Genomic DNA, 144,179 nt, shown 5'->3' with positions numbered 1-144,179 from the left:
GCAATATTATTTGTAATAGCGAGAACCTGGAATCAACTGAGATGTCCTTCAATGGAAGAATAGATGAAGAAAGTGTGGAATATCTACACATTAGAGTACTACGCTGCGGTAAAAAACAATGACTTCTCGAATTTTGCATGCAAATGGATGGAAATAGAAAACACTATCCTGAGTGAGGTAACCCAGACCCAAAAAGATGAACATGGGATGTACTCACTCATAAATGGATTCTAGCCATAAATAAAAGTCATGGAGTCTATAATTGGTGATCCTAAAGAAGCTAAATAAGAAGGTGAACCCAAAGAAAAACATATAGTTATCCTCCTGGCTATGGGAAGTAGACAAAATTGCGGGGGAAAAAATTGGGATCTTGAGGGTGGGGTGTGATAGGGGTAAGGGGAGATGGGGAGAGAAAAATGAGAAGGGGAGGATGGGGGGAACTTGGGGAAATAGGATAATTGGGATAAAGAAAGGTTGGATAGGGGAGCAGGGAAGCACAAATCTTAGTTAAGGGAGCCACCTTAGGGTTGGCAAGAGACTTGAACCTAGAGTGGCTCCCAGGAGCCCAAGGCGATGTCCCCAGTTAGTTCCTTCGGCAGCTGAGGATAGGGAACCTGAAATGACCCTATCCTAGAGCAATACTAACGAATATCTTGCATATCACCATAGAACCTTTATCTGGCAATGGATGGAGGTAGAGACAGAGACCCACACTGGAGCACTGGACTGAGCTCCCAAGGTCCCAATGAGGAGCAGAAGGAGGGAGAACATGAGCAAGGAAGTCAGGACCACGAAGGATACACCCACCCACTGAGACAGTGGGGCTGATCTATTGGGAGCTCACCAAGGCCAGCTGGACTGTGACTGAAAAAGCATGGGATAAAACCGGACTCTCTGAACATGGCAAACAATGAGGGCTGATGAGAAGCCAAGGACAATGGCACGGGGTTTTGATCCTACTTCATGATCTGGCTTTGTAGGAGCCTAGCAAGTGTGGATGCTCACCTTCCTAGACATGGACAGAGGGGGGAGGACCTTGGACTTTCCACGGGGCAGGGAACCCTGACTGCTCTTTGGACTGGAGAGGGAGGGGGAAGGAGTGGGGGGAGGGGAAGAAAGGTGGGAGGAAGGAGAGGGCAATGGGAGACTGAGAGGAGGCGTAAGCTTTTTTTTTTCTTTTTCTCAATAAAAAATTTAAAAAAAAAATCCCTCAGGGAAAACATCTGAAGATGAGGAGGTTGCCATAGCAACGTGATGACGAATGAGGAAATGCCACAAGAACCAAACTGTGTCTCTCAGCCTTGACAAATGTGCACAGGCAGAGGCACTTGATCACTTCATTGCGCCAGAATATACTGACATTGGTCAGGATTAAATGTGATAAAACTGGGTTTATGACTGTCTGTGTTTGGAGTAAGCTATCAATTGGCTCTATTCCTCCTTGAAAATGAGTTGAAGACAGGGGTATGGCTGTGCATGCATGACTGTCCATCAATGGTGGTTCACTCTGTTTCAAATAGAGTTTAATATTCAAATTCAACTATATATTGAATGAATTGATCAATATCAGATACTACAGGCAAAGGTATTACCAGTGAAAAGGTTGTTAACCCTTGAGTATGTATTAACGATTAACTAATAACACTTAAACAGGAAATTCCCTAGCCACAAAAGATGCAAATCAGAAAAGATTCTTTTCTCATGAAGCTTACATTCTAATGGGAAAGACAAATAATAAGTAAGAAAATGAATTAAGTGTTATATTACAAAGTGATTATTCTAAAGAGGAAAAGTAAGAGGAAGCTTAGGTAAGAAATTTCAACAGGGTGTTTAAATTTTAGGGAAGATGGTTATGAAAACAGTCAATCTAAGGATGCCATCTGATTCAAGATTTAAATGAATCGAAGAACCTGATCATGTATATTTCTTGGACAGATGAGTCACAACCAAACAGAGCACAAATGGGTATACTGAAGGCCAGACACAGTATTCAAGAAACAGTGGGGAGGTATATGTCACCAATAGAAAAGAACAAAAGCACAAGTCAGAGCCTCTTCCGTGTTCTCAGGCCCTCTATACACAGGTCATAAATATAGCAATTCTTTGGAGGAGATAGATAGATAGATAGATAGATAGATAGATAGATAGATAGATAGATAGATACATACATACATACATACATACACAGATAGACAGACAGACAGACAGACAGACAGACAGACAGACAGACAGACATCACCTGACAAGTATCTCCAGTCTGGGAAGCTAGAGTATTTAAAAGATATCAAAAAGGATATTAAATCACTAAGAATTATAAAAGATGTCCAATGGAAGACTAAACTGAAGCTAAATCTGATACTGAGAGAGATGATGTGGGGGGGAGGGTTAGAAGTCTGTGTGTTAGTGCAAAGAAAATGAGGGGCTAAGAGAGAAATTATACACTCACACTGAATTGAAAACTGAGCATTTTTATCACATAGTTCCTGATAAACAATGCAAACATTTTCACAGGAAAAAATAAGGGTTATTTTATAAAATCGAACCAACAACCTAACTCCAAGTATCTAACAACATAATTCCAGGTATACAAATAGCAACAGAAACCACAGAAAACATGAAAAGCTAAAATAACAAAAGAGGGAAAAAGATGAATTTCCAGACAAAGAATTCAAAACAGTGATTTAAAGTATGTTCGAAGAAATTTAAAATGTCCCAAATAAGCATCAAAATTATTTCCAAAAAATAAAGTTGAATTAAGTAAGGAACTCAATACAGTATATGAATATAAAATTCAATAATGAGGTAGCTAGACCAAAAATCTCCAAAATGAAGGAAATTAAAGTTCAATAAGACAAATAAAAAGACTATTTAAAGCCTTCCAAACAGAGAGGATCACAAAGAGGACAGATTATCAGGGTCTGAAGACAAGGTGGATGGATGAGAAATCAGAGACAATGACAACAGCAAAATAATAAAAGTGAATAAATGGAGCATGCGCTGACAGATCTTTGAGGGGTTGAAAATACCAAATCTGCCAGTCACAGGCATAGGAGAGTGACTGCATGACAAGAGCATAGAGAAAATTTCAACAAAATCATATCAGAAAATTTCCCAAACCTAGAAAAGAACTGCCCATACAGGAACAAAAGGCACTTAGAACATCAAACATTCAAAACCAGCAAAGAATCTGAACACACAAGGATATAGTTAAAACATTCAGAATACAGAACAAAGAAAACATACTGAAAGCAACAAAAGAGAAATGCCAAATACTGCATAAAGGCAGGTACAGCAGAACAACAGATTTCTCAACAGAAACTTGAAAAGCCAGAATCTTAGAATGATGCTTCTTTAACGATGTCTAAGAGACAGTAACTGTCAGCCCAGACTCCTATACCCAGCAAAAATATCCGTCATAATTTAGACAGAAAGAAAAGCATGAATAAAACTTAAAGGGATTCATGATCACTAGGCCAGATCTAAAGAAAACACTTCAAGGAATCACTTGGATTGAACAGAAGGATAAACATAGTCATAAGGTTACAGGAAAGAATAAACTAAGCTACAGCAAGTCGTTAAATAAATGATGAATGGGAAAACCTCATTAATACAGAACCAACAAAATATCAAAGATTAATGTACACATTTGAATAATAATTATTAGTGTTTTTTAACATACTGTATTATTGCTGTGCATGTGTGATGTGTGTATGAGAGATGATGGAGGTATGCATTTCCTTAGCACTCATGTAGAGGACAGAAGATGATTCATTTCTGAAGGAATAATTCTTCCCTTAAGATGTGATCTCAAATCACACAAAGAATAAAAAGTGCCATCTAACAAAGTAACATCTGGTAAGGCAAGTACACAACATGAACTGACATCTGCCACAAAGATATCCCAGACAGCCAGAAACCAAAGCTACCACTGTTGAGTTCATCAAAAGTCTAACAGTTTGTTTTCTCAAACTTTGGCTTTAAAAAAAAAGGCTCAGATAACCAACTGTGTTGAACAAATGTTCTTCCCGTTTGGGTCCCCCAGGTGCCAGAGAAGTCATTACCAACTCCCCTAGAAGTGTTTGGGTTACATACATGATTGCATCCTCTTGATAGATTGCAAACTTGTCCTAAATTACCCAAAAAGCTCCTTTCTACCTTTACTCTGAAAGCAAATTAGATCCAAACCCTCCCTGAATCCACTGATGGACTTCCATGTTCTCTATTCCAGGAGATGAAGCCTTTAATAGAATGCAAAATGCTCCCCAGGTGGCCCCCAAAGTTCCAGCTGTCTAATCTCAGATATGGAACCAGGCCAAAGTTCTGCAGTTGTTTCTGGCAGTGGGATCTGGAGACAGTTTGGCAGCATGCAGTCACGGATTAGAGTTCTGACCTAGTTCCTGGTCATTTGGGTTCAACCCAGATAAGTCACCATGCTCTCCGGAACGAGAGTAATTCATGTTTCATAGACTTATATATGATAAGAAAAAATGTTTAGCACGTAGTACATGACGCTCAGGAGGTACCCAGATGTTGTTTGATTAATTCCACTGTTTATCCTAAAGATCACACATGTGAATGGCTGAAGAGACAGGCGTATGTGTGAGAGAGGAGGCCTGATGGCAGTGGGACACAGAACCCTGGCAGCACCTCCCCAGACACTGAGGGCTGTGGCTCCAGTGTGGAAGCCTTTTTCCTCCGTGTAAAAACTCAGTTTTGATGTGGAAACATGTCCATTTTCAACTATTGGCTGAAGGTTTCAAAAACACAGTATGTATACAAATTGTCCACCTAACAGAGCAGTTTCAGCTGGAGACCACAAGCTTGCAAAGCTAGCTTTATATCTTTTTCCTTTGTTTATTTTTTTTCTCTCAATCAGAAACAAAAGCAAGGGGTAAATGATACCATCAGGTACAAGGAATCTATTTTACTAGTATGAGCCAAAGACAGGGGGGTTTCACTGTAACTGGAGGTTTCTTGCCCTGCCTGGTCCCTCAGCCACTTTTAAAAAATAACCACTCAGAGCCTTAATATTAATTACATACTGTTTGGCCTGTTAGCTAAGGCTTATTTTTAACTAGATCTTATAACTTAAATTAACCTATTTCTATTAGTTTATATTTTACCACAAGGCGTGTGGCTTGCTATCTCATACCTTGCTTCTCCGGTAGCTGCTTGTGTCTCGCAGACTCTGGTTTTTTTTTTTTTCTCCTTGTATCTGTTTGGATTTCCTGCCCACCTATATTCTGCCCTGCCATAGGCCAAAGCAGCTTTTTTATTAACCAGTGGTAATAAAATATAATGTGCGAAACAATCCCACACCAGTTAGGATTTAAAGGGGTATTTATTTTGGGGGGTAAAACTCACAAAACACCAACCATCAGAAAAGGAGCCTAGTCGCTGGAGCAGGAGTGGGGACCAAGCACAGGAACCAAGAGAACAAGCTGAGGCTTGCCACTCTTGGTGGGAGGAGGTGGAAACTTGTTTTTTTTTTTTCTCCTTTTCTCAATAAAAAATAAAATAAAAGAGCAATGGATAGTGATTTATGAGTAGTTGTAATGGTCAGGGGGTAAGTAAATATTTGGAGATGCTGTTTTATAATGTGAAATATATTTTGGATGTGAATAATTAAAAAAAATAGCACAACACAAAGCCATTTGCTATAACCAATATGGACGAAGAAGTTCTAAATGAAGCAACTTGCAAGAAAAACTTGCATTCATAGCAGAAACAAAACCATGCAGCTAACTTTGGGAGTCATACTTTGCATGGAAAACGCTAAAGAATAATCCCAAACAGAGCTAAGAAATAAATTATGCAAATGAAAGGTATGATATCAATATGGAAATGTTAATAGCATGTCTATAAACAAACAATAAACAATCTAAACCTAACAAAAAAAAGATAAATAGACCACGCCCCAGTGGGCTGGTATTTTAGCAGCTATTGGCTGAAGGAACAGAAGGTCCTCCTGCAGTAAAAACATACTCACAGCATATAGAGGGGCGTCCCACATCATTTCATATACCACAAATAAAATAAATGGCTTTATCAACACAGTCTCACATTACAGACCTTGGATCTCACACAGTAGGACTCATCTAAGGAACCGCTTTTTCCAATTATGACCTGACTCTATAGATTAACTCTGGAGGCTTTTGTAAAATGTCAACACCTCGTCCTCCATTAAGGGGTTTTCATGTTGATTTGTACTGTACCTCTTAAAAGAATTCCCTGGCTTCCTTACTCCTCATCTCTGTCCTGAACTTCAGTCAAGGTTGAGAATGCAGCTAAACAAGATGATCTAAAAACAAAACAACTCAGGGTCTCCAGCTGTACCACACATTAGTTGGCCACTCCCACCACATCTGTTCCATCCTTACCCCCAGCACATCTTAACAGGCAGGACAAATTGTATGTTGAAGGTTTTGTGGCTGGGTTGGTATCCCAATCCCTCCACTAGAAGTTTTGATTACAGGAGATGGCCAGTTCGGGCTCCATATTCCCTATTGCTAGGAGTCCCAACTAGAGTCACCCTCATAGATTCCTGGCAGTTTCTATTGAACTTCTAGCTCATTCCAGAGATTCCCCCCCACCCCAGATTCCAGTTGTCTCTCCCAGTACTCTCTCCCCACATCTTCCTCACCATACCGCTCCTGTTCCCATCACCATTCCCCTTCCAGGCCATTCCCTGGCAATGCCCATTCTATTTCTCCTTAACAGGGAGATTCATGCACCCCTCCTTGAGTCTCTCTTATTACTTAGCTTCTCTGAGTCTGTTGGTTGTAAGATGGTTCTCTTTTACTTTATATTCCCAAGACACGGTGATGTAGGTGAGCTTTGGTCATAAGGTGGGTTATGTATGTTTTTTATAATTTAGGGGGGTTGGGTTTCAGGTTTTTAGTGGCTATGGTTAGGAAAAAACTGATCAAAAAAGATTAGAATCTCCTTCTGGTGGGAAAAGAGGGGATATAGTATTAAAATGAGGGGATAAAAGCGTAGACTGTTGAGTCTACTTTTTAAAACCACTAGTCTCAAATATTTCCATTGGTATAGATTTTTGTATATTAAAAATTTAAGGTTATTTTTGTTAGACTGTATATATGTTTCCACTCTTGTTTAAGGTATTGTACCTATTCAGCTCATTTAAGAATGTAACGTAAAGGTCCAGTATTTAAAAGCTCTTAGTATAAACCATTTAGGATAATTGAGAAATGCAGGTTAGTAGTTAATCATCTATATTAATAAAACTTATAAAACTTATAGTCAAGTTAGGTGTTTTCAGGGTTAAATTGCAATATATTTTAGGTAGATAAGTAATCGTTAAACACTTCAGAGATCTACAAAATATGGCACTTAAAATGATTTAATAACGTAAGATTTTTCATGACAATGAGACACATCTGCTCCTGGTAGTACCAATTTACTTAAAAAATAAAAGGATAACAGACATCAAAGAACCCTCATATGGAGTTTGCTTTCAATGTGGCAAAACTAGACAAGGCAAGAAATGGCCCTTGCCTTGACTGCTGGCAGAATGCTGTCCAAATTCGACAAGCAGGACACAAAAGCAGGCAACTGCTAAAATTTGCTAGGACAAGATATGACAGTCCTTCAAAATTCCTGCTTCACAAAATGTCTTTCAGATATTCTAGCCTGATCGTCCAAAGAAGAATGCCCCCAGGGTTGCAGAGGAAACTTGGGGTGACTATCCAGGCAGTCGGATATCTCTGTGGTTTTTTTAGTTTTGGAAGTTATTTTTCCTATACTTCCTGATGGAGTTGAAGACAAGAAAGAATTACAATTTTCTTTGTTACTAAAAAAAAAAATGTTAAAAAAGAAACTTACATACCAATAAAAAGGTTTTAAGGGTGAAAAACATAAAAACTTAAGCTCTCTGTCTAAGAAAATCTTTTGAAGTCTAAAAGATTGGTATGGGTTAATAATACAAGTTAGGGTAGAAAGTGAATTAGGTCCAAACTTTAGATTCACCAAGATAAGATAGATAATGGAGTATTTTCTCTGAATTTGTCAAAGACAAGTACACTGAACATTGTGAATGTAATTATTACCTGATAATTGTTCTTATTGTATATAGTTTTGTTATATTAGAGTTAAAACCTTTCCTTTTTATTTAGAAAAAGGAGAAAATGTTTTGGGGTATTTGTACACTGTGTGAAAATATATTGCTATGATTGGTGTAATAAAAAGTTGATCATCCAACATTTAGGCAGAAAGTATAGGCAGGATTTCCAGGGAGAGGAAAGGAAAAGGAAGAGGAAACTAGGCACAGAAGGCAAAGGATACCCAGAAGAAGCAGAATGGATAATACACGGCAGAATGAAGATTAGAAGAAATATGTTAATTTAAGTTATAATAGCTGGTTACAAACAAGCCTAGGCTAAGGCTGAGCTTCCATAATTAATAATAAGTTTCCATTTCATTATTTATGAGCTGGCTGGCAGGACAGATAAAGACTTGTTACGGCAGAGAGTTGGGCAATTGTCGGTTGCCGGAAGTCCTAGCCAATGCAGAGAATGCATGGAAGCACTAACATCAGCCACATTTGCTATTTCAAAAGGCAGTGGCTATTTCTGAGAAAGCTACCTACGTATAGGATCTACATTTCACAGGGGAAACATTCCAGATAGAGGTAGTCGTGGAAAATATAAGAAGCAATGGACAGATCAAGAAAGCTGTTCCACAGAATATTTGATGAGAAGTATGCTACCTGGCCCAGCCTCTCACTGTTGTTCATGACAACAGTCTCAGAAAAACTTGTTAGCAGAAATAATAAATTAGAAGCGGGGTGCTGTGGGAGCACATTCTGCTCCTTAGCCAATAGCCTTTAAGATACCAGCCCACTGGGGTGTGGTCTCTTATACTTTAAAAAGGAGCGGAACCCTACACACACACTCTCTCTCTCTTTTGCTTCTGGCTCCCATTCTGGTGGCTAGACTCTCTGTTTCCTTTTTGCGACAAGAGGACTGTTGTTTGGAACAGTGATCTGTAAGTTTTTCCCCTTAAATAAATAACCCCTTTTATTATCCATAATTCTGAAGTGGTGTGGAATTGTTTTGCAGCTTCATGGGGGCAACACTATTTTAAAAAATAAATGAGTATCTAGTTGTCAATCTATCTGCAATCAGTTAAGGGGACAAAAGGCACTGTGAGGGGAATCTTTGAAAATTCTTAAACATTTTTCTTTTATCTTTGCAGAACTGTATGTTGATTACAGGGCATATGGTTGGTTAGATATATTTGGCCTAGTCAATAGTCAGCTTGCTTATAATTCATGTGCATGCCATATTCTTGTTAAGCATCAAATCATTCCTAAAATGTTTGCTTCCAGCCGATCTCTCAATCAGCATGATTAGCTGCACACCTGCTATATACATGGAGCTGAGACCCAGGGTTATATTGTGAGAATGAGGAAATAAAGAAACAAATGAATTTGTCCTGTGGCCCCTCAGGCCCATCAACTATAAAGAACTGCAAGTGACAAGTAATCACGGTCAAAGAAATGTGAAGGTTTAAACGAAACCCTCTGCACACTGCACTCTGTAAGAAATGCACACTGGGGTTGCTGCCAGGCCATGCCGTCTGCACCAACATGGTTCGTGGGGACTCTGCTGACTCTTGCCCTCAAGAACAGGAAGATGTATAGTTGAACAGAACTCGGGATGATTGTCTCCTCTTCAAACCACTTCTTCACGGAAGAGATAGAATAAACTCTTTCCCAAATGACTTGTGTTTTTCCTCAGTGACACCAAAGTACTGTTGCTCATGTTCAAAGATATCTGAGACCTGCTTTGGTGAAACCTTTCCGTTTCACAAAGAAAAAGGTTAGAAGCGGTGGGAGCGTCTGCCACTTGGTTTTACTGTAAGCTTCACAAACTTTGCTGAATGCAAAGAACCAGAGAAAGTTGCAAGCAGAAAATGATAGTCAAATATATGGGATGGGTGCCATCCCAGAGGCTGTTTGCCACTGGCTCTTTCAGAAGAATAGATAGTTTCCTTGATTCCCTTGAACTTGGTCATTCACCTCACTCAGCAGGAGAATTACTGGCTCTGTATACATGGTTCTTGAAAGACTTCAATTTTGCCTTTCACATGGTTCCTCTGGTTTTGAGCTAATTTCCCACATCAGCAGTGAGTTTCTGTACCCTTTGTGGGAGGGAGAGTCTGTCAAATCACAGCAGTGGTTCTGCAAACTAGTATACATCAGAACCACCCTGAAGGACTTGTTAAAATACAGATTTCTAGGCTCCTTCACCAATAGGTCATAGGTAGAAGCTGGGAATCTAGGTCTCCAACAGGTGGCCCCCTAAGCAAGACTGATGATCCAGGCCCTGCACCTTGGGAAAGCAATTGCAAGCCTCTGCGCTTCAGGGCTCAGTGCTTCATCATAGTGAACATGCAAATGGCATCAGGAAACCTGCAAGGATGGTGCTTAAGACACATATATCCGTTCCCTTCAGAGTTCCATTTATCCCCTAAATATGAACTTTAATAATTAAAGACAAAAGCTTAATTTTAAAAAGAAACCCCAAAAATGTCCTCAAGAACATTGTACAAAGTATAAAACTTTCAGAGAGTTTAGTTGTACTTACAGGAGAAATACATACATACACATGTGCACACATACACACACACACACACACATGTGCACACATTTACACACACGCCTGTCCCCACTCACTTTGCAAAGTAGAAGTCTCCAGACTGTGCTGTGAGAATTGCTATGGTAGGAGATACTTCACATCCCCTCCAGGTCTATATTCAGTGCCTCTAAGGGTAAATTCACAGAAAATGGAGGAGCAAATGTGGAATGTAGAAGGAGCAGCAGGCTGCATTCCTGCCACCCAGCTCCCGGCTACCTGGCTAGCTTATGCCCCAAAATAACAACACACAAATTGTATTCATTTAAACACTGCTTGGCCCATTAGTTCTAGCTTCTTACCGGCTAATTCTCACATCTTGATTAACCCATTTTTAATAATCTTTGTAGCACCACGAAGTGGTGTCTTACCGGGAAAGATTCAGCGTGTCTGACCTGGCGGCTGACTCCATGGCATCTGACCCAGAGAGGAGAGGCATGGCGATTGCCTAACTTCCCTTCTTCCCAGCAATCTGTTCTGTTTACTCCACCCACCTATGTTCTGACCTATCAGGCCAAGCAGTTTCTTTATTAATTAACCAATGAAAGTAACAGATAGACATATGACCTTCCCACATCAGTAGAGTATCATGAAGGGGCTCTCTGGGCTTCACTGTACCTTTTCTGTGTTCTGATTAGATCCGATTAGCTCTGCAGGTGAGAGATCTGAGGACACTTTGCTAACTTCCAGCTGCCAGAGTTTGCCCTCCACTTCTTCAGACAGCACTCACAGGTGAACATTCCTAACTCCAGCATTCACTAGCCCAGGACCTATCTTTTGCTAAATCTGGGGTGAGTAGCATGAATAAACAAATCAACATCTGTCTCCCGGAAAACATTTTGTCATATTTTTATTTCCTCCTAAATCAGAAGAGAGATTGATAGTGCCAGCAGTAATTTAAATAGTTGTAGTCAAAGTCAGTGTCTCTGCTCACTGGCACCCCACCATGGGCCTGCTCACTGGTGTCCCACCGTGGGCCTGCTCACTGGTGTGCCACCGTGGGCCTGCTCACTGGTGTGCCCACCAGTCACTCTTTTTATGCATGCTTTCAACTAAGATATCTGAGTAATTTTGTCAAAATGAGATTCTAATGGCTTGTTAAAATACTTTAATAGTCTTCCATGTCTCTTCAAACAGATACTTGGTATGTCTGCTATGGCTTTGTCTCATGCAGGCCTTGTCCACCAGGAAGCCACACACAATTCTATCAGACATAATGATATGGGCTATGTCACCCAATAAACCCTTGGTTCCACCCCTTTCCTGTCACTGGGCTTAGGAATATCTGTATACTCTAAATGAAGTATATTCACCTCTCAGCTAAATAACCTTCCACACCTCCTCCATCAGGAGGGAGCTGAAGACTTTCTCCTGAGTGAACACACTAACTAAGTGTGTTAGTAAGTCTAAGCCCTGATCTTGGTTGTTAGTGCACATGTTTTTCCTTCATAGCACCAAAGAGCCAATGATTTAAAACACTTTTCAGTTTTCTATGGTGCTGTTACATACAACATGTATTACATGACAAAGGGGATGAAGTGTATGTGATCAAGGGATACTACCTTTTTGTCCTGAAAAAATTATATTTTTAATTATTTTGTTTCACTCCAGTCAATAGCGCCCAGTGTACAGTGATCATTATCACATGCAGAAAAAGAGCAAATATTTCCATATTTTGTTTTGTCTGTTCAAGAACCGACATGGTGCTTAATAGTCAGCATAGTACACATTTGTCATTTCCAGTAGGTCTGCCTGGAAACTTTGGCCTATCCTCCAGTACAAACCCACTATAAATTATTTACTCTACAAATGTATAGTTCTATGCTGCAACAGGTTTTAAATCCTACAGGTTTTAACTTTCCTTCTGATGGGAAGACCTCTAGACCTCTAGAGTTTGCATAGAAAATCACTCTTGAGTTTCTGGGCACAGCCCCAACCTCAGTGAAAGTGCTGGCGCAGCATTTATTGCAGCTCTGTCTTGTCCCCTTGATGAACCACTGTAGAACCAGCAAGACTTACCCTGACATTTTATAAATCACTTTTCTTATTGCATAGAGTGTGTAGGTAAACTTGATCTGTCCAGGGATAGAAAACCAGCAGCAAATCATTTGAAATAGATTAAATAGATTGTTGGTTTCAACTAATAACCATCACTTTCTTTGACCTTGTCTAGATTCATAGTACATTAAATTAAGTAGATATCTACCCAGGGATTCACAAGCACAAGAATCTTGACAATGCACAAGCCTTATATTAAATCGTAATAATGATTTATATGTGAACATAACTCTGGCTCATTTATTTAAGTACATTTGACACAAGATATGTAAATAAATTTGCATATATTTGCAGCTACTTTTGAAAGGATACATATTTTGAGGCACAGCACTTATATAATTGAGCTAGATCATCAGATGTTCATAGAAGATAATTACTTTGTATTATATAAAACATGCACAGTGGTTCTACTGCAGGAGTGCTAGTCAAAGTTACCACTCAGGAGCAAAAGTGGCTTGACCCACAAGCAGATCGAAACAATCTGAATTCCCTAAATGCTTGTCACCATTGGTCACAAAGGATAACGTGCCAATGACCAGAACTAATTAACTAAGCTATTATGCTTTCTAAACATATACCAAAAGGACTTTGTTTCTTGTGAAGGAGACACATGCTCATCAGGGTTCATTGCTGCTCTGTGTCACAATAGTCAGGACATACAAACAACCTAGATACCCATCAGCTGATGGACGGAAAATGAAAATATTCTTCCTATATACAATTAAATTTTGTCCAGTTGTAAAGAAAAATGAAATGTTCAGGTAAACAGATGGAACTGGAAGTGATAATTATTCTGAGTGAGATAACCCAGTCTCAGGAAAACAGATGTCACATGTTCTCACTCATATGTGAATCTTAGCATTGAATATTTTAATTCATAAGTTCAATTTGGAGTGCCTATAGAATCCAGGAAGCTAGAATTGGACCACTGATGAGGAGAAGGAGAAAGACTGTAAGGGGGAGGGAATCATAGAACACAGGGGATAGAAGGGGGAATAATAGGGAGGGAGGCTTACTGGAGCAATAGGTGGGAATGTGGGGTAGAGGAAATGGTGAGGAGAGAGATAATAAAAGTTAAGGATATTTGTGAAGTCTGTTTTGAATCCTACTATTTAATAAGCTTCCTAGGTAGGGAGAGAGAGAGAGAGAGAGAGAGAGAGAGAGAGAGAGAGAGACAACCAGACAAAATAGATGGATAATCCTGCTCAGGAAAGTGATTATGTTCTTCCCAGGAGCCTTGGATTGCAATGAAAATCCCAGTGTTAGGTGTAGAATATCTTCCCTAGAGCAGTTGGTCAGAGGTAAGAAAATCAAGTCAGTTCTGACCAGAAAGCTTCTCCACTACTTGTTACTTTACATAAAATTAGAAGGTGCTATGTGGATCCCTGGGAAGAGTCAACAGCATTCTTACCTATCTTAGAAGCCTGGGAACTGCAATCTGACCAGTAAGGCTAGACATGACCATGAGTAAAATAGTGGCATGAGTATTATGGGCACTATCCACCACTTTCTGTAGTAAGGAAAGGGCGGCAGGCTACATTCCCGGCGGATACCACATGGCTAGCTTAGCCCCGGAAATAATAACACACAAATTGTATTCTTTTAAAAACTGCTCTAGCCTCTTACTGGATAACTCTCACATCTTGCTTAACCCATTTCTATTAATATGTGCAACACTACAAGGTCGTGGCTTACCAGGAAGGATTCTAGCCTGCTTCCATCTCGGAGAGGAGAGCTACGGCAACTGACCTCACTGCCTTCTTCAGCATCCTGTTCTGTTTACTCCGCCTACTTAATTTTCTGTCCTATTAAAGGGCTAAGGCAGTTTCTTTATTTAACCAATGAAAGCAACACAAAACAGAAGACTCTCCCAACTTTCTAATTGAGTTTAAGCCCATACCACAAAAGAAAACAGGTGTCTGGTATTGCAAATCTCTGCAAGAACTCATGGCTGGGAAGTTCATAGGGCTTGGGAAATGAACCTACAACTATTACTCTGCTAAATAGACATAAAATCAAACTGCCTTTCAGATTCATATCTCTGTACCTATAGATTAAGGCAGCTTTCAGACATCATCAGAAAATTTTCTTTGTGCAGTCTACAGTGGTGCAGGCAAATACTCACAACCAGTCTAATTGCATAGAATAAGAGCCAGTGAAGTTCTCGACCACAAGTAGAACTTCTACCTTAACAGCTTCACTACTACTTCCAAGGCCCTGGCAACATCACAGGAAGGGTTGGGAATACCGTAAGGGCTGGGCATAATCAGAACACTACACTCTTGGAGTCACAGTTGTAGTTACCTGCACAGACCTTCACAAGATTGATTCTAACATGAACAGAAGGGATTCACAAGTCCTCATCTCTCCCCAAGGAATTGCGAATGGTTGATAGCTTCCAGGGGAAAGAGCATCAGTGGCCTTTAAGAGTGTGGTTCCTGGCAGATTAGTGGCACTCCAGTGTGCAGAGCAACACCATGAGGATATCAGCATGTGTGGATTCAATGTGCTATTTTAAAAGTAGAGAGAATATAATATTTGGGGGGATAGAGAGGAGGCAGTGGATCTTGGAGGAGTAGGAGAGAAATGGGAGCAAATGTTCTCAAAATGCATTGCACAGAATTCTTAAATAATTGAAAAAGAACTTAACCTTCAAGTTTTAATAGACATTTTTAAATGTCGATGATTTAAACCAAGGAAGCACTTCAAGCTGAGTAGCCTTGGAGACAAATGTTTCCTAATTCTAATGCCTGCTACTGTTCCCAGAGATTTCAAGACTATGGTCCTAATAGCAGTTTATATTAACATTCCATGTTCCCACCTATTAGCTTTGTGAGTAAGTAAATACCAGTTGTTGTGAAATTGGGGTGAGGGGACCCAGACAGGCAAAGGGAAATGAGAGGGAAGAAGAAGCTACATAGAGCTGTAAATTCACTGCTGTGGTCCATGACTGACTGGCAGATATTTTCAGATCCCCACAGCAGATGAAGTTATGAGAGAAACGCACAGTGTATTGACTTCCTGCTGTACTCAGGATGATGAAAAGGAACAGTAGAGAGATGTAACTTATTGATGACAGGCAGAGACACCCCTTTGCTGTTTCAGAAGCCAGAGCATTTTGAGGGGTTATGTCAGGACAAAAGGGGCTTCATGTATGAACCATAGAGACCTTTTGATGCTCTAAAATGTCACAACTGGTTAGAAGGCTCCCTGACCAATCACAGATGCTTACCTGGAACACCTCCTACATCATGATAAAGGCTTCAGACCCACATGAGTGCATCTGCTACCTGCTCAAACAGGCCTAGTACCAAGAAGAAGAAGATGTAGACATTGCTCTTATATGCTACTCCAGCCATAATCAGTAAGTTAATTTTATCAATGAAAATTTTTAACAATCATATTTGTCTATATGTAATATGGACTTTAGTGCAGACTTGAGGGCTTGGCTTTTATTTCTATGAAAAATTTCACTAGCTGTACATTTTGGCATTAAATAGTGCTTTGTTCATTAGTGACTACAGAAGCAGAGCTTGAGAATGGAATCCTATTGTGCATTCTGGGTTTCATTGGGGTGGAGTGCTGTCTCAGCACAAGGGGAGCAGGACTCGGCAGGAGAAGAGAGTTAAGCAAGAGTGGGGTCTTAGCTGGAGACAGTCTTCAGGCAAACCCCTGGGGAAACTGTGGGGCAAAAACGACACTGCCAGGCTAGTGGCTCATTGAGAGAAGAGGGCAGCCCTTGCACAGGCTTGCCAAAGTCACTATCGAATGTCAGTTCTTAGTAAGCAACATCTGGGATGGCTGACTCTGTTCACAGCAGCTATGACATCTCTACAGGGGATTGACAGTATCCACTACTGGCATTTTCATTGGCAACTGACAACCTGTGAGTAATTCATTAACTAATTGATTTCTTCTACTCCATGCTCCTTTCCTTTTTATCTGGGGGGTCAACGATGTTTTATTTAAAAAAAAAAAAGAACATATTTCAGATTTTAGAAGGCACATTACCATGCCACAACCACTTAACTCTACTAACATAGAGTTAGAGTATTTATAGATGCAATATAAAAAAAATTGAACCCAACTATGCACTATTTAAAAAGATATGAAGTGTCCATGGGCCACTGACATTCTCTGGTCCATTACTCTTCTATCTTCCTCCCATTTTGTTTCCCAGAACCCTTGCCTTTGCTCTCTCTCTCATATAGTACCCCTTTAAGTCCCCATTGCCACTCTTTCCACTCACCCCTTGTAGAATACAACAGTGACAGCATGCCTTCTAAATATAAGAAGTTCTGTACTTATTCCAAAGCCTGCAAAAATACATGTTTTGTTTTATCTTCAGTTAGCAAACTCTTTGATTCTACTGATAATGGTTCCTACTTTATCTGACATAGTTAGAACAAGGAGAACTGGCTTCTCTCTTGCTCTCCTTCAAGGAGGATCTGAGGATTTCACATAATCAATATTCCAAAAAACATTCAGAACCAGGAGGTAGGGTTTTCTGTGGAGCAGAGATCAATTTGTGTTCTGTGTGCAAGGGTCTTTTATCTCCTCTTTTTAAGGTCGCTTTGTTCTCTTAGAAGCTATTTCATGTGAGTGCTCCAAAAAGAACAATCTCAAATCCTTTTCACTAACAAGAAAATAGGAGGGGTTTCAGAGGCAATAAGGTACAGATGGGCATAGTGCAAACAGCCCCAGCTAGTCTTTATACTCCACAGCTCATTGGCCAAAGTAAGAGATCTTACAAATAGGGGACCCCAAGCTCTGACTACTGAGAAAGGAGCCACTATAAGGAAGTCATCCCTGATGGGAGATTGATCTTGGGTGCTAACTTGATTGGATTAAGAAGACCTGGGAAATTAAAACAGAATACCTCTAGGTGTTTCTATAAAAGTGCTTCTGGAGGTGATTAGATAATTAGGGAAGATCTGCCTAGAATGTTGACAGTCACATTCCACAGGCTGGTGGCCCACCTGGAATAAAAGGAAGAAGAAAAGCTAAGACTTTTGAATGTGTCTGGAGGATGTTCCTCAAGGCTTTGCTATTCTTGGAACCCAGAGACTGAGACTGTGGCTCAGTCCTGTATGGTTTGCTTTCCTTAAATAATTAAAATGTTTCAAAATCAAAATATATCATGTTTTAGCAATATAATCACTTATATCTTTTACTGTGCATCAGGCTTTAAGAAAAAAAGGCAACTAAGTCTTAAGAGAATAAAGATTTATCTAAAATTCTGCCTCTGTCTTTTCAGGTAAATGTTACACACCAGCTAAATTTTGAAACATGCTTCAATATTCAGTACTATTCAATAACTGGCCATTGAGTGTTCAATAACCACACTTTGAAGTCAAAACCAATGAGGATATAAGATACAATAGGACAGTCAATATTTTATTTCTTGCTCCCAGGTCAGCTAGATCCTATGGGATAACAAAATATTTCTCAAAACGTTAGTGAATCACCTATCCTTTTGATCATACAAGTCATGGAGTTTCAAAACGTTAAACTCTTAGTATATATTATGGAAACAGGAGGGACAACATGGGAAAATATCCTCCTAGCTTCCAACAGAAGCCACAATTATCAGTGAGACAACAACCCATCTCAGCAGATGGTATAACTGATAAATGAAGGCTAGAGGAGTCAAGGGGATGCTCATAAAACAAATCCTAAAGAACTTCAACTGACTTCAACACATCACAATGAGTTTTTTAATTTGTTCTTTTGCTACCACATTACCTTAAACTTCTGGCAGAAAAGTACAACAAAAGAGTGAAACAATCAGTATTAATACAAAAATAAGCTAACTTCCCTGTCATAAACAGAAGGCAGCTTCTCTTATCAGACTTCACAACATGGTCGCCTAAACAAAACCTGAACAATTACATCAGTTGATATTCCAGTGAAGATGGGAGAAGATCTCACAGGGTCCCATTCCTATATAAAGAGCTAAGGCAATTAATGACTGCCAAGAGAGTAAGAACTAGTCTTCCCCAGGGATAAGCCCCATAAGTACTTATCTAAAATGAATTAGTTTTAGAGTCTTTAAAACACATACATACAAGTGAGACTAAACTGAGTCTTCTGGCTGTGTGTGTGTGTGTGTGTGTGTGTGTGTGTGTGTGTGTATGTGTGTGTAATAATTTTTTAACAAGAGCCAGGAAAAGAAAATGGAGGAAGCATGAGAGTGGAAGGATGGAGAAGAGGGAAGAATGTAGATGGACTTTTCTTTCCCATTTGTCAGTTTCCAAATAATCAACATGGAGACTTAATACTAATTGTAAATGCTTGGCTGATAGCTCAGGCATATTACTAACAAGCTCTTACAGCTTAAGTTAACCTGTTTCTACTAACCTACATTCTGCCACATGGTGTTCCCTCTCTTTCATCTTGTACTTTCTGCTGCCTCTGCATCTACTGGTGACTCCCCTCACTCCTCCCTCTTCCCAGTGTCCTTAGCCTCATTTCTCCACCTAACCTTATGCTGTTCAACTATTGGCCAATGAGCTTCTTTATTAAATCAATCACAGCTTAATTTACATAGTGTACAGATGGATTATTTCGCAGCATTTTCTTCTTTTGTCTAAATAAAGAGGAAGACTTTAATTTTAACATACTAAAATTATATACAACGAAAACAGTTATCATGTAAGAATCACAGTAGCAATAACCAGTCTCTTTGTATTTGGCAAATTTAGAGAAAATATTCTATTATTTATCTTTGTGAGTCTAAAGACTTATGCATAACTTACTTTTTATCATAACTTTTAAGTCTAATTATTTAGTTTTTAACTCTATCAAAGTCCTCAAAAAGTGACACGGAAATCTGACTGCCTTAACAGTCACTAAAAGGTTTTTTTTACAATGTTGAAGCATTCATCTTTGGCCTATAGGCTGAGTGTATCTGATAAATTATTTTGAGAATCAGGGAATTTTGAAAAACTATCCTATCTTCTCTTGACAAATTTAGTAGTCATTTTTTTAATTCTCCTGCTGGTCTAGTTTGGACAGTATGCTGTCAGCAATTGAGGCAAGGACAGTTTTTTGCCTGAATGACTAGTTTTTGCGACAAAGAAAAATTCCATACTGAGTTTCTTGGATGCCCATCTTCTTATCTGAAGTAGATTGGTACTGCCAGGAGCAGACATGTCTCACTGTCATGAAAAGCCTTAGGTTATTAAACATATTAAATGTCAAATCCTGTAGGTCTTTGGAGTGTTTGAAGACCATCTATCTAGCTAAATATATCTGTGTATGACCTTGAAAACATAACTAACATGACTATAAGTTTGACTACTATAGGTGACTATTAATCTGTATGTTTTAATTATACATTACATTTTTAAATGGAGTACGTAAGTGCAATGCCCCAAACAAGAGTAGAAATATACATAAAGTATAACAAAATTAACTTTAAATTTATATCAATAAACAAAAATCAATACCAATATGAAATATTTTGAAATTAATAGTTGCTTTGTGGATTAAAGTAGATTCAAAAATCTTCCCTTTTATCTCATCATTCTTTTTTATATTCCCCTTTCTCCTTTGGAAAGAGTTCTTTTAATTTAACTCTTTTGTTTAGTCTTCTTAATAAGACCAATAACAACTTGTAACTACCCCCTCATAAATTATAATAAATATCCATAACCCTTCTTTTGGAAATATGGGCATGATTCACTAGACTACTTCTACTTTGTGGGCATTGGCATCTTTGGGGAACCTTGAGAAAATTGGGATAGTAATGAAATCCAAGTTGGAGTAGATCATGAGGTTAGACCAATTCAGCCAGCAGACTAAAAGCTATTTTGGGTGCAGAATTTTGAGGAGACTATAGGAGAGACATTTTAAATGCTGGATCACCTGAGCCATCCATTTTTCTTGGTGTTTGGTTCCCTTGTTCCAAAAATATAAACATTTAAAGGTAGCATACATTACACGTATGGAATATGTGGTATGCACAAGTCAGTAGGAACAGTAGAGAGATGTAACTTATTGATGACAGGCAGATGCCCCTTTGCTGTTTCAGAACCCAGATCATTTTGATGGGTTGTGTCAGGGCAAAAGGGGCTTCATGTATGAAGTGATCAAACCTGTTTGTTTTTTTAACCTGGTGTGAATCTACAGTCTCTCATTTCCTATGAAAATGAAAGCACAACCTCTCTCCTGAAGCAATGCACCTTTTGACTTCATTTTGAAAACAAGATATTTTTAAAATATATAGGTTGGTTCAATACAGCAGTTTTTATAATCCAAAGTCTCTTAGCATCTATTGTTCTTTCATTAACAGTCAGAAAATCTAAAAGCAATACAATAACATACAGAATCCAGATTTCCCATCTTTGGGTGGAGGTTTTATGTTATTTTACTCCCTTTTTAAGGATTTTATTATTTTAAAATTTTATACATACATATATACACACACACACACAGAGAGAGAGAGAGACAGAGAGACAGAGACAGAGAGACAGAGGCTGATATATTGACTGTCTATGTTTTTTTTCTTTTCTCTCCAAAGCTTTTGTACATTTTTAAGCGCACTGTAATCCATTTGGAGGTTTTTTCCATTTTAATCTGTCGTTTCTGTATATCTGCAATTTTTTTCTAACCACATGAGTCTTTAAACTACTAAGCAGCATGCAAAACCAAGGCAGAAACTAGATTAAGTCTAGTTTCTGCCTTGGTTTTGGAGGTTTGCTTCACCTTGCTTCACTTCTGAGAGCCTACCTACATGGCGGTACTACCAGTAAGAGTCACGCTTACCACAACTCTGGGGAGCTTTGGGTACACACTATCACCAAGTATTGTGCCTCCAACTGTTTATAAAACCCATTTAAGTGTTCAATAGCAGGGCCACTTAAAAGTGCCATGACTTTTTTTCCCAATAGCACTGAAACTATTTCTTAAAGGAGCCATGCCTCTATTTATCATTTGTATTGAGCCTACCCAAGAAAAGGTGGTTATCAGGAAGTTGCATTAGGCTCTGTTTTTGTGGGCTTAGAATCTTATTTTTAAGCTTTCTTAGGTCTTATGTGGAAATCTCAGGCCCATATTGGGTGCCATTTGTAGGCAAACTTTCTTTCCCACAGGCCAATTCCCAAATAACTGATATGGAGACTCAATTTAATTATAAATGCTTGTCCAATAGCTCAGACTTATTACTCAATAGCTCTAATAACTTAAAACAATCCATTTCTATTCATCTACATTCTGTCATCTTATGTTAACTCATTTTCATCTTGTATTTCCTGCTTTCTCTGTGACTACTGGTGACTACTCCCATTCCTCTCTTCCTCCCACTGTCCTTAATCTAGTTTCTCTGCATAACGTTATCCTATCCAGCCATTGGCAAGTCAGCTTCTTTATTAAACCAGTCACGGCATAATTTTCACAGTGTAAAGGAAGATTATCCACAGCAGAAGGAAGAAAATTAGGTTTTAATTAAAAACATTTTTAAAAATAAATTAAACTTTAAAAAGAAACAAACTACTACCCAGTCTTTCCTATTAAATCCTGAGTATGGGCTGCCAATGTGCAGTAGAATGATCATAGTCACTCTAGCTATAATACAGAGAATAATTCTATCTTTATCAACCTATTTAGACACAATAGATTTACCAAAATGTATCTATACTGTAATCTGACATCATACCTTCATATTTTTTTCTTGGACACTATTGGCACTCAAACTCATACTGTCTCCCCTTGTCTTACTTAAGGTTTTTCTTACTGTGAAAATACACCATGACCATGAAAACTCTTATAAAGGAAAGCATTTAATTGAGGTGATGGCTTATAGTTTCAAAGGTTTAGTTCATTATCATCATAGTGAGGAGCATGATGGGGTGCAGGCAGACATGTTGCTGGTTGCATCTTGATCAGAAGGCAACAGGGATTGGACTGAGTTACTGGGCATGGCTTGGGCTTATATGAGATCTCAAATCTCACCCCCACAGTGACATACTTGTTCCAATAAGGTCATACCAACAAACAACACACACACACATACACATACACACACATATGTTGTGGGAATCCCCTCTGTGTGCTTTGGTTACCATTTATGAATAAAGAAACTGCTTTAGATATATAGCAAGGCAGAACTTAGGTGGGCAGGGAAAGCTAGGCTAAATGCTAGGAGAAAGAAAAGCAGAGTTAGAGAGACACCATGGAGCCACTGCCAGAGATAGAGGTGCTGAAACTTTGCAGGTAGGCCATGGCCTTGTGGTGATATATAGATTAATATAAATGGGTTAAATTAATATGTAAGAATTAGCCAATAAGAAGCTAGAGCTAATGGGCTAACCAGTGATTTAATTAATACAGTTTCTGTGTGATTATTTTGGGTCTAAACTAGCCGGGTGACTGGGAACCAACAAGCAGCACCCTCCTCCAACATACACACACATTCCAATAAAATGATACATCCTAATTGGGAGCCATTTTCTTTCCAACTACCACATCTCTTTTATGTATTTCATTAGGTATCCTCCTTATATATGTTCTCTTAGTGTAAAACCATCAGTATGCTTTATTTATCAGACCAGGGAATCATAGCCCCAACAAGAAGCTACAAAAGCTGTCTCTCCTAATGAACAGAGCCATGGTTTTTTTGGCTCTTGCCCATTCTGTGACCAACAACTGGCATAATCGTGTTACTCTTACTCAAACACTGTATGTTAATCTTACAAAATTTGTGCCTTCTAGAATATGTGACAATTTCTTAACCAAATGTCTGTACTGCAAAGATCCCAGCCTGACTCCTACTACAGAAAATCCAATATCTCCTCGCCAACCAACGGATACAGTAGAGAGAACCTTGGGATCCATCTTAAGGACTATACTCCTTATCAGAATGGAAGGAATTACAGGAGATCAATTGATCATCAACTTCTGTTCCATCAAAAGATTTTTGGCACTATTGATCTCAGGAAATAATTGTGAAAGAAGAGAACATTGACTGCAGGAAGCTATTTTTATTAACAAGTGAAAGAAGTCACTTGGCAGAAAAAGACTGGAAGCCCACCATGCTTCCTACAACACAGAGCATAGTAAAGACAAGCCCAGGTTGGACAGAGGTAAGAAAGGTGAGTGTTTACGTCTCATAAAGGGTTTTGCATCTTGTGGCCTGGTGCTCACTAGCCCACTTCCACTCTCAGCAATGCATTTTCCTTTCTTAATAAACATCCTCTACTCTTATTAGCCACTCTTTCTTAGTCTAGTTCTTTGCCATGGCAGACAAGAACATGGACAACTGGCCAAGTGGCCTATGACTCAGGTCCACCTCCAAGAGTGTGGGAGTCTGTTGTCTGAAGTGCTTTTGCTACACTGGGTAGCCTGTCCTTATGAAGAACCTAAATGCTCCCCCTCCTCTGTTGGTGAGGATCATACAGCTGGAATTGTCATTCTATTCTAGTGAGAGTACAAAATATTAGCCACTTTGGAAATTAGTGTCCCAATCTCTTACAAAGTATATAGACCACCACGACCCCCAAATTCCATAGAAATAATAAAATTCAAGTTCATACAGATCTTATCCTAACAACCAGGACCTGGAAACAACCCAGGTGTATGGACTAACAATCTGAGATCCATGTATAAAGCAGAATATAAGGATCATGATATGCCATGTTTTGTCAATATCCATGGAAGGTCTTTCCTTTTCTGAGTAGAAACAAAGAAAGAGAAAAAGAGGCACAGGGAGGGGAGGGCAGGGAGGAGAGAAAAGAAGGGAAACGGTAGTTGGGGTATAACATTAATTAATTTATTCATTAAAGAAAAAAAGAATGTAGGGGAAGAAAAGACCTATTGACACACAGTAACATCCAGGTATATCTCAAGGGCATCATGCCAAGTAACAGGCTAGAATGTAAGAATCCCACACATATCATTCTATTTATATGAAATCTTAGATAAAACAAAAGCACACAGTCCAAAAGCCAGTTGGTGATTTCCAGGCACCAGGGAAGGGGTTACCTGCCAAGAAATACAAAATAACTGGAAGGATGATAGACATTCTCTAGTGATACGGTGTCCTGGTTTGTTTCTCTGCTTCTGGGGTAAATATCATGGCCAGAAGCAATGGGCAGGGGAGAGCTTATTCCTTTCCAAGATATAATCCACAATCTGGGGGAGCCAGGGCAGGAGCCCAGTGCTAAAACTCAGAGCAGGAACCTAGAGATTAGAATGGAAACAGAGACACAGAGGAACACTGACTTTGACTCGCTCAGCTCCCCCTCTGAAACAGCCTGGACCGACCTGCCTAAAATAGCACCACTCACAGCAAACTGCTCCTACATCAATTATCAATTAATAAAATACCTCACAGACATGGCCACAGGCTGGTCTGATGGAGACAGTACCTCACTGGCATTATCTGGTCCCAGGAATGTCTAGCTTTGAGCCAAGTCATCAAAACTAAACTGTATGATGGTATTTATCACCCAATTACAAACATTTGCCAAACAACATTAAATCGCGATTTACTGAATTGTTTTACAAAGATGAAGTTTAAAATTTAAAGACAATAGGGCTGGAGAGAGGACTCAGCATTAAGGGCATTTGCTGCTTTTGTAGACAACCAGGTTCAGTTCCCAAAATCCATACTGGGATGACAACCTGCAGCTAGTAGTCAGGGATTTAACATATGCTGCATGCACGAAGTGCATATACATTAATCCAGGCACACAACCCATTCATAAATAAGAATTAAATCTACCTTAAAAACTAAAGTTAGCAATAATTTTAGTATTTATATATTGCTGGTACATATCCATGTTTCACTGTGTGTACCAGATTCTTGACTCTAAGTCTGCATAAGAAAAGATGAAATAAGAGATAATTTCTTGGCCTATATTAGTAGTCCAGATTACATATGCACCTACCAGAATCTCTTGGGAGTGTGTTTTGAAAGCATCTCTCTGAGCCTGAGTCTGCCCCCCTCCTGGGAATCCTGACGTGCAGGTCAGATGTGGAGGCTGGGCACCTGTGTGTGAATAGGCTCCCTGGGTGATGATGGTATATGGAGAGGTTTCTGCCTAGTTTATATATTTCCCGCAGATAAGCTTAATTGATGTAATTTTCTAGTCCAAAGCAGAGAGAGAAAAGACCTTGAAGCAATACATTATCATTGGTATCAACTAAATAGATCCAAAAGAAGACTCGGTGTTAACAAAACTGCTTCCCAAAAACGCCTGTCTTCTGATGGTCCCCTGATCCCTTCTCCGGACTCATCCCAGCTGAGCAGCTGGGTCTTTGAGCTCTATTTTTCTTACTAGTAATTTGGCGAGATCATTAGTACTGCATCCCCTCAAGGATGTCAAAATTAAGCAAAATAATCTGAGTAGACTGTTTAGCATGGGGCCTAGTGCAGAATACATACAATGAATCTCAAATTAACTTCTCTATTAATCTGCTTGCAGCCTCCACAGCAAGCTTATCCTAGTCAGCTCCTTAACCTTATAACAACTTAGCCCTGTACTCTATTTTTTTTCCACTGGACTCCACTTATTCCATTATAGCCACATGCAATAAAGGTCACCTTATGGCATTATGTCTATATTTAGTATTGTATTCACTGTCATTATCATCCTTGTGATTTTTAAATTGGCAAACCACTGTCTTCTTCCTGCCATGGTTTTCCACAGATATATTATTTTGTAAGATTGGCAGCATTTCCCTCTTATGTATCCAGGCAGATATTTATTTGCCTATTAAAAATAGAACACCTTAATAATCATTGTATACTTTTAACATGTCATTTCAGATAATCCTATAAATGCAGGGAAAAGATAATTTTTTAAACCTGAAAACTACAAAGCCAGGGGAGGATTTGAAAGCAAAAGAATGGCATTCAGTCTCTCTGCGGAGCAGTGTTTAATAACTTCAAATCATCCCAGTGGCGGTTCTAGCCCCGCTTTCACGTTATTCCTAGGCTCTGCCATCCATGAACTTGGTGGTTGAAGGTTCTCAGAGCTGTGGTGCTGATCCAGACAACTGCAGCTGATGGGTGGGGAGGGATGGCAGGGCGTTTTCAGTCCAGAGTCCCTGGGGGTTCCCTTGCTGTCACAGTCTTCCTGAGCTGGGACTATGAAATTAGTGAGCACCACCTCACAGTCACAGACATCAAGTTCATGATCATCCCTGAAGACCTCATGTGCTCTCTGTTACTCGGGATTTTTCCACAACTGATGCTTGAGAAAGTTCTCCGTGCCACAAGATGGAAGATATTAGTAGCATTTTGCATATGAAGTAGCTGGGGCTCAGGAAAGTCACACCTGAAAACACGGTTCAGTAACATCTTCAGCTGCTTCTTTCCTCTGTCCAGTGAGAACGTATCGGTTAGGAGGGAGACCATGCGAGCATTTCTAATAGCAGGCAATAGGTTGGTAGTCCTCTGTCCTTAAGGCGGCTGGCTGGCACTGCATGATAAGATGGCCTACGTAGGCCATTCTCAGCAGTAGGCACTCTCTAATCATATCTCCGTGTGCACTGTGTAGTGAAAACTGCCTTAGAGGCACCAATACCATCTGTGGTGGTGAATTCCTTTCCTCACGTTAGTTCTCCATTTCCAATGAGTGGATTCTAACCTTAAGCCGGTGGGATTTAGAAAACTCAAAACCTCCGACACCCTCTCAGAGTGCTGATGGAATCAGCCCTCTTCTGGATAATCCTCGCTGGAGCCTTAAGTCTTAGTTAGACCAAGGAGGTCACAGGAGGGCAGACTCTGTATGCTTTTAATTCCCTGTGTGTTATTCCCTGATTTCCCCACAGCCTCCAAATATCAACACATCACCCAGACCACTGCATTGAGTGCAATCTTCTGATTGCTCCTCATCAGCTATAACCATGTGACAACAAAGGTGCATTCACTATTACCCTGATTGGCCAGTATAGAGTATAGTGCCCAAACAACTCCGAACGTGACTTTCCCTTCCAAATTTGAGTAAGATTTTATTTTGTTGTTCTCTCCCTGCCCCCCCATGTGTGTATGTGTGTCTCTCTGTGTGTGTCTGTGTGTGTGAAGAGGCCAGGTATCCCCACCCTGTTCCCCATTTAAAACCCTCCAATGGTCAAAAATGTTCTAAAGCTTGATTATGGGTGATCATTTAACCATATTGTTTTTCAAAAGTCATAATCCATAGACAATAGAGCTAGATTTTGCTATATGTAACCTAGCTTCAATAAACCCGACTTAAAAGATAAGTGGTTTTTTGTTTTTGTTTTTTTTACTTTTAAAATCCATGTCCTCATTCATGACTGAAGTGGATATGAGGCAAGATACTGCAAGAAACAGATGTTATATTAAAATTAGGAAGAGTGATAAGTAGTTCATTGAGCTCCCCTCAAAAGCCTGGGAAGGCAGTTCTGATGGTCCAGGTTCAGCAGAGTCCTGGAGCTCAGAGTAGCAGGGCAGGGGGAAGGTAGACCACAGTTCTGGAAGGAAGGTGTGGCTACTATGAACACTGTCAGAATCAAACAAAATGGTTTTGTCGAGTCCCTTCTCAATCAGTTTTCTGTTGCTAATAACAATACCAGAGATTGAGTCAGCCATAAAGAAGGCTTATTGTCACTCATGATTCTAACCTAAGCGTCAGATGCATGAAACAAACTGGCTGTTATAGATACACCTGAAAGATGACCCACTAATTCATTAATTGCACAAATTAGCTACTTCACTCTTGAGAGGAAAACCCTAATTGCTTCTCAGAAGTCCCAGTAACCCTTCCCTCTTAATGTCACACAATAAGAATTAAATTTCAGAGTAAGTTTTGGAGAGGATACTAGAAATCTCAACCAAGTAAAGAATAGCAACAGAGCCAGAAAGTCAGAAGCAGATCCCCTGCATGCATGCTGGATAGCAATAGTCATCCCTTAAGCCTTTGCCAGATAAACATCTGTCACAAGGAACACAAGAAAACCTTCCACAAGGAATACTCTTGCTCATTATGCTGAAGCCAAAAGTATTATTCCAAAATGACTACACACTTGCCCTTGTTTAACCTTCTTGAATATGCACAGTTCAAAATGGTGTGTGCATTCTCCTTGCAATGCTATTGCAAGACGAACACCAGTCTTTGAAGGATCTGTGCTTTTGTTTAGTTAGGTTGACACTGTCACTGCCTGACAACAGGTGAAAGACTGTGTGGAGCTAAGACTTTCAGTTAAATATGCAGGCCCTTGTCTCCTGCCAGAGAATCTGACTGGCTGTCCCAAAGAGAAGGCAAAGTGCAACTGGCTCACCGCAGGCTCAGCAAGCATGCTACCTCTGAACAACATTCTCAGCTCTTTGTCCAGGCTGATCTTGAACTTTCATCCCTCCTCCCCTGCCTTTCCTGTCTCAGTCTTCTAAGGATCTGGAGTTATGAGCTTGAATGTCTGTCTTAGTTATGGTTTCTACTGCTGTGAAGAGACACTATGACCATGACAACTCATATAAAGAAAACATTTCACTGGGTCTGGGTTACAGTTCAAAGGTTAGTCCATTATCGTCATGGTGAGAAGCATGGAGCATACAGGCAGACATGATGCTGGAGGAGTAGCTTAGAGTTCTACATCCAGATCTTCAGACAGCACAAAGAGAAGGACACTAAGCCTGGATTGAGCATCTGAAACCTTAAAGTCCACCTTCAATGACACATGTCCTCCAACAAGGTCACTCCTACCAATAAGGCCTTACGTCCTAATAGTGCCAATCCTTATGGGCCTGTGGGCTCTATTTTCATTCAAACTACCACAATAGTCAAGCTCAGCTAGGTCTTTTCTCTCATGACTTTCTCTGTACCTAAAGTTCTCTGTTCAGATGCCTATAGTGGGGTCTGTTTCTTAGTTATTTAGATTCATCTTAATATTACCCAAAGTAAAGCCTTTCTCAGTTTCTCCTTATTACTCGTGATCTCTGAAATCGTATTGCTTAGTTATCTGGTGTTTGGTTCCAGGCACCCTCATTGTGTAGTTCACAATTGCCTGTCATTTAGTTCCAGGGAACCTAGCTGTCTCCCCATACCTCTAAGGATACTGTCATGTACACACACACACACACACACACACACACACACACACGAATAAAATAATAAATAGATAGATTAATACTCTAAAATACTTATAGTTAAGGTATAAACCAAGATATTGTGAGACATGCATATGTATAGTGAGTTGATAACTATAATAATGCCAATTAATATCTGTCTCCTCACATAAATTCTCTTGGCAAACATTCAGCATAAAGCACATTTTAACTACAACATCATCCCATACACTAGACCTGTAGAATGACTCACCCTAGGAAATTGCAACTTAGTACCTGTGGTAGTTTGAATAGGAATGGCCCCCACATAATCATGTGTTTGAGTGCTTGGCCCATATGGATTTGCACTGTTGGGAGGTATGGCCTTGTTGGAGTAGGTGACCTTGTTGGAGGAAGTGTGCAGGCAGGCTTTGAGTTCTTATATTCTCAAGCTATCAAGTTATGCCCAGTGTGACACACAGTTGCTTCTGCTGTCTCCGCTCCTTCTCCGGTACCATGTCTTGCTGCATGCTGCCATTAGGTAATAGACTAAAACCTCTGAAACTGTAAGCCAGCCCCAATTAAATGTTGTCCTTTATGAGAATTGCCATGCACTAGTCTCAAATATTTCACATTGGTATGGATTTTTGTATATTGATACAAATTCAAGGTTATTTTTGTTATACTGTATATACACATTTCTATTCTTATTTAAGGTATTGTAACTATGTGGCTCATTTTAAAAGGTTATGTAAAGTTTTAGTCTTGAAAAGTTATTTAGAATAATAAACACAAGTTAATAGTAGTATATAACTATCAAACTTATAGTCATGTTAGGTATATTTTCAAGCTCATACAGAGATATATTTTTAATGTATATGTGATCTTCAAATGCTTCAAAGACCTACAGAATACAATATTTAAAATATTTTAATAATGTAAGACTGCTTTTGATAGTGAAACACATCTGCTTCTGGTGACAACAATCTACTTCAAAAAAGGAAGATGGGCATCAAAGAACCTCCATGGGGAGTTTTTGTTCTTTGTGGCAAAAGATAGTCACTTGGACAAGAAACTTCCATTGTTTGACTGCTTACTATATACTGCTCAAACTGGACCAGCAGGACACAAAGAAAAGCAACTGCCAAACTTTGCCAAGACAGGGTAATACAGTCCTTCAGAATTCCTGCTTCACACAGAAGATATTCTAGGCCTGTAGGCCAAAGATTGATGCTCCAGTGTTGCAGAGGGACCTTGTATGACTGTCCAGGCAGTCAGCTGTTTCTGCCGTCCCTTTTAGTTTTGAAAGTTGCTTGCTCTGTACTTTCTGTCTACTCAAGTAATATTTTATCTTTCTTGAGTCTTTGATGAAGTTGAAGACAAAGTAGTTATAGTTGCAGTTTTCCTCAATTATAATAGAAGGTAAATTAGGTACAGAACTTTGGACTCATTGAGATAGAATAAATAATGGAATATTTTCTACAAATATGCAAAATACAAATGGACTGGACATTGTAAATGTAATTCTTACCTGATAATTGTTATTATTGTTTATAGTTTTATTATGTTAGAGTTAAAACATTTTCTTTTTATTTAGACAAAAGGGAAATGTGGAATAAATGTCTTTGTAACACCATGAAGATTTGTCACTCAGATTGGTTTAATAAAAAGCTGGACAGTCACTAGGTAGGTAAGATATGGAGGACAGAGAGGACACTGGGATGAAAAAGGGCAGAGATGCAGAGATTCACCAGCCCAATACACAGGAAGCAGGAAAGAAGCATGGACAATACAACATTGAGTAATAAAGCCACAGGCAGAAAATAAATGAATAGAAACGGGTTAAGTTGTAAGAGCTAGCTAGAAAGAAACAAATCTAAGACATTGGCTGAAAATTCATGTTAAAAAAGTAGATAAATAAAAGAGTTATCATGCCCATGGTGTCTCTTCACAGCAATAGAAAGAGTAACTAAGACAGTGCCTTTGACTATCACCTCACTTTCCCATCACTGGTAACCACCGTTCCTATCACTGGTAACCATATGCAATATTCCCATGTCTTTGAGTTTATCATATTCTACATATAAGCATGATTATGAGATAATTTTCCTACACATAACTGTCTGTCTTTCCAGTGCACAGAGCAGTGACCGTGGAGTGCATAATGCTTAAAAAGAAGAATGGTAATAAGTCTGTGAGGCTGTCCCTTCTGCCTTGTGCCCAGGGTCTCTATTCCCCACTGATCAAATGGCACAGAGAGATGCAACATTGGGAGATATCTGAGCAGAGCATGCATGGGCAGTGAGAACATTGGGGCCAAAGCAGACAGCTATAGCTAGTAAGCTCTGGAATGCAAGGAAAAACTGTTTTAGCTTGTTCAAAATCAGAATCCCTTCTCCCACATACACTCAGCAGAGTCATGGCCAGATGCAAGGTTTTAACAGTGGACCAGTACAGATCAAATCAGGTACACACTCAATAAATAGCCAATATTTAGATTCAATGAGGCTTGGCTCTAAAGACACCATCTCCCTTTCCTAAGGAGTGGAGGCAACCATGAAAGACAAAAATACCATCTCTGTTCTCTTACTGTGATAACAGCTAGTCAGCGATCTGTAGAGAGAGTTAAGGTTTTTAACCAAGTTGATGTAAAATAAATACCTACACTTCCCAGGAAGCGTTGTTTTTGAAATAGCATTATGCCATTTTTTCCTAAAAGCAGTTAATTGAGGCAATTTCTTCTTAATTTAAAAAAAGAAACCACATTTGCACAGCTAATTCCTTCAAAGCAGAGACTAGTCATTTCTTGCAGCCTTTCAGCTATTATTTCCCCTTATTGTTCTGTAGACAAAACAGCACTGCAGATTTTTCCCCTGCGTGTCTTCAATCTTGCTCAAAGCTGATAAATTTTATGGACAATGATTTTCTTCTTTTGCTGCAGAGAAAAATTCCATGAATTACAAAGCTAAGAACATTTTGAATACAGGTTTGCTCAGATCACTTTCTGTGTAGAGAACAGTCTCTCATTCCCTACGTTCCCTGGTTTTAAAAGCGCTACTATACTGAATATTGCCTGAGATTTTTCTCTGTGTAGCTCGGAAGACAGTGGCCTTGATTACATATATTTTTCAAATCTATAGCCCTTTCTCTTGTGAGAGCCATCTGGCTATTTCATGTTTGGTTATGTGTGTCTAAATTCTTTGAGGAAGACAGTTTGCTTCTATGCTGAACAACACTTTGGGAGCTATTGATGATTTTCTTCAACAAGCAATGTGCAGACATCTTCAGCCTTAGAATGCAGCCAGCTTGTATCTTTGTGGATGGAACATTCGATCTGGCCAAAATGACAAGGCAAAATCTGGACTTGGCTTGGATATAAAATTCAGCCCCAGTCCACCCAAAAGGGTGATTTGTGAGGCAAAAGAACTGCGGACACAATCTGCTATTTTTTTTTTCCTCCACCATGTCTCCTCAAGAGCCTATGAGCAGAAGAAGGCAAAGTCACATCCCAGAATTGGCCTTGATATGACCTTCTTGACCAGGTCGTATACTCTGGAACTAACCAGCAGCCATTGGTTGAGGACTGAGAATGTAACATAAATAGGGTGCATGACTTACTGAGCACATATCGTCTTCGTTTTTCAGAGAACAAAATTAAGGTTGGTGGAGTAAGAATACCTTGCCCGTAACTGAGCATGTGGTCCTGCTCTAGAGCTCACCTCTTCCTGCTCTGTGCTAGCGGCTGTGCCAGCCTCCCTGTTAGCAATAACCAACTCTGGCCACCCAAAGGAAGCTGGGCTGTAAGTCCTGGGATCCCAACTTCTAGGCCAGTCTCACAGCATTGGAAACTCCAGAGGGACAAATTTCTATGCTGCTCATCTACCCCGTTGGTAAGAAAAAGAAAGTCACTTTTGAAGGTTAGAAATTAAGCCTCAGAAATTGATCTGTTTCTTTATGCTCCATGAAACATACATTTTGCTTAGGCAAAGTGGAAAAGAGCACTCTCCAAAACCTATCTCCCTCTTCCATACCCTCATCAACATCACGACACTCTTATCTTGGGACTCAAGGACTTTTAATGAGGATTTGTGGCAGATGCTACAGTCCTACAAATATAGACAGGATCATCACATGTAGAACCCTGTGGGGTACTCTCCCCAGTTCCCCTGAAGAAGGATTAGAGGAACCAACATTGGAGGTGATGGCTAACTGGAGACCAGAAAGTACAGGCTGGAAAGTGATGAGAGACTGGTTAAGCCTCGAGAGGTATGCTGATGCCAAGCCAAATTGAGCCTCTACAACCATAGAAGGAACTTGGGCTTTGTGACATGCTGGTATGAGGGCTGTGTCTGGCATTCTGAGTATACACCTGAATCTGAGATGTAAAATGGGAACTGTGATCTACCTGTCCCTTGAGAACACAGTGGGGTTCCACTGGGTAACCCATAGGGAATGCAGTGAGTAAAAGGTAGCTGTAATTGTCATTGTTATGTTGACATATGGGCCAAAAGCATCAACATGATCAGTTTGCATTTTAGCAAAGCTATTCAAGGGCAAAAAGTTTATACAAAATAAGGCTGAAGACAGAAAAAAGGCATATATGGGGCAAGAAATGAATCATATTGATATCCCATGATGCAAAATGAATATCTATAGATACTAATTCCAACAATTAAAGGGCAAGCAAATTTTGGAGAGGGAACATTAAAACACTGTCTGTCATTAATATTATTTGAATAACATAAGATGTGTTTAATCCTTCAGTAGATAGGAACAAATACAGAAAGCCACAACCAAAATTACATAGAGAGTGAGACAGACATCAGACAGAAAGTTAGAGACCATAAAACAAACACTGAGCCATAAACAGAATGTCTCCATCAAATCGCTCCCCTCAAGGCTCAGGGAATACTGCAGAAGAGAAAGAGGAAAGTGTGTAAGCCAGAGGGGATGGAGGACACCAAGAAAAAAGTCCCTCTAAATCAACATGATCAAAGCTTCTAAGAGCTTAAGGAGACTGAGGCAGCATGCACAAGGCCTGGACAAAACACAGTAATAGTAATCATAGAGAAGCCGGGATTGTCAATCACACAGGTCTATTTTCTTCAGTTGAAAGAAATGAATGATGCCTGATCACCTGGAATGCTGAAGGGACATGGTCATAAAATCTGTTGATCCTTTGTGATTCTATTAGGAGACAGCCTCCACCTGAGTCCCTCCAGTATCCTAGGCATTGTTTAGGCCCTACCCCTGAGCATTGTCTCTCAGCGAACAGAACACATCCCCTCAAAAGAGGCCCCATGGACTTTGTATCCTTCACCGATGCAAATCTGTCCTTATGCCTATTGTGTATTCCTCTCTACACCCCATCCCTGAGCTTTGATTATCAGTCAGTAGAGCCCATTCTTATTGTACAGGTCACAGTTGCTATGCTACCTTACTAGGGAGTTTCTGTGTAGCTGTGCCTAAAATGTTGTTGTGATAATTTTAACAAGGAAACCTCTTCCCAAAGTTTTAAATGCTTAAATGTGTAAGAATAAGAAAGCAAGAGGTCAGTTTCTGGAAGATTTTGACCCAATGCCTGCAAAGATGGTACTGATTCATGTTTCATTCACCTTGTAGTGTTGCAGTATGAAAGATTTCCACACTAGCCCAGAATGCAGTATAATAAAGTTTATTTATTAGGGGGTAAACTCACAAAATTTATTAGGGGATAAGCTCACAGAAAGAGTAGCGACCCACAGTCCTCTGTGTGCGATGGGAACTGGAATCAAATCCAGCAGGGGCCTACACACACTTTTTACCTGCACATACAATACATGAGACCACGCCCAAAGTGGGCCAGTATCTTAAAGGCTATTGGATGAAGGAGTTTCCACAACAGAGGAAATGATGTGCCTGCCAACAAAGAGGCTGTGGGGTTCCCAACAAGAGCCTGCATGTGTCTGCACTGGGCCCTCTTTTTCTATATTATAGCCTCCAGTTTAAAGTTTTAATGGGGTTCCTGAGTGTGCGAATGAGTGGGTCTCTAAGTCTTGTGCCTTCTCTTGAGTTCTTTTCCTTCTGTTTGTTTTATCCAATTCCAATATGTTAGCTCTTGCTTTATATTATTAAATTATATTTTATTTTATTATTATTTCTTATAAACCCTGATTATTCTTTAATGAGAAACAGAAAAGGTATCGATCAGATAGTAAAGGAGGTAGAAAGGAATTGGGAGAGGCAGTGGGAAGGGAAACTATAATCAGGATATACTGCATAAGAAAAAAAATATTTTTTAACCAAAGGAAAAATTTTCTATTTATTTATTTTTATTTTTTATGGTTTTTATTGAACTACATTTTTTTTCTTCAATTCCCTCCCTTCCTCTCCCTTCCTCTTCAAGCCTTTCCCATTATCCCTACGCTTCCAATTTACTCAGGACATCTTGTCTTTTTCTACTTCCCAAATAGATTAAATCCATATATGTCTCACTTAGGGTCCTCTTTGTCCTCTAGGTTTTCTCGGATTGTGAATTGCAGGCTGATTTTTTTTTCTTTATGTCTAAAAGCCACTTATGAGTGAGTACACATTATATTTGTCTTTCTGGATCTTTTCTAGATTTATCCATTTACTGGCAAATTTCAATATATCATTTTTTTCTGCAGTGTAGTACTCCATTGTGTAAATGTACCACATATTCTTTGTCCATTCTTCGGTCAAGGGGCATTTAGGTTGTTTCCAGGTTCTGGTATGACAATAATGCTGTTATGAACATAGTTGAGCACAAGTCCTTATGGTACGATTGAGCTTCCTTTGGATATATACCCAAAAATGGTATTGCTGGGTCTTGAGGAAGGTTGTTTCCTAATTTTCTGAGAAATCACCACACTGATTTCCAAAGTGGGTGTACCGGTTTGCACTCCAACCAGCAATGAAGGAGTGTTCCCTTTACCCCACATTCTCTCCAGCATAAGCTGTCATCAGTGTTTTTGATCTTAGCCATTCTTACAGGTGTAAGATGGAATCTCATCTATAAAGGCAAAATGGGTGGAAGAAATATGGGAACAAAATAAAAGAAAAGCGTTCAGTGTAGTGGATGCCCTCTTCTGGATAAAACAAGGCTGTTGCACCTGGAAACACACAGCATATATGTTATAGTTCTGTAGTTTGGTGTTCTCATAGGACTCATAACAGTGGGAGTGGGAGCTTTCTCTGACTCTTTTTGCCTCCATTTGGAACACCTTTCCTCCTACTGGATTCACTAGTCCAGCCTTAATATGAGGGGATGTGTCTAGTCCTGCTGTAATAATATGCCATGTTTGGTTGATATCCCTGGGAAGTTTGCCCTTTCTGAAGGGAAACAGAGGAGGAGTGGTTCTGGAGCAAAGGGGAAGTTGGGGGAGAACTGAGAGAAGAAGAGTGAGGGGAAACATTAGTAATATATAAGATATAATTATATATGTAATATATGTAATATTATAATTTTAATATAACATATAAGAGAAGAATAATTTTTTAAAAAAAGAAAAATCAAGGTGTAGAATGGCTGGGGCAGTAGGGTAGGTGTGGGAAGAATTAGGGGGGTGGAAACCATGTTTCAGAACAAATCATATAAAAATATTTATTTCAATAAAATAAGCATACATAACACAAGAATAGTGGTAATACGATGAATAATAGATATCCACTTAACAACCCCTTCTTAGGAATTTTCAGTGCCAGGAAAACAAGCAATCACTGTCAGGCAGTGTGTTTCCTTTCATGAAGCAATCAAGACTTAATCAGCCATGCTGACTTTCCTGTCAAACTTTAGATCCCAAAGACACAGAGTTAATTTCATTGTCTATCTACAGCAACCCTGACACCAAACCTGCTAGAATCCCCATCGCTCCTTTCAAAGTCCCCTGCACCCTCCCTCTGTACACCCTTCCTCCACTTAAAATTCCATTTTTTATTTTAACTATCTCAAATGCTCCAGTAAGTGAGCAGCCATGAAGTGTAGCATGTCTGATAACTCACGGCCTGTTCTCAGGTCCCAGTCACAGCTCTAGTCATGAAATAAAATGTGCCCTTATCTGGGGAAGGCCAGCACCAGCAGGAGCTTGGCTTCATAGGTAAGGAGGGAGCTAAGCATATGTTCACTACTTTCTGAAACTCGTAGGCATGATTTTCAAAGCATATGACCCAGCTATATCACTCCTGAGCATATCCCAAAAGACTCTACAGCCCGCAAGGCAATATCTGCACATCCATGTTCATTTTCTCTTACTCACGATAGCAAGGACATACAACCTGCCTAAATGAATGACTGTTGATAAAAAATGTGATATACAATCTCAATGAAATTTTATAAAGCAGTAAAGACGGAAATTGTTAAAATCACCAGAAAATGAATGGCTCTGGAAAGTACTATGCTCAGTGAGATCACCTAAGTCCAGAAAGACAAAACACATGTGTTCTTCCTTATATGTGGAACTTTGCAGGGCTGGGGAGAGGGTTCAGTGGGTAAAGCTCTTGCTGTGCAAACAAGAGGACCTGAGTTTAGAACTACAGATCCCGCATTAAAGCTGTATGCTATAGCGTGAATCTGTGACCCCAGTGTTCCTTCCGGGACTGGAGAATCCACTGAAGTTCTTGGGCCTCTAGTCTCATGTAAAAAGTGAAGAAAATCAAAGACATTTTGTCCTCAAACAAAGGGGAAGTCCAGGACTCTCCCATCCAAGAGTGTTCTCTAAGACCCACACATGCATCATGGCATCATGCATGCCATGTCAAACACTTTTCCTAGGGAAATGAGACACACACACCTACTCACTCCACAACAGAACCCATGGCAGATCAAGGAAATGGTTGCACCAAAGTCCAACTTGGTGAATCAGTGAGTTCTCACAATAATGAGATTGCTGCAGGATGAGCCTACTTGCAGGAGTGGAATGACTCAAATTCAGCTCCATCACTGAAAACCCCACGCCAACGGGAGGGACAACTCATAGATATAGCAACGCCAGAGCTCTCTGTTCACAGGCAGTCCTGGTGCTTTCTGCACAGTTCTCAGGCCACCGGGGTGCTCTCTGAAGTTTGAAGGCAAACCTGGTATTCTCTGCACAGTTCCAGGCCACCAGGGTGCTCTCTGAAGTTTGAAGGCAAACCCGGTATTCTCTGCACAGTTCCAAGCAGCTCTGCAGACCTGAAACTCTCTTCTCCGTAGCTTTTCCGGCCAGAGTCTTCTCCCCTGACAATTTTTGGTTCTTCCTATAAATCTGGGGAAGGACATTTGAAAATCTTACATGTTTCCACTTTGCTGAGTAAGTGATATTTGGCTTATCTCTGGAGCCTCAGAAGCCTCCCCTTCTGTCCTAGAGGTAATGTCAGCTCAGAAGAAGGTGCCATACAACATGTACATGGCTGCCCTAGCACACATATAACATGTGCATGCCTAGATCACACACACACACACACACACACACACACACACACACACACACGAACTTTGCTATGACGTCATTGTAATCTCATGCCAGCAATCTGCTTCTCCACAAAAGGAGAGAAGAATTTACCCTGGAAACTCTAACATTATCATTATGAAATATCAAAAGGACAGAAGCTGAAAAGGGGAGTAAAAAATGTATACACAGGAAAAAGCAAAATGGTACTGAAAGAGATCAAATATAATAAAAATCAGTACTGACGATGGAGGGGGACTTAATTGGGGGAGGGGGAAGGAAATGGGAGGTGGTGGCAGGGAAGAGACAGAAATCTTTAATAAATAAATTAATTAAAAAAATTTTTTAAATAACACAAAGGAAACAGGTTCCTTTGAACAGCAATTATGTGGGATCCTTTAAAACAAGAAATGAAATGGAGAAAAAAGGAAGAATAGAAGAGACTGGAGGCCAGAAAGAAGACCAGAAACATGGAAAGCACACATTATTTTACTTTAAAAGTTAAAACTTTCTTTTTTACTTAGAGGGAAAGAGGAGATGATGTGTATATGTATATGTGTTGCTTTTATTGGTTAATGAACAAAGAAGTTGCTTTCAGCCAATGGCTTAGCAGAGTAAAGTCAGGCTGAAAGAGATATAGAGAGAGAGTAGGCAGAGTCAATGAGCTGCCTGGTAGCCACCAGAGGAGAAAGACATGAGCTGCCAGCTGGAAACTTGCCAGTAGGTCACAAGCCTCGTGGCAAAATATAAAATAATGAAAATGGATTAATTCTAGATGTAAGAGCTAGCTAGCAATACGCTAAAGCTATTGGCCAAACAGTATTGCAAATAGTATAGTTTCTGAGTGATTATTTTGAGTCTAAGTGGCCGGGAACAAAAGGGGCAGCCTACAGTTTTATTTTATTATTTTGTTGCTGCTGTTGTTTTGAAACAGGGTTTCTCTGTGTAACAGCCCTGGCTGCCCTGGAACTCATATTTTAGATGAGGCTGGCCTTGAACTCACAGAGATCTGTTTGTTTCTGCCTCCTGAGTCCTGGGATTAAAGGTGTGTACCACCACACTGGGCTATGTTTAAAATAATTAAAGAAAAGTTGGCACAGAAAATAAAGGGGGGAAATTTTAATTGTGTGTGGCAGTGAATTAGTATTAGTATTCTAGAGGCCAAATACTGAGACAGGAGGCTCTCAAGTTAGAGACCGTCCTGGACAACATAGCAGGTTTGAGACTAGCCTAACATAGTAACCCTGGGTCAAAACAAGAAAATTAAACACAAACCATGTGAAATAAAAGTCATTTATAGAAAGATAAGAAAAGAACGTGAAGGATAATAAGGGAATCAAGTTTGTAAATTTATTATTCTCAACAGGGATGATATCACCATCAAGCAGCCAAAATTGGTTACAGGCGTGGGGAAATAGGCAAAAGCAAACACATTATGTCTGTAATTAAATGCTCCTTGGACTACACAAGGAGTCTATGATGAAAATAGAAATTCTGGATTAGCATAGCACATCTATAAAACAGCCGATGCTAAAACTAAGCCATGGGGTTGGGAAGGAGTGATAAACCAAGCACTAGTAATTTCAAGATAACGGATTATCAGTACTGGATGAGATATTGAACATGTATGTACATATGCAAACATGGGAAGAGTCAGACAACAATAACCACCAGGCCCAGTGGGGAAGATATTGGAGCATGAACTTCAGTCTGTAAAACATGAGCCAGTGCAAAGAAACAAATGGCAAAGCTGTGTGATTGAAGGATTAGCAGAGAACAAGAAAGGCATCAGAATTTTACAACACATGATCCATGTTATAAACTTGGATGTTGTCAAAGGACCAAAAGTCAAGGTCACAAGATAAAAGTCAAAGAGAATGGATAAGAACACTAATTTTCCCGTATTTCACTATGAGGAGTCAAGAGAGCCTTAAACAGATTTCCAGTCATAAATTAACTACTTGAAGAGCTGAAACAAGATCATAAATCTCTCATACTATCAATAAGAGAGGAACAACAGAACCAAAATGCTGAAGACAGAAATTATGCTGAAAAACATGGAAAACAGCAGGGTTTTAGATCAAAACAAACATGGGATGGCAGGGCCATGCTGGGGATGTAGCTCAGTGGTACAGTGTTTAAATTGCTTGTGTGGCCCTCCACAGCACTGGAAAAGAAGAAAAGAAGGCAGGGTTTAGGCATGATGAATACATAATACATACAGGACACATATATGAATGAAATAAATATTACAGAGAGCCTCGAGTTATATTAAAAAGCAAAAACCGTGCTATATAGTTTTTATTACTAATATTAAAGACTAAAAATAAGATGGCTGGTATTGTTTCTGGAACTTTTTGTTTTATTTTGGTTTTGTGTTTACTTATACACCTCTACCAGACAATAATCAAAATTTAAAAAACTCTAAACAATCTGGGCAGTGGTGGCACATGCTTTTAATCCCAGCACTTGGGAGTCAGCGGTAGGTAGATCTCCATGAGTTCAAGGCCAGCCTGGTGTACAGACCAAGTTCCAAGACAGTCAGAGCTACACAGAAAGACCCTGTAACAAAAAAACCAAAATAAATAAATAAATAAAAACTACTAAACAAAGCAACAGTATATATTATAAAAATATTCCATCTTACAATGATGACTCCTTTTCTATTTTCTTTTCTAGTAATTGTAACATTAGAAGACACACAGCTTCAAATGTATCAAATTTTAAGAGAATTATCTAAGTAAAGGAGGTGTTTTATTATTTCTTTAAATCCAAACCACTCCAATGATCAAACCATAAGCAAGGATATAAAGACTCATTAATCTTATTCACTAGATTAACATTTGCATAACTCGCTTACCCTGAACAGAGAGAGGGTAGACCATTTCAAATACTTATAAAAATGCATTTCCCAAACCCGCCATATATTAGGCACAAGAAAAGCCAACAAAACACAGAGTAATAATATCAACGACCACACTTTCTGGTTATACTATAATAAATATAGAAATGGGTAATAAAAGCAGTCATCTGAAAATGCTATAGCCCATTCTTCAACAGTCAGGTCATGAGTTTGCTACTGGACTCAGAATAATGAATATCTGGGAAATGATAACATTGATGCTGCTGCATTAATAAAAGCCCACAGGAGACATGTGAAGCTGAAAACCAGGGAAAATGTTAGGTTCTATACACTTCTGTTGCTAAATAAGTGTCCAGATCAATAATTTAAAAAATAACCCAAAGAAACAGAAGGAATGCATCATTTAGTGTTAAAGCAGAAACTGGTATGTTTAGAGATTATTCTTAAAGTAATACACCACAATACAGATGAATAGACAAATAGGTAGATAGGTAGGTAGGTAGATAGATAGATGATAGATAGATGATAGATAGATAGATAGATAGACCAACAGATAGATAGTAGATAGAAAGATCAGCAACTAGCCTAAACAAAACAATAAAAATGCAAAAGCGAAAATACATGTAACCAGCAACTAAGAAAGTTCACATGGAGAAAGTGTTTAAAATTTATAAATACATTGGTTTTTGTTTGTATGCTTGCTTTTATTTATTCATTTTTATGTTTTTAAAAAGAAAACAAACCATCTTTTTTCTTCATACATACCAATCCAAGTTCCCACTCCCTCTCCTCCTCCCACTCTCTCCACCTATTCCCTACCACATCCCCCACCCCATCCACTCCTTAGAGAGATTAAGAAACATTGCCTTGGGGAAGGTCCAAGGCCCTCTCCACTATATCCAGGCTGAGCAATACATTCATCCGAAGAGAGTAGACTCCCAAAAGGCCAGTACAAGCAATAGGGATAAATCCTGGTGCCACTGCCAGTGGCTCCCAAGTCTGCCCCAGCCAAGCAACTGTCAACCACATTCAGAGGGACTAATTTGGTCCTTTGCTTGGTCCTTCCCAGGCTAGCTGGAGTTGGTGGGCTCCCATTAGCTCAGGTAGACTGTTTCAGAGAGTGTGCTCTTTGCTTGATATCTTTGCTCACATTCTCACTCCTCCCACTCTTCAATTGGACTTTGGGAGCTCAGTCTGGTGCTCCCATGTGGGTCTCTGGCTCTGTTTCCATCAGTTACTGGATGAAGGTTTTATGGTGCTTTTTAAGATATTCATCACTCCGACTACAGGGTAAGGCCAGCTCTGGCATCCTTTCTTCTATTGCCCAGGGTCCCAGCTAGAGCCCTGTGGTCTCCTGGAAATTTCTCTAGAGCCAAGTTTCTTGCTAGACCCATAATGGCTCTCACACTCAAGGTATCTTCTTCCTTGCTCTCATCACCGTCCTTCCTCCATCTTGACCACCCTGCTCCTTCAAGTTCTCCTCGCCCTTCCTCTTCTTTCCTCCTCTTCCACCCTCCTTTCTCCCTTCACCCCTATGTTCCCAGTTTTATCAAGTGATATAGTCAATTTTGACTTTCCAGGTGGATTTATATGTTTTTCTTAGTGTTCACCTTGTTACTTAGCTTCTCTAGGATCATGAACTATAGGCTCATTATCCTTTGTTTATAGCTATCATTCACTTATGAATGAGTATATTCCATATTCATCTTTTTGGGTCTGTTTTACCTCGCTCAGGATGGAGTTTTCTAGTTCCAACCATTTGCATGCAAATTTTAAGATGTCATTGTTTTTTTACTGCTGAGTAGTACTCTAATGTGTAAATATGCCATATTTTCTTTATCCATTCTCAGTTGAGGGGCATCTAGGTTGCTTCCAGGTTCTGTCTATTACAGATAATGCTGCTATGAACATAGTTGAACAAATGTCTTTGTGGTTTGATTGACCATCTTTTGGCCCAAGAGTGGTATTGCTGTAACCTGAGATAGGTTGATTCCCAATTTTCTAAGAAACTGTCATACTGATTTCCAAAGTGCTTGTACAAGTGTGCACTCCTACACATGAGTGTTCCCCTTACTCCACATCCTCTCCAGCATAAGCTACCACTGGTGTCTTTTATTTTAGCCATTCTGACAGGAGTAATATGCAATCTCAGAGTTATTTTGATTTGCATTTATCTGATGGCTAAGGATGTCGAACATTTCCTTAAGTGTCTTTCAGTCATTTGATATTCTTCTGTTGAGAATTTTCTGTTTAGTACTATACCCCATTTTTAATTGGGTTATTTTGATGGGCACAGGAGACCAATTCCTAAATATAACTTCAGTAGCACAAACACTGAGAGCAACAACAAGTAAATGGGACCTCCTGAAACTGAGAAGCTTCTGTAAAGCAAAGGACACAGTCAATAACACAAAAAGGCATCCTATTGAATGGGAAAAGATCTTCATCAACACCACATCAGACAAAGGACTGATCTCCAAAATATATTAGGAACTCAAAACATTATGAGTACTTTTTAAAAAATAAGCTATAAACAAATTTGAATTTCTAGATGAAATGGTCTTTTCTGTGAAATAATAAACTATGAAAATTGAATACATACCTATTTCCTTTACTGACTTTAGATTTATCAGCGCTTCTAGAGCCAAAGAACTACTCTCCATACCCTCCCGCACCTGAAAATATGTCACAAAAGATACATAAATGATTTTCCTAATTAAAGGAACAAATGATGTGATCTTATTTTAACAATCTTCCCATGTACAGGAAGAAAGGGGGTGGTCCAAATTCAGATCTGTCTTGCCAACTAATGCCAATGCAAAAATTTCTAATGTAACCTATGTAAATACTGAAAACATATATTGTGACAAACAGTACTTACTCAGAAAAAAAGCGAAAGTCCTTGAACTTACGCCTGATCTTAATCACTTCTTCCTGGGCCACCCTTGCAGGAGACCCCCTAACCTCTGGGTTCGCCCCTCCATAATCCCCTAACAGTTCCAGTGTGTCTGTCATGTTGTCAACAGAGTGAACTTCCTAATAATCCAGCTACATATTGTTTACTTATACGCGCAGCCTTTGGAATAAAGTTGAAAGTCCTGATGGTGCCATGTGTGGAGGGCTCTGCATGCCTACACCCTATTTTCCAGCCATGTGTCATGGTTGACTCCCTAGCCATCATGTCCTGCTTTGGGATCCTCACTCCATTTTTACTGCCCCTTGCCCACGTGCCTCCGTTTCATAGGCTTTGTCCACCTGGAACACATTTCTTGCTGCTTCTGTCTTCTGCGCTTATTCAGGCATCACCTTCTCAACGAAGTCTTCACTGTTCCCCTTGGCTGTGTTGGTTTACCTTGTCATATTTCCAGTAGCACCATGAGCAGACCTTAGAAGGACTCATCACAGAGTGTAGGGCTAGTTAGAATGCATGGCACCTGCCACTGCACATGCAACTTCCTTGGAGATAAAGGAGGGTTTTTTCCCCTTGCTTTGAACATATACCTGGGGTATTGCAGGCGGTAATGATGAAAGAATGAGTCTGGAAGGCAACTATGTTCAAATTAAGAAAGTCACAATCAAGGAGAATGAAATGACCCAGGATCCAATTATTTTGAAGGCTTCATTTAAGACTAAAAATGCCAGCTTCTGACCATAAGAGAGTCCCACCCTAGTATTGTCCTCACTTAAGAAAGGAGTGATTATCTCAGAGAATGGTGTGTCCTCGTGTGTCTTTCTACCTTCGGGATGATTAGAAATGAAATTTTACTGTGTGAGAAGAACAGAATGTTGGATATAAAATGATGCATATAGAAATTTAGTGAGAAGTACAGTTTTCCCCCCAACATTACACAGCCCTGGTTAAACATTCTAAGCAAGGGTCATCATATTCCACACCATGTTATTTTCTATTGAAGGTTTTAGCAGAATTTCAAGGAAGAAACCACTTCTCTCAGGAAGCTACTACTCTGAGAGATTCCTTCGTGGGTTTTAATTTTCATCTCTGGGTCCTAGACCTTTGGACAGTCCAGTATGAATATATATTCAATTATATACCTTTTATATGATTTACTCCTCTAAAATATTATTTTAAAACTGCTCTAAAACTTATTAACAGAACAGTGTTCTGACTTGCAGTTTTAACTTTACAAATGAGAGACAGAATGTGATGGGTTAGATGAGTTTGCCACATCAGTAGTTATTAAGGCCTAGAAGCACTATGTAAACACTTAAATCCTAAAGTCAATGTTTCTTATTGCTAAATAATGGCACTAGTAATCTGTGTTTTGCTGTCCAGTGTAGAAGGCTGGGTATCCAGTTTTAAATATCTTGAATGAATATTAGTTACTACTTTATTCAATTATCTGGCATAGAAAGGTTTCAGATATCCTAGGACATTACTCAAAGCTAAGACCTTAAAACCCAATATTAACAGGACAACCAACATTCACAGAAAGTTAGCGGGCACATATCCAGGCAGACTAAAAACTGCCTAGCAGATCTCCACTCTAATCAAATTCTTTGAAAATAAATCACAAAACAAATGGAGTTTGATAGTTCAAATGCAATGGGGAACAATGGAAGTTAACTTCACAGTCCACCAATGTACTAACTCAAGAACCATCTGTTTATCTATTGCACGATTAGACTCCAAGTTGGGCAATATTCAGCCCACTGGGAAACCCTTCCACCAAAATTAAATGTTTAAAAGTTGGTAAGGATTGCCACGTAAGAGTCATCAGCTATGCATTGTAGAATGTACTTTTAGAAAGATATTTTTGAAAAAAAAATTATTGGGCTAGAGAGATATCTCAGTGGGTAAAGGTACTTGCCACCAAGCCTGATGATGTGACCTGTGTTTGATTCCACAAAGTGGAAGGAGAAACGTTACTCCTTTAAATTGTTTCTAACCTCCATATGTATACCAAGGTGTACCATACATACATACATACAGTAAAAAGAATTGTTAACTACTGACAGAAGGTAGCAGATTCTGGTTGGTTTATTGCTTGCTGTTTTGGGAGATATTTGTAAGGTAGGAAAGCATTAGAAAAAAGTTTATTGGTTTGTGTCTTTGTTTTCAGAAAACCTCATAAATAAAAATTATATTAAGGCTATGACAAAATTACCACATGAAACCACAGATCAAGTACCCAGGCATAGACTGCAGTTTTACTTGGAGATGCCTCAGGCTGTTCTGCAAGGTTTCCTATACCTGTGGGAAAAGGCTAGAAGTACATTATTAAGAATTTCATATGTACTATTTCAGTTTTTATAAAACTCAGCTTTTAAAAACACATTCAATATTATCTTTGGTTAAGTCTTTTCTAATCCAAATTAGACACTTTAGAAGGCAGCTAATTTTGTTCTTATTTTATATGGAAATTATTACATTCTCTTTAATATCATGTGTTTTCTTCCTCTTCTGTATGGGAATCAAGTTCATATATGTACTACTTAATCTATGTGAGGACTGTTTTTGGTTGTCAACTGACTATATCTGGAATGAGCTACAATCCAGAAATGGAGGGCACACCTGTTACCCTAATCTTGAGGCAGGAAGATACACCTTTAATCTGGGCTACACCGTCTGCTGGAATCTGATATAAAGACTTGGAAAAAGGAAGGTTTTGCTTTTCTTTGCCTGCTTTCCCTCACCTCACCAGAACATCCATTCCTTAAGTGGCATTAGGGCCCACTTCTCTGGGATTCCAGAAAAACAGAAGACCAGCTGAGACACCCAACCTTGTGGGACTGAGCAGCATCTATATTCTTTGACTTTCCATTCATAATCTATCAGTCATTGTTGAATTGGTTGTACTGGAGCCTATAAGTCATTCCAATAAATTCCCTTTATATAAAAATATATAAAGATACATATGTAGATACATAGATAGATGATAGATTATAGTATCAATAGATAAAGTTATACATGAAGGAGAGAGAGAGAGAGTCACTCCATAAATTCTGTGACTCTAAAGAACCCTGACTAATACAATACAGTTGATGGGACACAGTAGACTCATCAGTGAAGAAAGAAAAGGAGGAAAAAAGAGCAATAGAGATGAGCTCAATGTGGAAGACATGGAATAAGGATAAACCAGGTAAGTTGAGAGATCATTACTATCACCACATGAGTTATGGAACCTTGGTCATAATGGAAGAAAATTCAAGAGTGATATCAAGGCAAAGAGCTTTCAAATCTGTTCTGTGTGTGCCTATAGTAAATTACACTCCACTTTTATTTCAGTACACAAGCCCCAAAGGATGCTTTTGTCTCTTGTGCTGAAATAGACAAAAGTCTTCATCAAGACCCTAGTTGGCACACTTCAGTGAGTATTATCACATACCCACATAAACTGTGCATAACTGTTAAATTCAAGATTAAGGGCAAGAACTGAGCATCACTCAGAGTGTTTCACCTGAATTTCCTTTGTTTGCCCTTAGATATTCTTTCCAAGTATGTTGTTCATGTCCTAATCTTACACCAGAGGAAGATGTAACTATGTGTAATCTAGTCTACCCACAGAAGACCATTGTGGAGGAAAGAAAGTCTAAGAAATACAGCACAGACAGAAACAGAGAGCAGTACCCAAAAGGATTAGTCAGGGTTCTCTAGAGAAGCAGAATTTATAAAATGAACCTTTTTACAACCATTTTAGATAGATAGATGATAGATAGATAGATAGATACATACATACATACATACATACATACATAGATACATACATAGATACATAGATAGATAGATAGATAGATAGATAGATAGATAGATAGATGATAGGTAGATAGATAGATAGATAGATAGATAGATAGATAGATAGATAGATAGATCCCAACTAATCCAACAATGGTGGGCTATCAACAGAAAGTCAAAGAATCCAGAAGTTGCTCAGTTCCCAAGGCCAAATGTCTCATGTGGTCTTCAGTTGGCACTGGAGTCTTAAAGACAAGGGCAAGCAGGCAAAAAAAAATCTTGCTTATTCCATATCCTTATAATGGCTTCCAGCAGGTGTGACCCAGATTAAATGTGTGTCTTCATGTCCAGACTAAAAGTGAATTCACCCACTTCGAACCAAGTAAAAATAGTCTCTCACACGTGTACCTTCCATTTATGAATTATATTTCATTCTAGATGTAGTCAAGTTGAAAACCAAAAATAGCCATCATAGACCCACCCTTTGTCAGCTTAACACATAATCATATTTCCATAGGCCATTACTAATTTCCAAATGAAAACAATAACCAGGTCATAATAACGCCTAAACATAACTATCCCATGTACAATTGCAAACACATTATATATTTAACAAGGTTATAATGACACCTAACATGATATAACTGTCCCTCATCTGACTGAAAACACACAAATTTAGAACAGGTGACACTGTTTCTTCTAGGACATGATAAAGAAATTGAAAGAAAACACAAATATCTGTACTAAAATATTCTTAACAAAATACAACAAAAGCACTCACGTCAGCTATATTCCTCTTTTCTGTAACTGGTCTTGTGGCCTTAGCTGGTATTTATGACTATCTTCCTCTACTATCCATTCTGTATTTCCTCCAGCCTCAGCAAGTACTGCAGCAAGTATTGGTTCTTTTCGCTAGAGGAGGAACCATTCATTCCTGATGGCTCTGTGTCCTTTGTCATCCTGCCTGGATTAGGTTGTTGGAGTTTACCATTGACTAATCACACTACATGGTAGAACCAAGATCCTAAAGGATCTCCTGTACTCCAGAGAGAAAATCTTTCTTATCTCCATTGTGGAGAAGCAATGCAACTTCCCCATAGTCATCTGGATCAATCATCCCTCCTGGCAGAAGTGCACCCTATCCTGGAACCAAAATTTCTAGGCTGTAAGAACTTAAGGTCACAGGAACAGGAAGTAAAAATTTTCCTAGTGGGTCACTAGGGTTGACAGTGAGTGGAACTATTCCATCATCTACCTCTTGATCTCTGGACCTGTGGATCCTGGCTGTGGGAGAAATCATATATTGAACGCTGATTGGAAACATATATTTCCTTCTGGGGAACCTATGCTAGCCTTTCGAACTACTGTGACCTAACTGGCACTGTAACTGAATCTTCAAAAGGCTATTCTATCTTTCTTTCAAGCCAGCTGCTTCAGGATGGTAGGGAACACTGTGAGACTAGTGGATTCCATGACTGTGGGCCCATTGCCAAACTGTGAAGTGAGTTCCTCAGTCAGAAGCAATACTGAGTGGAATACCATGATGGTGGATAAGGCATTCTGTAAAACCACAGATGCAAGTTTTGGCTGAAGCATTATATGCAGCAAAGTCAAATCTATAACCAGAATAACTATCAACTCCAATAAAGATATTGTGGTGTCCTTTCCATGGAAAAGTGGTCCAATGTAATCAGTCTGCCACAAGATCACTGGCTGGTCACACCAGAGATGGTGCCATATCTGGGATGTATTATTAGTTGCGTATTATTTTACTCTTTTGGGTTTTTGAGGGACCCATCACCCAGCCCCAAATAAATAACACACAGAAGTTTCTTCTTAGTTATGAATGTCTACCCTTAGCTTGGCTCATTTCTTGCCAGCTTTTTAAAATTATCCTGACTACTTTTTGCCTCTGGGGCTTTTATCTTTCTCTATTTCTGTATACCTTTCTTTACTTCTTTCTCCATGGCTTGTTGTGTAGCTGGATGGCTGGTCCCAGACATCCTCCTCTCCTTGTTCTCTTGTTGCTCCTTCTCCTTGGTTCTCCTTCTAGTTATACTCTCTGCCTGCCAGTCCTGCCTATCCTTGCTCCCGCCTCACTACTAGCCATTAAGATTTTTATTAGACCATCAGATTTTTTAGACAGTCACAGTAATACATTTTCACAGAGTTAAACAAATGCAGCATAAACAAAAGCAACACACCTTAAAATAATATCACCCAACAGGGTCCCAAAGTTGTTCTCTGTTGTTGGCAGATCTGGCACTCAGCAGCAGCTGTAGGCAGGTCAGCCTTGGTGAGTGGAAGCCTGTGTTTTAAGCCCATGCATAACCCTTATCTCTGCCACTATGGCCACTTTGTTCATGAGCCCATTGGGCAATGACAGAAATGCCATGTCCTTCCTGATAGAGACTGTCTGTCCACAGAATGGGTTGTCCTATCTGCTTGACTATTGAGTTTATCCTCAACTAAAGTCACCTTTTGGTGATGATTTATGTGGGACACAAATATGTTCCTATCCTTTGCCCATTTGGAGAGATCTATCCACATACATCTTCCCCAGATGTCTTTCTGACCAATTTTCCAATTATTCTTTTTCCAAATCCCTGACCATCCAGCCAGTTGATTGGTGACAGTGAATAATCTGGTCATTTCTCCTTCCAAACAAACTGTGTGACCATGTGTACTGCATGAAGTTCTGCCCACTGTGAAGATTTTCCTTTGCCAAAGTCATTCATGGTTGTCCCAGAAAGGGGTTATAGTATTGCAGCTTCTGGATGGTGCCTGTATAACACACAGAGTTATCAGAAAAGCAGACCCTAGTCTTCTCTTCCTCAGTCAACTGATCATAGAGAACATCCCATGAATCAATAGACACATGCTTGTTGGCATATAACATTGTAACAGGAGTAGAAATGAAAGGCATTTGGGCAATTTCTTCATGTAACTTGCTTTTTCCTTCAAGATCTGCTTAGGCCTAATCACAGATATACCACTTCCATTTGATAATAGACTGCTGCTGTGTACATTCTACTTTACAACTTGGTGAGTCAGATAGCTCCGAGCTCAGGTAACATGATAAGTTGGTGTGCTATTGTCAAACACTCAGTTTCCACTAAGGCCCAATAGCAGACTAAGAGCTGTCTTTCAAGGGGTAAATAGAAGTCAACAGATGATGATAGAGCCTTGCTCCAAAATCCCAAAGATGTCTTCTGTGATTCATCTATAGCAGCCTGCCAAAGGCTCCAAACAGCATCCCTAGCTGCCACTGACACCTCAGGTACCATTAGGTCTGCTATGTAATATGGTCCGAGTGGTAGAGTAGCCCGCACAGTAGCCTGGACTTGTTGAAGAGCCTTCTCCAGTCTCAGGCCCCACACAAAACTAGAAGCTTTCTGAGTCACTTGGTATATGGTCCAGAGTCACACACCCAAGTAAGGAATGTGCTGTATCCAGAATTCAAATAGCCCCACTAAGTGTTGTGCCTCTTTCTTGGTGGTGGGAGGATGCAATAACTTACCATTCACCTTTGCATTCCCCAAACTAATGGACTAGGAAATTCACTGAGGTGGCAGGCTCTGGAATTTTGGTTGAAGTTATTTCCCATATATGTGTTACCAGCAAGTCCAAAGTGATTGTTGCCTCTTGCTCTCTTGTTTCAATTAGTATAATGTCAACAATATAGTGTGCCAATGTGATATTTTGTAGAAGACACAGACAATTGAGATCACCTCTAACTAAGTTGTGACACAAGGCTGGAGAGCCATTATATCCTCAAGGTAAAACTATAAAAGTATACTTTCAGCCTTGCCAACTGAAAGCAAATTGCTTCTGGTGGTCCTTATGGACAGGTACTGAGAAAAAAGAAGTTTCTAGATTAATAGCTACTACTAACCATGTACCAGGATATGTGTTATATTTGCTCAAGTAAGGAGATCACATCTGTAATTGGAGTCACTACCTGATTGAGTCTTTGATAATCAACTGTCATTCTCCATGATCCAACTGTCTTCTTCACTGGCCAGATAGGAGAGTTAAAGGGAGAACTGGTGGGAACCACACCCCCACATCTTTCAAGTCCTTGATTAAGACACTAATTTCTGCAGTTCCTCCAGGAATACAATACTGCTATTAACTCATTATTTTCCTTGGCAGAGGCAACCCTAAAGGTTTCCATTTAGCCATTCCAGTCACAATAGCCCTCAATCCATAGATCAGGAAAACAATGTGAGAATTCCACCATATTTATATATGTGTGTGTGTGTTACATATATGAAGAATCTAATAAAATAAATACATGTAACATTTTACTAGATTTTTATAATCTATACATACTCTAATATATATATATATACATGTATATATTATTTTATATACATTCTGACATTATGAAACCAGGAAAAATAACCACAATATGAGTTTGGGGGCCTACTGTGAGTCAGACTTCAGCCACCTCCCCATTAATCACCTGACTTCTATAAGCCCCTACTTTAACTGGAGGGCCACAGTGTTTCTTGAAATCTCCCAAAAAATCAACATCAATTCAGAACCAGTGTCTAACACATTCTGGAAAGTCTGATTGTTTCCCTTCCCCCAGTGTGCAGTTACCCTTGTAAAAGGCTGTAGGTCCCTCTAGGGAAAGACTGGAGAAAGGCTAACAGAAAAACCTTCAGGTATTGTATCAAGGTCACTACTCAGTGGAATTTGACCACCCCTTCATTCAAGGGGTTCTGGGACTGCAATCTGGGAATTGACTTATGGGCTGAGATTCTCTTTTGCCATGATTCAATGCAGCCTTTCCTTCATTTGTTTGAGAATTTTTCCTCTTATACAAATCAAACAAAAGTTCAGTAGATTTTTATCTGTTTCATGCCTGGAAACACCATGATTGATTAGCCAGTACCAAAGGTTGATGTAAGTCATGCCACCATTGTTATGATCTGCTGCTGGCTTGTCCTGTCACCTATCTGGATATCCTGGCCTTTTAAGAGACAAGCCCGTTTGAAGGCGTAAGTCACAAACAATGCCACACCAATTCGGGGTTATGATTATTAGGGTGGCATTTATTTAAAGGGGAAAAAACTTACAGATCACTGTCCCAGGCAACAGCCCTCTTCGCAACCAGGAAAGGAGTCTAGTCGCAGGCCGAGCAGGAAGTGAAGAGAGCGAGAAGAGGGAAGTGGCCGCTTTTTTAAAGGGAGAGAAACCACACCCCAGTGGGCTGGTACCTCAGCGGTGATAGGCTGGAGGAGTGGGAGGACCTCCCGCAACACCTCCCCCTTTTGTTTAAATAAGAGAGTTCTAAACCTACTATGAAATTATATACAATAAGTACAAATATCCTATTCTAACTAGCTTAGGTCTTGTATAATAAATAACTTGGCCAAGTCATGAGAGAAAGTAACTACATTTATATAGTCTTCAACCCCATCGAAGATCTGAGAAGGGAAATAATGTTACCTGGGTAATTAGGAAGTTCAGTAAAACAACTTCCAAAACATGCAACAAATTACAGAGACAACTAGCTGCCTGGGCAATCACCCAAAGTCACATTAGCAGCGTTGAAGCAACCAACTTTGGCTAAGGCCTAACATAACTGACATACCATTTTCTAAGGCAAGCAACTTTTCAAAACTATCTTACCCTGTCTTGGCAGGATATGACAGTCCTGTTTTATCCATTGATGCATGCTCTGTATCTTTGTCAGTTGTTGAGGTATGGGCATTTCTTTGCCCAAACACCAGTTCTGCCAAAAAGAAAGGCTCCAGGAGGAGTGTCTTTGGTGCTCAACATTCTCTCGGGAATAGAGTGGTGTTGCCAGGAGCAATTGTGTCTCACTACCACAAAACTCTGAGTTAGATTAAAGGCCATTTTCTACAGCTCTTTGAAAAAGTTGAAGATTATCTATCTATACTGAGTATAATCTCTATATATCTAAAGAACCTGATTAGTCTATTATAAATGACAAACTTAGATGACTATTAGTCTATATAATTCTCAATATCTATCTAACTTAAAGACTAAGACAATAAACGACTGTGAAACAAATGAGGACAATGACCTCCAAATATAAACAATGTACAAATAAACATTGCAGTAGGTAAATATATATCAATACACAATCATTATATAAGTATCTTAATCAGAGGTAGAAATGTACACTGCAATATGGTAAATATATACAATATATATATATATATATATATCAATACAATATATGTCAATACATAAAAAAATGTTTTAAACAGAGGTAGAAACATGCATGCGTACAATAGTCAATATAATTTAACTTTGTATCAATATACAAGAATCTATACCAATGTATTTGTCTAAAAACAGTAACTCACAATTACAAATCTATTATCCCATCATCCCTCTTTTTTTTTTTTCAAAATGATCCCTGAGCGTATAAAATTCCTCCCCCAACCCTCAATCGTATACTAATTATAATCAACCCCTAAATGATGTCCCTAAACCCAAGGGCAAGTTTTACTGGGAAAGGGGACGTCGTCCTCTAGAATTACTTCCAGCTGTCATGGGGGCGACGTTCTTTCTGGGGGATCCTGTGAAAGTGAAATGATGGTTAAATTTCAAGATCAATGTCTTTTAAAATTGCCAATAGTCTCTGAGTATTTTGTGCAGGTCTGGCCAAAATGTTGTATAAGATGTGCACCATTTCAGCTAACCAAGTTGGAACTGTCTTGTGCAGCTGGTACCAAAAGCAGGTCTTGTAGTAGCGCTATCAGTATCATGACGTCATATCAACCAGGTGGAGTTGTTGTTATGGGGCCCCATCTTCTTCCTGGAAACTTCAAATGTCACTTCAGGAAAAACTCATTGTTCATTATGAAAAACTTAAACATTAATCATATAGACATATATAGACATATATATATATATATTCAATGAAAGACATGATAGATATATTCAATGAAAAGTATGATAGATATGAAGAAAAGCAAAGATGTTTTCTAAACTCATATTTCTTTCTGTCCCATATCATGGCTCTTGACATGAGACAGAAACTCCAGAAACTCTGGGTTTTTCTCTTACTAACAGGCTTGGAATTGGAGAGGGACTGAGCCAGAGTCCAACTTCAAAACCAGCATTATAAATATAGAAATATGGGTTAATATTACTTACACAACCCATTCAGTTGTCTTGATATTTCCTATTGGGCAGGTATTTTTCCATCTGTCAGTATCCAAATATCCAGGGTCCCTTGAATTTCTCAAAGATGAGTGTTTTCCTGTGGAGATAAGAACAGAACCCTGCCCCCATTCTAAATGTTTTTCTTACCACCTGTATGAATATCATCATTGTGGATGAGTTGTCATTTCTCCTTTCCAAGAGGTTTCTCCTCTTCAAATCGAAACTTTATTAATTTTGATGGTATCCACAATTTTTCTTCTCCTGTGGAAACAAGAGCAAAACCCCTTCCCCAACGTAGCACATCTCCTGGCTTCCATTGAGAGGTCAGCACATCTTTGAAATAAATCGGTTGATTTAGTTCAGCAGACTTTTCCATTATCCAATGTCTTTCTGCTGCTGTCGTTCCTTTCTCATTAGCGTTAAGAAAATTCAAGGTTAATAAAGCATTATGTAATCTATTTCTGGGGGTATTTTCAGTCCCTTTCTGTTTGTTCAGCATATCCTTTATAGTACGATTTGATCTGTCTATAACTGCCTGACCTGTAGGATTATTTGGTATACCTGTAATATGTTTTATATTATAATAATCAAAAAAGCGTTTCATTTTCTTAGATACATATGCTGGACCATTATCTGTCTTTATTTGCGCAGGTATACCCATGATGGCCATAACTTCCAATAAATGTGTGATTACTGAATCAGCCTTTTCTGAGCTCAGGGCAGTAGCCCATTGAAAACCTGAATACGTGTCTATGGTGTGGTGTACATATTTTAATTTACCAAATTCCATAAAGTGGAACACATCCATCTGCCAGATTTCATTTCTCTTAGTACCCTTTGGGTTACTCCCTGCAGGCAACGGTGTTTGATTATAGAAAGAACAAGTAGGGCATCTCTTTATAATGTCCTTAGCTTGTTGCCAAGTAATGGAAAATTCTTTCTTTAGGCCTTTACTATTGACATGATGCTTCTTATGAAATTCTGAGGCCTGCAACACACTTCCAATCAATAATTGATCAATCTCAGCATTGCCTTGGGCTAGAGGACCAGGCAGACCTGTATGGGACCGGATGTGTGTTATGTACATCGGACAAAGCCTGTTCCTGATTATGTCTTGTACCTGGATAAACAATGAAGTCAACTCTGTGTCATCTGGTATAAATTCAGCGGTTTCAATATGCAAGATAACTCTTTCTGCATATTGTGAATCTGTAACTATATTAAGAGGTTCTTTAAAATCCCTTAGCACCATAAGAATGGCATATAATTCTGCCTTCTGGACAGAATTATAAGGGCTTTGTTCCACCTTACTCAATTCATCTGACTTGTAACCTGCTTTCCCTGATTTATTTGCATCAGTATAGAACGTACGGGCTCCAGTTATTGGAGCATCACGTACAATTCTAGGAAGAATCCAAGAAGTTCTTTTTATGAGATTAAGTCTATCACTTTTGGGATAGTTGCTATTAATTTCTCCCAAAAAGTTAGCACAAGCTCTTTGCCACGGTTCATTGTCTTCCCATAACTTTTTTATTTCTTCAGTAGTAAAAGGCACTATAATTTCTGCTGGGTCTATACCTGCTAGTTGACGAAGTCTCAGCTTACCTTTTATAATTAATTCAGAGACCTTTTCCACATAAGTTTTTAATTTTTTACTTGGTTTATTAGGTATAAATATCCACTCTAAAATAATATCTTCCCTCTGCATTAGAATCCCTGTAGGAGAAATTCTGGAAGGCAATATGACTAGGATGCAGCTAAGATTTGGGTTCACCCTATCCACATGTGCCTCCTGTAATTTTTCCTCAATCATTGTCAGTTCCTTTTCTGCTTCAGCTGTCAGTTCTCTTGGACTATTCAAATCTTTATCACCATCTAAGGTTTTGTTTAAATGAACTATTAGATCAGGTGTTATCCCAACAGCTGGTCGGAGACTGGAAATGTCTCCTAACAATCTTTGGAAGTCATTAAGAGTCTTTAACCGGTCTCTCCTAATTTGTGCCTTTTGCGTTTTAATTTTCTCTAACCCTATTCTGTAACCTAGGTAATTAATAGAATTTCCTCTTTGAATCTTTTCAGGGGCAATTTGTAATCCCCACCTAGGCAAGACTTTCTTTACTTCTTCAAACATCCTTTCTAAAGTATCTTTATTTGAATCAGATAATAAGATGTCATCCATGTAATGATAAATGATGGACTTGGGGAATTGTTTACGAATTATTTCCAATGGCTTACTTACAAAATATTGGCACAGTGTAGGACTATTGAGCATACCCTGTGGGAGGACATTCCACTGATATCTCCTATTAGGCTGAGAATTATTATAAGTAGGCACTGTGAAGGCAAATTTTTCTCTATCCTTTTCTTGTAATGGTATAGTGAAAAAACAATCTTTCAAATCAATAACTCTAAGAGGCCATCCTTTTGGTAACAGAGAAGGCAAAGGAATTCCAGATTGTAGTGGGCCCATAGGTTGAATTACTTTGTTGACAGCTCTTAGATCTGTCACCATTCTCCATTTACCGGATTTCATTTTTACAACAAACACAGGAGAATTCCAAGGGCTGGTTGATTCTTCAATATGGTGAGCATCTAGTTGCTCTTGCACCAGCTGTTCCAATGCCTGTAGTTTATCTTCAGCTAGAGGCCATTGTTTGGTCCATATTGGCTTCTCAGTTAGCAATTTTAAAGGTAGGGCCGTTGGTACCTCTAAAGGTTTGGTATTTGCTGTATGTTCTTGTACAGCCTGAATGGTTGGTGACCTTTTTCCATAATACCTCATCATATCCTTCCCAGAATTATGAGTTCCTGGAAATACAGGAATGTTAATCTGGGTATTCCATTGCTGTAGCAGGTCACGGCCCCATAAATTTATGGCAATATTGGCTATATATGGCCTTAGTCTTCCTATTTGCCCTTTGGGCCCTATGCATTCAACCCATCTTGTGCTTTGTTTTACACGAGATAGGGTTCCAATTCCCAGGAACTGAACATCTACCTCTTGAAGAGGCCAATTCGGATGCCAAGATTCTGGGGTAATGATACTTACATCCGCACCTGTGTCTAATAAGCCTTCAATAAAAGTGCCATTTATACAGACTCTTAGCTTTGGTCTTTGATCATTAATAGAAGTCTGCCAAAATATACGTTTATTCTGTCCTATTGGGTTTTTTGACTCGTCCTCCACACGTAATTCTTCATTTAGACCAGTATTACTTTTTACAGCAGAAATTGGAGCTTTTAATTTTCTTGGTGAGGCACGTTCTCCACTGTGACTGGGAATGACTGGGCCACTGTTGGCTTGGGGGCCTGCGAGAGGCCCCCCAAGGAGTTTCCCGATGATATCGGATTGCCCCGTCTGTCTGTTGTTGACCTACATTCGTTGGACCAATGCCTGCCTTTACCGCATCTCCTACATATACCTGAAGGCCGAGGTCTCCTATTTTTGTCATTCCCAGAAGAGATATTATTCCTAGAAATTCTTTGCCTGCAATTCCTTTGCAAATGTCCTAATTTACCACAATTAAAACACCTGGCAGTTTGATGTCTCCTCATTGCTTTGGAAATCGCTTCTCCTACCCAAGATTCATCATTATAGCTAAACGTCTCAACATTCATCGTATGCTGAATCCATTCATCCATAGGTGCTGATCTAGACTTTAAAGGCCCAATTATCTTTTTGCATTCTATGTTTGCATTCTCAAAAGCTAGAGATTCAAGAAGTATTCATCTAGCTTCTGGGTCTGTTACCCCTATGTCCAGAGCCTTAATTAATCTTTGCAAAAAGTCAATAAAGGGTTCTCTCTGTCCCTGCCTAATTCTGGTATATGATTCAACCCTTTTTGCTGGATCTTGTATCCTATTCCAAGCATTTAAAGCTGCTTGGTGACATAGACACAGTACTTCATCGTCATAAAGAGCTTGGACCTGTGGATCAGCATATTCTCCTGCACCAAGAATTTGATCTTGGGAAACCTCAATACCTTTTGCTCTTCCTTGCTGTTCCATATGTTTGGATTCTTCTCTGAAATAAATTCCAAACATCAAGGAAGGTCCATTATCTAAAACTGCAGACACTAACTGATGGAAATCATGGGGAGTAGCTCTAGCATTAGAAGCCCAAGTCCTTATCATTTCCTTTACATATGCATTGTGCAAGCCAAAATTAACAACAGCTTGCTTAATTTCTTTCAGATCATTCATTGCTATTGGCGTCCATCTAGCTTCTCTGACTCCCTTTGAGCCTTTAGAAGTTGATGCTTTTTCAGAATTAAGTATAGGGTATGTCGCTAGAACCCTGGGTAAGCCAGTTCTAATAGCTGGTGGAGGCCTTATATCCTGTCCTTGTGCCTCCTTACTCTGTTCACCAGCTGCAATAATTTCCCCAATCTTTTCAAATCTTTTTATCATTGTATCTCTTAAATCCTGAATCTCCTGACCTGTATATATTTCCAGTGATTTCACTGAGGTATCAATTTTTTGGTCCCCATTCTGCACCTGTGATTCCAAAGCTTTAATTTTTTCCTTCAAAGATAACATGTCCTCCTTAAACTTTTCTTGTATATCATGTAGATTCCCATCTTGGAGGTACATTCTGTCTGTTACCTTATCAAAACTTTGTGATAAAGTCTGAACATCAAATTCAACAGCCTGAACCCTTTCAGGTAACTTTCTAATACCCTTGGATATGGAATCAATTTTGTCTGTCATAGTATCCACTTGTTCAGATAACCTCTGATTTTCAATAATTTTAATCCTGTCAATTAGTTGTTCATTATTAGTTCGTAAAGATTCTATCATTCTTAGGAGTGCCATATTCTTCTGTTCATTATTAGTACATAAAGATTCAATCGTTCTTTTAGTAGTGCCATATTCTTCCTTAATGATAGAATATGGAAAAGAAAACTGAAGGCTAGTAACAAGCAAATTAAGGTATCCCCATAATCATATAAACCTTGTATGATGTAATTCATTGTATTAGTAAATATAAATTTACTAATCCATTGTATTAGTGAAAACAAAGCAGTAAAATTTGCGTTAGAAACAAAAACTGCAATATTACCTATTATCCAGCAGGTGGCGCTGTTGCAGAGTCGCAGTGAAAACATGGTCCTGTTTCAGTGCCTTAGTAGATGTTAAAAACTGGAAAATGCAAGTTTCTCAACAAAATAAATCTAATTAAATCAATTCCTGAGACGGAACAAGTCACCCTGAGGGGTTGCAGCTTTCAGCAACCACATGCTCTGGTTCGTGCCACTTAAGAGCTGTACTTGCAAGGGAGATTTAAAAATGACTCAGAAAAGAGCAAACCAGGCGGCCAGAGACTACGCGGGCCTGTGGAGTTTAAATCCACGTGGGGAGTCCAAGGCCTCTGGCGGCTGAGGAAGGAGGGGCTCCCGCCAAGCCGAACTAGAGCCCGCCAAGCCCGCGGCCGCCAAGCTGAACTTGCACCCGCCAAGCCCGCAGCCGCCAAGCCGAATTTGGGGCCGCCAAGCCGAACTTGCGGCTGCGAGTGGGGAAAGGAGAGGTTCTAAAACCAAACGTTGGGCGCCAAAATGAAGGCGTAAGTCACAAACAATGCCACACCAATTCGGGGTTATGATTATTAGGGTGGTATTTATTTAAAGGGGAAAAAACTTACAGATCACTGTCCCAGGCAACAGCCCTCTTCGCAACCAGGAAAGGAGTCTAGTCGCAGGCCGAGCAGGAAGTGAAGAGAGCGAGAAGAGGGAAGTGGCCGCTTTTTTAAAGGGAGAGAAACCACGCCCCAGTGGGCTGGTACCTCAGCGGTGATAGGCTGGAGGAGTGGGAGGACCTCCCGCAACACCCGTTCCACTCCCCCTCCCTTCTGCCAAGGCAAGCAGATCTTCTGCCTCCTCTAGTCTGCCTCTCTCTCTTCCTGTCCTGTCCCTCTTCTGAAGAGGTAGGTGCTGCCTCTCCCTCTTTTCTCTCTCTCTCTCTCTCTCTCTCTCTCTCTCTCTCTCTCTCCCTCTCTCTCTCTCTCCCTTATCCTTTCCTTCCATAACCCACTAAATAAACTCTATACCCAATCTCTCTCTCTCTCTAACTCTCTCTCTCTCTCCCTTCTCCTTTCCTTCCATAACCCACTAAATAAACTCTATACCCAATCTCTCTCCCTCTCTCTCTCTCTTTCTCTCTCTCTAACTCTCTCTCTCTCTCTCTCTCTCTCTCTCTCTCTCTCCCTCCATGGCATATCTATCTGTCTTTCACCCCTACTGCCTCTCGTGGCCCACTGCTGCCAGGCTCAGGTCACCTACTTGGTCCCCCATTTGCCAAAGGGACTCGCTGAGGCCTTGGATCACCCACTGGCCCCAAGTGACCCACCCCGGCTCCTTGTAGGACCAGCTGCCCTTTTTGCTTTTTAGAGAATAAAAATCCACAAAACCCACTTTGCCTATACAGACCATTATGGGTTTGGCCATTATGAACATCACTTTGTCTATGCTGCCCTTACAATGACTACAATCACCTTGTCTTTGGTTATTCAGTACTGCCACCTGCCCCGCTTGTGTCTTAGATTAGTGTGGAGGATTAAGCTTTCCACGGTGTACCCACTCCAGCATTCCCATTTCCCTGAGCCTGAAAATCCCTTCATCAACACTAAGCCAAGGGATATCAGGCATCTCCAACTCCTTTCCGGTAGGCCATATTTTACCAAATGCTTCACCAACCACACAGACAGACTTTTGGTACCTTTTTCAAAAATGCATGCTTCCATATTAAACCTACAACCTCCACTCAGAGGACCCATATTGATAAACTCAGGCGGATCCAGTTTTATATTCCACCATTATCCCACACTCTTAAAATCCACTCCCACAATATCCCCCAGACTTCTGTATGAATTAATTAGCAAACTCATTAAGCTCTTTAGTAGTTTAGCATACCTTCTCATGGACTACACTTTCTAACTCCCCTCTTGGAGCTTGCTTTGTCTTGAGTTCAGTTATAGGTCTAGTGGCAACTATTGGTGGGTTCTGGGTGACATTAATATTATCTTACCAGCCATTTCCTACAGAGAAGGTCACTACTGGTTTAGCAGACAATGAAGGGTTAATTTCCTTAACTGAAGGTAAAAGTGGCAGTAGTTCAGGGGGTAGTGGGGTGAGCTCATCTTCTTCTGAAAGTGGAATGACTACTTCCTCAGGTGAGATAAACCCTTGGGAACCTGAGGATTCAAAGTTCTTAGCTTCAGTAGGGTCCTCCCACACATTCCCATCCCAAGTTTCAGGATCTCATTCTTTTACCAATGAATGACCCTACTCTAATGGCCAACATTCTATGAGGTTGGGACTTGAATTTTCTCTGTAATTCAGCCAACCTTACAATGAGGGCCATAGTTTCATTTTCTGCAACTTGAACTCTATGGTTGCTAGAGAGAAGATTCTCTTAGACATCTTTAGACTGTTCATGTGCATCTGGAGCCTGTCAATTTTATCCCTAGCTTCATTGTTTTCCTGCACTGTATTCTGAGATGCTAGGAGTGAGTTAATTTTATCACAGAGCTCATTCCTAACCTTTATCAATTGGTCTAGAGATGCCAAGAACAACCAACCAGCATCACCATTTCCCTTATTTTTCCATAAACTGTTAAAAGTTTTATATACAGTGTCACGAATTCCCACAATCGGTGAAACAGACTAATCAAATGCATTTGTCTCCTTAAGTTTGTAAAAATAGCTCATTTTGTAGACTTTTAGTACAATCCTAACTTCCAGGAGAGGCTTCAGTAACCAGAGAAGCTTTGGTACTTGTAGGTGTTGGCAAATTGAAAAGTCTATTCCAGATACTTATAAGGTTCATCCTTATACAGCTATTACTATGGAACCACTTCTGGAAACAGAATCTATATTAGCCAGGGTTCTCTAGAGTAGCAGGACTTATAGGATAGATAGATAGATAGATAGATAGATAGATAGATAGATAGATAGATAGACAGATAGATATTCAGAAGCTATAGTCAAACTCATCCAACAATGGTGAGCTATGAACAGAAAGTACAAGAATCCAGAAGTTGCTCAGTCCACAAGGCTAAAAGTCTCAGTTGGTTTACAATAGACACTGGAATTCTGAAGAATTCGGCTCTCATGCCAGTGAAGGAATGGACTTGCTAACAAGGCGAGAGCAGGCAAGCAAAGGACAGAACTTCCTTCTTCTGTGTCCTTATCCAGGCTTCCAGAAGAAGATGTGTCTTCCAGTCTCAAGATCCAGATCAAAGGTGTATGTATTCCTGCCTCAAAGATCCAGATTATAAGATACACTCACTTTAAACCAAGCAAAAAATTAGTCAAAGGTGTGTATTCCATTTCTGGACTGTAGTTCATTCCAGATGTAGTCAAGGTAACAGCTAAGAATAGCCATCATACAAAATTAGCAATAGAAACCTCACTTGAGATTATGTAAAAATTTCAAGATTTCTAAATTATAATTAGAGGATCTATAAATCATATAAGAAAAAATTTAAACAAAAAGCATTGTATGAAGAAGTAGGAGGTTTAGCTGGGAAGCAGAGGATAGGGAGTGTGAGAGAAGGTTTATCAAAATCAAAGCTTCATTAGGAAGTCCTATGAAACCCTACTTCTTTGGATTCCAACTAAAACATATGAGATCATATGAGAAAAGAGTGATACCCTACATAGCTGAGTAATGCTGTGCCTAATAGCCATGGGTTATCAGACAAAATCCTACTGCCAAATGGGGAATACCTATTATGATCCAAGTGTTATGCTGGCCCACCCCTGCCAGCCAGCAGGATGCATCTGCCAAAATTCAGGCAAATATTTAGTCAGTCCAGGGGCTTTGGGAGAATGGTTTGTATTCTGTCAATTACATTTTAAATAAATGCTGATTGGCCAGTAGCCATGCAGGAAGTACAGGCAGGACAACCTGTCAGGAAGTAGAGGTGGGTCAATGAGAACAGGAGTATTCTGGGAAAAAGGAAGCTCTTTCTGCAGTTGCAAGCCTGCCACAGAAGAAGCAAGATGTGGCTGCCTTGATGAAAAAGATACCGAGCCATGTGGCTAGCATAGATAAGAATAATGTGCTAATATAAGTTATAAGAATTAATAAGAAGCCTGAGCTAATGGGACAATCAGTTTATAGTTAATGTAGACCTCTGTACAATTTCTTTGGGACTTAACGATTGTGGAAACCGGGCAGGACAGAAAACCCTCAGACAACAAGGGCCCCTATGCCACACAACATTATGTCATGCATTACAAGGTCACATCTTGCGTTGTGTGTCTATGTCAAGCATTGTGTGGCTGTGTAAGGCTCTGTGTGCATGCGCAAAGGGTCCCTTATAAGCAAGTTCTGCCTGCCCCTCCCTCTCTTACCCACCCCTTTTCTCTCCCAGTCAACTGTCTCTAACCCCCCTTTCACCTCCCTATCATAAACTCCCACATAGGTTAGTTATAGATTATGATTCGTTCTCTCTATGCCTGCTAGACAACTACAATACCTCCCTGTGAACTGTTGGCCAGAAAGGTTCCAGAGGCTCCAAAATACAGTGGGATCTTATCATTCATCTTGGTTTCCAACCAGAACTAGTTGATAAGACTCTATTATTGAAGAGACCACATATCTTGGGTACAAAATATAGAAGAATCAAACTGTGACTGAACTGGAAGCAATGGTCTTACCTGACTGAGAATTCTATGAATTACAACACCAACCTGTAAGGCAATATGTGCCTATTCCTGTAATAGTAGTTTTTCTATGGGCAACCAGGAACTCTATGGTTGGTTCTGAGACCCATTTCTAAAGATATTCTCAATGCTTTGTTAGTACTGTAAACCCAGTTTAAAAGCTCATGGGTTCTATGTGTACTCAAAAATAAATGTATAAATCTAAATATTTGATGATAAATTACACATAAAAAAGAACGTGTGGCAAAGATCTCACAGACTGTGCTAAAATGAAATGAGAAATCATGTTCAAATTCTTAACTTTACAAAAAGGAGAGAACTGGGGTTCTGAGATTTCCCTTAGTTGAAAAATCTTTGAATTTACATAAGAATGGGACTCTAAACTCCATCATGAATGCTCTCTTCTTTTCAAACACTTAAAATTATTCATCAAGGACTACTGGAAAATAATCCTAAAATGTTTAAGATTTGAGGAGAAGCATAAGTCTTGTAAAATCTACTTTATGAAAGGTGTCTTCATTTCTCATTTTTAATAGTCAATTTAAAAAAAATCGAATATCTGAGTGTGGTGGTACATGCATACTCATTGTTCCAGCATTTGAGAAGTGGAGGCAGGAAGATGAGACGGTCAAGGACCGCCTCAGCTAAGTAGATAGCTCAAAACCAGTCAGGGCTACATAAATTAAATAAAATAAAATATGTAATATACAGAATTATTTTAACATTAGAAATAATTTACATGTGTATTTGAATTATAAATTTAAATAATAAGCTACTTTCCTCCCTTCTCCAATAATTTAAAATCAAATTAATTCATATAAGATGGGTGTGTGTGTGTGTGTGTGTGTGTGCGTGCGTGTGTGTGTGTGTGTGTGTGTGTGTGTGTGTATGTGTGTGCCTGCCATAGCTACAGAGAGAAGAGGTTCCAGGTTCTTATGGTTAGTGTCTCATGAGGTCATTAAGGGCCCTTGAAGGCTTCAGCTGGCACTGATTACCGATGACAGTGTGTTATTTGTTTATTAACGTTGCTTATGGGGAGGCAGGTAAGTGATACAAGACCCTCCCAATCTGGCAAACTTGGATCTCATGACTGCAAATAGAGCAGATGTACCAAGAGGAGTCTGACACTTGTTTAGGTTAAACTCTAACTAATATGATGGTCTCAGCTCAAACTCAAAGCAGGAGGGAGAACGTACCAGATACAGAAAGCTGTTATCCTCTTAGAGGCAGGCAACAGATTTAGCTGGGTATTAGCATCTCAGTAAGAGTTAAAATTGCAGTACGAGCAACAGTAAATGCAACTGCCTTAAGTAGCCTCAGATGCTCCCATTTCTACCCGTCACCCATTACTCAAAATTTCCTATATTAAACTTCCAAACTGATATAGCAGCCGGGGTGAGGGAGGAGTTGGCATAAGTGACTGCACCCATTTGCATGCAGTTTCTGCTCAAGGTTGGCAGAGCTCATTCTATGATATCTTTTGGGTGGCACATACAGCAAACCCTGCTGAATCTGGCTTTGGGGGTTCATGTAAATCAGTATTGCACATTAGACTACTGATCCCATGGAACCACACTCACAAAGAATAAATTAGACTCTCGGTGGTGTATAACGTGGGCATGAGTATCCTTTAAAATCCCCTCTGTGAGTCTAGCACGCTGCCAGGACTCGCAGTCATTTGTACACTAAACATCTGATTGCCCAACTCTCAATTAGCCAGCTAGGGCCCAACACTTTGAATTTGATTGCTTCAAAATTTACCCAGGTGACTTCCAGCATACTCCTTCTAAATAAAATATTATTGGCAGTAAGATAACCGCCGTTTGAGGTAGGGATGCTGTGTCAGTGTTCTCTTCGAGAACATTGCTCAAGTAATGAATACATGCTAAACAAAAATATTGCATAGACATGTGGGGCTTTGTATTGCTTTCTATCTATTCCTGGAGGGAGGGAATAGCACGGAGCGGCAACATTTTACTTTCACGTTGTAATGGGATCTCCATAGGCTTATATTGAAATTGGTTTTCGGCTGTAATCTCACATCTTAACAGCCTCTACAGACCTGCTCAGGAACCGACTCAAAACTGTTATGAAGAATATTTGGCATCATAATTTTGGTTTTTGCCTTCTATAAATGCTTCTCCATCCCCCTCCCATCCCTCCATGAGAGATATTGAAGCATCATTATAACTGCAATGGAAAGTAAATACTTGACATGTTCAATCATTATTTCACAAAAGCTAGAAGCTGTTTTTCCTCTTGAGTGTGGAGTCTTCAGTCATCCTCGGGTTTTTAATAGGATTTTGACACCCATTTCAAATGATGGCAGAAAGCGATTTTACCACTTGTTTTCTTTGGAATTAATACTCCAGGCACCAGAGCTATTCAAAGCCCCTAAAGCATCCAGTTGGCGACCCTCTCCTGTCACATCCTGGCTGCCTTCCTGATTAGCCAGGCCCACTCCTTTTCTCACACACTCCCACGAACTCCCCAACCTTGAGATTCAGAAGGGAAGCAGCTGTCTGACACCTTCCCTCATGATCTGTTCTACCAAGGCCCCCAGGACACTTTTTCTTAATCCCTGGTGCTCAAAGTAAGGTTCAAAGTAAGATTTGCTGCTGAGTAGTGATGCAACTTCTAAGCCTCACCTCTGTAACTTTCCATCTCTTGGTAAGCACACCTCCCAGTGTGCTTAGCAGGATGAACTAATGTCATCTATGGGCTGTGCTCAGTCAGTACGTGTCATTCAATAAAGCATGAGACTTGAGCTGCTGTTCACATACCCACCATGGTTCCTGTCTACTACCACGTGGTAGCCCAGAGTTCTGGGAGAAAGGCTTTGCTCTATGGTACGGCAGCTGGTCCAAAAGCTTACAAGAAAGCATGCTTGTTGTCTTAGTTAGGGTTCAATTGCTGTGAAGAGACACCATGACCATAACAACCCTTATAAAGGAAAACACTTCATTAGGATGGCTCACTTACACTTTGGAGGTTTAGTTCATTATCATCATGGTGGAAAGAAGGCAGCAAGCAGGCAGACATGATGATGAAGGAGCTGAGAACTCTTACATCTGGACTCACAGGCAACAGGAAGTGGTCTGAGATGCTGGGTGTGACTTGTGTATATATGAGACCTCAAAATCTACCTCCACAGTGACACACTTCCTCTAGCAAAGCCACACCCACTCTAACAAAACCACACCTTCCGATAGTGCCACTCTTTATATATAAGGTTGTGGGAGTTAATTACATTCAAACTGCCACACCTGTCTACTACTCTGTCTTCATTAACGCACACAGCTTTGAAGAAAGGATGGGGAGAGGGGAGGTTTATGCTCAAAAAGGTGACCCTTAACATTCCAAATAAGCAGTCTGTACCTTTGACACTGTAGGCTCCACTGAATGTTAAGTGCATGTGTCCTCATCCCTCAAGGCCAAGTCTAGTAGCTGACATCGCTGCATCCTGCTGCAGTATAAACAGGGCTGTGTGGTTTGTCATCTAGAGGGTACCACTTTTAAAAGTGGAAGGTGGTAATGGTGACAATAGGTGAGAACAGTAGGAGCCAACCAGAATGATCCTAGGCAAATAGACATTACCTTCCTCTGCTATGCCGTGGCTCTTGGGTAATGCTTTGGAGAACCCACTTCTACTCATGCCCAGGGCACCACAACAGAAGGGAAGGAACCCCTGGTGTGTTCCCCTGAGGTCACGAGAGCATTTTCTGACAGTTCTGTAGCTGAGATAAAAGTCTCCTACCATTACAGTCTGTGATAAAAGTCTCCTGCTATCACAACGGTCTCCCTGTCAAGCCCATGAGAAAGGCAGCTGGGTGCTCTCGTTTGTTTGTATTTTTGCCTATCTTGATTCCTCAAAAGAAGAGTGTAGTTTTCTTTGAAATTAAATCATAAAATCAATTTATAAATCTAAACATGCAAATTTGATTTGCAATAAATATATCAAAAGAAAACTCTGGCTTGGCAACACAGAGATGAGAGGAAAATTCTAGCAACTAAAACACTTGAAAATCATCAGAGAGAAAAATTAAGTGCAAGACATGAAAATATGCTAAAACATATAAATGACTTGAATGATAAAATTTGACATAATTATGAAGAAAATAATTTACTATGAAGATTACAGTTCTTGCTTATTTAGTTTACAGTGGGTTTTTGTTGTTGTGTATTGTTTTCTTTTGGCTTTTTCTTTTGTTCATGTCTTGGAGGCAACTAATGTTAGCTGACTGAAATGGTCTTTGGTCCTTTCCACATGCCTCCAGCAAGCTTGTCCATCACAGAACAGTGGAATTGCACACGGTGGGTATAGCCTTAGTCCCATAGTGGTGCAAGATCAGTTCTGTCTCCATGGCTAATCAAAGCCCATCATGTGGTATGAAAGTTCAGATGTGGTTTGTTCTCAAAGTACACGATTTAGGAACGCTGAACTCAGCCTGCAGTCCAGTGACACTGAGGTTGGAGGAATGTTAAGAACTTGCTCCAAGCATAAGGTCATTAAGTCACTGGGGTATCACCTTGAAGGGACTGGCACTGGGCCTGTGGAGTGAGTTAAGTTCTCACAAGCAGACTGTGAAAACAAGGTCAGCCCCTTCTGCTCTCACTTGGTTTCCTTTCTGCTTCTCCATTATGTTGTGACAGAGCCAGAAGACCCTCACCAAGACACTAGCATCATGTTCTCGAATTGTCTGAATGCTAAACCAAATAAACCCTTGTTATCTTATGTGTCTTGTAGCAACAAAAACCATATGAATCCCCATGAAATGAATAAGCTACTGTTGAAGGAAACTCCAAAGTCACACGACAAGAGGTATAAGAAATATAGGAAGAGAAGAAAATTTAAAGCCGTTAATGGCATTAACCAATCCAAAAAAGTCTTATCATAACTGATAAATAGGCAAAACACTCAGGTTTTCAGAAAGCAGTGAGACATACAAAAGGACAATAGGGGTGGGGAGAAGGCTCAGTCCCTAAAGAGCCTGCTGCACCAGCATGAGAATGCAAATACTCTCTCTAACACCCACATAAACACTGCATGTGCTGGCACACACCTCTGACCTCAGAGCTGGGCAGGCAGAGTCCTGGATCTCACTGACCAAATAGCTTAGACAATAGATATGCTCTAGGTTCAAAAAGAGAAACTGGCTCAAAAAATAAATGATAATAAGATGAAGAATGACTGAGGAATACCAACATTGATGTCAGGCCTTCACACACACACACACACACACATCTGGGACTCTAACTCACATGCTTATATGTTCACTCCACACAAACATATACATACAGCTACACCACATTCACACACACACACAAGCACAGATAAAAGGCTTATGAAAATATAAAATTTTGATCCACCTACACAGCAGGCATAATACATAGATATAAGGCATTTTTAAATGTATTCTACTTTAATTAAACTCCCAAACACAAACTTTAATTACAAGAGAATAAACTATTTCTTAGTTTGTTTCTAATTTGATAATGATCAAACAATTGAGCCTCACATGGAGCTAATACAAGAAAACGTTAAGACACTTTCCTGGAGGGTCACCGGGCACCATGTGTCAAAAGTACTTTCTCTACAGTCAGCAGCTCATGACACACAGATCATTTTTGAGTCTCCGTAGCAGTAACAGTTTCCATAAGAGGGTAAGGGAAGGGCTGGGATGGGAGGAAGTCACATATGGAAAACTGAATTAGTGATTTTAGATCCATACTTCCTTGGAGTAAAGAAGAATGTTCCTCTTTTGGTAGATCATTTGGTTCTTATCCAGCAATATCTCTCCTCACCAGTGGTTCTCAGCCTTCCTGGTGCTGTGACCAACCCATTAACACAGTTCCTCATGTTGTGATGACCTCCACACCATAAAATTCTTTTGTTGCTCCTTCATATTTGTAATTTTGCTACTATTATAAGACATAATGTAAATATCTGATATGTCATCCCCAGAGGGGTCATGACCCACAGGTTGAGAACCACTGCCTTAGCTACTTCCCACAAGGTTTACAGTTTTTCCCAGGTATTCTTGTTTTCTGTAATCCTTAAAAATATAAAATTCCTACAGTAACATTTATCTGACAATGAATACTGACTCTGGACATGGTATGGTGACCTGGGAGCACGTAGCATGGATTCTATTGCTGCAGCCATATGAAACAGCTCTAGAGGGGAGCAGATAGAGGAGAACCCATGTCTGGAGCCTGTTTTGCCTATGAGCTCTCAATAGCATGAGACAATATGTATCCTTACACGCCATCAGTAGCCAAGGTTTTATGTTCCTTAGAATCCACAGCATCCTAAGCAATATATCACCCTCGTACACAAACACCTCTCCTAGAAATATGTTTTCCCAAACATATACAACCTCCAGAAATGATATTGTTATATACTTCTGAGCCCAAGAACCTCAACCTTGGTCACTATTGAAATCCTGGGGAAAAAAAGTACCAGACATTGGACACACATGCCTGGTTCCCCTCCTCTCAGATTCTGAAATTGCAGTCCATACTTCTCTGAAAATGAAATAAAGAGGGGGGGGGGGTGGCCTGCCCTCTGTAGACCTACCCATCTAGACAGAACAACTCCAAATCTCAGACTAGGTCTCTTTTGTGAGACCAACAGAGAGAGCCTGGTTTCGAGATAAATCTGCATCCATGTACCTAATCAAAGACAGTTCTGTCCTGGGCTCAGTTTCATTATCAATGGGAATGGTACCTACCTCTCTACTAAAGGTGGTTACAGCCTTAATATTTTCTTATCTGAGAATCAAAATGTTGAAAGATGAGCTACAGTAAATGTTTCTTATAAAGATATGAGTTGCAATTTTGATCCCCAACCACAAGTTTGTTAATCTCCACTGTAGTGATAATGGCCTTTCATTTGGAATGTTTGTGAGATTTCCAATAAAAATCCATATCCATATGATTAAGTATAAAAAGAATATTTCAACATACTTTTAATAGGACATGAAGGCCCAATAAAACAAATGTTCTGTAGATGTAAGAAAGTTCAAATTATTGGTGCCTTTATCAAAATTTTTATTAAAGTTTTATTGAGTTTTAACATTAGGTTATAAGCTATTCCTATAGCATGAATGCAAAACCTCATCAATTTTGACTGAGAACACAAATTTCCTCCATCCTAGTATCTTAATGAATAATTAATATCATGTTCAATGATCTGGCTGCAAGCACCAATCAGCCGGCCAAAATAAATTGGATTTGTATTGGAGAAATAGTTTCCCATGCTCATCACAAAGATTACTATTTCTTTTAGGAAAAACCTATAATCATATGAAATAAATCCCTGTTGGAATACTTCTTTGCTGTCTGCATGAATAATCATTCCTTTTTGAAACTACTCATCCTGGCACAATCAGATCTTAAGGTTTTGTCTGTAAGAGATAATTGTTAACACCAGCAGAAATTCTACTGATTTTTTTAGAACTCGGCACATATTTCTTCTTCCTCTTTTGAACCACATTTTCAGCGTTTTGCATCCAAGAGGAAAACCTTTTTAGTATGATAGTTCTCAAGTCACCTGGTCAGTAAGTTTCTATTCACAGCGTAGTTAAGTCTTGGTATCAGAGGCATGGATGGTTGCCAGATTTCACTCAACAGTCCTTAAATCATAAAGTGTCAAAATCAGAACACACAAAGATCCTTTCCAGGACCCATCTTGTCAGAAGCACACAGGAGGCGCAGTTGACCGCAGGGCTGACCATCTTTACTAGGAACACAGTGACACTCCATAGTCACGGAAAGAAATAATTACATAAGCAGAACCATTTGGAAGTGACAGCCAGAGTGAGATGTGTTTCCATAAATAGGAAGGGAGGCATGTCTGCAGAGTTAAGGATGGCTCATAGATGAACTAAAATATGGCTCCAAAGTTTAGTTACTGGGAAATTTGTGAGTTTCAAACTCTCTTTTAAGCAAATACATCCTACCGTGTCATGTAACAATTCACACAAACAATTAAATGTGTAATGATGTTACTTAACTAATCATTTCAATTTCAACAAGCCTTGTCATAAATGCATGAGAAACATTACCAAATGGTCACTACTGGAATAAAGGCATGAAGTAACATGCATGAGGCTCTCCTTTGCGTTCCCAATCCCTTCTTCTAAGTACACATATAGGAGACTTGCCATGCTGTCAACTGCCAAACGCCATTTGTTAAATTACAGCTCTCTGAGAAACTTCTAAGTGGATGTATCTCAATTTATGAATCCAGGAATTTAATAAGCTTTAATTCAGACACCTTCTGTTCCTAGAGAAGATAAAAGGCAACGGGACCAAGCTTTTCTGGGCAGCTGCCACGGAGGAAAGGACTTGGATTTTGCACGTGTGACCCATCAGGAGGAGTTTGGTAAACTAGCAGTGTGCTGTAGAAAGTTGTTTTGCTGCTGGAAAAACAACCTGTTCTTCCGTGATCTCAGGTTTAAAAGCAAGAACTCCTTAGTGACAAAAAGACTCACTGTCTTCCCTTTGCTTCAACACATGAACCTGAGCTTTCATAGCCTCAGGCTGAATAAAACCACTAAGAGCCCTATCCACTTGGCAGCCTTTTTTTATTGGTTTTGTCCCTCTGAATCTTTGCTCCTCTGAACTTAGTATCCCTTTGTGTTTGAGAACAAATGAGAATCCCATTACATCTTGGTTGCTCTGCCAAACACAAGTCTTAGACTGAGCTTGAATAGCTACATAGGGGAAGTACAGGGAGGAAGTATGTAGCAGAGGGAGGGGTATAACCTAAGACACAGTGGGAAAAGCACCCAAGGGACTCCAGGAAGAGGTGAGTGAGATGATGATCCAGGCAGTCAACAAGTCTCCCTGTCAGGTGCCTGGTGCCTGGGAAGAGCAGGACAGAGGGGCTGGCTGGACAGAGTCAAACCAAGAGCCAGCTGTCGCAGGAGTTGGAGCTTTACTTCGTGTCTGGGAAGAAGAAGGTTTTTGAGTGCAGAAGTAAAATGTTCAACATAGCATTTTAAGAACATTACCTATGATAGCAATCTAAGGCTAGCCAAGAGGCAAGACAGTTCAGTTTGATGGCTACAAAACATTTCTGATTATGGAGTTGACTAAGCAGCCAAACTGCTCTGGGAGTCACTGGGTGAACATGAGCAACTTACTCAACCACCCCAAGCTTTTTTTTCACAGATACAAGAAAATAATAGCAGTTCCATAGATTAATTTGGGCATTAAGTGAGTTGACACACACAAAGCATTTGATACGTGACACCTTGTATGAACTTAAATGACTTTAATGTTGTCTTCTTCATTGTCATTGGTGTCATCACTGCATAACATATATAGCCTGAACTGTGTGACAGCAAAGGGAAAAACACAAGACTAAGTCTGTCTGATAACTGTTATAAACAAGATTTCTCACTCTATCTATCCCATAACCTCCCTTTGTCTGGCTTCCCACTTCTAGTCTCAGACACGGGCTTGGCCCTTTCATCTAAGATCTGAACTAATAAGTACTAGGGTACCCACCCTCATTACTTCTATAAAAAATAGCAACAATGTAAGAAGTCTTACAGCCAGACAGGAGAAAGATAAAAAGCCATCCAAAGTGGAAAGAAGAGGTAGTGTGTGTCACTGTTTGCAGGCAATATGGTATTTTATATATAAGAAACTAAAGATTAAAAACTAAAGAGACAAATATGATGAAATAAACACATAAAACATAGCAGTATCTCTGCAAACAAAGAAAAAAACTTTCTTAAAAAGAAATCAGAGGTAGGCGGATCTCTGTGAGTTCGAGACCAGCCTGGTCTATAGAGCTAGTTCCAGGACAGGCTCCAAAGCCACAGAGAAACCCTATCTCGAAAAACCAAGAAAAAAAAAAAGAAATCATGAGAACAATACCATGTAGAACAGCTCTGAAACTATATAAAAATAAAATTATCCAAGGGGATTAAAGAATCTGAAATAATAAGCAGTGAAAGAAACTAGAAATGGCACGGCTAAGCAGAAAGGGACCTCATCTTGAGGAACACAGACCTAATAATGTTAGGACGTGATGCTCGATCGACAGTGTCAGTGTGACAAGGCTGTATTTCCCTAGAAAGCACAACTCTGGGCATGTCTAGGCGAGTGTTTCCAGAGAGGTGTTACTGAGGAAGGAACACCTACCTTGAATGTGGATCATGTCATTCAATAGTGCCCTATATTAAATAATAGGAAGAAAGCAACCTGAGCATCAGTGTTGGTGTCTCCCTGCTCCTTGACTCCAGATACAATGTGACAAACTGCCTCATGTGCCTAACATCATGCACTACCACCTTGATGATCACACCACCCCTTAGTCAATGACCCAAGATAAACCCTTCCGTGTGTGTGTGTGTGTGTGTTTGTGTGTGTATGTGTGTGTGTGTGCAGATGCTCTAGAGTTCGCCTTTCCAGACCCAAGTACCAAATAACAAACAGGGTTACTTTATGAGATTGTATAGTTAAAAAAATTTCCAAGACAACAAAAGCCATTGGACTTACAGTTTAGAAATGTCAGGAAGAAAAAATGACCTCATAGTAGCTCCAGGTGGAAGAAGTTGTTTGTTGAATTAGGAAGGAATCTAATAATACCAGGTCTCTTGATATAGGGAGGATTAAAATGTTTATTTATGCACATTTGTTCTGTGGGAATATTATGTGTTATCAGCATATTGCAGATCTAGTAGCTGGCATTAGATTAAAAGACTGAAAATATGAAACTGGTGTTTTAGCTTGAAAATGCTTAAATTATTCTCACTGAATGAGCCCATGCTTTCCTCTTACGTCAAAGTCTGTATGTTAAATCCGCGGATTAACTGAGTTTCTATACCTACATGCCTTCTCTGAACCTGGACACTTTTCATGTACATGCATGTGACAACCAGCATGCTCCTTATACAGAATCAGTCCAGATGGACACTGCACACTGGTGAAAGTAGCTGTAGATAGCAGTTTTCACAGGAGACAGAGGAGACCGGTGAGACTCAGGGAGAGAGCAAGAATGTAGCTTTTGTAAGATGTCACCTATATTGGGGTTGCATTTGTAGCTGCTTTTGCATAATCCCTGCTCCTGTGAGTGGCCCCTCACCCACACACCTGTTAGTAACCCCAACAAAAACTCATTGGTTGATCAAATTGGAACTTGGTACAATTGTTAAGTTAGTTTGTCCTGGGCTCCCTTGGGGGGTAAGGAGACTTGTGTATGTTGTGTATGGATTTTCCCCAGGAAAAATCCATCACCTAAGAGAAGTCTACAAAAGACTTAAACCTGCTCCTCACCCTTTTCTCTCGTGCTGTCTTGTAAGCTCTTGTGATACCCTCCAGACCTGAAGCCTTAGAACAGGACAGTAAGATCAAAGTTCACCTTACATTTAGGTTTAGATCAAATAATATCTAGAAGTAACTTCAGTTTCTAAGACTCAAACTTGCTGATCCCATCAATGAGTCCTCAAACAATTTCTGGAATTATTGATGCAGTTCTGAAAGGTTTACAGAAAGGATATCTTGCTGGGTTATATGACACACTTGGTCAAGTTCATCCTTTTAAGCCATGGAGTCTGGTGTTGAAGCAAAGCTCATAAGTAAAATGTGGATAACATAGGCTTTAATGCAAATGGATGCTTTGAGTACATACTCCAATCATCCCATAAAAAGCCTGGCCCAGTAGAAGGTCTCAATAGATCTTAGTCATTAATATATCTTCAAGAGATATATTAGATCTACAAGGGCATAGTAGCTAGGACCTATGATTCTAGTGTTCAGAAAGCTGGAGTAAAAGTCTCACCAGCAGGTTGAGGCTAGCCTGAGCTAAGGAGTGAGTTCCAGGACATTTTGGTCTATAGAATGAGATTGTCCCAAAAAGAAACAAAAGATTCTTGAGTTCCTCATCACCTTGCTGAAAACCTTCAAACTGATGAGAATAGGGGCTGCTCTTAGATGCCAAGTCTCTCCACATTTTGAAAAAGAGAAAATATCAGGGGGAACTAAGAAGGAAGAAAAGGAAATGGACCCTGAAAGTGATAGGTCAGCCAGCTTCTCATTACTAATCCTGGCTGCACCTAAAACAGATCATCTAATGATGGATTTATACTCCTCAGAAAATTAAGAACGAGCAAGTGCAATCAAAAGCTCCAGAGGCTACAAATCACACCCAAGCTAATTGAAGAGAAGGGGTGATCATCTAAGCAAGGGCAGCAGGATGGGAGGGCTACGGAATTCCTGAGCCCTGTACAGCTTTGTCTTTGAAAACTGGGAGGTTTCCGGGGACAAAGACTGAGAACTTGGTGTGGACCACAGACCTCTCAGAGAGCTTGCTGGTGACTAACCTAAAGTGAGTTAGTAGGGAAATTGTTTCCAAAGGAAGCAGAGAGCCACTTTCTGTCCTTCCCAGGTGTAGATAAATGTAAGGATGAGAGTAGCTAAGCAGGTACTAGGAGCTAAGAACTACACTGTCTGTAGCCTCCCTACAAAGTTTTCTAACATGTCAAGTGGACAGCACATTTAAAAGGGATGAAAAATCCTCCTTATCCTATAATTGTTAAACAGAACTACTAATGGTCATTCCTGACTCTGTGTCTCCAGAATCTAATGCAACATGAGCTACCAAATCCACAGTTCATATCAAGTAACCTTTAATCCTTGCCTTGGAAAAATGAGTAGGATAACCTGTTCATTCTTTTTTCAAGACCGAATTTCTCTGTAGCTTTGGAGCCTGCCATGGAACTAGCTCTGAAGACCAGGCTGACCTGGAAACTCACAGAGATCTGCCTGTCTTGGCCTCCAGAGTTTTGGGGATTAAAGGCATGGCAGTTATCTGTGAGTTCAAGGCCAGCCTGGTCTACAAAAGCTAGTTCCAGGACACCTAGGGTTTTTACACAGAGAAACCTTGTCTCAAACAAACAAAAAGAATAACAAGGTGCTGAGTAAGATCTAATTTCCTTCCTGTTGAACTGAGCCAAACTGAGGAAAGGGATGTGGTCAGTTCCTGATAGATTTCAGTATCAAAAGAGAACCAAATGAGTAGAGACAAGGTATAGGGTGCTTCAGTCACAACAATGCCATGACCATCTGTGTACTACAGTTCTTGGGATGCCTATAAATTTGTCCTAGACCTTCTTCAACTTGCACATACCCCTTTAAAGGCTATACTAGGGAAAACAGGACAAGAGAATGCCCAGATGCTTTTTGTTGGGAGTCAGACACCACAGAGGAGCCACACTGGGTGGTCTCAGCAGCCCAGTGAGTGATAAGGACATTTACACCCAGGAATCCAAAGGACAATGTTAGTGAAAGTTTGAGGAAATAGGCCAGGTTGTGTGGGCCTTCAAGAAGTCCATAGAGCCTACGAAGAGTCTGTGCCGGGCAGTGGTGATGCACACCTTTAATCCCAGCACTTGGGAGCCAGCAGCAGGCAGATCTCTATGAGTTTGAGGCCTGCATGGTCTACAGAGTAAGTTTCAGTACAGGCCCCAAAGCTACAGAGAACCCTGTCTTGGAAAACCATAAAAAAAAAAAAGTCTGTCAAGATGCTACCCTGCAGTCCAGGTGGGTGCGAGTTATTCTCTTTAACACCCTCAGCCCCATTTATTCTTCTCTGAATCTGGATGCTTTTTATGTAATGTATGTGACAACCCACATGCTCTTCTTGTGGAGGACCAGTCCAGACAGCACGGGTAACGTTTGATGGATACTGTTCATCAGTAAAAGGAACTGCGGATGATGGTTTTCACAGGAGGGAGGAGGAGGTTCATGAGACTTTTGGATAGAATGACCTTAAGGATTAGTGATTCTCCAGGTTAGATGACTGTGTACACAGAGTGGCCCCTGGACCCTGCTAAAACATGAGGGAAAGCGTAGGTACATTAGATTGCTCCTGTGACATACCCAAACTTAGTAGGCCAGTATTTGCTCTCTCCAGCAACATCCAGTTATGTGACCTGTGACAGTCAAAAAACAAAGAAGAGATAGTGCAAAAATCTGAACCTATGTTGGTCCTTGGGCAGTCTGTGGGGCCACTGGCAGTGGGACCAGGATTTATCCCTAGTGCATGAACTGGCTTTTTGGAGCCCATTCTCTTTGGAGGGATACCTTGCTCAGCCTAGATATAGTGGGGAGAGCCTTGATCCTGCCTCAAAGTGATGTGCTATGCTTTGTTGACTCCCCATGGGAATCCTTACCCTCGCTGAAGAGTGGATGGGTGAGGGGAGGTGGGGGGAGCAAAAGGAGTGGAGGGAGTGGGAACTGGGATCGGTATGTAAAATGAGAAAAGACTGTTTTAAAATAAATAAATAACTAAATAATTTGAACCTATATCCACCTGACTCCAAAGTCTATATTCACTGAGATGATGCCAGGTGTACGCTTAAGGCCATGATTCATTAGTTTGTGTTTACTATCAAAATATGTGTTTCCACTTGAGGCCCAAGAAAAATAGACACCAAAGAGAAAAGCGCCTTAAAGATGTAAAACAAGACTCTTTGACACAGATGGAACTTCTTAAAAGTACTTGGGTAGTTAAAGTTAGCTCTCTTGGGTGTTCTTTTTAATATGCATGTCACCGTTGATAAGGTGTCAGCAGGAAGGAATCACATGATACTTACGGCAGACATCTGAAGAACATAATTGCCCCAGCTGACATGCGTGACTGCTCCTTCATTATCACGTCAAGAGGACAGTTCTGCTTATAAGTTGTTTTCAGTAAAAATAAAATAGGAAGCACTTGCTTAAAGTTTATTATAGCCTTTTAGAGTAGCGTAATTATAATTATAAAATGTTCTTCCTTGGTGTGACTATTTCGCTTGCTCTTCAGAGGATTTCTTTCAAGATCAGAAAAGAAAATGTTATTTTGATAGATGTTATACACCAGAGTTCCATTCATGGAAGCTTCAGTTGAGTGTTCGCCAGAGTGTCTGGAGGCCATGAGTACACAGGGCCCGCTGTGCACTCTGGCTCAGATTAAGAATATCCTCGTGTGTTGACTTGATGGAGTTCCCCTGAGGTATCAAGAACTGGAACTAATCATCAGGACCAATATTAACCTATAGTAAAATTTAAAGAATGGAATGAGGTCTGTCTCAATCAGAACTAAGCCTAGTCTAACATCCCAGGAAAACGAGGCAAGTCAGGAAGTGGCTTTCATGCCCAGTAAAGTAACAGACCTCTAGCTAGTTCTCCCAAATCAGAGAGTGTCACCTTGATAAGAGTTCATTTCAGATTAAAGACATTCCTCAGTATATGGGTGGGGTGATGATTTTATACCAGAACTCTAAGTAGGTACCAAATTCTGCAAATACTCACCATATCTGTGTATAACCTACACACGCATCCTCCTGTATAGTTTAAATATCCCCTAGCTAACTTAGAATACCTAGCATGACATGCAAGTAGCTTTGTAAATATTGCATAGAGAATTATGATGTGGAAAAATATGTATGTGTCCAATATGGATATAATCTTCCCAAATGTGTTCTAGATTTGGTTAAATCTGTCAGTGCAGAAGCCACAGATCCAGAGAACTACTGTTTGCTCACAATCATAGAGATGGTCTTAGCCAATGTATCATTTTCCTGACAAAGACACTCAACTGCAAGACACTATTGGCCTTGTCTGTCTGGGGTGACCTACTGATTAGGTACAGAACCATCGAGTAGACCCCTTCTTATTCCAGGTCTCATAATCTTCCACTTAAAGAGTGTGACTCACCAAATATGATTACAGAGAAGAAAGAAGGGGGATCAGACAGCATCTTTAGTCCCTTCACAAACCTTTTTGTTCTCTTCCCTGTGGTGGATGAATAAGAAGATGGGAAAGGATGTGGGGGCCTATGCTGCAGTAGCAAGCATGCCAGCACCTGCCCTATGCTTTCCAGAGCTCAGACGGCCTCACCTAATGACCAGGGAAATTTGTTGAAGAAAATGACACCAATTCCTTGGTGTCTATGACATTTTTATTTTCTTGTTTTGCCCTCTTTCTTAGACTTAGAGCCCATTTATTAAAAACAAATGGAAATTTAAAGGAAAAACTTTATAACTCACCACAAGTATATTTAATAAATATCCCCAAGCTCCCAAATCCAAAGGGTAACCATAAATCATAAAAAATAATTTCTGTAATAGCCACGTTATTTGAGGATTCCAAGATACAGGACCTGATTTTCCACAAATATAGGAAACACAAAATCTCATCATGGTTGTCCTGCTAAAGTAGGTGTTTATGGAAGCCAGATGATGCCTGCAGTCTCTCAGATGTCCCCACCTATTCAGGAGTAAATATTCCTAGCTACCATATTGCTAGAAGAATCCTCACATTTTGTCCTCTAACTTCAACAATCCATTACTGTGACAGGAAAGAGCAAGTCAAGGCCTCCCACACTGCCACAGACTTACCCAGAATAAATCACGGGTGATACTGTATCCCAAGAGGAATTTCAGAGATTAACACTGCCTTGTAAAACTTCAAAGAAGAAAAGGCAATGTTTTCTGTCATAACTCCTTTCAGTGTTACTGCACCTGGGAAAACCAGCTGAAATGTGGCAGATGGCAGTAGATGACCATAAAATTAAACCCTGAGTGTAGGTGTTGTTTTCAGACTTGTATCTATCTGTACTGGAGGAAAACAACAAGCCCTCAAGCATTTACTATCCACCTACTGTCTGGTGAATGTGGAATACCTTTAAGAGAGAGAATTAGAAAGGATATTTACTGTACTATGCCAGAAAGAGGATTGTGCTTTAACTAAGGATCATGATCACTGTCCTGTTCTCTTTCAAGGCATAGCCAACAGGGTCCTTGATCATCTTAATGTGACATATTGGTGCTCCATTGTCTTGATGATGTTATACTATTGGATTAACTTAGTACTCATTCTTTGGATAAAGCACACTATATTGTAAGCTAAAAGAAAAACTCTACAAAGGTGAAAGGGCCTCCCATAACAGTGAATTTTAAGTACTGAAGTGTCCTGAAGTTAGACACACATGATCTTACGTGCTACCGGATTCGAATTCAAGGGGAAATAGAAGCATTCTGTTGAAGGTACATAGGAAGGATTCTGTGGAGCCTGTAACTGTGACTCCCACCTGATTAACTGATCGTTCATGCCAATAGACAAGCAAACATGGAGGAAGTCAAGACAGCTACCTGAGGAAGTAAATTTGCCTCCACTGAGTGGGAACTAGGACAGAGTCTAAAATCTCCAGCATTTTCTAAAGCAATTCTTTGTGTCCGTACAGTCAACAACGCCCATCCATAATGGATAGCTATAGCAAAACCACGTAAATAAGGGAAAGATACTAAGGACTGAGGCCTCTAGGGTATGTCATCCCATAGGCCAACCAACCACAGCAGAAGAAAGACTATCAGGATGACAAAAACTGGAGGTAGACAAGGGAGCTTGGAAATACCATCTAAGACTGACATTTCTAATGCAATGGTAATGTGACTCCTCCCTTCGTTAAACATTTCACCTTACATCACTGAGACATTGTAGCTTGTCCCCCTGAAAGGACAGTGTGACTGGTAAGACTTGAAATTCTTTCAGAAAACATTGGCGAGAGCAGTACATACACACGCGCACGCACACACATACACACACACACACACACAGACACACACAGACACACACACACGTTCCCTTTGCTGGAGACAGAACTTGCCTACTATGCATGAAATCCTGGGTTCAATGTCATTACTGAGAGAAGAAAGTGTTGCCTTTAGTGAGATTTGTGACAGATAAAGCCATTGTCCACATGATGAAAGGGGGAACTATGTGAGTTACTGATGATTTACTGTGCCAGTTTCCATGCCTCCATCTGTCTCTTCCCACTCTGCATGCTTACCTAGTTTGACCATTTGTGTTTTGACAATGTATTATCTACTCTTCCTTGAGGTGGTGGTTTAAATAGGTATAAACATATAAACTCATGTGTTTGCATGTTTGCTGAGAAGGAGTAGCACCATTAGGAGGTTTGGTCCTTTTGGGGAGGTGTGGCCTTGTTGGAGAAAGTGCATCACTGTGGAAGTGGGTTGTCGAGGTCTCATACATGCTCAAATCATGCTCAGTGTGAGTCTTCCCCTGATACCTGCGGATCAAACTGTAAAACTCTCAGCTCCTTCTCCAGCACCATGTCTGCCTGCATACTGTTATGCTTCCCACCATGATTATAATGGACTAAGCCTCTGAAACTGTAAGCCAGCCCCAATTACATGTTTTTTCTATATAAGAGTTGTCATGGTCATGGTGTCTCTACACAGTTATAAAAACCCTAAGATACTCACCTTTTCCCTTTCTTCTCCATGAATGCTGCTCTTCCAGATCTCCTACAGAACCTTGGCTGGTGCCTGCATGCACGCATGAACAATTAGGGAATGTGGTGAAGTTAACACCCTATGAAGCAAGTCAGTAGATAGTTTTCTTTTTCTCTGTCTCTTAATCTAAGGACATATCTGAGACACAATTTGAACAACCCCCAAGAGATGCAGTGCATGGTTTGAGAGCGTCATGTGAGTTCTCCTTGCCTAATGCATTTGCTCAGCTTAGCCACTCCAGCTGAGATTGCACTTCCTCATAAAATAACAGTGTTGAGGCCTTTTGTCTAAGGTTCTGTTTCCTTGGGAACTAAGAAGAGATAAACAGTCATTGTGGATTTTATAAATGTTGTTTTTGTTACCACCTCATCGGTTTGTTAAAGACATTAGAATTACTAATGTGGTTAATTGTGAGAGCTTACAAATGACATCTAAACACTAGCAGCTATCAACATTCCTAATCTCTTTATTGTTACCTCCCTAGCCACAGTTCCTATCTGCTTCAAATTTCACATTGCGTAAAGGCTGAATCTGTTCATAAATGGAAGAAAATGTTCCAACCCTGCAGCATCAGGGGAGAGGAGAATGCTGGAAACAAGAAGAGGTAACTGGGAAGCAGGGCAGTACTGCCAAAATCTCCAGGTTGTCTCTAATTATGCCAATATGCCTCCATTAGAATCTATGAAGCACAGATTACCTAAACAATTGGGGACTTCTGATTTTATGACAAGCTGTGATATTTCACATGCAGACATGGACACATGTGTGCACACGTTGTATGCATGTAAAAATGTTCTGTCTTCCTATTTTGACTGAAGGACTTACACACACACTCATTCAGGAAGCTGGCTATCTGCTGGTGTCTGATATAAGGTTGTTGCCCGATAACAGGCTGAATTCAATGTCTTCTTGTTCTGGCTTGGTATTCTTTCTTATCCTTCTTCATTTTATATTTCCATTTTGAAGCACACAAAAGCATAAGCTTCTTGGTCTTAGGTATTTATTTTCCATATTATATAGCAGGCTCTTCTCTAATTGATTAAGATTTTTCCTAGGCTTAGGAAAATTCTGCTTTATAAATGCAGGATTGTCACCAGTGTTCATGGGATACCATGCTTAAAGCTACAGCCATTTCAGTCACTCTGGCTGCCTGGGAAATTCTGCCTTAAACATGAATCATTTTCTTGGAGCTTGGGAGGAATTTGAAAGCTATGTAGAACCAAGAATGTTAACTTTTATGAATGAATAAAGAAATACAATACACCATGGAAGTTGACTCAGTCATAAAGGCTAATAAAATTACGTCATTTGAAAAAAAAAGAATAACTAGAATAATTTTGTTAAGTAAAATTAGCCAGACTGAGAATGGCAACTACTTGGTATCTTCTCCCATACGTGGAAGTTAGGGTCACATGATCGCTGATGTCTAGCTCTGCTATGTACCCTAAACTCCCAACTTAGACAGCCAGTGTTGCCAGTCCTGGTACCCTATCTGCTGATATGGACAAACCTTCCTCCCATTGTAATGTGGACTCTGAGCTTCCTGCTTTTGTCCATTCACAGAAAAATTTGAGAAAGGATCTCCCTCGAGACACCCCAGCAGATTACCTGCGCCTAACATACCAAGCCAGCCCTACATCCTCCTGGTAGGAAGGTTCAGGCACCCCCACAAGGTTAGACCTTTTCTTCTAATGTTCTCATCTCTGGACATAAGGATCTGAAGGTTTTGAAACTTCACCTAATATGGACTTGGTAGCCAAGAGAATGGCAATATCTGGGTATGTGAGGTAGACATATTCTCTTGAAGAAGACCTATATGTTTTATTATGTGACTTGTGCATTAGGTCTTGATAGGGGAAGAGGCGAGCTCCCCATACTCTAAGAATGCAGAGAAGTGCTGAGAGCCATCATGCGGGAGACAGCCAACACTATCCTCACACCGTGTGTCAGAATTTCAGTTCTTCTCATCCAGGACTCGGATCTGAGCACACTGTATCTACGTCACCTATTCGCCTAATTATTTCTGAAGCATAAGACTCTATTTAATTCTAAATTGGGTCTTTGTCCTTTCTCCAAATACTGATAATAATTACCTCTTTCTAAACTACTTCCAAGAGGACTTCGGACCCAGGTTTTCCATTTGTAAATGGTTCCAGCTTTCCATTATTTCCCACAGGGCAATCATAAAACTTATGACAAGCAGCCAATCCCATTTTCCTTGCATGAACTGTTTCTTTTATGTTTTCAAATGCCCAGAGCTTTGCTTTGCAATATTCTATCAATTTATGAAAGGTTTTCTTTTTTCACTTTGGCCAAAGCCTTATGCAGAGATATTCTGTGCGCCCCCAGTACCACCTGGGATGGTATTTTCATTGTGGGCAAGGCTGCCAGTGATCCAAGCTCAACCCTCATCATAACACCTGTTTCCTCTAAACATTCCTGGAACCACTCTCGGTTGGATCTTCTGGGAAACAAAGGCTGAGGCAGAGTTAAAAATGCAAATATCACCAGCACTAATGAACCAACAAAAGGAGTAGCACCTGTGGAGATAAAAAGAGCCTAAGATGAAGTGGGGAGGAGACTATATGCAAAAGGCTAGCACAGCAGGGAAGCACAATTCTTAGTTAAGGGAGCCACCTTAGGGTTGGCAAGAGACTTGAACCTAGAGTGGCTCCCAGGAGCCCAAGGCGATGTCCCCAGTTAGTTCCTTCGGCAGCTGAGGATAGGGAACCTGAAATGACCCTATCCTATAGCAATACTAACAAATATCTTGCATATCACCATAGAACCTTCATCTGGTGATGGATGGAGATAGAGACAGAGACCCACACTGGAGCACTGGACTGAGCTCCCAAGGTCCCAATGAGGAGCAGAAGGAGGGAGAACATGAGCAAGGAAGTCAGGACCACCAGAGGTGCACCCACCCACTGAGACAGTGGGGCTGATCTATTGGGAGCTCACCAAGGCCAGCTGGACTGTGACTGAAAAAGCATGGGATAAAACCGGACTCTCTGAACATGGTGAACAATGAGGGATGATGAGAAGCCAAGGACAATGGCACGGGGTTTTGATCCTATTTCATGTTCTGGCTTTGTGGGAGCCTAGCCAGTTTGGATGTTCACCTTCCTAGACATGGACAGAGGGGGGAGGACCTTGGACTTTCCACAGGGCAGGGAACCCTGACTGCTCTTTGGACTGGAGAGGGAGGGGGAGAGGAGTGGGGGGAGGGGGAGAAGGGTGGGAAGAGGGGGAGAGAAATGGGAGACTGGGAGGAGGCGGAAACTTTTTTTTCCTTTTCTCAATAAAAAAAAAGGCTAGCTCAGCATGGTAGGTTCTATACATAAGGCTAGCTCAGCATGGTAGGTTCTATGCATAAGGCTAGCTCAGCATGGTAGGTTCTATGCATAAGGCTAGCTCAGCATGGTAGGTTCTATGTAAAAGGCTAGCTCAGCATGGTAGGTTCTATGCATAAGGCTAGCTCAGCAAGGTAGGTTCTATGTAAAAGGCTAGCTCAGCATGGTAGGTTCTATATATAAGGCTAGTTCAGCAAGGAGACCTCAGCTCAGAGGCTGACAGACTTATAAAAGAAAGCCATGGACAGCGGGCTAATATTTTTCCCTCTTATGTGCGATTCATGTATGAATAAGTGTGTACAGAGACCAGAAAACTAGAAAGGAGCATGAAGCTATTCCATAAAGTAGGATGTGGGGACAGCCAAAGATGTATGATACACAAGTGGGGAGCAATAGGGGTGAGTGGAAAGGTTTGAATGGAGAGAGGCAGTCAGAAGAGAATATGGAGAAAGGGGGAAAGAAGAATGAAGTTTGAAAAAGCCATAAGGATTCTGATAACTAGATAAGCTATTAGTGATGGATGAAGCTGCTCCCAGAAGAGGGGACCATGCAAAGGAGCACTAGAGCCTGTGGTTGGGGTCAAAGCACATTATATACATTTACAGATGTGTCATAATAGAACTCTTACTTTGTATAATAAATATACACCAATAAATGTGTGTGCAGGGAGAAGGCAACTATCAAGATAGTCAGTGACCCCAAGGCTCTATCAAAAGCAGTTCAAGACTGATTATATAACATGTACAAAATAAGTTCGTGTAGCCTTCTATTTAAAATGAGTGAAAGCTTCAAGCCACATCAAACATGTAGCATCCTTAAGAGCATGTGACCCAGCAATTTATGGGTAGCATGACCATGAACCCACTCCATGAACTCATCCCTGATGAAGCTGGCTATATTTTTTTATTACTGGGGAAAGAGAATTGAATTCTACTTTTCAATAAAGGAGCATTAACATACTTTAAGGCCTCCACAGCTGCCCTCACTTATAAAGTATGTATACTCTTCCCACATGCACAAGAATTGCAAGAGAGTTCCTTAGCTGTCGATAAGTGGCTTCATCCCAGCCACATGGGTCTTTCCACGGAGACACTTGAATAAAGGTTTAATTTTGAAAAAAACAAAAATCTCCCAAATGTAAATGATCCAAGATCAGGTCGAAATCATGATGCCATTTACATCCTAATCCCAGACACCACGCACCATTCCTTAAAGCAAGTCACTAAGAGGAGGATGAGTAGTTGAGGAGTCAAAGAATCCGAAGACCCATCCTGAAACCACCACACTGACCAGCTCAGTTCTTATGCAAAGAATTATTTTATTCAAAAACGCTTTCCTCTGAGAGAATATTCTTCATGGCTGAAAAGGCAGTGATGTCAAATCCAATGTGCACACAAATTATCCCAAAGCGTCAGGTGACAACAAGGAATCCCGTGTTTCTTTGAGTTCAGAGATCAATTTCAGTCTTGAATTAGACTAGGCTGAGCCTTCTTATATCTGTGGAAAGTACAATCCCAAGAGCTTTCCTTGTCACCTTTTCTGTTCCCCTTTCTGCAGTGCCCTTCTTCATTGTGTGAAGACCTAGATTATGTTCTCTTCCCAAGATGCCCTGTTGTGAGGACATACAGCTTCAAGAATATGCTGAAGAGCTCAGGCTTCTGGGCATCCTCCCATAAGAACTGTGGTATAAACACTATGGGGCACAGGTCACTTCAGCATCACTAAGGATTGCTGTTGCTGTAAGGACCAGAGAGCCTGTGGGAAAATCTGGAAGTAGAAACAAAAAAGCCTGGGAGCAAGTACTTACCTGTGTGTAAAAAAGAGATGAGAGAGATAAATTATAGGATCTCGAGGCACCGTCAGGCCAACATGGGAGAACAGTTTTCCAGCAGATATTACAAAAGCCACAAGAATCAATAAGGTACAACTGAAATGGAACTAACCTTGAAACTAGGAACTAGAGTTATTAGTTGGCCTTATCATTTTCTTTTATGTGAAATTTGACAAAATAACTTTTCACTTTTAAGAAAATTAGGTCAACCCTAATTTTCTCATGTGGTGCTCTAAATAGCAAGCGAAATGTGGCAGATAATGTGGATCAGAACCTAAGCTGCACATCTACAAAAGGTGAGAAATCAAAAAAAACGCCTTCAAAAAAAAAAAAAAAACACCCGTATTTCAGATGTCATGGCCTCTCAAACCATCAGAACTACCAGTCCCCCAGGCAGAGCACTAACTTGCAGCCAGCGTCTCTGCCATTAAGAGATTTAAATCCCCTTTGCTAGTTTACCTCAAAAACTCTTGGCCTAAGAACCAAAATCTTGAATCTTCCTGACACATCTGGGTTTAACCACAGCAGGTAGGTACAGAGCTGTGATTAGATCCCAAGAGCTCTTGTCTTATAAAAACAGGGCAAACCCCTCCATAGGTAGATTCAAACTATGGAAATGGAGAAATGTGCTTTTCAAAAAGTAAAACAAACAACAACAACAAAACAGGAACCAAAAACAAAGAAAAGGCCCACTTGTCTGAGAAAAAGAGAAAATAAATTTTTGGCTAGCAAAAGTTGTACATTTTAGAGGGAGGCAAAAGCTTAGGTAAAATAAAAAGACAAGGTCACTGAAGGGAGATGAAGATATAATCACGCCATCCCACACCCCAGCTGCCAAAGCTAAGAAAGGTGTAAGGAGAATGTTCTGCCCACTGAATTAGGCTACAAACAGAACAAAACTCTCCCATCCCACTATGAGTAAAGTCTGTGACATGCAGGATAGCATCCGGTTATGCATAGGGAACTCAGAAACCAGGACCACCCTGAGCTGGTCATGTGAGACCCTCTTTAGGGACACCCAACTCAGAAACTTTTTAAGTCTTAAATAATCACCCTGTCAGGATTTGGAGGGTTTGAAGTATCACCGGCAGGTTAAAGAAGTCGCTCCATTTCTTTCTCTTATGCTGTTGTTTCTCAGGAGAAATCAGCTCCCACCGTCATAGCATCTCCTTTGTCTTGATTTCTGTTTTTATAATCACTTATATTTTCCCATTTGTCTTCAGCAATTTGATTACTATGTGTCTTGGTGTGACTAGTTTATGTTTCTTTGGCTTGAATCCAAATATGTTAATGTTTCTTTGGGAAGGCAGGGTGATTATATAAGACTTCAAAATTTGTGAGTTAGATGTCCATAAAGAGGGTCTCACGTGACCAGCTCAGGGTGGTCCTGGTTCCTGAGTTCCCTATGCATAAGGATAAGTCTTTGAGGGAGAATGCAGATATTTGGAAACAATGACAATAGAGACAGGGTCTTAAACTGCTGTGAGTCAAAACAAAATTTGTTAGCATTGACTTATGCCTCAATTCTATCCCTTGGGATGTCGCTTAGGAAACTATCGACTATTGAAATAATAATGCCAAAGAACTAAACAAATTAAAGTATCAATTTTAGGAGTGAGGGAAAGCATTTATTAAAAGAGGCAGGAAAGAATCAACATCTATCGAAGAGCTACCATGCCCCAGCTCTAAACCATGCTTTATGTTAGATCTCATCTAACCTCCCGGAGCCTCTACATGAATGCAGAACACAAGCTCTTTGGGGGCCGGATTTGCCCATTCAGTCACATTTATATCCTCAGCATCTAGAAGAATGCCTACAATTTAGGAGACCCTCAAGAAATCATTGCTGAAAAGTGAGTAAGCATATCACCTTTCCGAAATCATTGCTGAAAAGTGAGTAAGCATATCACCTTTGTTTCTCAACTGAACTGAGGACCCGGACGGTGTATTTAAACCGTAGGAGGTACAAGTGTGCCCTTCTGTCTGGCAGTCATTCCCACCTCGAAATCATTTTTTTCACAAAGCAGAACTTATTCCAGTTATCATTTAACCTCCGAATGTTTGCAAAAAAGAACGACAAAGACTTGATATATGGCTCATCTGGACATTTATTTCAACTTTCAAAAGTGAAGGAAATCATCTCTGTTTTGACCAATGAGAAAGTATTCATTTATAAAACCTCATGTTAGTAATCTCTTTTTAACATCATTTTTATTTTTAAATATATTTTGGGGTGTTCTTGTAGACATGAGTACAATGCAGGTCAGAAGAAGTCATCAGATCCTCTGGAGCTGAGGTGGTGAGGAGCCAGCAGCTGTGGGTGCTGGGAACCAAACTCTGGTTCTCTACAAAAGCAGTATGGCCTCCAATGACTAAGCCATCTCTCCAGCTACCATGACAAAACCTTAACAAAACAGTCATAAGCATGCATAAAAATAAGAAGAAGATTGGTATAAATGGACTTGTAGCCCACATATTTCTTGAATATGAGTGGAGTCCCAAGCTCAGGAAATATAAAAGGGAGAATGATATTTTAGGATTGTGGATTTTTTAAAGAAAAAAATTTAACAATATAAATTTCTCTAGAGAATATTTGAAGGGTAAGGTAATACTTTTTAAAAAAAAAATATATTGAACAATTCCCTAATCTTAAGTAATTGCCAAGCAACAAGTACTAAGTACAGTGTTTGCCTCTGAGTAGGGGCTGAGGTATGGAGAGACTCCCTTCAGAGATGTGTCGTTCAAAGTTGATTAGAGGCAGGGGGTGGCTGGCATATGAAATAAGTCCCACTACAGTCTCAGATCCAGGGGACCCAAAGCTGGATGCTGAGAGAGTGTGGAAAGAAGGAAGCGTGTTTGTTTGTTGAGAGATTCTTGATATGCTGCCAAGCTTGACCACACACTCTTGGGTTCAACTGATCCTCCTACCTCAGCTTCCCAAATGCTGGGGCAATAAGCATGTTCCATCATAATAGGCAAAGACCAAGAGAACTGCTCATTTTAGGCAGAAATTCTGTTTCCCTGGTTCTCCATGATCAACATGAGATGTATAGAAGCCAAAAAGAAACATTACAAGTCACATTATTAAGACACAAAGCACTGGGCAGTGGTGGCACATACATGTCTTAACACCTTTAATATCAGCACTCAGGAAGCAGGTGGATCTCTGTGAGTTTGAGGCCTGAAGCAAGTCTGGTCGAGTTCCAGGACAGCCAGAACTACACAGAGAAATCCTGTCTTGAAAAACAAAACAAAACAAAAAGGTATAAAGCTGTAGGAGAAATAGTTCAGTGATTAAGAATGCTTGCTGTTCCTTCAGAGGGCCTGGGTTCAGTTCCCAGCACCCATGTGGTGGCTCACAAGCATCTACAACTCATTTCAGGAGATGTGGTGCCTCACGTAGTTCCAGCCTCACAGATTCCTGTGTGCTTTCAGTGCACATCGACTCATAGGGGAAAACACATACATTAATTAAACACACACATAAATTAAATACAGAGACTTTATTTACAGAACCTATACCTAGTAAAATCATCCTTCAAAAATGAGTGACAATGAAGTCCTTTCGAGACAGAAGAGAATTCAGGGCCCCCAGTCTGTATATAATACCAGATGAAAGTTGGGGTTTATGCAAATAAAGGAAGAACAAAATATATTCTTATACAGAGGCAAGTAAAACTTTCTGTTTTCTCTCTAAGATATATTTAATAATCTAAAGTAAAAGAAAATAGATAAATAAATGTAAAATTGGTAAAATAAATTAAAGTGAAATGGAAAGTAGTAGCAAAAGCAATGGGTGGGCAAAATAAGAATGTGCTGTTTATAATAAGGTCCTTACACGATATAATTTGGAAGTGAAAATGCAGTAAGCCACTTTAAACCCTAGAGTAATAAAAAAAACTTTAACAAAGAAGCATAAGTATGCATTTCATAATGCATATGTGAACACACATGTTCAAAGTGTGATAAGCAGTGGGCCTTTTGTATCCATGGCTTCAAGAAGCTGTCAATCAAGAACTTCAGAAAGAATTGCATCTGCACTAAGCATATACAGGCATTTTCTTGTTGCTGTCTGCTTCGAAAGTACAATGTAATAGCCCTACATGTAAAATTTATATTGTCTGGTATATAATAGGTAATCTAAAGGGGATTCAAAGGACATGGAAGCATGCATGTGGTATAAGTCTTACTGTTCTCAATAAATAAATGGATTTTACAAAAATGTTAAGTAACCAGATATTACATGCCTGGCTATTAATGATCACACCACCCACATTTAAGTTGGAATTCTTAAGTAAGTCTGATAAACGTCTTGCATCTGTTGCCAATTTGCAGCATGGTGAAGACCTAGCAATTTGCATTGCAGCCATGCAACCACTGACAAGGCCATCAGTAGAAAAATACAGTGGATTCTGGAATAAAGTGTATGGAAAACAGAGAGATGGTGAGAGTACTTTAAATGAGCAAGATGGCCTTTTTTGTTTGTTTTAGTTTTAGGTGTTCAAGATGGGATTTCTCTGTGTAGCCCTAGCTGTCCTGGAACTAGCTCTGTAGACCAGGCTGGCCTTGAACTCATGGAGATCTGCCTGCCTCTGCCTCCCAGCTGCTGGGATTAAAGCTTTTTGTTACTTTTATTATATGTGTTTTGATTTACAATTTTAAAAGATTAGGAAAAAGTCAATATGATCTCAAATGTCTGAGTTCATACTGAAAAGAATTTATACATAAATGAGAAAATGGTGGGGGAGTTGGTAAAACATCCTAGCAATTGCCTATAGAAAGTGCAGGAGAATTCAAAGAAAATACAAACCAGGAAAAAAAAACTTACTATTTTGGATTAAAGGAGAGCTGAGAGGCCAAAGTTGGTGACCTACATTTAAGAAACAGGCCCTTCGGGCATCTTAGCCTGGATTTCTCTTTTTAGTTCAAAGTCCAAGATTGGAAAAAATATATCAATATTCAGAGATCCTAGAAAGTTTGAAGTCACATGTGTAAATCAGTTATACCAAGAATATATACAATCAAAGCAATGCTATCTGCCAGTTCTGAGAAGCCGCAGACTGGGGACTCTCTGAAGGACACACTGTTGGCTTAAGTGGGAAATTTAAAAAGTGGGTAGACCACTCACTTAAGGTATTTATACCATGAAGATCATCATTAATATACAACATATGTGTAAACATGTCTGTAGATGATATAGATAAATATGGACTATATGTAGTAACATAGAAACTATAACCCTTAAGAAAGACAAAGTATTCAGGCTTCTCCTTAAAAAATAATAATAAGTATTTTTTTTTACCCAAAGCTACAGCATTTGATTTGATAAATGTTCATGGTGATGTAATTATATAAATTGTTGTTCTCAAATATTAAACATTAGTGCTTTTAGCTTCCATTTTCTCTATTCTACTAAAATGCCATGGTAATTATGTGGGGTTTTCTAACTCCTGCATCTCTTGCTGTGATTATATTAAAATAACCCCTATTTATATTCTGGTAGTGTGGAGAACCAGAGCTGGAGTCAGAAACCTGATTTTAGCCTGAGCTCTGCCACCACCTAGTTCTCTGACCCTGGTTGAAGAAGGCAGAAGGTAAGAATTTAGTTTTCCGATCTGTGAAGTATAGATGTCAGATTATAGCTGAGGGTCAAAGAGAGAATTTTTACTTTAATAGAAGCCTCTGGATTTTGAAATTTTCTGATTTCAAAAGAAGTCCCTAACAGTGCCATCCCTGGAATCATTTCAGAGTCTGGTGATTGATACTCAGTGAGGAATTTTATTTTCTTTTTCTTTCTTCTGAGTTGAGCTTTCAAGCTCAGACAAGCCACACCTCAGGCTCCTAACACAGAATAGACTCCATCACCAACCTAACAGGAGGAAATGTTATAGAATCATGGACACTGCGACTCCTTTCAATCTGATTTGTGCAAAGTAAGTATGCTTTTTCATTCACTAAATTAGCAAAATGGCAATGAATTATAATTTCCTAATAACTGCTGCAGTAGGAGAAGGGATAGTGCCGCACATTCAAATTTGGTAACACCTATCAGAAGTTAATCTGCATACCCTTCACCCAGCAGTTCCAGTGATGGGAATTTGCCCTATGTAAGAAGCTGTGTGTGTGCCTAAGGATATCTTGTGACATGGGTATGGATGCTGATGCTTTGGTTTGAGACCTGAATGTCCCCCAAAGGCCTATGCATTGAAGGCTAGGTTCCAGCTCCATAGCACTACAAGGAGTTAGTGGAATACACAGGAGTTAAGGGGAGGAGCTTGGTAGAAATGATCTCGAGCATCGGGGCAGCCTTTGAAAGGGACAGTGGGACCCAAGTCCCTTCCGACCTATTCCATTTCTGCTCCACCACCATATGGTGAGTTCTCCAGAAAACCATTCTTCCAAAAGCAGCAGGGCCAACTGGCCATGGACTGAGACATCTGAAACCAGGAACCAAAAGAAACTTTTCTGCTTAGTAAGTTGATTTTCCAAGGAATCTGATGAACACAGATGGCTTCATTTGACATAGCCAAAAACCGGAAGAAACTCAAGGACTAATCAACCAGGGATTGTTTAAATAACTTCCATGCAAACATTTAAATTCCTTCTTACTAGTCACTATTAAAAAGAATGAAAAAGCTCTTCATGAGCTGACACGATACTGTCAATTTCAAAAATTATTATTATACACAATGCAAGTTCAAAGCAAAATGTGGAGGAGAATGGCCTCCTCCACAAAGCTACAAATGCTTGAGTAAGCATATGCATTTGTACCTACATCCGTGTGTGTGTGTGTGTGTGTGTGTGTGTGTGTGTGTGTGTGTGTTCAATATACGAGATTTTGCAGGAATAGGAAAATCCTCAACCCCTGTGTACTTAGCAGTCATGGGAATCATCTGCTAAGTCTACCGAAGAGGTCCTAAGTGACAGATGGACACAACTGCAATACCTTCAGACCCATTGCTGCTGTGGTACCAAAGTGGCAGTTATCCAACCCTGACATGAGCCAACACCTAAATACAGCAGAGATAACGGGATGGCCATGTCTAAGCAGAGTTCCTAGGAAGAAACCTCCTCATAATTGCTCATTGACCCATTCTTAACGTCCTTAAAACTGCATTACCATCTGAAATTTTCCTTTCTTGTTTTTTTCCTTCCTTCCTTCCTTCCTCCCTCCTTCCCTCTTCCTTCCTTCCTTCCTTCCTTCCTTCATCCTCTTCCCACATAACTCAGATATGTACATATGTGCCTGATTCTTCTTTCCTCAAACACATTCCTTCTTGTTTCTTAGAGGCTCCTGGATAAATCTGATGTGTTTCTAACCCTTGATTAGCGTGAACTTCTAGATTCCCAGATTAACACCAAGCTCATGGTGATTTTCTCAGGAAGTGGAAGTATCGGGAAAATTTGTTGTAGTAAGGAGTGTTTTCAAAGGACGCGATTTTGTCCATAATTTTTTTTCAACATACAAAAATACTAACAGCACTGAAACTCCCGGCGAGTCCTCTTTCTCCATGAGTACACAAGAGCATATGCAGGACTCACACATGGGTGGGTAATGACTCCAGCTGATATTTGAATAGCACTGCATATGCCATAGCTTCAAATGGAGAGATTTTGCTTTACAATTTTCTTCTAGAGGGAAAACTTTAGCTCCTGGAGCCCCAGGTGTCTTGATCCATTTCAGTGTCTCTTCCTGCTCGTCAGACTGCTCCCCTATACAGGAGGATCAGAGGACGCAGGTGAAAGACTGAGGCTGAGATGAAGGAGCCCGTGTTGGGCGCTCCTGCACCTGCCCGCCCAGGTATGCCATGCGCTGTGTGGATCTGTGTCAGACACTGTACAGGCCTTTACAGTTCTACAAAGTTTGAAAGCATTAATTATTATCAAAAGCAGGATTGGTTTCTTATTTGTTTTTGTTTTTGTAAACTGGTTTTCATAGCATTCTTGTAAACTACCACTGGCATTTCAAATTTTTTCTTAAACTGTTGTTCTCTGTGTGTTTAGTGCTAAACAGAAGGAGAATCCGGCTGTTACTTGGTTCTTGTTACTTGGTTCAGAGGAAGCTGAAACCAGACAATTCTGTTCCCACAGGCAGAGATGACTGACTATGGCCAGAGCTACCTTTTCCCCCTTACTAACACCCTAATTTACAGATAGAACATTAACTGCCAGCTCCCTTAGCTCCTCAGGCAACCGGATATGTAAGTCTACCTGCAGCTTCATATGCTCTAGCCTTGACTTGCTGAGTCTTGTCATTCCTGCTATGGTCTTTTTAACATTGGTAAAAAATTTGGTTGGAAACCCTAAGGCTGTGTTAAACTACTAAGTACTTATATAGTGATAGTTCATTTGTATTCTAATAAATAAAGTTTGTCTGAAGATCAGAGAGTAAAACAGTCACACTGATCAGTCTTACAGACCAGGCAGTGATGGCACACACCTTTAATCTCAGTATCCACACTAGTTCTCCATAGAAACCTGGCGGTAGTGGTGCACACCTTTAACTCCAGCACTAGAGAGGAAGATAAGATGGGAGAAGACAGGTTTCTCTCTCAGTATCATTCTGATGATTCCTGGAGGCAGGATCACCATTTTCAGACTGAGGTAGAGAGGTAAGAGCCAGATAGATCTGTTATTGTCCTAGTTTTAGAGATGAAATGTGAAGCCACAGAAGCTAAGGACTTGTCTACATAAGCAACAACTGTAACGAATAAAGCTGAAGTTTGAACCAAGGTAGTACTAGTCCAAATAAACTAATCTCATAAAATTATTTTTATGGAACTATTGTTTAAGAAAAGCTAAGCATTTAAATGTAACAAAATAAAAAGTCCTTTCTTATATTTTCATATTCTTTTTTTTCTCTGTCCCCAATAAATGTTTATTTTTATCCTTTGCTATTTTCTCATTCCTAAGTGGCTTTTTTTTTTTACACTATGGAAATGCCATTCTCAAATCAAATGAGAGACTTCAAATCAACGTCTGGCCAAGACAAACTCAATCCCACTATATTACACACACACACACATGCACACGCACACACACACGCAAATACCTGTGCAAATGAGGAAATTGTACATCTTAGAAAAATAAAGAACTATGTCATGAACTCATCTCTTAACTAAAATAAAATGTCAGATACAGTCATTCTGGGTTCACCAGAACTTCCAAAGTTGTGTCTGTGCACCAGGAAACTTCAGAAAGAGAAGCAATGTGTTCTTACTCCCTACCTCTTGTCACACTGTCAAAAGTTATATACACACATGAATCATGCTCACAAAAATATGGTTTTCAGAAGTATTTATCATCCCAGAGCTATTTCAAAAAAAATTGTATCTAGGGATTATTTTAAGGATGATAATTAGCATTCGTGTACCACCTCCAGAGCTTCTCTATTAGCAAAACTGTCTAACTCCCAAATTTGCATATGTCACATTATATGAGTTCAAATAAAGATGGAGAGAAAACCAATGTTGACTGCCACTTCTAACAGCACCACTGGACTGCCTAAGGAGTCTGCAGGGATATACTGGTAACCTGCAATATTTTGATTCATTGATATAATTTACCTTGATAGCTCCAATTTCTATGAGGCCATATAGATCCTTAGTAAATTTAGAAAGTGTATGACTTTTTTTGAAACTTGGGTTAAAAGGACAGTGGGTAACTTCCTATGAGTAGAATGAAAGGCAGGTTGCCAATAATGAGCTTTATTCAGTGACTACTTCTGATGATATATTCAGAAATTTTTGTCTTTTAAGCTTAAAACAATCAGAACTATACTTTAAAGAAACATATTTTTTGTGTGTTGATGCCCAACTTGAAGGCAATTGGAGATTTCTGACTTGCAAGTACAGTTTTGGTCTATGTTTTAACTTTTGATTTATGCCCATCAGTTAGATGATACACATAAAAGTTGTCATAATTTGTATAAAAGAATAGCATGACCCCATTCCTACAGTTACCTTTGAAGAATATATAGTATGTATGAAGCTAAGCAGAATCCATAAACATTTTAAAGTGATTGATGAGTCCGTATAAAGAAGTTAGAAAATGTTGGGAAATAAACTTAATTATACTATCTGAATTTTTTTTATTTTGACTTTTTCAAGACAGGGTTTCTCTGTGTTACAGCCCTAGCTGTCTTGGAATCTATTTTGTAGACCAAGACTGGCCTCAAACTCACAGAGCTCCATCTGCCTCTGCCTCCCAAGTGCTGGAATTAAAGGCGTGCATCACCACTGCCCAGCTCCTGAAATTTGTATTATAAGAATTTTTACTTAAAATGTAATTATATGTGGAAAATATAAAATTGGCAAGCTTAGCTAAGCCAACCAAACAAAAGAGACAGGACCAAATTAATTAAAATTAAAGATGTAAAGAGGACATGTTACAGCAGTCACTGGTGTATATTCTATTAATTTGAAAATCTTAAAGAAATAGTCAAATACCTAGATTTATATGACGTACAAAAGTTAAGCCAAAATGAAATAAATGAATGAAGCATATCTATATCAACCAATGGGACAGAAAATTAATTTTAAAATCTCCTAACTGAAAGGATCTTACGGACTGACAGTGCAGAATTCTACCAGATATTCAAAGAAGAACTCACAGCGCCACTGCTCATAGTATTCAATAAGCTAGAAAAGGAGTAAAGTTTCTTCTAAATTCTTTTAATAAGCTCAAGATTACACTGATACCAAAACCAGAGAAAGACTCAACTGTTGTAGGAGGTCACTTGTTTGTTCCTGGCTGCTCAGGCCCAAAATAACCATACAAAAACGATATTAATTAAATCACTGCTTGGCCCATTAGCTCTAGCTTCTTATTGGCTAGCTCTTACATCTTAATTTAACCCATTTCTATTAATCTATGTATCGCCATGTGGCTGTGGCTTACCCACAAGGTTCCAGCATGTCTGTTCCTGGTGGCGACATGGTGTCTCACTGACTCTGCCTTCTTTCTTCCAGCATTCAGTTTAGTTTTCTCTGCCTACCTCTATTCTGCTCTTTGCAGGCCCAAGACAGTTTTATTATTCACCAACGGTATTCACAGCATACAGAGGGGAATTCCACATCACCCAACTGAGAAAGAGAAAGAGAGAGAATTATAAGCCAATCTTCTTGATGTGAATGCATGTACAACTTCTCAATAAGATACTTGAGAACTGTATTTAAGAAGATATTGAAAAGATCATTCAACATAATCAAGCTGGTTTCATTCCAGGGTGTAGTGTAACATGTGTAAAACAGTAAATGGAATCCACGATATAAATGGAATCCAGGACAGAAATTACATAATCATTTCCACAGAAAGAACCTTTGACAAAATCTGACATTTCTTCATGATTAAAAAGTCCCATAGATATTAGGGATGGAGGAAATATGCCTTAACATAATAAAGACTATGACAATAGTTACTACCATGTAAATTGGAAAACAAAAGCTTTCCCACTTATATCAGGAATAAGACAAAACCATTTATTCTCTTCATTCTTAGTATTGTTCTTGAAGTCCTAGCTAGAACACTAAGACAAGATAAGGAAATAAAAGGGATACAAATAAGAAAGGAAGTCACGGTATACCTATTTGAAGATGACATGATTCTATACATGAGATACCCCAATACCTCTATCAGAAAACTTTTAGCTCTGATAAGCATTTGGGCAAAACAATAAGTTCCATAATCAGCATACCAAATTGGTGGTCTTGCTATATACCAAAGACAAATGACTAAGTAAGAAAGAAATCACAGAAATAAACCCATTCACAATAGCCTCAAGAAAAAATAAAACCTTGGACTAAACCTAACTGAGAAAATGAAAGGTCTCTATAATTAGAACTTTAACACACTGGAGAATGAAATTAAAGAAGACACCATAGAAAGGTTGGCAGATGGAAAGATTTCTCAAGATCACAGATTGATAGGATCAATACTGTGAGTGGTCATCCTATCAAAACTAATCTACAGATTCAATTGAACAGAAATTGAAAAGCAGAAACACAAAAGACTCTGGATAGTCAAAACAATCCTGAACAATAGAAACTTAGCTGGAGGACTCATAATTCCTGACTTCAGAGCCGTAGCAATAAAGTGGCATGGCATTGGTCCAAAACCAGACACCTCACTCCGTGAAATAGAATTGAGAACCAAGATATAGGTCTATGTACCTAAAGCCAGCTGATTTTTGACAAAGATGCCAAAAAAATGTACATTGAAAAAAAGATAGCATCTTTAACAAATGGGGAAACTGAATAGCTCCTGGATGTAGAAGATGAGACTTGGTCCCTCTCTCCCACCCTGCACACAAATCAATTCCAAATGTTGGACAAAGTCTCAGAGACTTCCAGAACAATGCAGGCTTTTGTCTTTGTTTGTGGTTGCCCATCAGAACTCGATGGTAAGATGCTACACAGGCAGTTAGGGCAAGGATGAGTCGTCAACAGGGTTACCCAGCTAGGAACCCTGTGAACTATAAGAATGACAAGAGTAGCTAGATATGCCCATGGTGCGAGAGTAGCACAATATTATGGAGGTAACTGTATTAGTTAGGGTTTCTATTAATGTGCCAAAACACCATGATCAAAAATCAAGTTGAGGAGGGAAGAGTTTATCTGTGTGACACTTCCTTGTGGCTGTTCATCACCGAAGGAAGTCAGGACAGGAACTCAAACAGGACAGGAACCTGGAGGCAGTAGCTGATGTAGAGACCATGGAGGCGTGCTACTTACTGGCTCACATTTTTTTCTTGCTCAGCCTGTTTACCAGTCCAAAGATGGTACCACTGACCATGGGCTAGGTCCTCTCCCACTGATCACTAATTGAGAAAATGCCTTATATCTGGATCTCATGGAGGCATTTCTTCAACTGAGAGTCCTTTTTCTCTTCTGACTCTAGCTTGCATCACATTGACATACAAAAGCAGTACAGTACAGTAGCCAACCACATTCTGGTTGGATTTAAGACCTGCTCCGCAGAACCTTCACAAGACTGAATCAGTAATACCCTACCTAACATAGAATGGAGAGGGATTCAAGAGCCCACACCCCTAATTGATAAGCTATAGATAGATGATGGCTTCTGGGATAGAACATGCTAATTTTCTTTAAAGATTTGGGCCTTGGTATGTCAACCATGTTCCAGTGGATGGCCCCACACTTTGGAGTATATAATCAGCACAAACTGTACTTGGTGGATTGTTTGATTTTAAAAGAGCACTGAAATTTTGGGTGAAGTTGTGGATCTCAGAGCAATCAGATGGATAAATGAGGATAATATAATCAAAACACGTATATAACATGAATATAATCAAAAAACATATAATATTAACATATCATAATATTCTTTATAAACTCAGATTTTGCCAAGTAAAACTCATGATGCATAGCTTTTGGATTCCCACATTGTAGAGTATGAGAACCTTGCTGATGAAGTAATTGATGACAAAGACATAAACCATGAATTCTTGGTATCAAGGGGAGTTTTAAATAACATCATAACCCAAATAGCACATTATGTCAAAAAATCTCTTGGATAGCATACAAACCTTAATTTAAGTAAGAACTTTGTCATTTTTGACATTAAAGCCCAGCTGCATATCTGAGGGTAGGTGAAAAATTAGAAGATATGATCCCAAAACAGGGATTAGTTTTTTTCATTCCTTAGAAGGAAAAGAGAAATATGAGAAAAACAAATATATAGTTATCTACACACACATCTTAGAAGCAGCTGACTACTAAGTGATATTGGGCTCTCCAGATCTCCTTCTCTACAGACTGGAAGACAGCCCACAATTGTGATGCTGGGAGGTTAAGAAACATTGTTGAGTTCAGAAAGAAAATTGCTGCACAACCTTCTATATCGTAGGATCCCTGAATGTGCAAAAAGTTGACGAACTAGGTAGATGGAAAGCTGGTGCCTGAGAATATGGCCAGTTGGATAGCAGGGTAATGGGTGGGCAATCAAATAAACAAAAAGAAAGGCGATTCAGTGAAAGAAGGAATAGGAAGGGGAAAAATTTGTCAACTATTGATTGGATTTTCTGAGATATGAAATGATTATTAATTTCTAATTGCTTTTTGCTCCTTATACTCTTTGATTTTCCAACTTTAAGCATGACAAAATTTTTGATTTTTAATTTGGTTTGTTTTTGTTTTGCTGTTTTGTTTTGTTTGTCTGTTTTTTGTTTGTTTTTGTTTCTGTCTTTTGAGACAGGATCTCTCTGTGTAGCCCTGGTTGTCCTGGAACTCACTCTGTGGATCAGGCTGACCTCCAACTCACAGAGATGTGCCTGTCTCTGCTTTCCAAGTGCTGGAATTAAAGTGCCTCCCACCACCTCCCAGTTTTGCACATGGTGTTTTTAGGTTATAAGGTAAATTGATACTTCATGAAGGAACTGGACTTGCAGAGAAATAAAATGATTTGCTCGCGTTCACAGCGCTAACAATAACCCTGGCTTGTAAATGTCAAAAAGAGATTTGATCTTGGACAAAGGGACTCAAGATGTTTCTATCCTAGCTAGAATGTACTTTTCTATGTCTTAAGGACATATCACATACTCTATCCTATAATTAACAGTCACTACAAGTTCATATGCTAGGTACAAATATCATTTCTGCTCTGCTAAAGATGACACTCTCATCTGGGCTTCTTCTGAAGAGTTATTAATATACTGAGGAACTCCTCCCTTGGAACTTGGATGGGAGACCCTTATTTAAAATAACACTGCATAGAAACTGAAATCTAGAATGTTACTGGCTATTTTAAGCTTGTGCATCTCCAAAACATGCACTCTGTTTCCACAGGGCTCATCTCACTGGCTTCAGAACCACCAGGTACTCCTCTTAGGAAGAATGATTACCACACTGGAGGTTGCTGGAAATAGCATCTAGTGCCCTATTTATTCACTGTCTAGGACTCCATGTAATCAGATCAGTAGAATCTTCTGGACCCAGACCAGTCCCCACAGGGTCACTCACACCACTTCCTGTGAGCCTGTGGACATGAAAAGTCTGGCCTGTGTGAACACATGCTACCAGTTTTCTAAATTATTTCTGCTTTTCCTTAAAAATGGCCAGTCTCACACAATGTCCCTTCTCCCACTGAACCCAACCCTATCATGTTAAACCTACATATCTGGATAAATAAGCAAGCAAAATATCTAGGAAAGAGAAAGACATCTGCCCCCACCCACACCTCCACTAAGAAATAAAGGTAACAAAGAACATGATTAGACAAAATGAAAAGTTGTTAAACACCAGAAGCTGTTGTCCACAAACCTGTTTTTCCCTTGAATAACCTGAGAGTCTCCATTCAAATATCAGATGAAAAACCAGAAGTGTCCCAGTGCTCAGAACTGAAATATAATAAAGTCTCAGGAAGCCAAATAAGGACAGTAGCCAGGTATGGGCTGGATCCCACATTTGAAATTCTGATGAGTCTCCTGCAACTGCAGCTTTGAGTCTTCACTGCTTGGTGCATACTGTGTCTGTGCACCTCTGACCTTTGACATATTATGAGGGTATCCACCTTTCTTGTTCTTTCCCTCCTCATGCCCAGAGGTTTCGTTGTCTCTAGATGCTCAGTTTGAGAATGCTTAGTTTGGTAAAGACTTGACATCTGAAGGAAAATTCTATCATTTCCCAGGCCAAAGCTACAGGCAGCTTCTCAAACAAAAGTCTCAAAAATGTTCGCCCTGACTGAACTGGCAGAGTTTCATATCATGAATTCATATCATGATCAGTGAGTGATCTATCTTCTGCATGTGAAGAAGGCCCTTCTGCTGGGTCACTTGTTTGCTTTGTAGAAAAGTCTGGAGGTTGATGCTATATAATCAAACACCATCTATAAATCTTCCAAATAGTAATAGCACTGGTTTCACCCATCAGATGTATGTAAACAGGTTCACAGCTGACTTTAATGGAAAATAACAAAGATTAAAATAGTAATCACACAGTAAACACAGTTTCCAGGTATTATTCTAAGTACTCACATATGTCTTTTCTAGACCGCACTTATACTGTACATAAAATGGTACACACAGTCAATTTTGAACCTTTGGATTATTGTATACATCAAATAAATTATGAAAATAAATGTATACATGTTACATGACCTATATGTAATGAGGAACTGTTAGAGTTTGAATGTAATTGGCCCCATAAGCTCATAGGGAGTGTCATTATTAGGAGGTGTGGTTTTGTTGGAGTAAGTGGCTTTGTTTGAGGAAGTATCTCACTATGGAGATGGGCTTTGAGGTCTCATATATGCTCAAGCTACACCCAGTGGTTTGGTTCACTTCCTGTTGTCTGCTGATCAAGATGTAGAACTTTCAGCTCTAACCATGTCTGCCTGCATGCCGCCATGACCCACCATGATGATAATGGACTAAACCTCTGAAGCTGTAAGCTACCCCATTAAATATTTTCCTTTATAAGAGTTGTTGTGGTCATGGTGTCTCTTCACAGTGATAGCAACTGTAACTAACACAGGATCCAAGCTTCATGCTCAGGTATTCTGGTTCTGGAGTACTCGCTTCAGCCTCTGGTATTTGCCATAGTTCATGCTTCTATGTGAACTTGCTTTAACATATGCACTGTATCCATATGTCATGTCTACCCTATTCTTTTTGTTTGGTTGGTTTTTTGTAAGAACATGGAAACAATTTTATTAGTGTTTAAAGGGAAAACCCCAGGGTACAAGCTGTCAATCTTTCCAGCTGCCCAGAGTACAGAGAGAGAGAAGTGAAAGAAAACGTTATGCCTTCTGAATTAGGCACAGAAAACCTACATTATTGTAAGTCAATTTCTCTCAACCTGTGGGTCACAACCACCAAAAGGTCACTGGAAAATACAGATGTTTACATTATGATATATAATAGTAGCAAAATTATAGTTATAAATCAGCAACAAAAATAATTTTATGAGTAGGGTCACCACAGCATGGGGGACTATGTTAAACGGTCACAGCCTTAGGAAGGTTGAGAACCACTTAGACTAAACAACTCAGTGATATGTCTGAGCCACCTTTGTCTTGCCATCCCCCATTCTCAGAAAGAGATTTCCTTCTAGAATCACACACTTCAAATACAAGACAACTAAGCCAAGTCTTACAACTCCAACCACTTCCCTTAAGAACATGACACACCAGCCATTATTACCCTGTGGCCAAACACCATCTAGCACAATGGTAGTTTCTATGCAATGACATCAATGAAGTTATTTAAACTAGACCATTTTCTCCTGCAGAAACACATCTCTGACCTGGCTCCTCATCTCCTCCTGACCACTAACTGAATACAGTGAGCATCCTTATGTCAGTTCCTGCACAGTATGCCTACTCCTGAACTGTGAGTGATAAACTACCTTTTCACTGACAATTATCTCCTGACCTGTTGGCATTACTATATACCTCAAGTTTGATATCAACACACATTTTTTAAATGCCATTGTTCTAAGGAAGCAAGTTTCTGTAATCAATACTATTCAGTTCAATCTATTTCTTAAGGCTTTCTGCTCCTGACCATTGTTGAATGAACTTTTCATTTCCTAGAGGAATTATGCAGTCTTTGTCATCATCCTGTAGTGGTGTTTCCTTTTCACAGGAACAGGTGGGCTCTTGTCCTTAAGCAGAATACTGCCAATTACATAGAGACATAAAATATACAATGATGCAAGAGATTCATTTTTAACAAGAAATAAAATTTTAACACTTAAAAATACTTTCTGGTTGCATTTTTATAAGAAATTTTGCTTGCTTGATAATTATATGCATAAGTAAAAATAAATAGAGGAGGAGGAATATGAAGAAGAAGAAGAAGAAGAAGAAGAAGAAGAAGAAGAAGAAGAAGAAGAAGAAACATTCTTTTCTAACTCTCATAAGATAAGGATAAGAGACGTTGGATGTCTGTCAGGTTTAAGGGAGATAATGAGGTCAGAACATCTCTCCACCTTTTGCTACAGTAACCGTCTGACAGTTCCTAGAAGGTAGAAAATCTTTGAAAGGGATGCAGATAACTCCTGCCCTGTGTGTATGCTAATACGGTTCAGAAGTGACTGAACCAAGTTTGAATTCAGAGAAATGGATGAGGCTGTATCTGACAGTACAGATATTATCTGAAGGCAATATGACAGGGATTTGATAGGAAACAAACGATAACTAAATCCCCTTTGCCTGCTCTTTGACTCTAGATGTCTGAAAATAGGCTTCTCCCTATAATCGGAAGAATCAAAGCCCAGTCAAGCCCAACGAAGGAATATTCACCTAGGGTTGACACTCAGGCAGCCTAGTACAGGATGAGACCCAAGCAAAATGTAAAACTATGGCTTCTCTCCCAGGCAGTCTGCCAAAATAAAACATTGCCATTCCTCCATATTTAACTTATTTCCTCATTTAAGTAAATGGTGTTTGTGAGAAAGTGGTTTATTTGCATCGATAGCATGTGCATCGGATGCCAGGTCTATCTCAATTCAGACATGCATTTTTTTTAACATTGGAAACATATGGCTAGAATTTCCGTAGAGCTGTTTGGGAAATTTTTATGGATAAAATCCTTCGTCCTGACATGCCAGCCAGGCTCAGAGAGTTTTAACACTGCTGCAAAGCCCTTTCCTTCCTAACGGCTCATTTATAGCAGGAATTGGCTCTGAGAGTGTTTATAAGCTCTTTGGTGTTGTCTGTAATTACTTTCTCAGCTGAAGTGGTGGTGAGGAGGGAGATCTAGATGGAGAAGGGAGTTGAAAAAAAGCCTGAATAAATAAATAAAGATGTCTTATAGGGGATCACTTCCACCTCTCCGGACTGGGATTTTCTTCTCCACCCCACCCAACTCTAATTGAAAAAAAAAAAAGTGGCTGAGTTCTATCAGAGATATTAAAAAGAATAATCGCCGGGCTTTGTTACATGGTTCCCTGGGGCATGAGGTTCCAATAACGCTGTGTAAAGATCAGTGTCCAGAGAGGAGACTGAGAGAAGTGGTCACTGGCTTTCATCTCTGTGGTTATCCAGACGCACTTGAGAAAACCACTTTCATTTCACCTGGGAGAACATGAAAAAATATTCGAATGTTGTATGAGCAAGTCCGGTGGAGGGCCCTTGAAAGCAAAATTGCTATTCAGATTCTTTCTGAGATAATACTCCAAAGCCTCCACCGTCACGTGCTCTGAGTCCCTCGGTGGAGTACTGTGCAATCAGACTCTGGGCTGCGCGCTCCAGAGAGCTAGCTACAAGTGAGACGCAAGGGAGAGATCTAAAGCCACCAGCAGCAGCAAAGCGGCAGGCCCTCCTTCCTCTCGTCCTTTCCTCCCACTTCATTTCTCCAGAGCCCTCCTCCACCTCTCAGAGCCCCACTCTCTCTCACCTGCCTTTTCTCTAGACGGAGACAGTGAGGACCAATGACAGCAAATGGCAGACGGCACCAGCCTGTGGTGACATTGTGTCGAAATACAGCTCCGTTCAGATAAAAGTGACATGATGTCTTTCCATTCATCCCTCTGTGATGTTTATGAAAACATGATTAATGTCTTTAATAAGACAACTGTGTTTTGAGACAGTCTCTGTATCTCTGAGCTTCACACGCATGGGTCAGTCAATGCAGCGCAGGTTGAAAATATTTGAGAAAAAACAAAACTGCCTTTGAGCTGCACATGTACAGGCTGGGTTTTTTTAATTATTATGAACACAATACAATATGACAACTGTCTATGTCCCACCCACCCTTCAGGAGGTTATAAGTAACCTGCAGGTGAGGATTTAAAGCATCCAGGAGGATTGTAAAAGTTGAAGTAAACACTGTACCATTCTGTGTAGGAGACAAAGACATTCTTAGATGTTGGCATCTGCAGGGCATTGTGGAACCAATCTCTTAAGGATACCAAAGGACAACTCTACATATATATGCAAACATGCATGTTATAAGGAACCATTTTAAATGTTTTTAAATATTAAAAATAAGCTTCTGAACAGCACACATAATGCCCACTCTTTTAATGTCTTATTTCGGTGAGGTGTTGGGTATCCAGTCATGCTTCCCTGTGTCCACATGGGAAAAAGGCATGGATAATTCGTGATTGGTGATGAGAGCAAGGCATGCTTCTCATACATACCATTTTGGTTTTGCTTTATCTTAACCATGTATATTAATAAACCACAGGTTAACAAAACATAAACCAAAGAAAAACAATTTTATATGCTATCTAATCTCAGAATAGTGTCATCTCCAAAGAAACATATTTAGAATTCAAAACACTTCATGAGAAAAAGACTAGGGCTTTGTTCATATTTTTTAAGTGCATAGAACCAGCCTTTGTAGCCATTTTCTCTCTTCTATATTTACTCCAAAACTCTCTCCTTTTTTTTCTCCAAACTTAGATGTCCACTCTCTGGTCTAGGCTCCTGCACCCTCACCCTTTCCTCTTTCTAGGTTGTTCATAAGATAATAAAGGTACAGGTTCCCACTCACAGTTCAGAGGGGAACAAGACCAGTCCGGAAACCTCTGTGATCGATCAGGGAGGGGACAGCTGAGGCACCACCCTGTTGTTAATTATTCCTCATCTTTATTTTACACTTATTGATCTGTAAGGATAACATAGAGCCTAAGCTAGAATCAGAACATCGGGACACAGCCTACTGCATCTTCCCTTAGGGAACAGAAGAGCCTTGTGTTGAACAATGTGACTTTGATTGCGGCATGGCAAAAATGATAAGATGTAATCTTACAGACAGATAGCTATACAGATAACAGGTATATTCAGAACCGTGAATCTCTTTGCCCAATCCTATACAAACCTATTCCTGGAATAGGAGAAGAGCTAGAGAATAGGTAAAGAGACCATCACATCTTCATGATGAAGCTGCCATAAGAATCCCTAAAGAGTGGGGTTCATCAGGGTCCAATGTTTGTCATTGCCTGAGGCTCTACCACTGAGGTACATCTCCAGCCGTTGTCATTGGTTGTCCCCTTTTCATCTTTCTAGCATGAGTTCTGAAGACCTCACACAGCACCCTGAGCCGCTGGCCTAAAGTGGAATCTTCCCTTAGAGGTGATTGGGATAGAAGGATGCCTAGTTGCCTTTTCCTGCCCTTTCTTCTTCATCTCTGTGACAAGAGGAGAGTAAACCTGGTCTCCTGATTGCTATAGATTCTGCAGCTACAAAAGATAAGGAGTAGAACAGATCCTGAAAAGTTTCTCTTTGCTAAGTTGTCCCAGTAGCTGCCAATTTAATGGGCAGAAACAGAGGCCTGAAACTAATACATGTATATGTCAGATGCCACATCAGCTGGATGTGGTACCAACTACCTATACTTCAGTCTCCACGACTCACAGGTGCTAAGCCAGAGCATCACTTGACATTGGATTCAAGAGCGACTTGTACAATGTACTGCAGGTTCATCTCAGCCCCATCCCCCAGAAAAGACATTTGTCTCACTTTTGTCTTGAAAGCACCTAAAAAGATCTCAATAAGGTATTTTAAAGCAAGATCAAAAAGAGAGCAGTGTTCAAAGAGCTTCTGGATTGACTGTCAAGAATCCAATCCAAATGTGAATAAGGAGGTGCCCTAACTCCATGTCAAAATAAACTTCCTCACTGAGAGCACTCAAACTTAAACCTACATGTCTCATTGTCAGGCTGATGATATATTTGTTATAATGCCCTTCATTAAATAATAAGCCAATAAGCATGGGTCTCTAAGTGCTGTGAGCCATTACATCAATTGATTAAAGCCCCCAGGAAGGGGCTGTGGATTTTTAAATCTATGATGGAGTTTATATATCTGAAGACCTGACCAGTGAATGAAACATCACACACATTTTGATGATCATAAGAGACTAAATGGAATAAAGAGTTTAATTTATTTTTTCTATGATATGCACACACACACACACACACAGAGAGAGAGAGAGAGAGAGAGAGAGAGAGAGAGAGAGAGAGACTCACAAGTATAAAAGGAAATGCATTGCAACTCAAAATTAATCTTTGAAGATCTGGCAAGCTCTGCTTATATTTAGACAACATCACTGTTGGCTTCCTGTCCTCCCATGATGGGTTCCTAAGATCTTGAGAAATTGAACTGATACAGAAAAGATATATATGTTCTGGTTCTCTCTGCTCCTCTTTATAGGTAAAATTTTTATTTATTTTTAAGCATATTAATACTAAAATCTAGAATGAGTACTTGCTTGTGTCTCTACGTGTGTATGTCTGTGTGTGCATGTGTACATGCAAGCACGTGTGTGTGTGCTTGCACGTGTGTGTTCAGTTATTCAAAGAAAACATTAGCAACCCTGTTCACACCGTTCAACCTTGGTCCAGATAGGAAGACTCCTCTTATCATGATGGGCATGTCTGTGTCCTGTGGCCCTGATTGCCTTATGCAATTAAAACTTGATGGCACAAACAATAAAATGTTATAATTAACATTACTTTTTATTCTGTGCTTATGATCCAATGTTCTTTTTATTGTCTAGTTCCCCATACAATCAGCTAAAGAGGAAAAATTACTTTGTCCAGAAGTGTCTGCTTTTTTCCACTGGCCTATTTTTTGCTTCAGATTAATTCATTGGCATTCTGATTTTATACATCAGTCTCTGCAAGACTGGCTAATGTAAGTGTACCCATGAGAAATCATTTTTACATTTAATGAGGGAAAAATACAAAACCCATAAGCTAGACTCTGTACTAATAAATTCTCATTTGTGAAACCTTTTGTAACAAGCAATAAGCCACTTCTAAATATATCATCTTCAGTGATACCTATTTTAGCCTTTTAAAAAATATATAACTTCTTAGCTGGGTGGTGGTGGTGCACACCTTTAGTCCCAGCACTCAGGAGACAGAGCCAGGTGGATCTCTGTGAGTTTGAGGCAATCTGATCTACAAGAGCTAGTTCCAGAATAGGCTCCAAATGCTACAGGGAAACCAAAAAACCAAATATATATTTCTTGTTCATAATTCTTGGGCAAATGGAGTCCTATTCAAAAAGTTCTTCCTCCCATCTATACCAGATATGGTACTGCCCGGCCATTTCAGTGGTTCAGGATTCACATTGAAAAGTTTGCTCTATTTGGAGTTAATTACCATGAAAGGTGATAGATGCTTAGATACTGTTCCAATTTCATTCTTCTGCATGTGGACTTGCAGTTTTCCCAGCACTATAGATGATGATGTTATTGTTGTTGTTGTTGTTGTTGTTGTTGTTGTTGTTGTTGTTGTTGTTGTTTTAGCAGTGTATATTTTTGGACTGGATCTGACCCCAAAGCTTCTTCCCTGAGGAGAAGGTTGCATGTTACCAGATAACATCATGCAAGCTCTTAAAGGAGGGAGAAGCCAACAATCTGACTCAAGAAGTTTAAAGAAGCTGGTGAACATAATCAAACACAACAACCACCAACATGGCACAATAACCCTAAGAGTACGGTACCAGCACACATCCCTTGGCAGTAGCCAGTTTTGAGTAAGACATGTGCACATGACCTAAGGAAAGTAGCTCCAGAGGCTAACCTGCCACCTAGGCCTTCACTGCTGCCCAGAAGGCCAGCATAACTCACCTAATAGAGTAACAATGTTTGGGAGGAGGGCTTAATCTTGTTTTGGGGATTTTTTAGATTTTTTCTCTTTATTATTTTAAAAAAGAAAACAATCTCTTTTCAGTATACATACCAATCCAAATTCCCACTCCATCCCTCTTCCCATTCCCTCCACTTACCCCCTACATCACCCCCCATCCACTCCTCAGAGAGGATAAGGCACATTGCTTTGAGGAAGGTCCAAGGCTATCCCTACTGTATCTATACTGAGCAAGGTATCCATCCAAAGAGAACTGGTTCCCAAAAAGCCAATACAAGCAGTAGGGATAAAACCTGGTGCCACTTCCAGTGGCCCCACAGTCTACCCCAGCCATGCAACTGTCAACCACATTCAGAGGGACTAATTTGGTCCTATGCTTGTTCCTTCCCGGTCCATCTGATGTCAGTGAGCTGCCATTTGCTCAGGTAGACTCTTTCAGTGGGTTTGTTCATCATGGTCTTGCTCATATGCTCACTCTAAGAAGGGCTTAATTTCTATCTCAACAGCTTGCATTAGGGCAAGATCAATCAGCAAGAAAGAAATAGATCCCAGAAGAAAGTGTTGCCAAGGAACATATCAGCAGAGGAAGCCAGGCTCAGAAACAGAGTGACCAGAGTGAGCAGAGAGAAAACGAGCAGAGGATAGACAAGAGAGAGGCCATGCTGCTCTCGGACACTCAGGTCACACCAGAGAGATGAGGGACCCCCAAAGCCAGCCCCTTCCTCTGCTTTAGTTCCCTGGAACTTTCTATGGCCATAATGAAGCTCCCCAGACTTGAACTTGAGAGAATTCTCAAGCAGAAGTTCACAGCCCGTGGTGACATTCCCCTAGGGACCATCTCGCAACATTTTGAAATTCTCCTTTCTGAGAACAGGGGTCGCTGTTATTATCTAACCAGCAGAGAGTAAGGGTGCAGACAAGCGTTCCACAGTGCTCACCTCACACAGGAACTATTCCCCACTCCCCTCCCCAAAATGTGACTAATTGAGAAAGTGTGGCTTAGAACAACTTTTGTTTTATAGTTTCTTCCTTTGCACTTGTGCTTAGAAAGTGTTTTCTTTAAAATATTGGCTCATATTACCCTCCAGTGCCATGGTTTAATATTTATTATATATTTCATTATTCATAGACATTTCTAGCAACAAGAAAGCCATGCTAATGTTGAAGAAATCAGGAAAGTTACTAAATTTATAAAGCAGGTCACAGTGTCTTCATGACTCTGATTAGCAAATATCACAGGGGAATTTGGGGGAAAATTTTCTCACCTTGCTTGATTAAATCCACTCTCCCGTGAAGGTGAACTGGAGAGCTTAGAAATCTATATTCCCTCTAAAGAGTGAGGCAAATGTTCACCTGGCAACTGTATAAATATGTATAACCTACTTACTACAAAGTTGATGAACTACAGAACACCAAACTCATGTGTTTGAAATTGACAAATTGAGATAAGATTAATAAGGTGGCAACCAAAAAATTGGAGTCCACGCAGTGGTCATCCTCACCAATAGGGTTCTTAGGGGTAGAATGAGAATACTAAGGAAACACTGTGAAATTATTCCCTGAACAGGTAGAAGTGGTCTTGGCCATGATTATTCTTTTTCAGGTGGCCTTGTCATGAGACACCTTCTGCTCTTTATTAGTGCCAACATTGTGGAGTACATAAAGCCTCCTAAGACTCTGTGAGGCAGATGGGTTCTGTCTTCATCTCACCATAATAGCCTATAAGCATGATTAGGAAAGACAGATGGGTGAGCCTGCTAATCCAAAATGTGCCCCTCTATCTCGTATTCTTGTCCCTGAGGATGGGTTCTCATCTGGAAATGTCATTGTCTTCTTATAAATTCCCAAGAGCTTATACCAATCAGCACTCACCCAGCTACCCCCATTTCTCTCCATGTGTTAAGCCTTTCTTGGGCATACCCTGAGTCGAAGATTAATCCACTCTGTCAGTGACCTGGGAAAAAGGAAAAATGAAACATTTTCTGCTCAGCTACTGCAACTTCTATTCTTCCTGCAATGCAAACTGCAACCCAAGCAACTCCCTGGAATTTCAAATGGCAACATTTTGCTGGTCTGCCCTTGCCAACAAATTATCACCATGACTCTTTTAAGGACTTCTATCTGCTGTCTTCTGCACCTTAGACCTTCATACTCTCGGGTCCCATCTTTTTTCCATGCATCCCTTACTTGAATGTGATACCGTTTAGCCTGGACACATTTACTTCCACAGGGTTTATGAGTTAAACTGTTGCACATAAACGTGGTTATGCACAAAATAGTCATGAAAAAAAATGAATCACTTGGATACAGAATGCCACTTTCATATAAAAGCAGCAAAAATCAGTGCCATGCATGGAAAAACTACAAACAAAAAAAAGAAGTAGAAGAAATATAAATAAAGCTTTCTCTGGACCCATTTATAAAACAGGATGTACTAATCAAACACACACCCAGAAATTGTTGAATAACTCACTAGTGGATGGTCTAGATCAATGAGAGACGATGCTATCATGTAACCGAAGGTTGGCAAATGTTTTACCCAGAGAAGCCAAGTTATAAATGTCTTAGGATTTGCAGTTAATACGGCCTGTTTCTCAGCTGCTTAGCTCTGATTGATAAGGCAGAGCTTTAATAGAAAAAAAAATGGAAATGACTGAGTATATTGGTTATTTTTCTGTTGTTGTAACAAAAATACTATGACCAAAAGCAAATAATAAAATAAGGAGTTTATTCTGGCTTAAGAGTCTGGAGGGAGAGTCTATAACTGTGGAAAAGGCAGGCATGGCCACAGGAAGAGACTGGGTGGTCACATTTCATCCTCCCACAGGAAGCAGAGAGGACAGGAAGTGGGGTAAGGCTACAAACTCTCAAACCCCATCCAGAGTGCTGTACTTTCCTCATCAAGGGACCACCTCCTCCTACAAGTTCCATGTCCTGTCCAAACTGTGCCTCCAACTGGGGACCAAGTATTCAAAATGTGAGCCAATAGGAAGCATTTGTCATTCAGACCACTGCAATGAGCATGGCTGGGTTTTAATAAACATTTGTAAGGATGTTGAAATTCAGATTTTAAGTAATTTTCACATCTCACAAAGCAGTGTTGTTTTTGTTTTTGTTTTCGTGTTTTTCAGAAATTGGTACTCATTCTTAGCTCAGGGGCATACACAAAGGCCAGAGGATGAGCATATGTGCCACAGATTGCTGTACTCTGCTGGAGTTTAAACAGATCTTGTTTGTGAAATGATTCTCTGAATCCTTCCTTGAGAATCGCAGCTTAGTACGCCCTAGTTTTCCTCCTGTAATTTGTTGAGCCACCCTCTCCTGAACAGTCATCTAGCAGTTCCTATAACAGGGCTTCCTTCTAGTAAGCTGGTCCAAAGAAAAAAAGTATAGGCTGCATTTTAGGAGCAGAGTTCTCTCTCATGGTGCACTAATTAGCTGGTTTTCAGATCAGATATAAATTAGTCTCGTGTTTGCTCCTTAGTGCCCAAGTTCATAACCATTCAAATGTCTGCCATCTCAGAACTGAAGGAACAAAGGAAACAGAGGTAATGCCCACTGTTAAACCCCCAGGCCAGACAGAATCAACCAGCATCACTACCGCACATCCTAGTACATCACGTCATTATCAGCTCAAAAGAAGACCAAATTAAGTCCAGATCGGAGGAGAATCTATCACTTGCTAGACTGATCAATGATCATAATAAGACACAAATTGGAACCATAAAATTTTAGAATTCCCAAACAATTACAGATGTACAAAGAGACAAAATGTGCCAAGGAATAAGTACATAGCTGATGATAGAAATATGCAAGGGGGAGTCTTACAAGTCTTGCAATGTTAACGAAGCTTAACTATTCCCAAAGGGGACAGAAAATAAATTAAAATGAACTTAGTCTATGCCAAATTGTGAGAATTTTGGCCAATGAATCATAGACTAACACGAAGCTTTTGATTTCCCAGCCCACACTTGATAAATGAGAAAGACAGATCCATTACTAATTTTCCCTCACTCTTGTCCTCCCAAATTGTTGGGCCAAATTTATCTGAGTCTTATGTTCTATCATGAATGAAGCTTCGGTGACTTTCATTCAGATACGTTTCCAGTGTATCTGTTCTAAGAGCCCTTTAGATGCAGTGCTCTGAAATCTGGACACAGAGTGGGGAGGAATGTAAATAATTTAATAAACAAAGCAGTGGTACAGCTGAAAGTCAAACCAAGGCTTTGCCTCTTGTGCAGCAAGTCAAGGGAACTAGAGCTGATTAGCATGCAGGGAGGCAGGCTCTCCTCTAGCCAAAGAAGCTTCTTTTAGAACACTATTTAACATGGAACCCCAAAATATAAAGGTCAAGGTAAAGCTCTGCCACACAATTCTAAAGCTGTTAAGCGTGCTGCTCTTTTTTATTTTTATTTATTTATTTGTTTGTTTGTTTGTTTATTTTTGTTTGGTTTGGTTTGGTTTTTCAAGACAGGGTTTCTCTGTGTAGCTTTGGAACCTGTCCTGGAACTTGATCTATAGACCAGGCTGGCCTCAAACTCACAGAGATCCGCCTGCCTCTGCCTCCCTGGTGCTGGGATTAAAGGCATGAGCCACCGCCACCCAGCTGCACACTGCTCTTATAAAAAAGGAAGCCATAGTAAAAATAAACGAGGCCAAGCCAACACAGGGCTGTTCTGCAATAAATGTAAACAATGACTATAAAGAGTGTTCAGAGAAGGCTATGGCTGCATAGCCTGGAACAAAACAAACAAAAGTCTCAGCACAAGGAACTATGTTTCTCTTCCATTTGCAGCTTCTAACTCATCAATATTTTGACAAACTTCATCAAGATACCCCGCCACCAAAGTTCTCTGTTCCTTGATAGCACTCAAGAAGTGGCTCCTGCTCCCACAAGCCCTCCTGAAAAATCAACCAGCATAGACTAACCTAAATTCAAAGAGGCTGCTCTCTTCGTCTTCCCCACATGGGTTCCTGAAGGTCATTTTCTCACTATTACGTTATGAGCAGTCTATTCAGTGTTCTCAAGAAAGCCAGAGAAGCCCTCCAAAAAAATGGTTGAAAGGGATGGTAGCTAAACTCAACACAGCACAAATAAATAGAAGCTAATCCCAATGTTTATCTGACAAATGTTACCACTCCTGGTTGTTTAACAGGGACAGTGTAGTAGATATAGGTATCTTTAATGGAAAGCCAGGGCACACACTCATCTGACTCTGGCGTAGAAAGGAGACCCCTCCCAACTCTGTCTGGATGCTCTGCCCTACTCACGTACGTCACTTGGCACAGCACCCAGTATAGACAGAAACCCCACAGGAATGCACAAGCCCAGAAAACATTCAAGGAATCAATCTCGGTTGAATTCAACCTCCAAACACACCCAATGAGGCCACAGCATAAAATCACAGAGGCCCCCATAATGGTTGTAGAGCAGAGAGTCCAAATTCCCGTGAGCCTTACATATAGAAAGAGTTCAACTTAAACAAAAGCAAAATCAAGATCTTACTCTGTCTTCTCACTCACTATGTAGATCAGGCTGGCCCTGAACTTTATACCCACCTCCTTCAGCCTCCCAAATACTGGGATGACAAGCATGTGCTACTATATCCAGGTCTCTCACAGTTCACAGACCTAAGGGGACACAGAAGAGTTCAGTCCAAGCTTGGGTTCCATGTGCCCCATCAGGGTATACAGATAGCAGGTTTGTCCCTGTCCAGCTTTCACCAAAACAATTGCTGGTGCAGATGCTGGAATTTACTCTAAATCTTTGCTACCTTCACGAGTTGAGTCATGAATTAGGTTGGAGGAGTGAGAGGGGCACTGAGAGCAGTGATCATATTGGAGAAAGTTCTGGAAATAAGATCTGTTTCAAATCCCAACAGTCTAAATTCACATCTATTCAAATAGCAATATTTCAGAAGATTAAACCTCCTAAATGAAGGTACATATCCAGGTCCTCTTTAGGCCTGATAGATTGCCAGGGTTCAAGCCTTCTGCCACCTCCCTCCTTCCCAAGAAACCCATCAGTTCTGAGTCTCTACTCCCACTGCACAGATAGCACCAGCACCTGGCCACTCTGTGACCACTCAGAAGGCTGCCTTTCCAAGCACAGTCCACCAAGGAAGCAACCTCCCTATGGGCTTCCCACTCTGCTTCCTTAGGTCATCTCTAAGAGCAGAACAACTCAAATTCAGTCACATCAGCTAAGGCCACCCCACTATGGGTGACAGCTCACAAAGCTGGGAACCTAGAGCACACTGCATATCCTGCAACAGCTTAACAAGTTGGAGAGGTCCTTTCCAGGTGCCTCAGTTGTCTTAAGTTCCTTAGGCCATCTGACTAGGCCGTTTTTCCTGAAAATGGAGTAGACACTATCTTCATCTTTGGTTTCCAGGTACATAAGAAGGAATCTGTTAAAGACTCAGTGGGTTGCCCTGAACCCCCAAACAAGTTTTGCTTTACAACATATTGAGATTCGTCCTCCCCTTCCAGAAAACAAAAAGAGTCTCTATATAAAAAAGCTCACTTGTCAAGATGTGAGAGTTAGCCAGTAAAAGGCTAGAGATAATGTGCCAGGCAGTAATTTAATTAATACAATTTCCATGTGGATTTTTCGGGGGTTAAGCTAGTCAGGTGGTGGGATGTGGCCGCTCCTCTCTCCTACACACTTGCTACTATTCCAACCCTCAGGCTTCTTCTCTTAACTTCATCTCCTGCAGGGCTCCAGACCCATGGTCTACTCATGCTGACATACATTTCCCTTAACAGGAGTGTATTGCCTTCCTTTCCCTCCTGGCTAACAGTGTTCTCCAAAAAGCTCATCTGTTGCCTCCAGAATACCTTCCCTGCCTCATCCTCCCTCAGGCTTGATCAGAGGCCCAGCTCTGATTCCCATCCTGAACAAAGGTGGTGTACTTTTTGAAGCTAGTGTTGTGTGATATATTTTTCCTGGTGAGATATCACACACAAACACACAGACACACACACACACACACACACACACACACACACACACACTCTACTCCCCCTGCAAAATAAGGAGGTCACAACAAACTAAAATATAGGTATCACCAAGTCCTCTCATGGTGAACCAATGAGTATTATTAGGGTTGCTCACAGGAATTTGGGTGAGGGGTCACTTACAGATAAAGAAAGGAATCAAACATTGCTTCTTTACCAAAGCCCTTGCCAGCATGGGTGACCAATCAACAAAGCTGGGAACCTGGCACACCCTGAACAGCCTATAAGAAGCTTACCAGGTTAGAAAGAGTCTTTTCCAAGTGGCTCTGTCAACTTGAGCCTCTTTACGGCTGCTTCGTTGGTCTCGGCTTCATAAAGGTCTTTCAGTCTTCTTCGCAATATGACCTGTCTGAGAGTGAAGCTCAGGGGTCTTTAGCGTGTATTTTTAGGAGGAAGGGGCCTGGTGAATCTGGTCAGTTTTGGGGATTCCCTGAAGCTGTTTTGAGTTATTTTAGTCTTAAGAAGCTTTCTTACAGGCTGGAATATTTCAATCCTCAAAGTGGGAAATTCTCATTTCAAGGGCTCCATATTAGAATTCACTTGGGCACCTAAGTACCCAGAACCAAACTGCTGTGGCTCTTAGTTAATTGCTTTAGGAAACAGCATTTGGAGATTAAACAGGAGAATGGTGAGATCAAGGCTGCATAGTAAATTTGAGACTGTTTTGAGCCACATAATAAAACCCAACTCATAAAAATGAATAAATAAATAATATAAAGATTTTTTCCATTTTTATTACCTTAATTGTATTCCATTTTACTCCAACATTGTATATAAAATGAGTAGGCAGCAGATTTTCTGGATAGGTGAAAGATGGTAAGTTGGGAGGGTGGGCACCTTAAATCAGTTAGGGGCAGCTTCTGGACCATTATGTTAAGAAAGGCTTGATACTAAGTCTAAACTTGGTACAAATGCTGGCTATGGTTTATTTCTCAGGGGGTATTGGTGACACCTCACTTTATTCAGCCAATAGTAGAAGGGTGAAAGGTTTCACCCGAGCAGCTCCCTATAGACAAACAAGGGGACTGGACAGCAACAGCAGACTATCGGGACAGACACTGGTGGGCACTCTCATGCCAAGCTCTGTTTTCAGCAAGTGTTGAATGCCTCTGCCAATCACCCCTCTCATCCATTCTCTACCCTGCTCCCTCCATAGAGGCTGAAGTATATGCTGCTTGTAAGCCTGGCTTGTGGGCTCTCTGGCTGTGGTGAGCTTTGACCATTGGACACCCTCCAGAAAATGGGGTTGAGGAAGCAACATCAGTATTTTCCTGAAAACCTGCCTGCAGGGCTGCCTCCAGCTGACTCTGTTCCTTGATTATAAATTGCTCTGCCCACCCCTCCAATAGCCCCAGTGGCTGATGTTCTGGAGCACTGCACCAGCCCCATATTCTCTGAGTTTATCATGGGCTTGGCTTTGCTCAACTTGAATAAATCATCCCCTTAAAAATAAACTTCTTCAAACTTTATTATATTATAGTAGCAAAATAATATTAGCATCACAGACACACATGCATGAGGCAAGCATCTTCAAACACAGAGAAAGAAGGGTGCATGCACAGCAGGGAAGGGCACAATGGCCTAGAAACAGCACAAATAGGCACCATACCTCCTGCGTCATCTACCTTAGCTTCCAACCCATAATCCAGAGCTCTCTGTGCAAATTAGTACTGACTGAGCAGAGATAGCTCTAGCCATAAAACTCTAGTTTGCCCGGTAGAACGGTCCTGTTTCCCTTGCTGGAAAATTTTAAGCTCGAAATTTGTTATCTGAATGTCAGTGAGACAGAGCAGTCAGAAAGAAGCTGAATCAGGCTAAACTGCAAAGTGTGAAGGACAGTGTGGTCCGCCCTTTCTTCCTGATTCTAGTGTCTCCACACCTGGTGGAATTCATGCATCTCTCCTACTTATCTGAAAAAAAAAAACAAAGACATCATCTCTTCAGTGCTATGAGAACCCCACCCCCCTCAGCACGATTAGCAGCAGCAAAGATGGAATCAAAAGAAGTGAAACCACAAATGTGTTCCCCCAAATACACACCCTCAATCTGACAGGGCCTGACCCTGAGTGTTTCTTTCAGTGACTTGGTGAATCATACGCTAAGCAGTCGAGCACAAAAAGCTTTACTGGACTAAAGCACTTCTTGGAGGGATGGAGATTGCTCAGAACCAGTAAGCCTCTTCTCAGGGTCCAGTGTCAGTAATAAGGGCTCAGGAGCCAGCACGGGCAGTAAGGAACACTACAGGTTGACCCCTCCCACACAAAGGAAACTTGCAAAACATCCCAAGAAAAAAGGCAGAGCCAGATGCTTCTGAGAGGGCAGGTTGTAAGGCAGCAATCAAAAACTATTTAGAGGAAGAAAGGGAAGAGGAATTAGGGCCGCAGGCCTCTAGCCCTTAAGCAGGAAGAACAGTAAAGCACACCCCAATTCCATTTCAGTCAGACCCCTTTTAAGCTTTCCCAACTCTCCAATTCACTGTCTTCAATAGCCTTTTCATCTCTCAGGGTCCAACTCAAATGCCTTCTCCTCTGCAGAGGTTTTCTATTCCCAGAAAGAATTAACCATTCTTTTCTCCACACGCTTAGAGCATGTCAACCCTCTCTGGCTCCTTGCACTTTGTAAGATATGTCTGTCTTTGCCTCCCCCAAATGGTATGTGAACTCACTAGTGGCAGCGATCTGCCTTGGGGATTTCTGAATAAAAGCAGGGCCTGGATCAAAGAAGTAGAGCATATAAATATCCTCTGAGCTTATCAATGGCAGACTTTTGGTATCAACAGGACATTGGGCATTTGAGGTCATTTGAATATAATGGACCCCCATAAACCCATTAGGAGGTGTGGCCTTATTGAAGTAGGCAGGTCTTATGGGAGGAAGTATGTCACTGTGGGGGTGGGCTTTGAGGTCTCTTTTGCTTAAGCTCAGCTCAGTGTCACAGTCTACTTCCTGTTGCTTTCTGATCAAGATGTAGCCAGCACCATGTCTGCCTGCATGCCACCATGCTCCCCGCCATGAGGATAATGGACTGAACTTGTGAAACTGTACGTGAGTCACCCCGACTAAATAATTTCCTTATAAGAGTCGCCGTGGTCATGGTGGGTCTTCACAGCAATAGAAACCCTAAATAAGACAGCATCCTGCCTCTTTCCACTCTCCCTAACTCTTTTCCCATTTCTGGGAAAACAAAGGAGTCCAACACAAGTGGAGATGATTTCTACTCCATCCGTCATAAACACCCCCAAAAGAGAAACCCAAGACAAAGGCTGATGGAAACAGGAATGACAATAGGTGGCAGAAAGTAAAAAATCAGAAATAGGCTGCATCATCAAGCCGGTTCCCTCTTGAGTCTCTGGGATTCCCTCTCATTGGGGATACCCTCAAGAAATTCACAATGAACACTACTCCAAAATGTCCTGCGGGGCAAATGATAGGACAATTAATCCATGTGCTTACTAAATCAGCCATGGGCAAAGGTTGTGGACTTTTTCCCATTCCATTTTTAAATGTTTAATTTAAATTTTTAAATGGCCGAGTGAGCAGGAGTGTTTCTTCGGGTGTCCTGTGAGAAACTGGTAGACACGTCGCAGAACCGAAAGCAAGTATTGAAAGGGGCAGCCGAAGTAGGATGGGACCAAGTGACAGCTGAGCACAGATGGTTGCCACAGCAACCACAGGAAAGAGGTGGGCCAACAGAGCAGGAGGCAGGATGGTACATGAAGGGCTTGATACACTCCCTCACCTTGGGTTTTTTTTTTTTATCAGCTCTAATTTTTATACATTGTGTTAGAGAATAAGCCACACTAATCCTAGGATTACAATGCTAAGTCATTAGCAAAAACATTGAGTGATATAGCTAGACTTTTCTAAAGCCTCTACAAGCTCTGAGTACAGTTACTATAAACATCTGGTTTTCCTCACATTGACCCTTGAGAGTGTCACATTCAATGTCACCAAGCCAAGCTTCCAATCAGCCAAATGGCACATTTCCTTCCCCTCTCCCTAGGCTAGAGCCCCACCATGGGCCAAGGAGCAATGGGAAGATGTTTGCTCCCAAGCTCACATTTTAAGCAGAGAACATATATTCAGTCTCTTCCCGTCAGCAACTCAACCATGAAGACCATTCCTTTAGCTTCCGCCCAAATCCAGCCAACTTTCTTCTTTCTCCCTTATCCTTTCTCCCAACCTCTGCAACTAATGCAAACAACATACTTTCATGCAAATGAACTCCAAAAAGCCAGCTGCTCACAGCCCATCCTAGCAGTGCACCAGATGTGCCCAGGCAAGTCTGAACTCCAACAGTGCCCACATGATGCCCAAGCTATATCCTCATTACCAAGGCTAGAGAGTATCTACATGCTAGGGCTTCTGAGCATTGTGACTTAGAATTGTGAAGGCCCCAATGGTTTAGTGCCGAAGACCCAAGGCTTTTTATTTAGTTTGTCCCTCCTGATATGAAATAGTCCTGTTCAATATCCTGAGTTGCTTTTGTCCTGGCATTCCATCACTGCACTTTAAAGGGACCGTTCTCATTTTCTCTATTGCTGCTGATCACAGAGAGGTGTAACCTCCAAGACCCATTTTTAAATGACTAAGTTTTCCTCAGATGATCTGAGTGGACATACAATATTTGTCTTTAATTTTGCTTACAGAAAAAAAAAAAAAGTCGTCTACCATTTAGTCCAGATATTTGAAGAACAATGACTGGCGAAAGCCAAGAATGAAAGAGAACAGTAATAAGATAAGGTGGTGTATTGACAGCATTAACAGCTGAGATCTTGTGTGACATCTGTGGGAGGGTCTATGTCTCCAAGATTAGACTGTTCTCATTTGAAAAGCACCATCCATGAACTCTGCCAATCAGTCCCTCACTTGTTCATACTAAATGCATTTCTCTCCACCCCACTCCCTCAAGATAGATTTTAAAAGATGGTGCTAAAGAAACAACACACAGATCCCCCATATGTTCGTGAAAGGCAACATTTTCCCCTTGACCAACTTACAAACTGAGCTTGGATTTTTATCAGCCTTTGCTGTGCCTCACTTCTACAAAAGAATTCAATTTATTATTCTCCTTGGACTTCAAATAAAAAAAAACATCAAAGTCTAGCAGAAAATAAAAGCTCTGGTTCAGACATTATTTTGTTTTTCTCATCTGAGTAAATATTTGCACTTGCTGGAGGAGCTTATGCTGATGTGTCTGCAAATTGGAAGCGTTTTTTTTCTACGAGACAGTAAGTTGCTGCGAACAAAAGACCACAAACCAAAATCCCCTGTGCTGTCTTCCAAGTGACCTCCAGCCCACTGTGCAGATGACATCTGTAGAAGGAAGATGATTTGGTCTCCATGGAAGCTCAGTTTGTGGGCTCTGTCTTGGCAGATTGACAGCTGTGCTAAATGATGTTGAAATTACATGTAATAGATTTTAGATTATGACTATTGTCCTCTAGGGATTGAAGAGCCTCACACAGTGAGCGAGGACTCTAGTTATCTTCTTAAACCTCATTCCATAGTAAAAAAAAAAAAAAGGCATAGGATTTTCTTGTCACAACTTGACCTTCTTGTTTATTGGGGGAAATGGTGAGCACCAAAGGAACTCAGCTAATTTGAAAGCACAGGTCCAGCATAACCACTGTCGCCACTTCATAGAATGAAACTGACTTGACCATGCTTAATGCAGGTCTAGATATGATCTTTCTCCAATCCAAAGCTAATAATTGCTAAAATGCTCTGATCTCCAATGCGATAACAACAAATTAACATAGAATTAGCCCAAATTGGCATTTCAATTTTACCCTTTGCACAACTGGTACACCGATTCGTTGGCAAATCCAGTTTGTGGTTTGTTCTGTTTGTCTAAGGAATCCTGGGACTTGTGTGCTGGTGATTGGGAAAGGGTGTGTAATGGAAATGATGTGCTTGTCAACCCCAGGGGAATGGCGTCAATAAGTAAGGACCGACCTGAGCCTGAGCACAGCTGAGAACGTTGGACCCCAAAAGTGACTGGGAAACTTTGAGGGAGAATGGAGTTCCTGAGTGGAAACATGGAACTGTAACTCCTGGGGAAAGTAGAGTCAAAATGTTGTTGAACCCAAAGAACAAGAGGCTGGGGTCACAGCTTAGCCTAAGTACCTAAGCTCGAAAGTGGGTTTTCTTTGTCACAGTACAATATGAAATCTGATGGAGGAAGGTCATTGGCTAATAAAGAAACTGCCTTGACCCATTTTGATAGGCGATCCTTTAGGTGGGTGGAGTAGGCAGAACAGAATGCTGGGAGAAAGAAGCTGAGTCAGAGAGTCGCCATGGTTCTCCCACTCCAGACAGACGCAGGTTAAGATCTTTCCTGGTAAGTGCACCTCGTGGTGCTACATAGATTATTAGAAATGGGTTAAGAGGCTGAAACTAATGGGCCAGGCAATGTTTAAAAGAATACAATTTGAGTGTTGTTATTTCGGGGCATAAGCTAGCAGGCGGCCGGGGTGCTGGGGACGCAGCCCTGCCACTCTTATTACTACAAAAATCGGTCGTAGTGTTGATGTGTTTGTTCTGTATTGCCAAACCCTCTGTTCAAATGATTTGACTATCTAGTCAGGAAATACACACTTTACAAATCAACTGGATAGAGAAGTATGGAGGGGTCAAAAGGAGAAAATAATTAAGGAAGATTTTTAGACTTCATCAAAATAGGCTATTGCATTTCATGTTTATCTGTTCCAGCGTATCTGACCATCACCCAAAAACAAAGGGCCAGTCACATGGATGAGACAGGTTCCCCTTTTAAGAAAACACACCAGTTTAGACAAGTCTGGGCTCTGTTTACAGAAAGACACTTCAGGAACCCTGGTGAACTCAAGTAAGACTGTGCATGATGCTGTCCAGTCATACCCCAGACTAGCAACAGCATCCTGCTGTGTTTGTGGCTACCAGTTCACAGGTGACTCGTGTGCACATTAAAGTTGACACTGAGTTCAGATGACTGTTCCTTACCTGTAAACATGTTGAGAGAGGCACAAGTGTACAACTAAAAGCTAAGACTTCTGTGGAGAAGGCGGCAATGTTCCCTTCTTTCTTGCTTTCCCTTTAAGAGTCTTCCCAAAATACACGAGCATTTTTTGCATAAGAAGTAAGTGAAAAACCAAAGAGCATACATGCATCTGTTTAGCATTTACAATGAGAACTGCAGGACAGATCAACCAGCAAACAGTGGATCAGGCTACTTACAAAGTATGAGATCAAAGAAAGAGTGGGAGGGATTCAGAGGTAGTCTCACATGCCCCAAGTACATGGTAGTGAAGTTTTGACAAAGCACTTTAATGTTCAGCATATTAAAATTTTTAAAAGGAAATCAACAATGACATAAGAGGGAAGAAAAATCCTGAAACCCAAAAGCAACAAAAACAAATAAACCAATTACATTTCAAATGAGTTCCATAAACACAGTGAAGGAGAAAATAGAACAAAGTATTGATCCAAGTAATTTATTGACTTGGCATTTGAATACACTGGTCATTGAGAGACTGTGAATGGGAAGAACAACTAATAAAAATCTGAATTCTCCCCAACCCCTATGTGTGTGTGATTGTGTGTGTGTGTGTGTGTGTGTGTAAGTTCATACAAATAACAAATGCAAAACAAAGTTCCCCAACAGCCAGAAATGAAGGAGCATAAAGCTGAATACATAAGCTGATGAACCCGGAGTGGGGTTTGTCAGTATGTGAGAGGAAGAAACTTCTTAGCCTCACAAGACCCAGTGGTGAGAATACACACTGGGACCATAAAGTCAAGGTTCATAAAGAGCTGTCCCTCAGTGGAGAGCCTAGCTCCTTTTTGCTAGGCAGGGATGTAACAAGAAAACTCATCTTCATGAGGGGAAGACCTCCCTACTAGACACAGCAGATCCTAGCCAGTTCCATACGCATATGTAGAGCCTAAATTTATACTCCCTATGTGTTCTGGGAACCTGCAATGAACAGATTGCTGTAAAAAATGAACCCCAAATAAGTGAAGCCCCTTGGGCTTCCAACAAAGAGTACAAAACTGTTAAAATCAAGCCTTCTAAAGCGCAAAGAAATAGTCATTTCTGAGACAAACACACACACACACACACACACATACACAAACCCATACCACGCATACACAAATACATTCTAGCTGGAAATGGGCCCACAATACTGGAGAAAGCAGAAACTGTCAGGAAGGATCTATGGCCACTCTAGACAGGAAGAGCTGTATGCACCTTAGCAAGGGTCCAAAAGAGATGATTAAATAATGCTGCTAATGACAAAAGAAAAGAACTTTTGAAAACAAGGAAAGGGCGGGTCCTATAGGAATAAGGAGAGACTGATGAACTTGGAACTGACCACTGAAAACTTCTGAGTGAAAATGAGCAATTCGGGAGACAGGATAAAAAGAACAGATTCAAGACGGCTGTCGGGAACACAAATATGAAGAAATCACGCGAAACAAAGCAATGAGACACAAAGAGAAAACAGGAGAAACTTAAAAATACATCTTACTGGAATTCTAAGAGCAGAGAAATTAGACAAGGAGGTAATAACAATAATCATATAATGACTGAGAATTTGTGAGGACTGATTAAAAAATCATGAGGACGTTTGTTAGAGTTCAAGGCAAAAAAATTACAGACAGCAATATGCAAACTAGTTCAGTAAAGTGACTGTTTTATTTATTTTTATTAGTTCCTTGAGAATTTCATGCCAGGTTCTTTGATCATACACACACCCTTCCCACTCCTTTCAGATTTGCCCCCTTCCCTACCCACCCCAGTCTGTATTCTCCATTTTTAATCCATCAAGCTACACTGTGCCCATATACTCCTGGGTGGGTGCCCTTCCGTTGGAGTGTGGTTGACCTACCAGGGGTCACACCACAATAGAAAATCTGACTCTTCTCCGAGCAGCTATTAATAGCTATTAACTCCTCAACTCAGGGTGAGACTTTGCCTGCCTCCCTGCCCCATGCTGGGATTTTTGTCTGGCTTGAGTTTGCACAGGTCTTAAGCATGCTGTCATGAATTCTGTGAATTTCGATGTACCACTGTCCTGCAGTGTCTAGAAAACACCATTTCCTTGTAGCCATCCACGTCCCCCTGCTTGCTGTCTTCCCAGACCGTCTTCCACAATGATTCCTCCACCTTTGAAGATGGGGTGTAATATAGATGCCTCATTTAGGGGTACAATTTCTCTGTTCTCTGTTCCTTGATGAGCTGTAAAACTCTGTGCTAATCTCAATCTACTAGGAAAAAAGCTTTTCTGGTGTAAGTTGAACAATGCTAATTTATGGGTAGAGCTATAATTATGACTATTGTATAAGGTAAAAGCAGGACATCCAGAAAATCAAGAGGTAGAGGAATCACAAAGGCATGAGACGAAGAGGTTACTTGAGTCCAAAGAGCTAGGTAAAGAAGTTTGTCTTAACAGCAGCCAGACCAGCAGCAGACTACAGCCAACCCCTGTGTCCAACTGGAAGGCTGGGAGCCAGCACCTACTTCAGCCTCCATGCCTGCAGAGCTTCTGCCAGAGCCTGACATTAAGGAGGCTCAGTCAGAAGGCAAAGGGCAGGACAGATGCAGTCCATCTGTGCCAGTGGCAGTGCCTCATCCCTGCAGCCCCAAGTTAGGTCAGTTTCCCTTAGCCCTGCCCCATCTTCGTGAACAGTCTTAGGCTGTGTGGTAGGCAATGTACCATCTGCCTCTGGCCAGACCCAGACTATGGTGTGTGTGTGTGTGTGTGTGTATGTGTGTGTGAAGAGGATAAGAAAATAGAACATAAAAAAGGCAAGGAGAAAAATTTGAATAACTTACTTAAAAGCTACCGCATGTAGGTTTGAGCCTACTTTTCACTTACCGCATTATCTGATTCCCCTACAGTGAATGCAGAGTACCAAATGACACAAAAATCCAATCTTCTAAATTATTCCGCCTGAAACAAAACAGATTCCTATTTAATTAACTTACTACTGGACTGACCATCATTCCTAACCCAGAATTCCTGCCTGATGTCAGAGAAATTGGTGATGTATCTGAGGTAAAAGTAAGAGGCATCCAAATCCAGGACTACACAATAACTTGTGAGAAGTAAATTATTCTGTAAACAAAGTTATGTATATCATTTCTTAGGCTCAGTAAAATACGCTCACCGCAAAGATCTGATGTCCAACACTCACATTTGCGGCATTGACATTCACGCCTATAAAAGCAGCGAAAATCCTGTAAGATCTAAGCTGTATCTTCTGTTTTAAATATGTAAATATGAATTTTTAATTTGAAAATATTGCAGTAAAATTTCCCCTCTGACTATCTAGAATGTATGGAGAAATAGCTGGGCCTTCACTTGGCCAAGGCAGAAGTTTGAACTTCTGTGCATAAGTCCTTGCCAGATATTTTTAGATCTGCTCTCACAGCTAGCCATTACTTGAAACTCAAATAGCCATAAGATAGGACTTGGGTGACATCCGGCTTTTGGCAGATTAGAAGGCAGTCTTCCTTTGATCTCTTGCTTCAGGATGCTGAACCTTCCTTCTAAAGGCAAAGCTAGTAGTCATAGCCAGCAGGACAGAGCGCCATCTACTGACAGTCAAACTGGTTCCTTGGGTTTCCCCAAAGGCCTTGACTAGCTTTTTCCTGCTCAGACTAGTTTGTGAGAATTAACAAGGTTTCAGCCAGGAATTGGTAGGACAGGAACTTATGGCCACAGGCCAAAACTTAACTATATCAAAATTCCCAAGCCTTTAGTGAGAACTCTTTGCTATTACCAATGTAATGATATTATGTAGGGATGATGAAACAAGGATGTCAGATACAAGCACCTTGTTCTTGGCATTTAGAGGAGAAACGACATCATCCCAGCCCTCTTCTGAGGCAGGCAGGAAGATGTAAAGGGAGAGGAGCCAGCTAGCAGCCTTCTGGTACTGCTGATATTGGGGCCTGCTGATTCCTCATTGTTACGGGAGGTCCTCCCACTCCTCCAGCCTATCGCTGCTGAGATACCAGCCCATTGGGGCGTGGTCTCTCTCCCTTTAAAAAAGCAGCCACTTCCCTCTCCTCTCTCTCTTCACTTCCTGCTCCACCAGCAACTAGACTCCCTTCCTGGTTGCGCAGAGGGTTGACGGTGATCTGTAAGTTTTTTCCCCTTTAAATAAATACCACCCTATTAATCATAATTCCAAACTGGTATGGCATTGTTTATGACTTACGCCTTCACCTCATGCCCTGTTACACCCCTGGAGAGATTAACCAAGTCCTGTCTCCTTCCTTTATCTAATGTGAAAAACTGTGTGGAGAAGGGGGAGAGAAGAGGAGGGGACACTCTCCATATGGTGAGCTTCCATGCTGTAGAGACTATACATCTGGACATCTCAAGCAGGCCAGAACAGACTCAAACTCAGTCACCAGCCATGGACTTGATGGGTCAGGCAAGTCAATAAAAGGTCCCACAGGCAATAGGCAGAAAGACTCTGGAGGGACCTGAAGTCAATCCCTAGGAGACAAAAGGCAAATGAAGCTCCTTCTTGACAATATTCAGATTGGCATGCACATGTGCATGTATTCCACTGAGATTGGCATGCAAATATGCATGTATTCCACCCAGATTGGCATGCAAATATGCATTTATTCCACCCAGTTGGCATGCAAATGTGCATGTATTCCACCAAGATTGGTATGCAAATGTGCATGTATTCCACCAAGATTGGTATGCAAATGTGCATGTATTCCACCCAATTGGCATGCAAATGTACATATATTCCACCCAGATTGGCATCCACCCAGATTAGCATGCAAATATGCATGTATTCCACCCAGATTGGCATGTAAATGTGCATGTCCACCCAGACTGGCATGCAAATGTGCATGTATTCTGCCCAGCTCCAAAATTCTATGCCAAGCTATGAGCCTACGTAAACCCGTGATAAATGCCAATAACATCCAGGGCAGCATCAGAACCAGACAACCCCGGCTTCTTGATATGTTCTTCCCTGATAGCCAACTGTCCCTTTAGGTCTACACCCCTTCTGACTATGTCATTCCTCTCACTAGGCCCTTTCTTGACTGAAAACTGAAGAGTAAATGGAAAAATCCCTCAGCGCCACCGCAGAAAGGCACAGCGTATCCGGAATAATTCTAGATGCCACTGTTCCTAGAGTCCATCACTTTGTTTTGCATTCTCCCTGCCCAATTGGAATTACCAGGCCTTACACTTTCCCTCCCTTATTTTCTAGGTTTTCAAGCCATCTGCAGCAAACTCTACCACGCTCTGTCAAGGAGCACTGAGCCTTATGAGTATTTAACACTGGACAGAGTCTTTCCTGTTTTAATGTTCTGATTCATTGTGATGTTTTCCTATTTTTTGAAAAAATAATTTTATGTGGTATTTTGATCGTATCTCCCCTCCCCCAGCCCTTCCCAGAGCCTTCTACTTTCCTACCTATCTAACTTCATTTTCTACATAGAGCCCTGAGCCCTGGGGTGGGGGTGGGGGGTACTGAGGAAGGCATCTCCTTTAGGATTGAGTATTCCAAGGTCTCTCACTCTCTGCACATTGCCCAATAGTGGGTTTCTGTGTTAATTACTACCTAGTGGGAAAAAACTCTGATTAGAGTTGCGTGGAACACTGGTCTATGGGAATAACACCTTGTTCCTTAAGCAGGAAAATAGCATTAGATTTTTCCCTAGGCTCACGACCTACGTAGTCTCAGGTTCTTGAGCACATTAGAGGTGTCAGGTATTGGTTCCATCCCCTCAAATGGGTCTTAAATCTGATCAAAAAGTGTTTGGTTGCTCCCATAACGGTTGTGCCACTCTTCCTTTTCTAGAATTAGGTTTTGAGGAAAGGCTGCCTCACAAACCCAGCTGATCCTCAGCAGAGCCCAGTGCTGATGACCGCCTCATTATCTACACAATAGAACTGGTATCCAGTCACACATACACATTTCTTATTGAGAGTGGAGGAAGACAAAGGTCTTTAGTTTCCTGTGTACATCTGCCTGTGTGTCCCCTTCCCGGCCCTCACATCAGCAGTTTTTACATCTTGTCAACCTTTCAAGGTCTTTTATCTCACCATCTCCACTCCTGCCCAGAGGAAAGAATAGGAATAAACGCACAATGCTTGCTTCAGAAGCACACGCCCACACAGGGGTGTATGCGGTCCTTCGCTGCATCTTTCCCTCTCGCCGCCAACGTCCATGCTTAAATCTGTACGAAGACCTTTTCTCACTAAACTCCAATTTTGCTTTCTAAAAACAATAAGCCCCTTTCTTTTTCTACTGCCCCTGAGTCTGCCACCTTTTCACTTTACTCGTTCAGCCTGCTTTCTTATACAACCCGAGACCACCAGCCCCAGCCTGGCACTGCCCACAGTGAATTAGGCCCTCCCACATCATTATAAAGTTAACTAGTATTCTTATAGAATTGTATTATAGAAACTAAACAAGGAAAGAAACAGACAAACTACTGTTTTTAATACATATGACAATTCAGAGAGCCTGGGTTGTTCCAGAAAAAAAAAAAAGACTCCAAAGAGATAATTTGAGCTTCAGGGCTGAGAAGTAGCAGTTGTGAAAATAAATGGTTCAAGAACAAAAGAGGTCACAAGTGCAGAGTGCCCAATATGGAAAGGAGCTTGTTAAGCCCCAATGCTCAAGAGAGTGGTGGCCACAGGGAGGAGCGTGGAAAAAGGAGGGAGGACCCGAGTGTGCATGGTTGATGGGCTGTTGCAGGGACTTTAGGCTTCACTCTATAGGACATAGCTATATAGAGGGTTTTTTTTTTTAAGTTATCTGCGTGTTTAAAGATCATTCTGGCTGTGGGTTGAAGGGTAAGAAAAAATAGGAAGAGAAAGACCATTGGGAGGCTATGACAGTCACCCAAGATAGACATGGTGGTGACCGGCAGAAGATGGAAAGTTGACACACAATGAATAAACAGCGGCATGTTGTCTGCAGTGAAACTGCAATGATCTCCTCAAGGGAGTTATTTGGGTTAGAACATTAGTGATTACATGAAGGCAGATAACCCTCTTACAACGGAAGGAATGCTTTATGTTTCTAAACGTGGTTTTCCACAGAAGGTAGGCCATCACAACTGTCTATAATCAAAGCAATTGTTCATTGGGTGTGTCTCTCTAGGATTGATAGAAATGATTTTGTCCCAGGAGGAATGTACACTATACATGCAAGTTCTTTTTCTTCTAAGACATATCCGAGTGATATTATTTTTAAGTTATCAAAAATGAGTTTTACAAACCTTCTATAAGATAAGAAAGCAAACAAAATGGCCATTACTACAACAATCACGGTAGAATTAACAGACATGTTTTACAACATTCATAAAGCATCATCCATAAAGCATTTTAAGTTTTACAAATTATATTTGGTTGTATTATGCAAGCCTCCTGAGGTAAATATACGTGGCGTATTTATGAACTAGAAGTTACAAATAATTTTAGCTTAAACGGCTGTATTGATTTGTGGATAGGTAAACCTCATCTATAGATGTTAATAACCATATTCATGATAGCTTTTATATTATATTTTCAGTCAAGAGAGCAGCCCCAAGAGAAAGACAACTTTCCTTCAACCCTGCTGTCAGCATACTCCACTAACTTTCTTTCTGTTGACACATAGTTCCTAATTTAAAGTCACCTTTTTTTGCTCCCCCTTCTCTGCTTCCAAACCCTAGCAACTTCTTCTCTCTTCTTCTCTATAGGTTGTGTCAAAGAAAATTAGCACCAGAGCATCACTAGTAAAGGAAGAACAATCAAATCACTTGTGTTTACTAATAACTAATATTTCAGAGAAGTGGAAAATGGCAATGGGGATTGAAAAATCAATATGAACAAAACATATGAACATATGTATGTGAAAATTCCATAATAAAGTCAATTATTTTATATGCTAACTTAAAAATATCAAATGACTAACACTTAAACTAACTTTTCTATGCAGTCCACTCACCTCTGGGCATCAGTGTTCAATGTTGTAATCCAAAGCTCTCTGAAGGCTAAAGTAGGAAAATTACAAAGTCAACTCCAGTCTCCAGACTACACAGCAAGACCCTACCTCAAAACTGATCACAATATATAGATTTTAAATATTATTTATATTTATAAATACATATATTAAAATAAATTAGTCCCACTCTCAAATACTATTATATCATCCAGAATAAAAATAAAGGGCACATGGAAATGTTCCACTTAAGGAAATAATTCTTTTAATAAGGGGAGGAAAGGAGAGCTGTGGCCATAGAAAAGCAAAGGAAAGCAGTAGAAATTTTGCTAACTTAAGGGCTAATCCATCTCCATCCACTTCTCTTGGGATGGTTTTCAAAACAAAACTGCAAGGTAATTAGCTTTTATTAAGTATATAAACTTAGGGAACATTAAGCTAATATGAAAGCTAATAACCTTCTTAGGAAGGTCACATCTATTACCACACAGAGAATAAACAAATTCAGCAAACAGAAGACACAATGGCAAGAATAAGCAAAACCAGGACTGAGACATTTTAAAAGAACAGATTTTTTTTTCTCAGAAGTCAAGTTAATTATCATTTGTTCCCTTATAATGGAACAAGACTGGTTGTTGGGAAGCCATCAAAGGGACTTGAGGCTAAAATGTATGCACAGTGTAATATAAATTAAAATTTTCTCAAATAATAATACACGAGGAATTTGGCTGTATAAAGAAGTCTGAATGAGGAGACCCACATTCACCACAGAGCTAGGAATTCTGTATACTAGCCCAAATTTGCATGCACGTAAGTAGAGATAGCAACTTCATGTTTCTAAAATGGCCGTCCTTTGTGCTTACATATACAGGCTGATCTCTCTCTTTCTTCTTACTTCCTTCCCTCCTTCCTTGGTTCTTCCTTTCTTTCTTCTCTCATACATTATATTTTAATTGCAGTTTCCCCTCGAGGCCTCCACTCCTCCCTGCACTCCCAGGTGTCCCCTCTCCCCTGGATCTATTCCTCCTTCATTTCCTTCTTAAAAAAAATAGAGCAGGCCTCCCAGGGATATCAACCAAACACAGCATAGCAAGTTAGAATAAGACTAGGCACAAACTCTTATGTCAGGACTACAACCCAGTAGGTGGAAAAGGATACCAAGAGTGGGCAAAAGAGTCAGAAATACCTCCACTTCCACTATTAGGAATCCCACAAGAACACCAAGCTGCACAACCATAACATTATGCAGAGGACCTAGCTCAAACCTATATAGATTCCTTGATTGTCACTTCAGTCTCTGTGAGCCCCTAGGAGGCCTGCTCAGTTGATTCTGTGGGTCATGTTCTTGGGACACCCTTGACCCTTCTAGCTCTTGCAATGTTTCCTCCCCTTCTTTTGCTGGGTTCCCCAGGCTCTACATAGTGTTTGGTTATGGATCTCTGCATATTTCTAACAGTTGGTGAATGGCACCTCTCTGACGACAATCGAGCTAGATACTGATCTATTAGCATAGAAGAATATCCATTAGGGATCATTTCATTGAGTTTTTTTTTTTTTGTCAATCATGTTTGGTTCTATTCTAGGTCTCTGGGCTACACAACCTCTGGTTCCATGGACATCCAGGTAGTATCAGGCATGGGCTCCCTCTCATGACATGGGCCTCTAGTTGGACCAGTCATTTCTTGGGCACTCACACGAGTTCTGTGTCTTGAAATATATTGATTCTAAATTTTCTGAGAAACTGCCATATTGATTTCCATAGTAGCTGTACAAGTTCATACACCCACCAGCAATGCAGAAGTGTTCCCCTTGCTCCACATTCTCCCAGCATGATTTGTCACTTGTGTTTTTATCTTAATCATTCTAACAGGTGTAAGATGGGATCTCAAAGTAATTTTGATTTTCATTTCCCTGATAGCTAAGAATGTTGAACATTTCAAGTGTTTCTCAGTCGTTTGAAATTCTTCTCTTGAGAATTCTCAGTTTAGAGTTGCACCCAATTTTTTAATTGGATAATTTGATTTGTTGATGACTAGTTTCTTGAGATTTTTATGTTTTTTGAAAATTAGCCCTCTGTCAAATGTGGAGTCGATTAAAAAAAGTTCTCCATTCTATAGATTTCCTTTAGTCCTATTGATGATGTCTTTTGCCTTATGAAGTTTTACAGCTTCATGAGGTCCCATTTATTGATTGTTGATCATAGAACCCATGCTTTTGTTCTAGAAACTGTCTCCTGCGCCAAAGCATTCAGGACTGTTTCCCATTTTCTCTTCTGTTAGGTTCAGTGTATCTGGTTTCATATTGAGGTCTTTGATCCACTTGGACTTGAGTTTTGTGTAGGATGATAGATGTGGATCTATTTGTATTTTTCTACATGCTAATATCCATTATGACCAGTACCATTTGTCGAAGATGCTTTCTTTTTCCCACAGTGTAATTCTGGATTGTTCATCAAAAATATTATATCTAAATGTGTGGGGTCTATATCTGAGTCCTCAATTTGATTGCATTGATCAACCTGTCTATTTTTATGACAATAACATTCAGTTTTTATTTCTATAGCTCTGCATACAGCTTGAAATCAGGAATTGTGAAACTCCAGACATTCTTTCATTGTACAGGAATATTTTAGCTCTCCTTAGTTTTTTTGTTTTGTTTTGTTTTTCCATATGAAGCTGAGTATTGTTTTTTTCAAGATCTGTAAAGAATTGTATTAGAATTTGATGGAACTTCATCTATAGATAGCTTTTGATAAGACAGCCATTTTTACTATGTCAATCATACCAATCCATGAACATAAGAGAGTTTTCCATTTTCTTACATCTTCTTCAAATTCTTTCTTCAAAGACTTTAAGTTATTTTCATACAAGTCTTTCAATTGATTGATTAGAGTTACCCCAAGATACTCTGTAGTATTTGTGGCTGTTATGAAGGGTGTTGTTTCCCTGATTTCTTTCTCCGCCTATTTATTGTTTGTTTATAGGAGAAATATTGAATTTTTTTTTAGTTAATCATGTATCAGCTGTAGGAGTTCCCTGGTAGAATTTCTTGGGTCACTTATTTATACTATCATATCATCTGTAAACAACAATTCTTTTAACTCTTCCTTACCAATTGCATTCCTTTGATCTCCTTTAGCTGTCTTATTGCTCTAGCTAGAACTTCAAGTGCAATATTGAATAAATATGGAGAGAGTGAACAGCCTTGTCTTGTTTCTGATTTTAGTGGAATTGCTTTAAGTTTCTCTCCATTTAATTTGATGTTGGCTATAGGTTTGCTGTAAATTGATTTTATTATGTTTAGTTATGTCCCTTGTATCCACAATCTCTCCAAGACTTTTATCATGGGGCGTTCGATTTTGTCAAAGACCTTTTCAGCATCCAATGATATGATCATGTGGCTTTTTTCCTTTAGTTTGTTTATGTGATAGATTACATTGACAGATTTTTGTATGCTGAACTATTCCTCTATCTCTGGGATGAAGCTTACTTGATCTTTTTAATGGTGGATGATCTTTTTGATGTCTTCTTGGATTCAATTTGTAAGTATTTTATTGAATATATTTGCATTAATTTTCATGAGGGAAATTGGTCTGTAATTGTCTTTCTTTGTTGAATCTGTGTGGTTTGGGTATCAGGGTAAGTGCAGCCTCATAAAATGAATTTTCTAATGTTCCTTTTGTTTCTATTTTTGTGGAATCATTTGAGAAGAGTTGGTACTAGCTCATCTTTGAAAGTCTGGTAGAATTCTGTGCTAAAACTGTCTGGCCCTAGGCTTCTTTTTTTGAGGGGGGACTTTTAATGACTGCACTGCTTCTATTTCTTTGGGATTATAGGCCTATTTAAGTTGTTTATCTGATCTTGATTTAACTTTTGTAGGTGGTATCTATCAAGAAAATTATACATTTCTTTTAGATTTTCCTATTTTTGTGGTGTACAAGTTTTTGAAGTATGACCTAATAATTCTTTAATTTCCTTAGTGTCTGTCTTATGCCCCCTTTTATTTTTTATTTTCTTAATTTGAATATTCTTTTTTGTTAGTTTGAATATTATTTCATTTTAGTTAGTTTGAGTAGGGGTTTGTCTATCTTGCTGATTTTTTTTTTCAAAGAACCAACTCTTTATATCAGTTTCTAAACTGTCCAAAGAGACATAAAAGGATCCATCTCATCCATTTGGTTCCTCTAAAACAGCATAGCAAATAATTTGATCATCTCAGACATTGACTCTTAGGGATAGACTTGAATCAGGAAAATACAGAGAAATTCTAAAACACAAGTGAAAATGGATGTAATATTGTTTTTAAGAAAGTTACATATATTTGAGGTTTAAGAAATATATCAGGTAAGGAGAGAAGAATAAGATTGGGGATAAATGTGCTGCCCTTAAGAAGTTCATCAGCTAGAGGGGTCGCACTTCCTCCCAGGTCAGAAGAAGAGGTCAGCTGCTCCCCAACGTTTGTCTCATGGCCCCAGAGATCTTTGCTCAAAAAACCAAGAATCAGATATTAGGGGTTGAAAGCTGAAAGATCAGAGAAACAGAGCAGTCAGTCACTAATTCTTACTCTACGAAATCCTCAGACAAAATGGGGTATTCTGTCTCTACAAGTCCTCAGACTGAATGTCCTGAGCACCTGTCTCCCGCCGCCTTATATTCCTCTCTCTGCCCAACCATATTTCTGCCTGTCTCTGCCTCCCTAGTGCTGGGATTAAAAGCCTGTGACTCTGACGTGTGGGAAGTCCAAGGACCACCCACCTCCATCCAGGTCTAGTAAGGTGAGCATCCAAACTGCCTAGGCTCCCCCAAAGCCAGTACGTGCAGTAGGATGGGGAACCCTGATTGCTCTTTGAGCTGATGAGGGAGGGGGACTTGTTCGGGGGAGTGGGAGGGAAATGGGAGGCGGTGGTGGGGAGGAGGCAGAAATCTTTAATAAATAAATAAATAAATTTAAAAAAATATAAAAAAAAGAGAATAACGTACTAAATAAAGCTAACTTCAAAAAAAAGTAACAAAAAAAAAAAAAGCCTGTGACTCCTAAATACTGGGATTAAAGGTGCAAGCCACCACTGCCTGGCTCTGTTACTCTTTTAGACTGGATCAGTCCCGTGTAGCTAGCCCAGGGTGGCCTTGAATTCACAGAGATCTTTCTACCTCTACCTCCCCAAGGGCTGGGTTTAAAGGTGTGTGCCCCCACTGCCTGGCCTCTGTGGTTAATTAGTGGCTTAGCTCTGCACACTTCAGGCAAGCTTTGTTTGTTAGTTCACAAACAAAATATCCCCACACAAATCTAACTTTTCCTACTAAAATAAAACATACTGTGTCCTTGTTTCCTTAAACCTCGCAATGGTTTGTATACTTTTACAGGGTCATTGCCCAATTGCAGGACATTATATGATGGGAAACAGTGAGGAAATAAAGAGGAAGCTGTTATAGGAAACCTACATCTTCTGTTTCCCAGAATCTATCTAGTCATTCAGGTTGAAGAAAATACTCTCTACCATAATTATCGGTATGAGGCTATACCTACAGAGAAGAAAGGGGGCCAACCCAATACTGCTCTTTCCCCACTCTACCTTCCAGCAGGGGAGTCACATGACCTAGCCAGGCTTGTCCATTTGCTGTTTTTATCTCACTCCTTTAAGGTCTTAGAAATCAGTACTCCAGTGACCATCATGCTGCACACAGTAACAGCACCACTAACAGCAGGAGTCCATCTCCAGTGGTACCCACAGGAGTATCCCATCAGACTGCTCCTTTCTTAAACATGTTTTGTACTGATATGCACCCATTGTATACAGTGATGGGTTTCACAAAGGTATTTTTTATTCAGTTATGTGCTTTAACATATTCACCTCCTAAACCTTCTGCCCACTAGACCTTCCTCCCACTGATGCGTTCCTCTTTCAGGTAACTTCAGGTCTACTGTGAGGTCACACCTGGCTGGTGGCTCTAAAGTCCTTGGCTGTTGAGCTTCTCTTATTTGCTGCTGCTTCCAGAATCTGTGTCACACTGAGAGTTATTGTGACTTTCCAACAAATGTTTTTTTGCTGGTTAGATTAGCTGAAGTTGTGATCCATTTTTTACACTGAGAAGCATAATCAGTAAGATGGGCTTTGTAGTGCGCTGGAAAACCTTTAAATATGAAGTAAAAGACAAGGTTCCAGGAGACAGAAAGACATTTTTTTTCAAGACAGGGTTTCTCTGTAGCTTTGGAGCCTGTCCTTGAGCTAGCTCTGTAGACCAGGCTGGCCTCACTCATGGAGATCTGTCAGCCTCTGCCTCCCAAGTTCTGGGATTAAAGTGCATCACCATTGCCAGGCCAGAATAAAGAAGAACTGAATTGTATGCCTAAGAGGAGGGAGTGTCCTGGGGGGGAGACTTGAAAAGAAGTGGTTACAGCAGGCACCTATGAAAGATCAGGAAGAAAATCTAAGAAGCAGCAAAGGAAGAAGGTGGAAGGAAGGGAGGGAGGGAAAGAGGGAGGGAGGGAGGGGAGGAGGAGAGAGATAAGGAGGGAGGAAGGAAGGAAGAAAGGAAGGAAGGAAGGAAGGAAGGAAGGAAGGAAGGGGGAGAGAGAGAGAGAAAGTGAAACAGCAAAGAAATAAGAAAACCAATTTTTCTAAAGCCAGGGTCTCATACACACTAAGTAAATGTTCTACCTCTGAGCCACAAACCTGGCCCCCAATCTGTACACAAAGAGCTTTGCTGTTTAGAACTAACAGCCCTGCCTGGCATCTTCTCTGCCCATATTTCCTTAGTTCCTAGGACAGCTTTCCATCCAGGTTCACTCCAGGTGGTATGCCCTTTGGTGGCACTCAATCATACAAACAAAAAGCACAGCCTGACTTCCCTTTTTTTTTTTTTAATGCAGTGGGATATGAGCAAGCTCCTCTACAACTAGCCACAAGCTTGTCATTTGCTCGAGTCATTAAAATATTTTATCACTTGCTGGTCACTCTTCAGAGACGGATTTATTGACATTTCGGACTTCAGAACAATGTAAACATGCTCTATTTATGAAGAATCTGAGGTTAGGGGTGGCATGAATCACATAAGCCCCACAGAATCTGTGCTGTATTATTCCCATGCTGCCCTCCTAGATCCCACTGTGTCTTCTCAAGCCTCTTCTCACGCTTCTCTCTCCCTCCACCCATGTGTGTGTATCTGCCCTTTGGCAATTCCTATCATATGTTCAAATGGATTTGTCACATACATGAAAGCAAGGTAATTTAGAGTCATTGTGGATGAGAGAAAGAAGGGAAAACTGAAAGACCCTGGGTGGGGGTTGAGGGGGAACACGAGGATCAGGTTGGGTGGGTTAGGGGCAGGACAGAGGAGGAGAGTGATGAAAGACATGCCTTGATGGAGGGCATAAAAATAAAATAATAGAAATTTTAAAAAAATGATCAGAAGCATGACTAACACACACAGAGACACACACCACACATGCACACAGAGGAACACAACACACCATACACAGTGTAGCACACCATACACACATACACAGGTGTGCACACACAGATGCACACACACAGGTGCATGTGCACGAGTGCATGCACGCACACACACACACACACACACACACACACGTGCACACACATACAGTACCTTGCTTGAGCTCCAAGTCCATAGATTTTGCTCTACCCTCTAGCAACCATTCCAGAGATGGAAATACAATTCAATGTCCATAAGAGAGAATTATTCCAATTGCTTAAGCTTCCTAAATCTGCATAGTGACAGAATTTATGAAAATGATGCACCACAATGACATGATTTTTCAGAAAACGCCTCTCCCTCACAAATGGCCTGCCACACTTAATGAGCAGAAATAAGTGGCAGGAAGTTCAGTCACCTTCCCTGCTGGAAGAGCCAGCTTCCCAGTACACCTGGTGGGGGCATTATTTCACACAGCAGGCAATAAATTTGTGGAATTCATTACCCACAGGAAATAGAAATAGGTTCAAAAAGGGTTGATCAAATTTATAAATGGCAAAGCCATAAATAGCTCTCTCCCCTTTGTATTCGATAATACTTTACACCGTGCTCTGCCTTGCCTCCCAGATGCTGCCTTCACGTGCGTCTCTGCACTCCTCACCCCTCTGGGGGGATTTGATGAGATGTGAAAGACCCCATGTGGAAATGTTAGTTTTTCTCTTTGTTAGTCTAACATGGTCACATTTTATTGGCTTAAGAATAGATAAAATTGTGTGTGTGTGTGTGTGTGTGTGTACATGTATGTGTGCTCCTGTATACAGAGGCCACACAACAAACTTGGATGTCATTGCTTAGGCCCTGTCAGCTTCTTTTGTGTGTGAAAGACAGATCCCCACTGGCCTAAACCTGCTGTGGAGGTAGGCTGGCAAATGAGACCTAGGGATCCACCTGCTCCTGCTTCCCCAGAACTGGGATTACAAGCTCGCACCATCGGATCCTGCTCACACCATCCCACCCTGCTCATATCATCCCACCCTGCTCACACCATCCCACCCTGCTCACACCATCCCATCCCGCTCACACCATCCCATCCTGCTCACACCATCCCATCCCGCTCACACCATCCCATCCCACTCACACCATCCCATCCTGCTCACACCATCCCATCCTGCTCACACCATCCCATCCTGTTCACACCATCCCATCCCACTCACACCATCCCATCCTGCTCACACCATCCCACCCTGCTCACACCATCCCATCCCGCTCACACCATCCCATCCTGCTCACACCATCCCATCCCGCTCACACCATCCCATCCCACTCACACCATCCCATCCCACTCACACCATCCCATCCTGCTCACACCATCCCATCCCACTCACACCATCCCATCTTGCTCACATCATCACACCCTGCTCCTTTTTACAGAGTTCCGGGCATTCAGTCCACGTGTTCATGCTTGCAAGGCACACTTTACCCACCAAGTTACCTCCTCAGCCCCTAGATAAAATCTTGTAGATTTTACCCTTCCACTTTGTTTTATAACACTATCCAACACATAGCTACTTTAGTAATTCAAAGTCCGTGTCTACACTACTTTAAAACAAATTAATCCTCTTGGGAAAACAGATGAAATAAACATCTTAGCAATGTTCTTGTTGCTACAGGCACTTGAAGGCGTGAGGGAGGTGAGGGTTGGAATCAGAGCAATTAGGCATGAGCAAGGCTGTGTGGAGGCTCCGTTTTCAGTAGCAACTGGCGCCTCTGTCCTAGGATCCTGCCTGCTTTGGAATGAGAGGGAAGAAGTACACGGTGCGGAGAACATTCTGAACGCTGAGGTGACTGCTATTGTGAGGTACCCACAGAAGAAAGAGCTGAAGTTCAGAGACGTGAAGGATGTCTCCCAAAGTCACACGATTAGGAAGCGCTAGATCTGGATTTTGGAACTGCGAATCGCTGTCAGCAGAACTCAGGCTCATAGCCAGTCTATTTATGTGCTTTCTGGCTTTGCGGTTGTCAGCATGGGATGAATTTGCTGTTAGTAGGAAAAGGATTTAACAAGTTACTCTGGAAGAGGATGTGGAAAGAGGATAAAAGTCAGAGGGGATGGAGGACACCAGGAGAGCAAGGTCCTCTGAATCAACTGAGCAAAGCTCATACAAGTTC

This window comes from Microtus oregoni, unplaced genomic scaffold, assembly GCF_018167655.1.
Source record: "Microtus oregoni isolate MIOR12 unplaced genomic scaffold, Mior012 000031F_ref0000149, whole genome shotgun sequence".
NCBI lineage: Eukaryota > Metazoa > Chordata > Mammalia > Rodentia > Cricetidae > Microtus > Microtus oregoni.
The sequence above is the reverse complement of the archived record's forward strand: the minus strand, read 5'-3'. Positions refer to the sequence as shown.